This window comes from Glycine soja, chromosome 4 (genome assembly GCF_004193775.1).
Source record: "Glycine soja cultivar W05 chromosome 4, ASM419377v2, whole genome shotgun sequence".
NCBI lineage: Eukaryota > Viridiplantae > Streptophyta > Magnoliopsida > Fabales > Fabaceae > Glycine > Glycine soja.
The window spans coordinates 46,206,177-46,349,588 of NC_041005.1; the positions used below are offsets into that span (position 1 = coordinate 46,206,177).

Genomic DNA, 143,412 nt, shown 5'->3' on the forward strand with positions numbered 1-143,412 from the left:
AGATTGGTTCTTAAAATTTTACTTATGGGATATCTTACGGGGTATTTGGTTCAGTTATTTTATGTTTACATTTTAAGTGAAAGTAGAAAACGGTGATAAAATATATGTTTGGTTGGATTTCTGAAAATATTTTCAGTAAAAATAAAAACAAGAAACAATCAGAAAATGAAAATAATAAATTCTCGTTTTCAGTTGAGAACAGAAATCTCAGGTAAAATGAAATTACGGTGACAATGAATGTAATTTTAAACAAATCTAAAAATACAAAAAGACAAGAAATCAATATATAATAAATTTGTAGTATTTTTATTTCATGAAAACAGAAAACAAGAAGTCAAATTAAACATATTTTCAAAATTTTAATCTTTTAAAAACAAAAATAATTTTCAAAAAATAAAAACAGAAAATAAAAATGTAAACCAATCATACTCTATTCTGCCACCTAAAACTCAATGATCCGGTAATTAAAAAAATTTCTGCAGCTGGCACCCTCACTCAGTGAGTACCCACTGTCCCATCCCACCCAAGCTTGATATCTAACCAATTACCATCATCAGAGCCATCCACTGAATGGTGACCTGCGTAAAAGTGTGAGTTGATTGAGAGGCAATCATTTATTCAACTTCGCATTTCTCTCGCATCCACTGAACCAAGATTCCTATTCCAAAATGACCGGTAACTTTTCCATTTCCATTTCTCTCAAATCTCAGATTCATTCATAATAATCATAACAACCCTTTCTCTAATCTTTGGTGATTGATTGCTGCAGCTCCTACTTCTTCCAGCCTGTGGCTGGCTCCAAACCCCAGCAAAAGATGGGGCGAACTCTTCTTCCTTCTCTACACCCCCTTCTGGCTCACCCTTTGTCTCGGCATTGTTATTCCCTTCAATCTTTACGAGGTTTTACTCTATCCACCTTTTACATTTTTTTTTGTTAAGCATTCTAATTATGATCTCCAAAGTTTTGATCATATCTGGGCCCACTACGGGAATAAGTCCCGTCTAGATCTTAATCACACTTAAAATTTATTGTTCTTGTTTAAAGATGTGTGTTGTAAATTGAGCTGCATTAATTGGGTTTTCACACTTCTTTCTTCATGTAAATAATAAACTATATGAATAATAAAATTCACTTTTAATGTTTAATTATGAGTTTGAGTAAAACAACGTGATGGTACTTGGCAGAAATTCACAGAGCTGGAGTATTTGCTCATCGGATTGGTCTCGGCTGTTCCTGCTTTCGTCGTTCCATTGCTGCTCGTTGGAAAGGTGTGCTTAACTTGTTCACCTCGATTTGAAATGCTTGTTGGCTTATAGTAATTTGTTTTATGAATTGAAGCCTGGCAACTAGCAATTACTTGCTTCTCCGTTGGGCTTCATTTTGTACTTATTTTAACATGATCTGGTTTGGTGGTGTTGTTTATCATCTTTAGTACTGACTTATTCGGAAAATGGCTGATGAAGTCAGTGTCAACAGAGAGTGGTGTAATTTATTTCATTTATGATTTCAAAATTTGCAGGTTGACAGAAGCATTTCTTGGAAGGATCGTTATTGGGTCAAGGCAAGTGTTTTTATGGGATAAAATTTTCCATTGTTGTATTATCATTCAGTAAGAATTATGTAGTGTGGACCTAAAGTTATTATTTAGTTATATTGGAGTGTTATTTTGTGTATAGTGCTGTATGTTTATCTCTACTTATTTTGAGTAATTAATAGTCTTTATGTTTATAAAAAAAATAGTTTTCTTTGACATGATAGAACCAGTCATTACACAGCTCTTCCTCTCTAGAACTACAACTAGGCATTAAGTCATCAAAGTTGTGACCTGTAGGGTATAACTCAAATACATATTTTTGCATTTTCTTGTATCTGCTTCTTAATCTTAATACGTTGATAAGACTAGTTCGAATCCAAAAATAATATAGTGAAAAAGTAGGTTAGTGCGAAACCTGCTTTTATTCTCCATGCAAGAAAAGGATCATAAGAAAGGGCATGACCATAATAATTGTGTGAATTTATCCATTTGAGGTATTCTTGATAGGAAACCATATGATTCCCTCCAGATAGTAGGTCTGTAGTTTGGTACCATACTCCTTTAAAGGGGATGACTTTGATTGTTGCAATTTCTGGTGTCTTGATTTAGCCTTTTACAATTTCAGTTTCCTTTCATTTTGTATTCAGATCGAGTTATTCGACATCCTAAAGTGGATTTTCTTGAGAGAGAAAAAAAACAAGAGACATGTGATGAATTTTTTGTCTCAATTACATACCGGAGGCTATTATATATAATAGGTATCATAAATACAAAGATTATAGTCATCCTAATTATCATCATTACATAACTATATATGTCCACATAATCACCCTTTTTATACATTATTTCTAACACACTCCCTCAAATTGAAACATAAATCATATCTACTGAACTTGTTACATATATAATTGATTCAAGGACCTCTCAATGAATTATTAAAGACATCTTGCATTAGAAGTGACAATGTCTCCAAATAAGATCTTCTCCCTAATGAAATGAAAATCGATCTCAATGCATTTGGTCCTCTAATGGAACACTAGATTTGATGCGATATGCAAAGCAACGTGATTGTCACAAAATAATATATAATATATATATCCATACAATTATCCTATTTACATTATTTCTAACATATTATAATACCTATGTATTTTTTTTTTTATTCTTGTGTTATCTGAAAAAAACAACTGGTACATACTGCTCTGCAATCCTTATTATGTATCAATTTAATTATAAACCATATTTGTGTTTAATCAGTTAACCTACTCACTACCTGACATGTACATATTTAATACTGACAGGCCAGTCTCTGGATAATAATCTTCAGTTATGTTGGGAATTATTTCTGGACACATTACTTTTTTACAGTTCTTGGTGCATCTTATACCTTTCCATCATGGAAAATGAACAATGTAAGTCAAAGACCTATGAATTATCTCTTAGTGAGACCACATACTCTTTATTAAATTGCTCTATTTGATGGTGGCAGGTACCACACACAACATTCCTGCTCACTCATGTTTGCTTCCTGTTTTACCATGTTTCATCGAACATGACACTGCGTCGATTGCGGCATTTTATTGCTGATTTGCCAGAAAAACTTAAATGGGCTACTGAAGCTGCATGGATTCTTGCTCTTGCTTATTTTATCGCATACCTGGAGACACTGGCTATTTCCAATGTATGTTGTAATAAACATTCTGTTTTTTGTTTATTCATATGTTTTTAATATGACTTAATTATTAATTTGGTGCCCAAAGGTTTGGTCCCCAAATTCTTAAAAAATGCATCAAATTTAGTCCTTCCCATCCAATTTGAATTATGGATTTCAGCGGTTTTCTTTTACTGATAGTGGCGGTTTTTAGCCGCCCCTATATTTATTATTTTTTAAAAAGCTTCAGATCTGGTTCCCTAAGCACCTTCGCAGCCACCATCTCCATCCTTCTTCAGATCTGTTTCACCATCACTGCACCGTCACCTCCTTCCTCCCCAGACATCACCACAACCGCCAACACCACCATACCCACCCAGATGAGCCCGCCACTGACCATCAAGCCTCAAACGCGCACCGCTGCCACGTCCACCAGTCAGAGTCGCACGCCACCAAGTTTGAATCAACCTTATAGGAGAACACACCATAACCCGTGCCTATTAAATGTTGAGCATCGTTACTGCCTCGTGATCCCAACACCCAGATCTGTTCTTGTTGTTGGGTTTGGGTTTCTGGAAGTTATGGAGGGCGCCGGCGGAGGTAGCGGGGGAGACGTTTATATATATATATATATATATATATATATATATATATATATATATATATATATATTTAATTTAGATGTTTCTTATTCTTTCTTCAAGTTTTTCCAATGTTTTATTCATTATGACAATCATCCCAAAGCCTAAATTTCTTAGTTGCATTTAAACACGTGTATATGCAATTTTTTGGAATCTACACGAGTCAGTTTGCGAATTTGGCTTCTGTATTGAGGATCTCACTCCGTATTTAACTTATGCTTTGGTTTTTTTTTTTTTTTTTTCCAATTAGTTGTTTTATTTCTTTACTCGTCTCTTCTTTCTTGTTCTTGTTCTTTACTTCTTTTTACTTTTTTGGTAACATGTTTGTTGCCTAAATTTCTCTTGCTTTTTTTGTGCTATGGAACCTCCATCTCTTAGACTTATCTCCCTAGACATTTCTCTTTCTTTTAATTTAAAATTTCCATATCTTTTTCCTATCTTCAAGATGATACATGTTTTCTTATATCAAAATGATATCTTGTCTTTTGATAACTCAATATCCAGTATTAGTGAGGATGACACACGCAGAAGTACCAATATGCTTAAGGTTGAAGGTTATATTTTGAACCTGTAAGATTTATAATTCTAGATGCACTTGTAAATGGCTTTTTTTTTTTTTTTATCGACAAATGTTAATTGTTAATGTTTTATTAGTGGGAGGGATTCAAATCCATGACTTTTCCCTTCCTCCTTCTCTCTTCAACCACCAAGTCAATCTTATAACTCCTACTTATAAATGGCTTTAGCTATAAGTTCTTTCTTTTTTTAGACTTTCCCCCCTCAGATGCTATATAATACTGTGCCTACATCTTTGTGAAATTTTATACTGTTACCGCATCAGCCAAGCCAAATGACTAGTTTCCTAGTTTTCTATACTTTTCTTCTTAGTCCCATATATGACAATAGTCACAAACAATGCAAATACATATATATCTTTCAGGGTATATAACCCTGAGATGTCATTTGAAACCATCTCACCCTGCACTTGACCTTCAATATGAAATGCATATTTCTGAGGATAATGCTGTGCATATGGATCTATGCAGTTCCCTTATTATCAATTCGTGGATCGCGACTCTATGTATAAAGTTGGATCTTTGTTTTATGCCATCTACTTTATTGTGAGCTTCCCAATGTTTTTAAGGTAAGTTATTAACTAGCATGTGTTTGAGTTACCTCATTCTGTGTTTGAATTGCTTTGAATTTGTACAGCTTCTTGTTTCTTTGGAAAGGGGAATATGTCTATGTTGTACTAATTTTATTGATGGGGAATCTTGTAAATATGCAGGATAGATGAGAAACCTGGCGATAAATGGGACTTGCCTAGAGTGGCTGTTGATGCTTTGGGAGCTGCAATGCTGGTCACAATAATACTTGATTTGTGGCGCATCTTTCTGGGACCTATTGTTCCGATAGCAGACACAAAACAGTGTCCTCAAGTAGGATTACCCTGGTTTACAGGACATGCCAATCTCACATGAGAGGTATGTGACGAATTGTGGTTTTCATTACACACCAATGCAATCTAAACATGCAGATTGTTATGTGGAGAATCTGCAGAAGAACCCAAACTTGGACAATCTTTGTACTAGTGCTGACACTACCAAATTCCTGATAAGATCAATAGTGTTTGTAGTGCTTTCATGTTGCCTTAGGCTGTAGACAAGGCAGGTGACTTGATAGTGTTTATTGAGATTAATGACAACCGAGTTCCTTTGTCCCTATCCTTTTTTTTAGTAGTAGTAGTAGTGTCATGTACTCAAGTTTGTTATTTTTATTTTATTTTAAAGTTGGTTGGAATATATAAGATTGGGTGTTGCTATGTTCGGTATAAATGTGATCTTGCAGGATATACTGTATTCATTGCGGGTATGGAGATTCATGTCATTGAAAAAGATAGCTTTGTGGTGGTGGACTTCGTGATTTGTTAAACTCAACATATGCATGTTGGAATTGGTCTATAAGGCATGTATGCTCGGGGAAGATACTCAATTAAATGTTCGAGGGTTATGTGTATATTGTTAGATAGGAACTTGGTTTAGCATTTGTGCAGAGATAGAAATTGTGAGGTTTCTGAACATTGGTTACATTTGGTAAAAAAAAAAAAAACTTTAACACAATAAGAACATTTTAATAGTTGTAATATACATTTTCAGAAAAAAAAATTCAATCAGCCACATGTTTTAGTTATTCTTGTCAATATAAAAAATATTTTGAATCAATTTTAATAATTAACTAAACACATTTTTAGTAATATCCGAGAATAACATTTTCATATGCATGATATTCTTAGGAAAAAATATTTTTAATTAAGAAAATTATTAGTGAAATAAACGTTTTCAATATATTAAATGATTTTTAATAATATATAATTGATGATCGATTATATATTATCTTATCTTATTTTAGGATTTAAATAGATATATAATTATCTTAAGATTTACTTGAATTTAAACTGCGGATATTTTATCTTAAGATATGTACATATATCTCATGTACAATTACAATCTTAATTGATTTTTTATAGGTATCTTATTATCTTAAGATCTCTCTATATACCTCATATCCACCACCATCTACTCGCATTTCCCCGACTATTAGTATTCGCAATCCCAATCAAATAATATTAAAATTGTCTAATGAAATAGAAGATTTAGATATACGATACAAAAAAACATTAATTAGAGCATCATGTTCGTTACTCTCTTTAGAAAGTATACACACAATGGAAAATGTGCTCATTGGTATAGAAATATCTAATCTAAGATTAATAAAAGATAGATTGATTGCATTTATTATTTTAAATAAAAAATTAAAATCTGATTGATTGCATTTAACTCGACAAAATTGAAAAAAAATCTCAAAATTACTAAACAATTTTTTAACATAAAAGGAAAGAATTTCAAAAATATAAATATTAAGTTTTGAACTTTTGATAGAGTATGAACTGTTAATTCAAACTCGAAAAATCAAATATTATGATTATACGACATCATATATCATATCATGATTATTATCTTATATATTACTATTTATTTGAGCATTTCATCTATTATTTATTATTATAGTGAAAAATCAATATTTAAGATTTAATGAAAAATTAAATAAATTTAAAATAAAAGAATGGAATTATTAAATCAATGATTAAATTTGCATTTATTATTTATTAATTAGAATTTATTTAATTGTATCTAATTTAAAAATGAATTTATGCATATTGTTATAATACTAGATTGGATGACCCGTGACGTGCAGGTAAACATTGTTTATGCATATTGTTATAAAATATTTTATATAAATAAATATTTTATAAATTTTAGATTAAAAACTATTTATAATAAAAATATTTTCTATTTGTTATCATAAATTCTAAACTATGAAATTTTTAGTTACTAATGATCCATTATAGATATATAGTTGATTATCTAACAGACATTGATTTTTAAAATATAATACATGAAAAATAAAAAATTAATTACGTGTTAGATAAGAAAGTAATTTAAATAATTATTTTGAAATGTTTCAGTCAATCTAAAGTGAGAGTTCTTAATTACAAAATGAAATAGATTTTTTCTTTCTACAACAAAAAGAAATTAGAAAATGACATTTTTAACTATATATTTTCAAATAAAAACATAAATTTAAGTCATTGATGTGTGAATTTCACGACATATATGTTAATTTGTGAATAATGCTATAAAATGTTTTAAAATTTTAACCTATAAAAAAATAAATTATAAATTATAAACTTAAAATAACCAGAACTTTGTGTTAGATATTATAGTGTATTATAAAGTATAACAATTTTTAAATTTTTAATTACTGATTTAAAATATAAGCTAAATTATTAATTCTTATATCATAGCTTATTATACAGTAAATTTAAATCTTCAACCAATTGTTTATATTTAAAATCAATAATTAATAATTTAAAAATGGTTATAATTTATTATTGTTATTATGTTAAATTTTATGATAAACATTAGTTTATGATTTACACAGGGATGAATGTTAACATGAATGGGAATAGGTCAAGACCAGCTACAACCATACAACAGTATAAGATCAGAATATAACTACCGTACAAAGATCACAATATAATAACTAGTAACAGTACAAAATCACCACCACCGTACAAAATCATAATATAACAATCGTACAAAATCACCACCGTATAAAAAGACTGACTTTGCACCCACTAACTCCACGTATCAATTTGTGGACGGTTCCTCAAACACATGACACCATATCCCTAAATAATGGGTCAGCAGTTAGCCATATTATCAAAACAGAAAAATAAATTTAAATAAAAACAGAAACTAATTAAGTCTTATTGCTAACATTCCCTCCCTTAAACTAGATGCAGTAGCATTTAGTAGTTTATCTCTGAAGCTTCCAGCATGCCTAACATCATTTGTAGCTTTGAGAATTGCTCTAAGTTGAGTGACTTAGTCATTATATCAACAACCTGAGTCTATGATTGATCGTTCCTTCTTTCACTAAGTCTCTTAAAAAATGAAATTTAATGTCTATATGTTTACTCCTCCCATGAAACACTGGATTCTTTGATAATTTTATCGTGGAATTGTCGTCACATAGAATCAGTGTGTTCTTCTGTTCTTCAAGGCTCAACTTCTCTAACACCCTTTGAATCCAAATACATTGACACGCACAATAGGCAACGGCTATATACTCAGCTTCTGTGGTGGATAATGTGACTACTGGTTGTTTCTTTGAGGACCATGAGACTGCTCCAGAGCCAAATAAAAATACAAATCTAGAAGTACTTCTTCTATCATCTATATCCCCTGCAAAATCACTGTCATAATATGCTACTATCTTTGCGTTTTCCCCTTTCTTGTAGTAGATGCCTAGTTCAGTTGTTCCTTTCAAGTACCTTAGTATTCTTTTGGCTGCAAACCAGTGAGATTTAGTGGGACTGGACATAAACCTACTGATCAAGCTTACTCCATACATTAAATCTGGCCGAGTTGCAGTCAAATACATAAGACTACCAATTGCTTTTTTGAACAGAGTTGCATCAACTTTGGTTCCTGCATCATTTTTTTACAATCTTGTGCCTGGAACAATTGGATTCTTGACTGCATTACAGGTTTCCATGCCAAATCGTGACAACACTTCTTGAGCATATTTCCTCTGACATATAAAGATTCCACTTGAATTATGCATAACTTCAATACCAAGAAAGTACCTTATTTTGCCTAAATCTGACATATCAAATTTTGTCATCATGGATCTTCTAAACTCATCACACATACTTCCATCATTTCCAATATATATTAAGTCATCTACATAGAGACTTACAATTAAAATTTTACCTCCCTCCTTTGATTTTGTAAACAGTGTATGTTCACAAAGGCCATAAAGTGCCTTTTTTAACTTGTACACTTTCTCTTCTTCACCCTTTTTCACAAAACCATTTGGTTGCTACACATAGATCTCCTCTTTAAGTTCACCTTGAAGAAAGACACTCTTCACATCTAGCTGAAATACATTCCAACTATATTGTGCTGCTATAGCAAGTATTAAGCAAATTGTGTCAAGCCTGGCCATCGGGGCAAATACCTCTGTGTAATCCACTCCATATTGTTGCACATACCCTTTAGCTACTAACCTGGCTTTGAACTTGTGTATTTCTCCAGTCTCTTTAAATTTGGTTTTAAAGATCCATTTGACTCCTATTGGCTTTACTCCTCTTGGTAAATCAGTCAGCTTCTAAGTCATGTTTTTCTCTATTGATTCCATCTTTTTCATCATTGCATTTCTCCACTTCTCACTCTTAATAGCTTCCTCAAATGAGATTGGGTCATCCTTGGTGACCATCATTACATTTAGGCCATTATCAGCTGATAGTCCTTCTCCTCTTTCATAATCTTTCATCCAAATTGGTTCTCTCTTATTCCTTATAACCCTCCCTTCAACCGGAGTCTCATGATTAATAATATGAGAGTCATTAGGATAAGTATCAGTACCTGTAGAATCATTCTCAACATCTTCATTTTAATCCTCGATTTCTTGAGCACCAATAATTTCCACAACTTTTTCTTCAGACTACTCTTCGGAACCACTCACATACTCTTCATTATCTCCCCACTCTAGAGTATCCTATTAATGTTCTTTTGTATTCTGCTTCCAATTCCAACCCTTTTGTTCCTCAAAAACCACATCTTTGCTGATTAAAACCCTTCTGTTAACAGGATCAAATAATCGATATGCCTTTGATTCATCACTACTCTAAGGAGAACACATTTCTTGCTTTTATCATCCAGTTTTACTCGCTGTTGATCTGGTATATGGACATGAGCCAAACATTCAAATACTCGAAAGTAATCAACAGTGGGCTTCATTCCACTCCATGCTTCTTCGGGATTTTTGTTTTGTACAGCTGTTATAGGACTTCTATTGAGAATATGAACACACCACCTCACAACTTTGGCCCAAAATATTTTAGGAACTTGTTTTCCAACCAGCATAGATCGCACCATATTCATAACCATTCTGTTCTTCTTCTCAGCAACTCCATTCTCTTAGGTGTGTAGGCTGCAGTCAACTGCCTACGTATGCCATGGTTTTTACAAAATTCACCAAATTCCTTTGAAGTGAATTCTCCTCCTCTATCTGTCCTCAAACATCCAATGCTTACACTAGCTTCTTTTTCAACCAGCACCTTGAACCTTTTAAAGAGTGAAAAGGTTTATGCTTTTTCATTCAAGAAATAAAGCCAGATTTTACAGGAGAAATCATCTATGAAACTCATAATATACCTCTTGTTGCTGCTTGATATTGGATTGATAGGTCTACATATGTCTGCATGCACAAGTTGAAGTTTGTTTGATGCTCTCCATAGGCTTTCGGTGCTGCTTCCCAGCCAAATAGTGTGTGCAGATTTGTCTTGGAACTGTGACAGTGGGCAATCCATTCACCATTTGTTTGGAGGAAAGTGTCTTCAAACCACTGTAGCTTAAGTGACCAAATCGGTTGTGCCAAAGTTGTGACCCTTCCTCTAGTTCCATCTGAAAACATGTTGAATTCAAGGGTGGCTTGGTAGCTGTTAGTACAAACATCTTATTTCCCTTCATTTCTATTTCCAGAATCTGTCCTCTTTCAGGATGAGAGACTTTACACTTCCCATTCTGAATTAGTATAGACAAGCCTTTCTCTTGGAGTTGTCCTATGCTTAGTAAATTGTTCTTCAGTTCTAGAATGTAGTACACATGTGAGATTACACGTGTGACTCCATTAACATTCAACCGAACACTTCCTTTCCCTGTTACAACCATATGAGTGTCATTGCCAAGTTTTACTGCATGTCTAAAGTTTTCATCTAATTCCGAGAACCAGTCTTTGTTACCACTCATGCGGTTGCTGCATTCGGAGTCGAGAAACCATTCCTCTGTCATTCCTTGCTTAAAATCAAGATAAGCCATTAGCAAGAGTTCATCCTCCTGATCTACCTTGTCTTCCACCTCAGCATAATTTATTTTTTTTTCCCAGGTAGGACATTCATATTGAAAATGTCCAAGTTTGTGACACTTGAAGCATTCAATTTCAGCTTTGTTGATTGACCGTCTCCCTCTTCCTCTACGACGGAAAAACCTCTTCCTCTTGGTTTTCCTCATCCTCGTCCTCTTCCTCCCCTATCTTCATGCGTAATCTACGGTGCCTGTCACTCCTCTTCATAACACACCATCCTTTACTTATGAACTAAAAGACTACTCTGCAGTTCATCGATTGTCATAGTATCCAAATTATTGGATTCTTCAATCGAGCACACAACATAGTTAAATTTCAGAATCATGGATCGCAAGATTTTTGCAGCAATAATGTTCTCTCGCATGCTTTCTCCACACGCCTTCATACTTTTAGCAATTTCCAAGGTGCAGGCAAAGTATGAATTCACTGTTTCATCTTCCTTCATTTGCATCATTTCAAATTCTCAACGCAAAGCTTGCAATTGTGCCCTTTTCACCCTTGTAGACCCTTGAAATTTTTGTTTCATAGAGTCCCAAATGTCTTTGGACGTATCATCATTAAGGATAGTATCTAAAATTTCACGATCGATGGCTTGATAAAGATAATTCTTTATCTTCATGTCTTTTAGTTGTTGTTCTTCCATGGCCTTGAGTTCAGCTTCTGATGTTTTATTTGTAACAACTAAGATCCCATGCTCTACCAAATGCCAATACTCCTTAGAGCGAAGAAAATTCTCCATGAGTTTCGCCCAATGATCATAATGCCCATCAAATCTAGGGATTGCAGGTTGCACATATTTGCTGCTGTTTGATTCTGCCATGTTTCTTCTTCTTTTCTATAGAGGAGGCTGCTGGTTTCTTTTGTGCGCTCACACATTCACTCACAACTGTTTCTCTCACTCGATTGTTTCTCTCACACTCAGATAAAATTCTGGATCAGGCCTTTATGAAGGAGCTCTGATACCAATTGTGAACACAAAAGTATGGTTTTCTCTGTTTTTGTGAAATCTCGTGTTATTCATTCAAATGCAAACTTTAGGTTTTACTGCCTTACAATAAAAAACAAAAGAACTGACTCTGCACCCACTAACTCCACGTATGAATTTGTGGGCGGTTTCCTAAACACATGACACCATATCCCTAAACAACAGGCCAGCAGTTACCCATATTATCAAAACAGAAAAATACATTTAAATAAAAATAGAAACTAATTAAGTCTTATTGCTAACAAATTGATTGAATTTAATTTGTAATTATATATGTTTGAATTTAAAATAAAATAATCTTATTCAATAACTTTTGGAAGGAATAAATATCCAATTATCATGGAACATCATTCCATGAAACAATATTTTCATATATATATATATATATAATAGATTATTTTTTAAATAAAAAAATTAAATGTGTCACATAAAAATTAGTTAGTGTTAGAACCAGAGGAGAGAAGAATTTTCTCTGATGTGCAAAAAGTAAGTGCAAGACTATGCAACACTTGTAGTGTATTATTGAGAAGTTATTTATAGACAATAGTAATTATGCCTATTTACAAGGTTAATCAGTAAAATGCTAAAATGCAATTTAATTTAATAGTATTTTTGTTGGAAGATCATATACTGATGGGACTGTAATTGGAATTCGAAAGACAACATAAATATTAAATTAGTTCGTGAAATTATGCTTTATAATCATCATGTAAAAAAAATATTTCTAAATAATTATTATTTTAGTTTTTTCACGTAACATTAATTTTCTTTCACTTGTATCTCTTATATTATTAATAGTAGATAATAAGATCTATAAATGAATTAATGATGATATAAAGTTAATTTTATAAAATTACTATTCTCTCTAGACTCATATATAAGTTTTCTTAAGTAGTATATAAAACAATACAAATAAGAGGCAGTATTATCTTTCATATGTTTATTATTCATTTTCATTTGTATAAAACAACATAAAATGATAATTGTGTTGGAATCGAGAGAATATATGTTTTATAGTGAGGATATTGTTTTGACCAAGCAGACCTCTTACTATAAAAGAAAGAAGGGTGGACACACAAACAACATTACAAAAAAATCAGAATATAAATATAATAACTAATAATAGTACAAAATCACCACCCTACAAGATCATAATACAACAACCATACAAAATCACCACCATACAAAATCAAAATATAACAACAGTACAACAAAATCAAAATATGCACACTACTACAAATTATTCCTTATACGTCGTTAAATCTACATCGGTTATAAAAAACCGATGTAGTAAGCCACGCGGTGGTATTTTTGAAATTTTATTCAACTTTGTAAAGGAGATTACGAGGGTTTTTTAAAACCGCCTTTGATGTTAACGTTACAAAGGCGGTTTTATAAAAATCGTCTTCGTATGTTTACAGCTTACTACGGTTTTCTTTTAACCACCGTCGTTGAAATTTTGGTATTTAAATCGCAATTTTATCCTTTCTTTTTGCACGCGCGCTGCAGACTCGATCATCTTCCTGCTTGAGTCATACCTCCTTCACTCCTTCACTCCGCCACAAGCTTCACTCCACCGTAACCTTGCCTGTGTAAGTCTCCATAGCCAGGCACAACTTTGTTGTTCTTCACGCTGACAGTCGTGCGGTAAGTACATTGTTTTGATGCACAAGTTTGTTGTTGTTGTTTTTGTCCTCGATAAGCCTCCAGTTTGATTGATGCATGCTTGGTGTTTATGATAATATGAATTTGTTTCCATTGTGAGTTGTGTTTATTTAAACCCTAATTTTATTTAGGTGTAACTTGAAATCCCTTTTAGGGCTTTTTTCATGGTTTCCAACCTTAATGCAGAAAATTCTCCAATAGATAAATTATAAATAGTTAGTTCAAAATTGCGAGCTAAAATATTAGGCCTCAGAATTGTTAAATATTTTGTGGAGAACTTGAAAGAAGAGTATCTGGTGTTCATAGCTGAAACAATCCCCTTCCTCGGTGAACTGGTTGAGGATGTGGAGCTTTCAATTAAATCTCTTGCTCAGGTCTGCAGGATATGGAATCTGTGAGTGGGGAAAGCCTTCGCCAATACCTATGACACATAGATTAGGAGAGCGGTATTCATGGTTTTGTGACATGAGCAAAGAGCTAGAGATGCGTAATCAAACAAAAAATATAGTTGATAGGCCAATGTAAACTATGGTTAATCAAGCAAGGAGGTTGTTGGTATATTATAGATTTGTATGCATTGAAGTTTGTAGGTTATGTATGCATACTCTATGTTAGCTTAATTTGTTCTCAATGGCAGGGGCATAATATATCAGGAAAGGATCACCGTGTTCATTGTTCCATAAATATCAACACAGAGACTGGACGTTTGTCAGCAAGAAGGCCAAATCTGCAGGTTCTTCAAACTTGCAAGACTTCTTTAGCTGTTGGTTTACTTGAAATTTTTTAAAAGCCATATTTTTCATTCCTTTGTCTGTATATATTTATTTATTATTTATTGATGATGGTTTGATTTCATCTTTTTATGTTTGTAAGATATAAAGCCATTTATGTGCCTTCACTTAATACCTTATGCTTTTAGGAGAATTGGTTCTTGATATGATATCAAAGCCTCTATGACCAAGTAGTCAGGAGTTTCATCATTGTTGCTCCCATTCTTCTTAAAACAATGTTTAGTTTTTAGCACAAAGTATATGGTTGACCTGTGCATCGTCCATGCTTCAAGCTCAAAGGACTTACTATGACAAGCCAAGTTAAATATAAAATGATTCATGTGCCCGGCCACATATAGTTTAAGTTTTTAGAAGAGTTGGTTCTTGCCAATATTAAATTTTTAATTTACTAAAAAGATTTTATAACATTAGTTGTTGAAATGAAATATTAGAGAGAAGAGTCGAATTACTTCTTTTCTTTTCAATCTGTTAAGTAGAGTTAGTTACTTTAGTTAACTCAACTAACATTGACTTAGTTGACAGTTGTTCTGACAGCTGTACATAGCTGTCCTAACTCTAATATAAATACTAGAGGTATAACTTCTTTTCAGTTGTGTTGTTAATAGAACAACTCATTTATTGATAAAAGATTAAATCTGGACAACTAGTAGTGATATGCAAAAAAATGTTATTTAAGCTTCTTGTTTGTGATAATAACATGTGCCAATATTGTCTTTTGATGCAAGTTTAGTTCATGAGCTGTTTCTCACTGTAGTAAAAAATCTTTTATCCTCCCTAAGACTGTACATTATCTTATTTTCTGTCCTTTGTTATGAATTAATTATTTTAAAAGCTTCACCTGGTAGGTGAAAAACGGTCTTGTACACGTGCCTCCTCACACAATAGTCATTATACCCAAACTCAATATATGTTAGAAGGATGGGAATGGCTTTAGCTTTCTACACTAACAATATTATTGAAAAAGAAAAGGCAACTCATTTGTTATCTTTACATTGAACTTTGAATTAGAAGCATTCACCACTTTCTTGACTGAAGTCTAATTGGTCTTGATACAGTCTCTCTTAATTTTTTACAACTATTTGAGCTCTATGTTAGTCTATGAGTTTAACTTAACTACTACTTTTAATGATCTAATTTTATTGGCGGAAAACAGGACTCCATGTTGGTTACAAGGGTTGTCAATTAAAAGTGATTAAAGATTTTGATTCAAGTTGGTGATATGGTAAAGGTCTCGTTGTGGTGTGGTCTATGTTTGACATTATTTGTTTGTGTAAACATTCATGAAAATAAATTAATCTTATAATCTTGATGGTCCATATGCATGACATAATCTTATTGGACACATATAACATGCATGCTAGGAAATTTGCTTGTGATCATTGTAAGCTGTTTTATTTGGAATGGTTACGAGAAGACAAATAATTTAAGACATTGAAGTTCCTCTTCTATAGGTGATCATGTGTTCTTCCCGCTCTCTTAAAACAAGTGTCCTGATCTTGAAATCATACGCCATCTTGAAAGATCATACGCCATCTTGAAAGATCATACGTGATCTTGAAATCAAGAATAAATTTTCCTTCCTCCTTGAGCTCTTCAAAACCAAAGTCACATGAACTCCTCTAAATTGCCTTGTGTCACTACCAATGCTACACCCCTAAGATCCTTCCCTACAAGATTTTTTAATTCATTGTCAAGGTGTGAAGGGAGGGAGACTAGGTTTATGTTATCTAATTATATATTATTTTAATTATTTGTGTTAAATTTTATGAAGGTATTTCTCAGGGCATAAATACATCTGTTGCAACTTCAATTCAGCCTACAATTATAACAGTTTTTTTAATATATTATTTTATAGTAATAAAAATAATGTTAAGATAATTAATGTTAAAAAGATTATTTTAATAAAATTTATATTATTTTATTTTGTATCATCATGATCCATACAACCATGAAGAAGATGAAAAAGTATTATGTATTGTTTTCCTTGTTTTTATCTTGGTGCATATCAAACATACTTTAAAAGTTTTATTAATATATACCTTAAATATATAAAATTATGTTGGACTATCATTCATAAATTACTATTAATATAATTACTAAATTATTATTATAAAACTTAACAAACTTATTATCTATAACGAGACTATGATTTGATAATGATGTACTTTTTTTTACATATCACATATTTACTCATTTCATATAAAGTAAGAACTTATACCGAATGATGTTATAAAACATTTTATTCTCAATACATTTTTTTTTTCTAAAACGTTTTACTTTTATATATATATATATATATATATATATATATATTCTAATTAAATTCACAAAATGTCGCTATCACACAAAAAGTATTGAAGCACAAAAGAAGCATCCATTTATACCGACCAAATGGTCAATGAAAACTAGGGTTATAAGTCAATATGTTGTTATCAGCCTTTAATATGTCTTATCTAAAAAAAATTCAAACACAGGACAATAATATTAAAAAATATCATCTAATCTTGGTAGAAATCGAAGGAAAAATATATTATATTAATGTTAATTATTTAAATTGATACTTAAAAATTTGATTAATTTAATGTTAACTTAATTTCAAATATATTTGCATTATGGTATCTTTTCCTCTAATTGAAATTATTTCTAAAAGTCATGTCTTTATTTTGTTTTAGTTTTATCATGGTTAATTATATTTTAAATTAAAATAGTTCCAAAATAAATTGTTCATTAAATATTTTTCATGAATAAATATCATAAGAAATTAAACTTTATTAAAATAAATAAATATTTTTTGTGATTAAATTTCAATCTAATATTCATAAAGAGATATATTTTCATCAATGATAAAATCTTAGCATAACTTTTTTTTCATTTTCAAGGTCTAAATGCTTTTATGGTAAAAAAAATATTGTTTAAATAATTTTGTATAATTATTTGTTTGTACGTGAGCATTGAAGAATGCAATGCATAAATCTTTTTTCTCTTTCTAGGTGTATATTTAGATAAACAGTATATAACTAATCATTTATAAATTGATTCAAATCAATCTTTATTTAACTATCTAAATAATAATATGTTTATTAGAATACTCAACTTAAAGTTGTTTGTGTTGAGAAGTGAGTAGCCTGACATTGTGATTTTTGTGGGATTGAGATGTTGGAGTGTAAGGAGTTTCTTTCATATTTTATCTACCATGGAAGCATGGTTTATATCTTTGTTTCATGCGTTTTCAATCGTAGGGTGTTGTTGCCTGTGTGTGTGCATGAAGGGTTAGGTAACAATATGTGCATGATCATTTCGTGTTTTTTTTTATTTTTGTTTGACTGTATTTTGTACTTTTGAATACCATAGAGGTATATTTTGTGCTTTTTAAAGTTTTTTTTAATAAATTTGATTGGCTGTTAAAAAACATTGTTAAAAGTTTAAATAAACTAAAGACTAATGGAAGCCTAAACAAATTGAATCTATAAATAACAGCATAGCATATATTGCTCCAATTCAGAATGCATGAGGCTTCATGATCAATTGATGATCAACACATACTAGTTTTCCTTGTATAAATTAGTTTAGATGATGGAGACAATTTAAAATACCAACAATAAGATGCATGGTATAATACTTTACAATGTTAGAACCCATCTAATGAGGTTTGACAAGCTTCTTATATTTATATAAAAAAAAAATAGGCCAAAACATATGTGATAGATCACCTAAGAAAAAGAGCCTATATATTCCTTCTTTTATTTAGTTATATGCTCCAATGCATACCCTTGCATATGCAAAGAGGTTGTTTCCTGATTCAAACCTATGACCAACAAGTCACCAAGGCACAACTTTACCACTGCACCAGGGCTCGCCCTCATTTGCCTCTAGTATATATAAAGACAATTACTTCTTTTGAAATACACATTTTTTATTTTTAAATTACCTTTCAAAATGTAACAATTATCTGTACTTTCTTTAACTGTTTATTTAAAAAAAATATAAATAGAGACATAGAGTGTGTCTTTCAACTAGCGTGGAACTTCATTTTATTGTCCACTTTTTGCATCAAACTTTTTCCTTTTTTGTTTTCCATTCCTCTTAGCTAGCCCCTTCACCTCCTACAACATTCCACCACTTCCGAAAAGCCTCCACCACCGCCATGCCCATCTTTGACATTACCGCTTGCCTTGCCTTCGTCGCGAAGAGCAGCCTCCTCCGCCTCCTATACTCGACGCTTCTTCGTTCGCTCTCAAAACCAACACAACATCATAACTTGGCAAGTGATACATACTATTTATGTTGGGCTAGAATAATTGGACCCATTATTGTAAAACTCCTATAACATATAGAGTAGTACATGTATGTATACAAGATACTCTATAATAGGCAAAGGAATAAGATTAAAAACTCGTTCTCCTTCTCTCTTACTTCTATTTTCTTCTCACATCCAACCCACTATGAATATGTTGTCATGCCCTTTGACTTGACAAATGCTCCATCAATGTTTCAAGGAGCAATGAATTTGATATTTGAGAAACAATTGAGGAGGTATGTGCTTGTTTTCTTTGATGACATTCTTGTGTATAGTGCAAATGAGTCATTGCATTTAAAACACCTAAGGACATTTTTATCAATAATATTACGGGAAAATAGTTACTATGTGAAGAAGAGCAAGTGTTGTTTCTTTATGAGAAGGGTGGAGTATTTGGGACATTTTATACATGTGGAAGGAGTGGAGACAGATCCAGCTAAGGTGCAGATAGTGAAGGAGTGGCCTAAACCCCCAAATGTTAAGCAATAGAGAAGTTATTTGGGGCTAGTTAGGTACTACATAAGGTTTGTGAGGGCATTCAACATAATTGTTGCACCTCTAACTGATCTGTTGAAGAAGGATGCCTTCCAATGGGGAAAGGAAGCTCAAAAAGCCTTTAACCCACTTAAGAAGGCTTTAATCAATGCTCGTGTTTTAATTCTTCTAGACATGCACAAAAAAAATTATAGTAGAAACAGACGCATCTAATGGAGGCATAGTGGTTGTTCTTATGCAACATGAACACCTAATAGCCTTTATTAGTAAGGTATTGTCATCTAACAATCACCTATTATCAGTTTATGACAGAGAACTATTGGTGTTGGTGCATGTAGTCAATAGATGGCATCAATAACTATCGATACAACCCTTTATCATTTTAACAAACCAACAAAGCTTGAAGTACTTGTTGGAACAACGCTTGTCTTCACAAGAACAATACAAATGGGTGACTAAATTGATGGGTCTTCAATATGAGATTAGATATAAGAAGGGTAAGGAAAACTTGGCAGCATATGCACTGCCAAGAGCAACCCATGGGCACCTGCTACAGAGGACAGTTTCCGCAGAGCCGTGAGATGAAATATTGAAGGGGTATGTTGAAGATGTCACATTGATGTAATTAAAGGAGCAGGTGGAGTCACAAGCAATAGTGGATCCTAAGTACATTAGCAATGGAGGAATCCTGTTAAGGAAAAATAAGATCATGATTCCCAAGGTACCTAAGCTTAGAGAGTTAATTTTACAATGGCTCCATTCGTCTCACCAAGGGGGTCATTTGGGCATTAAGGCGACACACCAAAGAATTAAGCAATTGTTCTATTGGAAGGGTCTATTGAGGGATATAGAGCAATATATACAGAATTGTGAAACTTGTTTGTGGTGTAAATGCGAGACGATGGTAGCTCCGAATTTATTGTGGCCCTTACCTATACATGAAGGAGTTTGGTATAGTACAGTTATGGACTTCATTGATGGGCTTCCAAAGTCCAATGGCAAGGATACCATTTGAGTGATAATTGATAGGTTGACTAAATATGCGCATTTTATTTCACTTGCTCATCCATTCTTAACCTCTCAACTAGCTCAAGTTTTTTTTGGATAATTTTTACAAGCTTCATGGAGCACCAACAAGTTTTGGTCCGCTTTTTTACATCAACTGGTTGTGAGCCAAAACCTTTCATCGGCATATCATCCTCAATCTGATGGGCAGAGTGAGGTTCTTAATCGCTGCTTAGAACATTACTTGAGATCAATGGTTTGGATGTCTCCTATAAATTGGTTTAAGTGGCTTCCTTTAGCAGAATGGTGGTATAACACCACAATCCATTCCTTCATTGGTACAACACCCTATGAGGTGTTACATGGCCAACCACCACCCTTACGTATTCCATAATATTGTTCAAATGATGTGCTTGATAGAAGTTTTGCTACTTGAGAACAAATGATGATGCAATTGAAATACAATTTAGAGAAAAGGCCATTAAACGCATGAAAACAGTGGTTGATAAGAGGAGAACGAAAAGTAGGGGATTAGGTTATGCTCATTGCTGCAAGAAGGAAAGGAACAACACATGTTACAATGAAACATTTTGAGGCAACTGCTGATAGGATCACTGGTGGTTTGGAAACGAAGAACAATGTATGTCATTTTAAGTTCTTTATTAGGCTTAAATAACCTTTTAAGTCTGATATATTTTTTATTTTTGTGTTGAGTCCCTCATAAATTTTATATTATTATGAGTCCAAAAATATTAACAATTTTGTTGAGTCTTTGTCATCAGATAAGTGATAACATGACACTATTTCAATGACTTGGGATAGTACCTATTTAACTTAATTGACGGCAAAAAATTAAAACAAAATTTTTAACAATGAAAATATTTATCAAGAACTTAACAAAAATCGAGTATATATCAAAGGTCTCAAACATATTTAGACTATGTTCGACAAAATTAGTAAGAAGCTGAAAATTAAAAAGCTAGTTGATAATTGTTAAAGTACCTAAATAAAGTAAAATGACATAAAATAAAAAAAACATTAAAAGTTACTAAAAAAATTATTTACCAAACAATACTCAAACAACCTTTTAGCCAATAAAAAGATAGAAACGGGAGAAATGCCTTATCAAATATAACCTCAAGCCCTCTTTCTTAGGTAGGCTTGTGAGGTGCGAAGGGTGGAGCTGGATGCTATAAGAGTTCTACATATCATAGCCTTCATTTTGCTTACCTGTTAAGTCATTATCGTGGGAGAGTAATGATGTTTTAGCATACAATAGTAGCGAAAATACTTGATTTCCTTCCCACTATTATTTAGAGGTTGTGAAAAAGCTTTTCTAATTTTCTCCTGAAATACTGAAAACTTATCTAGCCAAAGTGACATTAATGAAGAATGTGAGCAATATGATGTAAGCTAAAGCTTACATCTACTTGCCTTTCATTTTGATGCACGTCTGAAAACATCTGTTAAACCCTTTAGTCTATCGGTATCTAATCTTCAGAAATAGTTGATCTCAGGCTAGTTGTGTTGTTATAAGTCAAGACTAGATTATTTTGCAGCTGATATACTACTATTGTGTTTGGCTCAATATTAGCAAAATTGATTTTAGATTAAATTATTATTTTAGTTTAAACTGATCACTACAAAAAAAAATGTATTTCCAATGATGAAAATTTGTCCGAAACCTCAAAAATTTATTGGTAATTCAAAATTTTAGATGGACTAAAATCCGTCAGAAAAATGATCATAAAAAATTTTAACCGACAAATTTAACAAAAATATCCGTTAGAAATTCATTTTTATAAAGAATTATTTATTTTATTTGTTTTTCATTTTTATTATTTATCATTGATAATTTAACAATTATTTTTTATATTTATATTATTTATCGAAAAAATTTTAATTAACATGTAATTAACAAAATACTCAAACTCATAAATAAAAAAAGTAAAATAGATGATTAAGTTAAATTGAAAATAAATATAAAAAAACACAATATATCAAAAAATTATATTGGTTATGATGATTATAAAAATATACTGCTATATTATTTTTAACATACAAGACAACATAAGATTTGTAACAATTACAAGAAATTATGGTAAAAGTGGGACAGTAGAGAGTACAACATAGAGTAGAGTATTTGGTACAATCACCAATGTGGATTCTGATCTTTCTGTATTTGTATACTCTTACTCTTGGAAAAATGTTATTCACATGTAGTATATAAAAGTGACATATTTTTAAAAAATATATAAATAAAGCAATAGATAACAAGTGAAATAAAGACAGAACGCTACCTCCAAAGAAGACACAACACGAGTTACACTAAAATAAAAACACGATCGTTTATGAAAATAAATATATTATGAAAAATTGAATACGAGTTTTTGTAATGATTTATATACAAAAACTAGTTTCAGTAATATAAAAATTTACACTATAAATTTTGAAATGTATCAAAATATAATTAAATTATAAAAACTAATTTTCATGAAAAGGTCTTTTTAAAAAATTTAAATAAAAAAATTAAACCAGCACCCAACCTAACTAAATTGCTTGGTATTCAATATGTCAAAATATTGTATAGTAGAGTTTGCCACTAAAATTAAATCAACCACTCTAATTGGTTTCAGACAAATTTTAAATGTTAAATGTCTGAAACTTATATGGTAACAAAAAGAAGTATTTGCTTAAATTAAAGTTAGAGATTTGGCAACAGAGCACAAATAGAGACTATACTTCTCATAGGTATAAAAATAAAATTTATACTCCTAAAAAAAATCCGCGACTCAATCAGTCATTTTTTCAGTTTGTTATAAATTATTCTAACAACAATATATATAGAACCAACCCATAATTAAACATTAAACAAGTGGAATGATATAGAGCTCAAGTTCAATTCATTTATTTAACCATATCAATTTTTTAGTTTAAATTTAATACCAAATTGAATGAATTGATTGTGAAACCGAATTTTAAATTATTTGAGTTGATTCAATTGATTCTCACTCCTAGTAAGGGATAAGGGATCTTGGCACACGAGTGCAACGCACGTTCCATAATAGAGAAGTCGATAAAAAGATATTTCCGAAGGCGTGAGTGAACAAAACTCCATTTCCCGCTACGCTACTGCTTCGATTTCGAGGTGGAGCTCCTTCCAACTTGTAAACCCTTCCCAACTGCAAAGGGTTTTCGCCCTTCCGATACGGAATGTCCGCTCTCACATCTCTCTCACTCTCTCTTCGCACACTCTCCCTCCGCCCCAAACCAACAACCTCACTTTCCGCTTCACTCTCTGCAATCCCAGGTGAACACCCAACCCGTGCCATTTTCATATTTACGTTTGTTATCGCATTTCATATATGTGTTATCTATCTGCATGCACAGGAACAGGAAGTAGCGATGGATCTAAAACCAAAGTACCTCCCCGCAAAAGAACGAGGAGAATAGAAGGCCCTAGAAAGAGCATGGAGGACTCCGTTCAACGAAAGATGGAGCAGTTTTACGAAGGCTCCGATGGGCCTCCGCTTCGCGTTCTGCCCATTGGCGGTTTGGGAGAAATTGGGATGAATTGCATGCTAGTCGGGAACCATGACCGCTACATTCTCATTGATGCTGGTGTCATGTTTCCAGAGTAAACCCCTAATCTTATATATCTCGGAAAAATGCTAGCAACATAGTCTCTAACGTACTCTTTTGAACACACTTGCTAGTTGCTACTACCGGGTTTGAAATCACAAATTTTGGTGAATTTCGCTCCTTTTTAATGGTCGGATTTCTTTTGAAAAAAATTGTTTTTTTATATATCTCTTGCAAAGTGCAAGCTCTTTTAACAATTTTACACTGTAATCACAGTTTGAATTACTCCTAGATAATTATTTTAAAAGTCAATAAATTTAATACATGGTAGGTTGTAATTGGATGAGTGTGTATAACTTTTTATACTATTAGTGCATACAAATTTTTTCTCTTTTTTTTTTCAACGGATCTTTGATTAATTTACACATGCATTTATTTTATTGTGGAGTAGAAATGAAAAAGGATAAAATAGGAAATCTCATAACTATTTTATTAGAATCGAGAAAATTTATTGCATTTCTTGTTTTCTATGTAGACAAATAAAAAGGAATGGAATGAGTAATAATTTTCTTTCTTCATTTTGTAGTTTTTAATAAATTTTAACAAACAGGAAAATGTGTGTTAGTAAGAATGTGTTAAAGAGTGTGTTGCTAACACTCTTCATAACTTATTGGTCGGATTAGCATATTTTGGTGATTTTTGATTTGTGGATTCTGGTGCAATTATTTCATTCAGTTATGATGAACTTGGAGTTCAAAAGATTATACCTGATACCACGTTTATAAGAAAGTGGAGCCACAAGATTGAAGCGCTTGTCATAACGCATGGTCATGAAGATCATATTGGTGCGTTGCCTTGGGTAATGCTTCCTTCTCCATGAAACTTCTGGTTTGACTTGTTATTCACAACTCAAAGCATGAGAATTTTGTCTAAGGGAGAGACTTTTGTTTGAACTGTGGTTCTTAATAGATAAATACAAAAGGTGTTTTACAGAATTGTAGACTTCGCTATCAAACTCGAGAGTTTATGTAAACTCGTGAGAGTTTCATAGACTCTAGGAGTATTTCTTACTATGAGCTTCCTATATCTCATTCTAGATGGTGAGAGAAATAGAAGAATGATTTACATTGGGAAGATTTATACTACACTTTAACCCAAAACCTGAGCCCGTGGGTCTTATCCTCACTTATATGGTGCTCAACCTTCCCATTCCTATCCGATATGAGACTTCGTCTCATGCTTATATTCCAACAGTATGGAATAAACATCGGAGCAAATATTTCTGTTAGGTATCATAAATACAAGAATAGTTTGCAAGAACATGCAGCCAGTTACCCTAATTAACATAATTTCAAGAATATGGTTTTCCTGTTTACAACATTACTATAATTACATATTTTAGCACTGGATTTCAAAGAGGATGTTTTGTCAAGATATTACTAGTTATTTTTGCACCAAAAAAATTGATGTTCTTAGGTATTAGTATTGTTACTGTCAAGAGATTCTAATTGATTATTATTCATAACTATGTGTATTGTTCTTTCTTTATGTCTATTCTTAACCTTAATTATATTGGTTTGTCAGGTCATTCCAGCATTGGATTCCAATACACCAATTTTTGCATCTTCCTTTACATTGGAGGTATCTGGCTAGAAAATTTATTTATATAAATGCAACTTATTAATTTGTTCATTGCTGTGTGGATTGATCCATAGGAAGTGATAGAAGTTATTGTAATTGATATCTATCATTACTAAAAATTTGCTACACAATTGGTCATCAAATATCTGTTCTTTGCTAGTTTATTGTTTAGTCCAGAGAAGGTAAAACTTTTTCATTTTAACAGCTTATGAAAAAACGTTTGAAGGAACATGGTATTTTCGTTCCATCTAGACTCAAAGTATTTAGAACAAGGAAGAAGTTTGTGGCTGGGCCATTTGAGATAGAACCCATCAGGGTGACCCATTCTATTCCTGATTGTTGTGGACTAGTTCTTCGCTGTTCTGATGGTACTATTCTTCACACTGGGGACTGGAAGGTCAGAATTTTACTTTTATTTCTCAGAGTATTGTCCCTCCCTTTCATTTACCTTCAATCTCCTTTTGCTGAAGAAGTTGATTCAATAGATTGATGAAACACCACTTGATGGGAAAGTTTTTGATCGTGAAGCTTTAGAGGAACTCTCTAAAGAAGGAGTGACATTGGTAAGTCATCTAGATATTTGCTACTTGTTCTTGGTTTATATAATTTATCTTGATCTTATTCCTTGGGTTTAACATTAGGGATTTGAAGATCAATAAGGTTTAATAGGCTAGTAATTAACAATTCCCTTGAAGTCAGGTGTATATTAACTATTATGTTTTGTGATGTTCTCTGAGTGGTTCCTAGATAGCTCCTATTAAGATTAATACGGCTTTCATGACCAGTACTGGTAGAACTGCTCGAAGGATAAAATGTTTCCACTTTTTCAAATTTTCAATTTGTATTTCTTTGGTTATAGACTTTTTAAATTTGGAATATCTAATATGGTTAGGGGGTATTCTTTTCAACAAGCTTCTTTCCCCTGTTTCTCAGTATTGTTAGAAAGAATTTTTCCGTAGTTTTTGTTCTGCTCTGCTGAATTTTCCTATTAGATATGAAAAAGAATAGTCTTAGATGTCATGTTAGATGCACATCTATTTATGTTTAATATGATCATACAAACAGTTTTCTTCTTCTTTAGATCAAATATGTACCATTGCATCGAACATTAATTTTCAGATGATGAGTGATTCAACAAATGTACTCTCACCTGGAAGGACAATTAGTGAATCTGTTGTGGCAGATGCTTTGTTGAGACATATTTCAGCATCTAAAGGAAGGGTTATTACTACCCAATTTGCATCAAATCTACATCGGCTTGGTAGTGTGAAAGCTGCTGCTGATTTAACTGGCAGAAAGTTGGTAATATTCTCCTTGTCTAGTTTACTTAACTCAATTAGGAATGGTCTTATTTAGAATGACAAAAATGTTAAGAGACTTTAACTGTTATATCAGGTATTTGTTGGCATGTCTTTAAGGACGTATTTAGATGCAGCTTGGAAGGATGGAAAGGCTCCAATTGATCCATCCACTCTGGTAATTACTGTTTGGACTTTGCTGCAGAATTCTGCCAAATTTGTAAGAGATTGATTTCTGGACCATAGAAAAGTCTTGTGCTGATCAGCATGTTTTATTAACTAGGTTGTTAGCAGAAAGTCAGTGCAAGTAGGCATATCTCCAGTTATGATTTTTGCCTATTTATTTTAAGAGGTTGTACAAATCTAATACTGATCAGCTTCATTTATTAATGTGGTTGTTTGCCTATTAGTTTTAACTTAAGGAGCCATTCTGTCACCTTGCCTCAAGTGGTTTTGATTACACTGACTTTGTGAGGTTCCACGTGGTCATTTAAATACAGTATTTATCTTTTGCCTCTGATGAACTACTTGCCCTCCTTCCTTTATCAGTGAATTCAAAACACATCTTCCAGTATATGCACTTTGGACTTTTAAATTTAAGCATTTGCTTTCAGGACTAGTAGAGTTTCATGCTAGATGGTGTTACAATTCTAAAGAGTATTATTCTCAGGCCTTGTTTTACTTTACCAGCTTGAACTTTATGGCCAAGTAATTTTTTGATATACATCAATCTTTGTGTCTCTGCTAGAATTTCCAAGAAATATTTATTCACTACTTTAACTTCTGAGCCAATAACTATTTGCTTGACTGTATGAATATAATTCATTTTCATGCTATTTGGATAATTACTGCTTGCTTAATTTGTTATTCATGCCCTTTGTGTTTCTAAATTTATATGAAAACTATTCATCTTTAACTTTATAACAGCTTTCATGAGTCTCATGTCTCTTGCCCTGCATTTCGTTATTTTTAATTATGCATAAGGTGAAAGCAGAGGATATTGATGCTTATGCTCCAAAGGATCTGCTAATTGTAACAACAGGTTCTCAAGTAAGTTATTTCAAGATCCTTAAAAGGGTGTCTAATTTCATTAATTATTAACATTGGACAGGCTTAAGACGTGACCATATATGTGCTATTGTGTCAGGCAGAACCACGTGCTGCCTTGAACCTTTCATCTTACGGAAGTAGTCATGCTTTCAAACTAACCAAGGAAGATGTTGTTTTGTATTCAGCTAAGGTATGGCAAAATACTGTCTTAGTTAATTGTTTTTTCACTTTATCTAAAGGCCGAAATATGTGTAGTATAGTCGAATGAAATTGTTTTGAAATTTACAATATCGTACGGCTATAAGTTCAGTTATACTATATGCTATTGAATGCTAGACTTTAAAGGGACAACATGAGAGAAAGTTGGGAGTAGCAGAAATGAGAATGTTAAGATGGATGTGTACCCATACAAAAGTTTTGGTTTTTAACTATGCTAAATGGCATTGTGTGATCTATGTCATCACCTAGTGGGATAAGACTTTATTGTTGTTGTTTAAAACTTACAATATACTATTTTTACTCTCAATCCATTTTAGTAACAATGTTGGACTTTTCTGCATGACCTTTCTCTTGTATCAATATCTGATTTTTTTTTATTTATTTATTTATTTCACTATAAGAATACCATTTCTAATTTTTTTTTTATCCACAAACCAGTTTATGTTGTGTAATTTGTGCTCTGATTCTAAATTAAAATGCTAGGTTATCCCTGGTAATGAGTCTCGTGTGATGAAAATGCTAAACCGCATATCAGAGATTGGATCAACAATTGTTATGGGGAAAAATGAAGGTCTGCACACATCTGGTCATGCATATCGTGGAGAATTGGTAAATTTTTATTGCATGTCAATGTTTCTTTTTTCTTTTTATTCATTTTATCAGTGTTTTTTTTTCATCTTTATCTAGTCAATATTTTTGCAAGGTATATAGAAATTAGAGTTAATTAAATTTTTAGTCTCAATTTTTAAATACTAATGTTTACTCCTTCAAATCTTTTTCCACAACTTTTAGTCCTCAATTAATTTTCCATCAACATTTTTAGTCCCTTTAAAAAAAATCATTTTTTGTCCCTTGTTTATTTTTATAGCTCAAAATTAATCCCTATTTTGCCCATTTTTAGTCCCTTGCTTATTTTATATTTGAAGCTAATTTTGAGCAATAAAAATAAACAAGGGACTAAAAATGGGCAAAAAAATTTAGGAAGACTAAAAATGTTGACAGAAAATTAATGGAGGACTAAAAGTTATAAAAAAATTGAGGGACTAAAATTGAAATCTGAAATGGTTGAGTGACTAAAAATTTGAGAACAAATTACAGCAACACCCCCTGAGCTTTAATCATATTACACATTTAAAAAAAAAAATCATATTACACATAATCCCACCCTTTTTTACAACTGAAAAGTAGTTACACCTCTAGTATTTATTCTAGAGCTAGGGCAGCTGTTTACAGTTGTCAGTACAGCTGTCATAACTGACAGTAGCAACTGTCAACTATCCTAAGGTTAGTTGAGTTGACTAACATAACTAACTCTACTTAATAGAGTAAAAAGAAGAGTAATTCTACTCTTCTACTCTAATATACACTAACCCCCTTTTAAGTTTGAAAACATTACACTAGCACCCCCTTATATGTTTGAAAACATTACATTGCTACCCCCTCAACACCTCAAATCTTACACTAACACCCCTACAAGGGAGGTGAATGTAATGGTTAAAAAAGCAGTGGGTACTTGTATAGTTAGATGAAACCTCAGTGGATGTTGCTGTAATTGCTCAAAACTTAATTAACCCTAGAAATTGCCAATTCATTATTACTATTCTACTAATCAAGGAGAGTTTAAAACTTATTTTGAAAGAAACTGGACCTGGTTAGATCTTAATTTCATTATTAATATTCTTGTTATATCTTTTATTCCTGGTAAGATATCCAGATTGTTAGATTTCACAAATCACACGAATTAGCTGTCCTTGTCAAACTAGTTTTGTTTTGATGCCTTTTCAGTTTACTCATTCATGTAATTAGTCTTTTAATATGATTTCCATGTGTTTTTTTGTTGATATGACAAGAGTAAAGGAAATATATATTTTTGCAGGAAGAAGTACTTAGAATAGTGAAGCCACAACATTTTCTTCCAATCCATGGAGAACTTTTGTTCCTGAAGGAACATGAATTACTTGGAAAATCAACTGGGATACGGCACACTGCTGTGAGTCATTTCTTATGTATCAGATGTTGTAATATAATAAAGAAGAGATTAGTGGCCTATAACAATGAAATTTATATTAATATATCATACGACTTATTACGTAAAATGTTGAAGGAATTGATGAGCTTTATGCACCAGGTTATTAAGAATGGAGAGATGCTTGGTGTTTCACATTTGAGAAATAGAAGAGTTCTTTCCAATGGTTTCATTTCCCTTGGAAAAGAGAACTTACAGGTTGGCAACCCCCTGTATTCTGTTGCCCTCTTTTAGAAATTATTTAATAATTTGTTTTTTTTTTCCTTTTTCATGCAGTTGAAATATAGTGATGGCGATAGAGCATTTGGTACATCTAGTGATCTCTTCATTGATGAAAGATTGAGAATCGCATTAGATGGCATCATTGTCATTAGGTAGATCTTTCAAGATGTAAAGTAAGTAAAAAAGAAGTATGTCATTGTCATGTTTAGTGACATCTTAATATTTTATCTTTTTCAGCATGGAAATATTTCGCCCTAAAGTTTTAGATGGTTCGGCTGAAAACACCTTGAAAGGGAAGATAAGGATTACCACGAGATGCTTATGGCTTGACAAGGGGAAACTGATGGATGCACTCTACAAAGCTGCCCGTGCAGCTCTTTCAAGCTGCCCTGTAAAGAGTCCACTTGCTCACATCGAAAGAATTGTGTCTGAGGTATTGAGGAAGACGGTGAGGAAGTACAGTGGTAAACGGCCTGAAGTTATTGCCATTGCCATAGAAAAACCTGCAGCCATTCTTGCTGATGAGATAAACACGAAATTGTCTGGCAAATCCCATGTGGGTCTTGGAATGTCAGCCTTAAGTAAAGCGGTGGATGGACATAGGAAGGGAAATCAGTCCACTGCACTGCAAGTTAAAGGTAATATCAATGAACATTTGTGGAATACATATAGAACTGTGGAGATATGGTTGGTTTGCTTTTGTGCTTGTATTTGCATTTTATCAAATATGCAACATCAAGTGTATGTTTGCATGACTTCTGAATCCACTTTCTTACTGAGTTGAAGGGTTTGTCTTGATCTCCCTCTAGATGACTGTTGCCTGCGTGGCTAGGGGAGCATGGCAACATCTCTGGTCAAGACTAAGTATTATTGTGGCTAACCTCTTTATAACTAGCATGTAACACTCAAGTTCTTTCATTCAGCTTATTTATTGTTTGTGAAACTTAAGGAAGCTTTATATATATGCCAAGCTAATCTTGATTTTCACTCTAGCAGGTTCCTTCTCTAACTAATCCAATATTGAAGGTCAATTTCATTCTTGAAATGAGTTTTGATTGCTCTTAAGTTGGCTCCTGTTTGTTGTGAATCTTGAGATAATTATGTTGTTTCAAATCCATAAGCAATTGACAATATGAATGTTTTGGGCTGTACTTGTTCTTAAATGGATAGGAGAGTGTAAATTTCTTTACTAACGAGATGTTTTTGTTGTTTATAACTCTTAGTAAAATGACATCAGAATGCAATGGACATGCATGGTTTATATGCAGCATATCTGGCTTAACACATGCACACTTGTGCATTGGCACATACCTGGCATGGAGATGTATCTGACTTTTAAACATTTCTTCTGCTGTCATATTTTTATGCCTGTGTCTCACATTTATTCTTACGCGTGTTCTGTTAATTTGTACAGATGATAGTATTGGTAATGCAAGTGGAGCAGGGGGTGATTTATCCGATGAAAACAACACTGCAAGTGGGCCTGAGGGTTATTTATCCGAGGAAGACAACACTGCAAGTGGGGCCGAGGGTGATTTATCTGAGTCAGAGGATTCAGATGAATTTTGGAAACCATTCATTACATCATTACCAGTTGAGAAGTCAATCAGTGCTGACAATAGTTATGTTTCACAAAAGGAGCAAAAGTCCAATTTGAAGAAAGATGATTCTGAAGACATTGATGAAGCCAAGTCAGAAGAAACGTCTAATTCTGAACCCAAGCTTTCAAAATTAGTTAAGAGAAATAAATGGAAAACTGAGGAAGTTAAGAAGCTGATTGGTATGCGTGGGGAACTAAGTGACAGATTTCAAGTTGTGAAGGGAAGGATGGCCCTCTGGGAAGAGATTTCTCAAAAATTGTTGGCTGATGGGATCAGCAGAAGTCCCGGACAGTGCAAATCTCTGTGGACATCTTTGGTAGTCAAATATGAGGTTTGTTTCTTATTTTTATCCACTTGATGTTAATATTATAAAGAAAACTGAGTCACTTTAAAAACTATCCCGAATTGGTGGACTGCTTTTATGATTAATGGTCACTGGTCAGTTTGGTATGAAGTATAAATGGGTTGAAAATTCATGCGTTTAATACTGATTCATGAAATTTTCACCCACATACCAAAATGACCTTAAAGGAAGCCTCAGTTCATGTGAAAAAGGATCTTAATTTCTTATTCTTATAGCCGGTTTTTTATTAATAATTTGCATGGCATTTTGTTTAACCTGTTTACAATACTTCCCTGAATGCCAAGATAACTTACTCAAAAAAATTCACATCATATGCACCAATCTACTTTGCATTTGTGTGTGGGCTTCAACAGTGATGAACCTTCTTTTCTTGTGTAAGATAGGAAAAATCTCTTATGTTATGAGGTTTTCTTGCACCCTTTTGGTTGTCAGACTAGTGTTTTCCAGCAAAGTGAGGCTAACCATCCCTACAAGAGCTCAATACATCTAGGATGAAGATTTCATTATAAATTCATTTCTCATGTGAATGGTGATAGTAAAGATCAACTGTTATGGGCTGACTGTACCCTTTTATCATTGCTGGCAAATTTTTTTACCCATTTTTTGTTTCAATGAATACCTCATACCATCTCAAAGAATAGGTTAAAAAAAGGAACATGGTTCTTTCTTTCTCCTGTCTCTCTCCATGTTAACTACATTCATTAACATGGAGATAGTAAACTCATACTGTGAATGAAACCATTTTACACTTGATATCTTGGTATTATTTATAATAGAAGGGGTCATATTCAGCTTTGTGCACTGAACAAAATGATAATAAATACAATTATGAGATAGCTATTATTTCTTCTAATAACTTATTTTGTATTTTAAGCAGGGGATTAAGAATAAAAATGATAGCAAGAAAAGTTGGCCATACATAGAAGACATGGAAAGGATAATGTCTGATAAAGAAGCCCCTGCAACAAAATGATTGGAAATATGGTGGACACTGGTCAGTATAATAAATATTTTGGAGAGCCATCTACATTAAAATTGTTGATAAGTTTGAGCATGGTGGCCAGGAAGATAATCCATGACTTGCATGACATTGAAGATCCATAGTTTTTTGAAGGCTGAGGGATACACAAACATAAAGGGGTTGGCTTTCATACTGACACGGGAATATCTGGGTTTAGGGGTCGTTTTATTCTCCACCTCAAATGCCTGTCCCCGTTTTTTATTACATTTGTCCAATATATGTCATAATTAATTTATTGTTTTTGTTGGTGGCACATATTGGGTGCCCTAGGAAACCATGGAAATGTCTACATTTTGGCCAGACATTGAACTATGGAAAGAGTTTTGATGCTTTTACTCGCCAGTGCCAACTTAAATTCCCTGGCTTACATATTTATTTGTTCTTTTTTGGTTCAGTATACTGTATAAAAAATGTACAAGTAGAGAAAGGAGGAAATTGTGTCGGATGATACGAAAAATATTTTTAAAAAAACAAAGGTATTGTTTTGTTTAGAAGTTTAGACTGAAATGATTATACCAAAATCCTTTTTATTGTGGCAAGCATTGGATCATTTATGTCATACCGTTTTGGTTTGTTTTGTACTATAAAAACTTTCACAAGACGAAAGTAGTGTCATCTTTGTTTTTGTCATATAATGATGGCGCAGAAGTTCGAACATATAACTTCATGTATTGTATCCCAACTTTCCAACATCAGGCCAAATATAGTGAGTTAGTCATATCGTCGTCTACCATATAATCCAAGGAAAAAAAAAATCTTTAACATCAAACCAAATGCTCAGCAGGGAAAAAAAGTAAAATCAAACCAAATGCTTCAATAAGGAAAATCAAATTACAAATCCAAGGAAAGGTAAATAAAAAATACCTTCAGCATATCAGATCAATTGCTTCAACAAGGAAATGTAAAAGGAAAAAAGACTTCAGAAAATAAATGGGCTGCTAGGAAATACTTTATATATGGGTCGAGCCGACTCAAATAGAGTCCAATCTTTTTCTACAAGCCAACACATTGTTTACATTTTCCCATTGTTTCTAACTCATGATCAGTGCATTGTTCTTCAAATTTGTAATTCTTTTTCTCTTTAATTTCTCTGCACTTTTGTTTATCTACTTATTTACTTTTGGGTTTAAGGATTAAGGTTTTGTTTTCATTTAGGTCACTAATCCGCAATATGAAGTTCTATACGGTTGGTCTCAAATCATTCTGCACACTGATTACACCTCAAAACGACGTCATTGGAGAACTCTCCATCGCTCCATTTTTGGATATTTTGAATTTCAATGACGTGAATACTCTTAGAGTGTGTTTGGATGAAGAAATTTAAAATTCTGATAAATTTTAAATTCTAAGAATTTCAAATACTCCAATTGAAATTCTTTTATTTTCAAAATTGTGTTTGGATAAAAAAAAAGTTAAAATTATGAGGGTGAAAAAAATGAATGAAAAAAAAGAAAAGATATGATTGGTGTGTTAGTTATACGTGTTCCTTTACACTCAGACCTGATCAATGTTCCACAATCTCATACGGTGTTTCTTGAAGAAGACGGTAAAAAGAGAATTTCAATTTTTCACCTTTTAGAAGGAAATTGAAATTCCAGATTTTTAGTTGTTTAAAATTCTGTTTTAAAATTCCAAAATTTTAAATTCTTCACAAAAAAAATCCAAACAATGAATTCTAGATTATAGAAATTCAAATTCTCTGATAAATTACTTTCCCCAGTTTAAATTCTCTATCCAAACATACTCTTAGGTTTTGAATTTCACAATTCTCATGTTCGAAAATCGGGAAAAACAATGGGTTAAAAATTATTTCTGAATTTGTGGAGGAATGGAGATAAAAAAGTTAGGGTTTAATTTATTCTAGAGAAAGGTTGAAAGTTAAAGGATATAAACTGAAGTGTTTCTTGTTTTGTGACTTCCTTTGTTTTTTTTTTTTAAGTGATATAGTTGTCAATTTTGGTCCAAGCGCTTTAGTTAATGGGCCAAAGTCAAACAAAACATGTTTAAAAAGTCCTAATTAGTCCATGGCAATTGTTTTGTGCACCCAACACTTTTCTTATGCACCCAATACAAGATGGACAATTCCAATATTATCCTTCTATAAAGAAGATACGGATTGTGAATCTGTAAGCCTATTTTCATATGATATTAATAAAAAAAACAAAAATATGTTACAAATTAATTAAAAATTAATGGCTCATGCAGAAATCAAACATTTGATTTTCACATTATTAACACGATGCCCTAACCAATTAAACTAATAAATTAATTATGTTATAAAATAATTAATGTTGTTATATATAACACTAAAATTTCTAATGTATATTTAATACACATGTAAATTTACATAATAAATTTTGTGATAATTAATTTTGATTTAATAATTAATTTGTTTAAATATATAAATTTTTATGAAACCTATGATTTTATTTAAAATTTATATATGTAAAAAAATATATTATTAGATCAAAATTAATTATAATAAGACTAAAAAATACATTAGTAGATTTATGTTAATAACGTATTTTTTTACATATATAAATTTTTATGTAATCTGTATGGCACACGGATTATCAATCCGTAAGGTTATTATGGATTCACAATTCGTATTAACTTTATGGAAGGATAATATTGGAATTGTGAATCTTGTGCTGGGTGCAAAAAAAAATGATAGGTACACAAAGCAATTTCCTTAGTTCATGAGCATTAAATTTTTTTAAAAATACATTTATAGGCTCTTTTGTTCATATATCTATTTTCTATTTTACCAATAAGACCCAACACAATTAATAAATGACGAGGTTACTAAACAAAATGAGAATACATTAAAACTTGATAATGAATAATATTAAAGTTGATCAATCTTTGGACTATTTTTTCAGTGTCACTTTTCTAATAGGCTTGTTGATGGAAACTTTTGTCCTTGATTCCCTAGCAACATTTTTTTTTGTCATTGTTGGTTGATTTGGCTTTCGGAAAAGGATTAGTTTATGGTGTAAAATATCAACTCACGTGAATGACGAAAAAATAAATTTGTAAGGTAAGATCTAATAAATTTATAAAACAAATTTTATACGGGAAAGATTTTCATATTGCATGTTTCAATAAACATAGTAGGTGTTGAATCAAAAGTTTCTTCATTTAGAAACTTGGACCACTATATTAAAAAGTACCAAGTATATTAAAAAGTATTGTATAAAATGTCAATTATTTACCACTAATTAACAAATTTTAAATAACCAGTAAAATATAAGAGATCACTTTGATCTTATCAAAATTTTCTAGTTTATAACTTATAATACTATAATTGACAAAAAATTAAATTAATTACTCACTCCAATTTTTAAGAATCACATCAATATGTTTTCTCATTTTTTATTTGTTTCTCTCTAATTATCATTTTCAATCATGTGGTCAATTGCATCTAATTTAACGGAAAAAAATAATCCAACAAAATATAACATACTGTAAAAAAAAAAAACCTTGTCGACGTACCATGTAACAAATTAAGAATAAGAAAATGAATATAGTTTATAAGTCACTCATCAAATATGTTTCATCAAAGCAATAAAAAATATATATGCTTCATCAAAGACAAAAACAAAATTCTTAAAATAATCTTAATTACCCTAATTAAAACATATACATATGTGTTTTTAGAAGACATTCATATACATATGTTTGATAATAATTAATTTAATTATTTTAAATTAGAAGATATATTTTTCTAATTATCTTAGTTACTATACTTATATGATTTTATGAATTAAAAAGAAAATAAAAAATCTAAAATTTTCTCACTCAATTACATAAGATTTCTTTCCTAAACTTATTTACTTTTATTATAATAAAGATAGAAATAAAGATAAAAATTAAGGGAAGATGTACTTTTTATTTTATTTCACTTGTTTGAATAGAATAAATATTTTTGTTCTCCGTCTAATTTAAAACAGATTAAGGACAACACAAATCAAACAAATAAGAACATGATAAAATCTCTAATTTTTGTTACTTAAAAAATAATGAGATAACTTTTTGTCCCAAATACAAAATATTAAAAAGATACATATATTTGTATTTATATCTCTTTAATAATTGAAAAATAACAACTAATCAACGTGATCATTTTAAAAAGAAAACATTAGATTTTTTTATTCTAATCTTTTTTTTTACAAACTCATTAAATTTGATATCAATTAAATTAAGATAATTAATATTAGATATTTTAGTAAATTTTATATTTTCTTACAAGATATAAAATTGTTGTGTGTGTTTCTCCTATTTTGTTTTTCTTGTCCTGTACAGTATTATAAAATGGGAAGATATTTATTATTTTTTGTTTATTTAATTATAAATTACATTTTTACTCTAAACATAAAATTCATTCTTTCCTTCGCAATTCACAGAGTGTCTCCTCTTGCGTTCTGCTTTGCTGGCTGGTTTTCTCTTGATCAGGTAAACCCTGTTTCCAAACTCTGGTCGACTACGCATAACAGCCCTGTTAGAATTTTTAATAACTGTTGTAAATTATCGTTGCTTTGTTTTGTTCTGCACTATAAACATCTGCCTACCATATAACTCAGAGGGAGGAAAATCGAAATAAAGCCAAACGTTTCACAAGGGAAAGAAAAAAGTGGAGGTGGAGGTGGAGGTAAAAAAGTAGAAAATAATTTCCTCCAGAAAATAAATGGGCCTTATAAAAAAAGCATGAATAGGGAATTAATATTTGCCCCTCTAAAATTGCTTCCCCTATTATCAATGTGCAAATACCAAAATATTTTCTCTCTCATTTCCTCCGATACTAGCACCCACTCTTCTCCACCTACAATGTTTATAACACAAAATCACAATTCCGTTGTACTATAGAAATTGTGACACAACGGAATCACAAAAATTACAATACAATGAAATCGTGATTTTGTTGGATTGCAAATTATGTAATTAATACCTAAATTATTTCTATTTTTCAAACAATGGAAAAAAAAAAGTATAACGGAAGTATGATTCCATTGTACATTGTGCAACAAAAATCATGCTTCCATTGCACATTCTTTGTTAACCCCTACTTGCACAACAAAATTATAATTTCATTGTGCATTTTTTCCACAAACTTAGTTATACAACAAAAATACACTTCCATTGCACTAATTAGGGTGCGGAAAAATGCACAACAGAATCATGGAATCCCAATTCCATTGCAGAATGTTTTTTCACCTCATCAGTGCAGCGAAAATGTATTTACATTGTGCATTGTGGGAAAGGGTGTTTTTTTTTTAATTTGGAAAGATGATAGGGGTCAATAACAACTGTGCTGGGGCCAATAGTAACCCCAGCGCGAATATGTGGGCCGGCCCAAATAAGTCCTGCCTTTTTCTCCAAGCCAGTACATACTGAAAAACAGTGTACCTCTTTGCTTTTTCCCATTGCTTCTAACGTGAGATCTCAGATTGCAATTGCCTCTTCTCTTCTCCCAGAATCGGTGCGCCATGTTCTTAAAATTTGCAATTCTTTCTATCTTTAATTTTTCTACATTTATATTTATCACTTTGTTTATTCTCCTCTTGGATGTAGGTGTAGGTTACAGGTTTAAGGGTTTTGTTTTCATTTAGGTCATTAATCCGATATCATGAAGCTCGATACGACTAGTCTCGAATCGTTTCCCACACTGATTGCACCTCAAAACGACGTCGCCGGAGAACTCTCCGCCGCTCCGTCCTTTGACCTTCCGAATTCCAATGACGTGAGGACTCTCAATTGAATCTCAGGATTCTGAAATTGTTCGAAAATCAAAGGAAAAAAAATAGGGTTGATATTTGTTTCTGAAACTGTGGGGGAATGAAATAAGAAAGTTAGGGTTTAGTTTATTATGGAGAAGAGTTGAAGTTTGATGGTTTTAACTGAACTGTTGTGTGTGTGTTTGTTTGTGGTGCTAGTTCGATGGGTTCTTGAAAGACGCTATTCAGATGGTGAAGCCCGCGAAGGGTACTACAACTCTTGCTTTTATATTTAAAGAGGGTGTTATGGTAGCTGCTGATTCTCGAGCTAGCATGGGAGGATATATATGTGAGTATTTGTTAGATTTTAATTTCATTTTTCACTGTTCTTTGTTCCTTTGGCTGAGGCAGAGTTTTTTGTTTTTGTGCTAATTGCTGCAAATTAAAATGATGGGTTTTATCTATTTGCATTGTGTTTGATCTTGAATTCTGACTGTTGGCTGTCTCCAGCGTCGCAGTCTGTGAAGAAAATTATCGAAATCAATCCGTATATGCTTGGGACAATGGCTGGTGGTGCTGCTGATTGCCAGTTTTGGCACAGGAATCTCGGGATTAAGGTAATCTTTGCAACCTTGAGCCTACAATATTGCATGGTTGCTTTTGCCTGTTCTGTTATCTTTAGGTCAGTCTCCTGCCGAATTGCTGCAATAGTCTCCCACACCTTTGTCATTCCTTGGTTATCTCCTTGCAATTATTGTTATTGAATATTGATGTTTTAGTTGAGTTGGTAAGATTTACCTCTTTGAAGTAAATTTATACTCACTGCATGAAAATTATTTGTCCATAGGCAGCATCTTAGCCTGTGTTTTGGAAGCAAGTAAGGAGTGAAAGAAAGTGAATGGAATGGAAATTGAACTATGGGAGGGTAGTCTGGTGTCTTGTTTGGAATGCCATGTAAATGGTGGGAATGAAAATGATAAGGAAAATAATTATGTTTTGCCTGTGAAAAATGAAATAATCTCTTTATTTAAGATGAATTTGTTTAGAAGGATGGCTATGCAATTCAGAATTTCAGATATAATCTCTTTCCCATGTATAAAGTGTGGAGAGATTTACTTATAGGGCACAATTGTGTAGGTTCCAAACATTTTTCAATTTTAATTTTTTTCATATTCTACTAAGTAGTCTGAGTGTGGTGTAATATTGCCTTTCACATCTAATTTTCATTTACTTAGTATTCCTTCTACCTATATCCAATTAAAATTTGTTTCTAATTTATAATGCATGTGCTTGACTCCTTGACCATCATGTTTAAATATGTTTTACAAACCTCAAGGGAGGCAACTGTATTTTATTCTTTTATTCTTATAGTGATATGTACGTCAGTGTGGATGCTTCCATTATTTTTCCTTTGATAACATCTAGACTGGTGCTAGGAATGCCACTTAATTGCCATTTGTTGTTGGATAGGTTGGTTTTGAATATACTAGGTTTCATTATGTCATTTTTATTCTATCTCGTATAAGCACTCCAGATTATGGACACTTAGTTTGGGCCATTACTCATTATTAACCACCGCTTGACTAACAGGACTAGGCGTAACATAGAAGATCTAAATGACTGGTTCAATAAACTTAAAAGAATTTGATATCTTTTGGCTTTTGTTTTCTGAGATATGTTTTCTGCCTTTTATGTTTTATGAAGTTACCCATGTGTTCTCTGATTTGGTCCATATTATTTTAGTGTCGTTTGCATGAGTTGGCAAATAAAAGGAGAATTTCAGTGACAGGAGCCTCAAAGCTACTTGCCAATATTTTATACTCTTATCGTGGAATGGGTTTATCTGTTGGTACCATGATTGCCGGATGGGATGAGACGGTAATTCACACAACAAAGTACTGAACAACTTTTTCTCAGCTAGTCCAATTCTTACTTACAACATTTAATCTCTTTTTTAGGGCCCTGGTCTATATTATGTTGATAGTGAAGGAGGAAGACTTAAAGGCACTAGATTCTCGGTTGGATCTGGTTCACCATATGCTTATGGTGTATTGGATAGCGGGTTAGTTAAACTTTCTATTTAACTATCACCTATAACTCTTCTGCCAAATTTCGTTGACAAATTTCCTTGTTATACATACTAGGTACCGGTATGACCTGTCAGTTGAGGAAGCTGCTGAACTTGCTCGACGAGCAATTTATCATGCAACATTTCGTGATGGGGCCAGTGGTGGAGTTGCTAGCGGTATCTTTCTTTCTCCCCACTACATCTACATGCTAACTTCTATCTGTTTATGACATTTAGTTGTTATCCTCTCCCTCACCAGCAATAAATTAGTATTTACACAAATTCATGATAACTTAATTGATATGTCTCATAAGCTAAAACTTGCACTGCTGCTGGAGAACACACATGTTCATGATCACCAAAACAATGATGTGCATTTTACTATGTCCAGTTAAATGGATAGTTGAAAATAATTCATGGTTTCTAACTAGTTAGGATGAACTATTAATGTAGTAATATTATTGTCGTTATCACTTATCCCTGACTTGGTGAGTACTTTCAGAAGCTATTTTAGATGCATAATTTATAGCGATAAACTTGCAGTGCACAAAATCGCCATGTTTCATTAACTTGGATATTTTTATGATTTTAGTTTACTATGTGGGACCAAATGGATGGAAGAAACTGTCTGGTGATGATGTTGGGGAACTTCATTACCATTACTACCCAGTTACCCCAAGCACCGTGGAACAAGAAATGGTTGAGGCTACTGGTGCTTGATGAAGTAACTCGTGGATGTCTTTTTAAGTTTCCTTTGCTTGCCAGCGTATTTTGAACCCATTGCATGAAACTGATTACTTTATAATTGGAAATTGACAATAGTTTGATAAATACAAGTGCTGTCCTATCCTGTTGTGTTTTAGATCAAGCCATATTTATCATCCAAAATGATAGATTAGAGCCATATATAATGTGGAGTGGTTTAAATTGGTAAAGCAGGTCAGACGTGTATTGCTAGCTATTGCTAATGTAATCCATCTTGCGATTAATGGTTTTCGTGGCAACTTCTGAAAGTTGTACAAGAAACTTCCTAGGGAGAATTGTGGTTCAATGTCTTCGACTGATTGTAGTAGTTAGTAAGCATACTTTTGGTACGTCATGGTTTTAATTTAAAGCTTCGTCAAATTGAGACTTAAATTAATTGTTGATTTTTTTTTCAAGATGCGAAATAGAATATTATTAATACTTAATGTAAGTGAAATAGCACATGATATAAAACCAAAATTTTGATACAGAACATGCTACATATGCAATGCCTTCCCAAATCTTACAAATCCCAAGTTAATTGCATATCTCCACCCAATAGCAACCATGCAACCCAAATGTATTGCTAGGATAAGGACTACCCTGTGCAACTAAGGAAGACTCAACAGTTACACTTTCACGTCATATTTTCGCCAAAATCGCATGCCCAGCTACTGTTGTTCATGCCAATATTTTGCAGTTTCTGCCCAAAATCTCTGCACTTTTCATAAAAATTGCGTTATCTTTGTTTACATGAGTTACAGCTTGATAACCTCTCGCCATTATCTCCTCATCAGTGTATGCCAGTTAAACACGTCCTATATGCCAGTATTTGTGCCACTGTCTGAAACACATCCACCTAAACAGCAAGTGGATTGTAAAACCAGCTTTGATCAGGGAATAAAGAAACTCCCTTGTTCTAAACAGTTCCAAGAATTCAATTTTACTGTCTCATCTTGTTCAATCTGCATGAATTTATCCTGAAAAGTCCGGTTCTTGCATTTGATTACTATTGCAAACCATACCTCTCCCCATCTCTTGTTCATGTCCCCTCCCCCAAAATAATATCCTCTTCTCACCCTCATTTTGCTATTCTCACCTCATGTTTCCATTGTTAAACTAATCAAAATTAACGGTAATATAAATTATATTTTTTAAAATTGAAATTAAATTAACTAAGATACAATTTACTTTTTTTATGGTAATCAGTATCATACATTATTTTTTTAATTGAAATTGAATTAATTTTGATAGAAGTTATCATCTATAAAAGTAATCAAATTAGTTATTATACAAAATGTCTTTATTAATAATAATCAAATTATAATTAGTATCGTAATCAACTTGATTACGGGGTAATTTGTGTTTTCATTAATTCAAATTTTAATAAAAAAAGATAACATATATTACTATTCAAAAAGGTAATGTGCATCATTAAGATAATTTGAATTATAATTAATTCAATTACTATTAAAAAGATAACTTATATCATAATTAATTGAGAAACTACTAGAAATTGAAAAGTTAAGTGATAATGGGAAGATGAAAAGTTAATCTTGTAAAAATTTGATGATATATTAAATTTTAATTTGAAATATGAAATATTTTAATCTAAATTATCTATTATTTTTAATCTTGATCCAATAATTATTATCCAATAATTATTATTAGTTGTTTTCAGAGTGAGATAATGTTCTCACAACAGTAGTCGTCTTCACGCCCAAATGAAAAAAAAACATCGCATAAAAAAGAATTGCAAGCATAAAAAGAAAATTTTTAAATCATAATTTATAACTAAATATTACAAAATTGAATATTAAATATTATAAAATTAAATTCTTAGGACTCAATCATGGACAGACGGTGAAACTAACAATTAAGACCACCTAATCTTTGCCTATAACTTAAGCAGAACCCATCAAAGGGCATAGAATCTTTGTTATGATATACAAATTAGTCATCAGACAAAGTAATTTTTATTGAATCAACCCATTTGATGTAGTTTTAAAATAAGTGAATTGTCAATAATACATTTTTTTAATATTCTCTTTTTTTATTGGTTGAAACAATTAAAAAATTAAATTAGGAGAGAAGATCATTTAATAAGGTGTGAGATTCACAAATCTTTTTGTTTCCAATAAACTTATATTTTTTCAAAAAAAAAAATATTTAATAATACGCCGCTAGCATTTTTTCTGAAAACAATGATCTAATTTATCAAACTTATATTTTTTTTTTCTCTTCTCTCTATTTATGTGTCAATTAACATTTAGGTTATATAGATAACACCTTTGTAATTACACATCAGTAGGATAGATCGGTGGAAGGGTCGGTTGCATAATTCATTTATATTAATATAAAACAAAAGAGTGAAAGGTATTTAACTCAGTTGATCAAATAATGTGTATAAATTATTGTAAATTTTTTAATATTGTGTTCAATTCAATTCTCACTGATAAAAAATTAAAGAATATGCTAAAATATCTTCTAAATAATAATTAATAAAAAAAATTTGAATAACCGACCTAGTTGTACCACAGGAAGAAACATTAAATTAACATATTGGTTTTTTAATTTAGTCAAGTAATTATTTTTCCAACAGATGGCTATCCTATTATGTTATAACTTAAGACGCGGTGTTTGATGTGGCTCGTTAGGAGTTCAAAGTTGCATTTATGCCCAGTAAATCCAGATTCATCATTATCCTCGAATCTTTATATATCACCCTTAAAAGGGAGAAGAAGAGAAGCAAATGTGTCTCCATTAATGAAACAACATCATGTTCGCACTTTGGATAACAAATATCTTACGGTGAACTATAGAACTGAAAAGTCTTAAACTGAAGTTTACAAGAAATAACAATTAGTAATTGTCTTTTTCAGTAGAAGAAATCACATTTAGTGTTCAAAACTAACTAAAAACGTACATTTCATTTGAATAACTACAATATCCAGATATTTGAAAGTGAAGCGAAGTTGGATAAGAGACTCCGTGATCAAACCAAGGTTAAATTTTCGACTTTGAACAACTAAACTCAGACATATCCAGTAATGGGTAGGTCATTTTCCAAGGTGGGTTGTGAGAAATTTCATGATGAACAAGTGTCAAGAGATGGTGATGGAGGACCAAAAAAAATATGGCTACTCCATCTGTAACGTGCTAGCAAGGTTGTTCCATCTTTTCAACTAAACGATTTAATGGAGAAAAACTAACTAGCGTAAAGATTAGAATTGAAGTAGAAACAATATGAGGAAGAATATCAATTTAATAAATTACTCTAAAGTCTAAAGACTACTATTTGACAAGGCATTTGTTTGATAATGATGGAGAATAGAATATAAGGACGTGCTATCCAACGGTGTACCATTGTAATGGTTCGTTTGTTTTTTTACTTTAATTTCTAACGCACAAATTGCTTTTTGTTTTATTCATTCAACGGTCAGAATGCTTGGAGAAGTTATTCTTTTTTAGTTAACATGTATTCTTTAATAGATCAGATTCGCATTCTAAACTATGGATTAAATTAAAATAATTTTATATCAATTGATTTACTTAGAAGAAGTTAGTTTTAATTATACATACTATCTCCAACATATAATATGATTATTTATGTATTATTATAATCTACGTTTATGAAATGATTGTATGATAATATAATATGGTAAAAATTTACATGTTAGTACGGAAAATAGACACGTGTTGAACTCTTATTGTCTGCAGTGTCAACACTGTCGCCACGTTGCTCTCACCAATGCGGAAGCAGTTTACCGTTAATGGTGGCTTCCGCGTGTATGTATCCATTTTCAATTGCAAATTTGCAATTTGTCAAGTGTTTATCGAATTAACTATTTATATAGTTTGGTCCACCTATGACATCGTGACACGTACCTATGCCGTGGCCTCCATGCTCTCTTGAATCAATAATTGTCTTTTGAAAATTAGAACACTCTGGGCAACTTCCTAGGTATCTTAGTAGTATTTATCTTCTGCACGACCTCCACACGCCCCTTAAACCGCCTTCACCCAATTTATATAAGACCACTCGCAAATTCCCATGTTTCATACAATAGCCCTAAACCAACACATATAGTACAACTCAAATTTCCATTTTCATACAAGTTACATTTTGTTACCTATACTACTACACTCTAGTTGTTCCACCACTAGCGTTTGTGGCAACAACTTTGATTTGAGGTTCTGGTTTTTTGTATAATCAACAAGTATTTTAGGCTTCTATTTGATACTCATCGAGTCTTCATTCCACCGAGTCAGTTCATTTTTGAACAAAGTGATATCTTCTCATTCTTAAGCCGACAATCTATACTCCACACTTTAGTTGTTCCACCATATTTTTTGTTACTTATACTACACCTTTTTAGTGTTTGTAGCAAGAACTTTTGTGTGAGGTTTGTTGCAATCAAGAGATATCTAAGCCTTCTATTTGATACTCAATTAATCTTTTGATCGACTTATTTTGAGATAAAGTGATATCTTTAGTTGTGATTTCATTCCTAGACCGAGAATCGAGTCTCAAACTTTGATTAGGAATTCAAGTGTCAAATCACTTGTACTAACCATTTTTTGGTTAATTTGAGGTTCAGTGCATTGCAACATGGGGAAGCAAGTTGGTTTTGAGGATGTTCTTAGATATTTCGACGAAGATGGTGATGGAAAGGTTTCACCTTCAGAGCTGAAGCACGGGCTGCGAATGATGGGTGGGGAGCTTTTGATGAAGGAAGCTGAGATGGCAATTGCGGCATTGGATTCTGATGGAGATGGGTTGCTGAGTTTGGAGGATTTGATTGCTCTTATGGAAGCTGGGGGAGAGGAGCAGAAGTTGAATGACTTGAAGGTGGCTTTTGAGATGTATGACACTGAAGGGTGTGGGTTTATAACCCCCAAGAGCTTGAAGAGGATGCTTAAGAAGATGGGCGAGTCCAAGTCCATTGATGAGTGCAAAGCCATGATCAAACAATTTGATTTGAATGGGGATGGTGTGCTAAGCATTGAAGAATTCAGAATTATGATGCAGTGAGGCATGTGTATCTAAATGTTGATTATGTATAGTGTGTATTTGAAATTTGATTGATTTGTTTGCACATCATATGTATAATAACACTATAACTCCTATGATAGTACTATTTTAGCTGCTTCTCGATAGTGATCAAAATAACTATCAGATTTTGCCCCAACTGTGCTATTTCAATCATTATTCAAGTTTTCTTAATGAGAGTTGTGTTATTATTCTTAGATGGTTTTTTATTTTCTTTTAAGAAAACACTCACTTAATAAGGTTCTCAGTTCTAAATAAGGAGAGTCAAATGTTATTGGCCGAGAAAAAATGTGTATGTTACAAATACTGGATTGGGAAATGGTTCGAGTTTTTGGAGACACTTGCTTCCAACAATTACCAATGCTATTCTTGTCAATATTAAGGTTAAGGTTAACTTCCAAATATGTCGATTAAATTCTGATTTATGAATGAGTACTGCATTTCAACCTTTTCCGAAATATAGCTTTTATGTGCATCAATTTTTCTGTACCTGTAGTAAATATTACTAAATTATTGACAACAAATATAGAGGATAAAATCTTATAGTGAAAAGTTTTAATAGATATTGTATGAATGAATTGGAGCGGTGTTTTTCTGTCAGGTGCAATCAGATTCGTATCCTCCTAATACATAATATGGTTTCGGTTTATGAATATCCTGTGCTTTCTTGATTCAAGCTTGCTAAGTACGGGAAAATTCATTTTTTTACCAAAAATGGGGGAAAAAAAACTCAATATGCAACTTGACTTAGGATTTTACAAGCAATATTAAAAATTATTTGGCCGCAACCCACTTAGGGTACATTTAAAACCCAATTAATTCAGTTGGCTTTCTATTTGTTGTCTGTTTAGAGTGTGTGTGACTATTAACACTAAAATAAAATAGCCAGTTAATGTCGGTTCCAAAAGGTTGTAACTTTTTGGAAGTCCCAAATTAGCTGTGTCGGTTGTTGCTTGCTTTGTTTGATAATTACTAACCTCTATCAAATTTATGAGATATATAATGGGTTGAATAATTAAAAAAAATGTCACAAATTATTAATAAATTGACAATTAACTTTTATTGATAAAAAAAACAAACTCTATCCAATTTGTAAGTTGTATTCACATCCCTTTGTAGTTTGCACCACTAACCTGTTATTTTGTTTTTCTTATAAAAATATTTTTTCGAGCTTTCGAAACATATTTTTCTATAAAGGTAACTAATTTCCATAATATATTAATTATATTAAGAGAAATAGTCTCATTAATGCAATACATTAACGAAACTAGTTCCCTAAAACTATATTACGGAAATTATTTTCCATATGATTTATAAAGAATAAAAAAATAGAAGTCCATGGTGGCCCAAGACAACTTTCAAGAGAGAGAAAAAAAAAAGGAGAAAAATGAGAGGAGGGGCGTAGATGGTGGAGATAGGTAGGAAATGGAATCGGCCACTTAAGGATGAAAAGTCACCATGACTTTCTCTTATTTTCCATTTAGTTGACGGCTTATTTATATAAACCATTATTAAGTTGTTATCCACTTATACAAAAACAAGGAAAAGCCATTGTATCTCTCCCTCTTCAAAGGCTCTAAGTTTGTAGGTAAGGGGAGGGGTGAAGCCGTGAAGGTAAGTTAAAGAAGGGAATCATGGATGGTGGGTGTGATGGTGGGATTGAAAGGATGGTAGGAGGGTGAAGGTGAAAGGGAATAGGGAAAAGGAAAGAGAGGTATTTTGGAAATATAAAAATTAAACAAATGGAGGTATAAAGAGCAAAACGCAAGGTATAAATAGCGACTTCCAATAATTTACAAAACAATGTCTTCGCTGCCCCAATAAATTGAGCAATAAAGCAATGCCATTCACTGCCCAATAAATTCAGCAACCATAGGTGAACAAAAATCGTAAGATACTTAAACTTTTAGTCCTGAAATTTTAAAAACCTTCCGTTAGTCCTTATTATTTTATAAAAAGCCAATCGTCCTAGTTTTCTTTTCCATGAAAAGCAAAAACAGTGTAAAAGGTTTACACTAACTCTAAAACAAAAACCAACAAAGATCTATTAAAAGTTATAATAGCATTTCTCCAATTTTACAAGGCACACCTTTTTACGGCACCTTGGTATTTAAATCTTTGATTTGTTCGGCTTCAAATTTTCTTCCACATTTCTTTATTCCATCTGGCATGTTCATTTGTTCAAAGCATGACAGACCTATGGACCTTCACGCTGAGGCAACAAATTTCTTACATTATTTTTTCATTAGAATAGAGCGATTAACAAATTTCTTACATTATTTTTTCATTAGAAAAGAGGAATGTTCACAACTTATTATAACAACCCACTGTTGTTGGATGATTTTATATTTGACCTTTGACACGATTATTACATAAACTATATGTAAAATCTGATACCCACACTTCATTTGATGTAATCAACATCCAATTTGCCTGATAGTAAAAATGTATTTTGAAAAATATTATTGAAAACATGTTCTTTAGCAACATTTTTTTTCTTTTCATTTTAGACGAACCAACAAATAAAAAAAATAGTAAAACATTAGCAACTAGTCTACCTCAAAATTACTGTTAAGCTGCTTATTTAGCATCATTACAACACCCATCTATCCTTTGCAGGCTTGATGCTGTAAAACCATAGTTAATCCAATTCACATTATGTTGATATAAAATGTTATATAAAAGGGCATTTAATAAATATTAGTTGTAAACACTGAAAGAATTGAACCATCGCATAAGTCCAACAAATTTTTCATTGATTTACATTCTTAAGGAAATTCGACTAAAGGGAGCTCTATCATGCATATGTACAGTAAACAGAAAGCAGGGATGATCTAAATGCTTATTGTTTTAGCGGAGGGCCAATAAATACTTTCACATGGTCATATGACTCTTCTTTTTTCTAGTGCGACACTTTCAACACACACATCTTTTAGAGGTGGCAGCCAGGGGATGAGGAACAAAATACATGCAGCAGAGCCTGGCCAAAATTCTGTAAGGCTCCACTCCTTTCAAAACCCAACATCCCACAGGTTAGGGTTTAAAAAAGAGAGAAAAAAAAAAGGTACTTCAAAAACCTATATTTCATTTTTATAGACGAAATAGCTCAGCATCAAGCCCCGCAAGCATTATGAGGCTGGCAAAAAGCTTCATATACGCAGGCTTCTAGACAGGCAGCAATGGGAGAAACGTTTGTACAAAGGGTTTATCACATGAAATAGCTTAATGCTTTTTTAACTCTTGAACCACCTTCACCATATAGTTCGTTCCATTGTTGAAGCTCGGTCATATTTATGGATTCAGAAGAAACACTTGCACAGACCTGCTTCAATATCACAGTTATTTTTTTATTTTTTAGGAAGGATCTTGCATGAAAGAAATTTCCTTTTTATATACCTGTTGATGAGCATATTTGAAATCTTCCATGTTTAAAGATCGGATATCTGCACTTCCACTTAATGCTGGAGCAGGTCTACCTTCTGATACAGCAGCAGCCTGTTCCTGTCATGCATCAACAAATTATACATTAAGTAAGAATGATTCATGCAAGCTCAGACCATTCTAACTATGTTTACAATCGAGAAAAATGAAAAACTTAAAAAAAAAAAAAAAAACTAGCATACTGCTAAGCCGTCATTGCAGAAAGCCATACCTTTTTCTCCTTTTCTAATATCTCTTTAATTGGACGGTGTGCAGCAGTTACACACAAATTCTGCAATAAAAGAGCAAGCATGAAGGCACCCATAACCTTAATTTAAAAAAATTATTGGGTTAAATAAAAAGGAACACCCATAACCTTTAGATCGCTTCCGGAATATCCATCAGTCATACTTGCAATTGCATCCATATTAATATCAGAAGACAAGTCCTCTTTTGCCAGTATAACTTTTAATATTTTTGCTCTATTTGGAGCATCGGGCAAATTTACCATTAATCTGCAGAAGACCAATAAGATTAAGAAAACTTCGAACATTTATTAGTTCCATTAACACCCTACCCACCCCCACCACCCCCCTCCCTTCCCAAAAAAGAGCAAAAAAGAAGGAATTGAAGAGCAGTTGAACATGGAGTTCACCTCCGAGGCAGCCTCCGAATGACAGCCTCATCTAGGTCAAAAGGCCTATTAGTGGCTGCAAGCACAAGAACTCGCTCAGTATCCTTTGTGCGTAAGCCATCCCAGTTCACCATGAATTCATTTTTCATCTTTCGCATGGCCTCATGCTCCCCAGGATTTTCCCTCCTGCCCAACATGCTATCAACCTATACAAGAAGCCATACAAGTTTTAACTGATTTATTTTGCAGCAGATGAATTGATACAAATTAAAAACATTTGTGCAAAAGGCTTACTTCGTCAACAAATATCACGCTAGGAGCAATTTTACTAGCCAGGGAAAAAACAGCTTTGACATACTTTTCACCCTCACCAAACCACTGAAGCAAAATGGGAAAAGAACACAGTTAAAATGAACAACTAACTGATAGCAGAGACATTAAAATAAACCCAGTGAAGCAAATTTAACCTTAGATGTGATACTTGACATGGAAATGTTGATGAAATTTGCACCAGCTTCGGTAGCAACTGCCTTTGCAAGCATTGTCTTACCTGTTCCAGGGGGACCAAATAATAGGATACCCTTGCACGGCTGCATGGAAGGCAATTCACAATCACAATATAAAAATGATAATAATTTGACAAGAGAAGGCCTACAACTTCACATTACTTTAATGTTTGTGATTTTTACTGGAATAAAAATTTATTTCAATGTTGAGGAAACAGCTCCAAAGCTCTCCTAAAACCAGTTTCTTAAACCAATTGCATTCATCGATGCTCTTAGCTTTAATGGTTTCATGGAAATTTTAAATTACATGATTTACATGCTTGCAGAAAGGCCTTTACCACATGTAAAGACTACCAAAAATGAGATATCATGAGTTGGGTCAGATTATTTATTTTTCTTTCATCAGTCAATCAACTTTTTTAACAAAAAAATAAAACTAGTGAAAAGCAGGGAAGGAAACAAACAACAATGGAATCTTTTTTTTTTATCAGCAACAACAATGGAATCTAACTCCTACTGTCAATAGACACAGAGAATGCATATTAAATGATAGAATGTGTTTCAATCTGTAATGTAAACCTTGGTTAATTGCCCTTTGCAAAATAGCTCGGGCCTCTGTAAAGGAAGCATAACCAATTCCTTCAAAGTATCCTTGACATTTTCAAGAGCTCCAATATCATCAAAAGTAACACCAATGTCATTAGGTGGAATAACATCAGCCAAAAGCCTCTTTTCAAACTCGTTTTCTGTTACAACATCCTGATTTCAAAAAACATAAGAGGGATAATTCAGAACACAACATTCATGAAATAAATTGATTAAACTCTATCAACAGAATAACTTCCAAGCAGTAAGTTGGGAACAAACTACTGGATGTCACTATCTCCCACAATCAAAGCAGCAAAAGTCCATAACAATCACCTTAAGAGACTTCTTCAGGCTTTTCGACTCATTCTGGATAGCATGTAAGATCCCAATCCCATACTGGATGCTGGTAGAATAAAAATTAATAACTAATGATTAATAACATAAGACAACCTAAAAGTGTTATATGTGTGTGTGTGTGTAAGTATGTATGTATATTAAATAACAAGCTGTGCAAGCTAATAATTACCTCTCACAAGACAACACAAGCTTTGCATCAGGATCAGTTTCAGCATTCTGCATGAGATGGCGGCTTAAAGCCCAACCAACTATCTTCTCTGCATCTGCAATATAGCAAAAATGTTATAGGAGATATTTAAGCAGCAAAACCTTAAGCACATACTGGTAGAACATACTTTCAATACTAAGTGTCTGATCCTTAATGCACAAGGTCTCTAGTCCTTCACATTCCACCCCACATCGGCTCAAAACCTATAAATAAAATTAAATGAAAAACAGTTAAGAACATCATAACAGCAATTATAGTCTACACAGCTCAACATGGTCAAATACTAAATGTATAATACATGATGAATTAAGGAGACAAAAAGAAGAAACAGAATGATAGCTGACAGACGGCAATTAGCAACTCTGACAAAATAGCCATATCAAACAGCCATTTTGTCTAGCTTCTAGTTATTTAAGGTGCATCCTGTTTCTCATATTAGCTTAGTCTATATCACAGTATGAAAGAGTTGTTAGGAACCCAATAACAGAATATGAGAATAGAATGATTTTATTATTAATATTGAATGAAAACAAAGAAAAGGAGAGGATTAATCTCAAGGGCTTCCCCTTTCTACGATTTGTTCAATTCCCAAATGCGGATAATTCAGAATGCTCCCTCTTTCCTTACATCCTCCTATTTATTTAACTAACCCCCTCTAACTAACTACTGTAAGAGTACTTTTCCCTTCCCCTTTGCCCTAACAAGTAACAATAACACCCAAAAATGTACAATTTTATTGAACAATAGAGAGTAGCAGAAACAATTCTCCTCCAAGGCTTTCTTTAGAAATTTTCTAATTCTCTGAATGCCCCTTCCATCCTTATCCTCGCCTATTTATTTAACTATCATCCTCCAACTAACAAACTAATCCCTTCCAACTATCTGTCCCTATCTAATTCTCCCTTCCCTTACATCAGAATTTAGAGAGGAAGATTTAAGATGGAGTTACTAAATGAAAGATGCTTTCTTATATTAAACAGGGCATCCATTGACATTACCAACAAAGATGGTACTATAATTTGGGTGCTATGTCTTAAATAAAAATTGTCTGTAAAAACTAGATGCATCAATGATACAATGAGATGTTGCCGATATGGAGAGAGAGAGAGTATAGAGAGAGAGAGTAGAGAGAGAAACAGTGGGTGGGAGAGAGTTAGGACTAGGAAAGAGAGGAGAGAGAGTGCCGGTTACAAACGATGGAGGGTTCCCGTCTGACCATCGAAGGGATAACAACAGGACAGCGTCAATCCTACATGCGAGCGAATTGGAGAGACCATAAGGACGTCATTTCTTTCTATTTTACGAGGATCCCTGAAGATGCAACAGTAGAAGAGTTGTGGTTCCATTTTAAACAGAAAGGAGATGTGCGAGAGGTTTTCATACCCCAGAAAAGAAACAACCAAGGAAGGAGATATGGTTTCGTGAGGTATAAGGGGGTGAGAGATATGCATCAGCTTCAACAGCAATTGGACAACATGGTGTTCGGAGGATTGAAGATGAATGTTAATGTTTCCAAATATGGGAGAGCAAAGAAGGGAGAGCCACAAACAGTAGAGAGGGGAAGAGCAGAGACCAAACAACCACAAAAGGGGAGAAGAGAAATGTACCTGAGCAGGATATCAGGAACGAAGATGGGAGTCCAACGACAGTCGTATGCGGAGGTGGTCAATCGGAATACCCCAACACCAGCACAAAGGAGAATACCAACCAAACTCGAATATACAAGTTCCAATTCCACATCTGAAGTGAACCTTGACATACCGCTGACAGGCAAATAGTGGCTCAAGGAGGCCTGGGTGGGTAGACTGAAAAACCTAGCAGGTTTTGATAGGATAGAAGATGGCATATGGTGGGATGGCGGACAAAACATATCACCAAAGTACATCGGTGATGATATGATCTTGTTACTGGCCCTCACAAAAGAGAAAACAGAGAGAATGTTCAACGAAGAAGATGAAGGATGGGGCGATTTGTTCTACTCAATAGAGAAGTGGAATCCAAATCTACACCCTGGCTTTAGACTGACTTGGCTCCAATGTTGGGGAATACCTTTGGTAGCATAGGATAGGTATCACATTAAGCAGATAGTCGCGGGTATAGGTGAGCTGGTGGATGCTGATGAGAGTATAAAGGAACAAAGGAGGTTTGACGCTAATCAAAACGTCATGGAAACCGCTGATCCAACACACGGTAAATGTCCAGATACAGGGAGAGACTTTTTCGGTGCACATAACGAAGGAGAGTGGGCCTCCAGGAGCTAGGTGGCAGCTAAGGCGGGAGCGTGACTTCAACTCATCTGAGGAGATCAACTCCAACAAAGGCGATGATGAAGTGTGGTATGAAGGCGAGATACAGGGGTGGAGGCACAAACTTCGAGCAGCGAACGTGGTGGAGAACATAGGAGCAACAGTGGGGGAGTGAGCTTGGAGGCAGAAGCTATGGAGGACATGGCGATGGAGGGAGTGTCGGGGTGTGATGACAAGACCCGCAATGGGAGAGGCAACAATGGGTCATCAAAGACCCAAGGGGGAGCTCGAGCCCAGACGGTCATCGTTGACGGTACAGAGGACAGGGGTGGCGACGAGGAGAGGTCGCTGCGCGGGGAAGACGGATGGCGAATCATGCAGGTTGCTCGGACAGAAAAACCGACGGCGGAATCAGGCGGTGCGGGCCAAAACAGAGAGGCGATTGGGCAAAGCAGCGGACACGACCCAAAGGACAAAGCTATTGTCCGACAGGTCGTCAAACAATCGAACAAAGCGCTGACAGGTGCTCGGCGCATGCAGAGCAGGGATAAAGAGGCACTAGTGACGCAGGGAGAAAGGAGGAGCGATTTAGGGATGAAGATGACCTAGGGAGGAGTGTCAGCTCTGTCGGCAAGGACAGTTTGCACGAAAACGAAAATAGGGGGGCGACAAGAAACGTTGGAGGAGATGCTTACGAGGAAGATAAAGGCAGTTTTGAATCACCCTCACCCAAGTCACGTGACAAGGAGGTGATGGGGTTGGTGGATTTGGGCCGTGCTATTGACACCCCCCCTAAAACATGTTCTACTCATAAAAAAGGCCCAGTTTTAAAAACAGCACCGCTTTCAACTCCTATGTTAGCGTATTCCCGTAAAGGGAACAACAAAAAAGCAAAAGCCCACAACGGTGCTGCCATTTCGAATCAAGCTGACTCAAGCCCAGAGCGTGTTCAAAACAGACCATTTCAGCAGAATAACGATGGACATGGATCAGCCAACCACCAAATACAAACAGAAATCTCATCATCACACAAAAGGCATGAAAATCAGCTCCAGGAGGAAAAATTTGATCCTCATGTAGAAAGTGTGTGGAAAATGATCAATGAATTGGGGCTAAAAACAGGTACATCTCAAAGAGATTATGTTCAACAACTGACAGACATGGAGGAAAGAGATGGAGAAGAGGCAGCTAGCTTGGGAGGCAGGGGAAGGGTCTCATGAATATCATCTCTTATAATGTAAGAGGGTTAGGGAGGGGGGTTAAATGGTCAGCAATCAAAAGGATGGTTAAAGAGCATCATATTGACCTTTTATGTTAACAAGAAACAAAAAAGGAAAAGAATATGTGTCAGGCATTATGGGGGAATTCTGATTTCAGTTGGGAGGCTGCTCCATCAGTAAATTCAGCTGGTGGCATTCTCTGTATATGGAATCAAAATTCTTTTAAGGTGGAGAGTAGATCAGTTGGAGCAGGATTCATATTGTTGTCAGGGAAGTGGGGTCAAGAATCGCAATCAGTGCATGTCATAAATATCTATTCCCCATGTAATCTGCAAGACAAAAGGGTGTTGTGGGATAAAGTCTGTCAGCTGAAAAACCAGAATCCGAGTGGACATTGGTGTATTCTAGGGGACTTTAATAACATCAGGACACGTGGAGAAAGAATGGGGTCTTCGCAGAGGGGGCTGGTGGATGGAAGCATCGGGGAATTTAATAATTGGATGGAGGAGTTGGAGGTAGAAGAAGTGCCATGGGTGGGAAAGAGATTTACTTGGTTTAGACCGAACGGTACAGCTAAAAGCAAGTTGGATAGAGCCTTCGTTTCCCCAGAGTGGCTCTCCAAATGGCCTTGGTCAGTCCAAACTCCGCTGGTCAGGAACTTCTCGGATCATTGTCCCGTATTGCTTAGATCCAAAAGCATCGATTGGGCCCCAAAACCCTTCAGACTATTGGATTGCTGGTTATCTGATAAATCTTTCAAGAAACTGGTGTCCGAAAGTTGGTCGTCCAACCCTCAGAGTGGAATGGGGGGTGGGGGGGTCATGTTTTAAAAAACAAAATCAAAGCTCTCAAACAGAAGATAAAGACGTGGAATAATGATCAATTTGGAGACACTTTCAGCCATTTCAAGAAGATAGAGGAAGAATTAAATAAACTAGAAGAGGAAACAGCAGACAAGCAGTTAGATGACAACGAGCGAGTGCTCAGAAAGAAGCTTCAGCAGGAGGTATGGGAGGCAGCCCAAACACGAGTCGTTGTTGCGACAGAAGGCAAGATCCAAGTGGATTAAGGAAGGAGATTGCAATTCGAGATATTTTCATTTGCTGATAAATTCCAGGAGGCGGTCCAATTGTTAAAATGGAGTGATGGTTGATGGAGTGTGGAAGGATGAGCCCGCTCAAAGAGGAAGAAGTTAGGAGGTTTTTCTCACAAAGGTTCCAGGAAACAGATTTTGATAGACCAACATTGGATGGGATCAGTTTCAATACCATTGATTTTCAGCAGAATGCCATGTTAGTGGAGCACTTTCAGGAGGAGGAGATAAGAAGGGCTGTTTGGAGCTATGGAAATGATAAAAGCCCGGGCCCGAACAGGCTTAATTTCAAATTCATTAAGCAATTTTGGGAAGTCATCAAACCAAACTTCCTTAGATTCTTTGACGAGTTCTATGTCAATGGAGTCTTCCCGAGGGGCTTGAATGTATCTTTCATAGCTTTAATCCTGAAGGTGGCGGACCCTCAAGGGCTAAATGAATACAGGCCTATCTCCCTCATAGGATGTACCTGTAAGATACTTGCTAAAGTGTTGGCTAATAGACTGAAGAGAGTTATGCCCTACATCATTAGCGAACGTCAGTCAGCATTCATACAAGACAGACATATGCTCCATAATGTGCTGATTGCAAATGAAGTAGTTGAAGAGACTAAAAGATGCCAAAAACCGTGCATGGTTTTCAAGGTGGACTATGAGAAGGCGTATGATTCCGTGTCTTGGAAATTCTTGATTTACATGATGAGGAGATTGGGATTTGGTCTAAAGTGGATTCAGTGGATACAGGGATGTCTAAAATCAGCTTCCATCTCGGTCTTGGTAAATGGAAGCCCTTTGAAGGAGTTCTATCCACAGAAAGGACTCAGACAGGGAGATCCGTTATCACCCCTTTTATTCAATATTGCTGCAGAAGGTTTGAGTGGTCTAATGTCAAAAGCAATTGACGGAGGATTATACAGGGGATTCTTAGTGGGCACAAAGAAGGTTGAGGTTAGCCTGCTCCAGTATGCAGATGACACCATATTTTTGGGAGAGGCAACTATGGAGAATGTAAGAGCAATCAAAGCAATACTACGTGCTTTTGAGCTAGCATCGGGGTTAAAGATAAATTTCGCCAAAAGTAGTTGCGGGGCCTTTGGGGTGCCAGATCAATGGACTTATGGTGCATCCAATTATTTCAACTGTAGATTGATGTCTTTTCATTTCACATACCTTGGCATCCCTATTGGTGCTAATCCTAGAAGATGTCAGACTTGGGAACCTACAATCACTAAATGCGAGAGAAAACTAGCGAGATGGAAACAAAGACATTTGTCTTTTGGGGGGAGAGTGATTCTCATAAATTCAGTGCTAACATCTATTCCAATTTATTTTCTATCTTTTTTCAGGATCCCTAGACAGGTGGTCGACAAGATAATCAGATTACAGAGGAATATTTTATGGGGTGGTGCGTCTGATCAACACAAGATTCCTTGGATCAAGTGGGAAACGGTGTGTTTGCCAAAGGAACAAGGAGGACTGGGAGTCAAGGATATCACCTCGTTCAACACATCATTACTAGGAAAGTGGAAATGAGAACTGTTTCAGAATCAGGGGGAGACTTGGTCAAGAGTTCTTGAATCAAAGTATGAAGGTTAGAGGAGTCTTGATGGAGCTTCGAGGGCTAGTACCGAATCATTATGGTGGAGGGATCTAAAGATAGTAAATCAAAACCTGCATCAGGGCCAGCAGCTGAATAGGTCGATATTGTGGAAGGTCGGGTGTGGGGACAAGTTTAAGTTTTGGGAGGATAGGTGGATAGGCGGAGACAACAACTTGGCAGAGAAATATCCTAGATTGTACACCATATCGGCTCAACAACAACATTTCATTCAACAATTAGGAGCTTTCAAAGAAGGTGGGTGGGAGTGGCATTTTCAGTGGAGAAGACCTTTGTTTGATAGTGAGATAGACATGGCGGTAGCTTTCCTCCAACAGGTTGAAGGGTTCAGAATTAGACCGGACTTATGTGACCAGTGGAAGTGGGCGGCAGAGCATAGTGGCTGTTATTCGGCTAGGAATGCTTATAAGGTAATTCGTCATGACATAACGGGAGAAGGGCAGGATGGACAGTTCAAGGAATTATGGAAGCTTAGGGTTCCATCGAAAGTGGCTATGTTCGCGTGGAGGTTAATCAAAGACAAATTGCCGACTAAAGCCAATTTGAAAAGGAAGCGAGTTGAGTTACAAGAGTACTTGTGTCCTCTTTGCAGATCGATGGACGAGACCACGAGTCATTTATTCTTTCATTGCAGTAAAGTTAGCCCTCTATGGTGGGAGTCAGTCTTGGGTGAGTCTGGTGGGGGCTTTCCCATATAATCCGGGTCAGCACTTTATACAGCATATCCATGTCCTCACGTGGTCTTGGCTGAAGGGGTGGGAAAGGGATTTCAATGTTCCTTTTCACCAATGGTCCTCAGCAATGTCTATAGCTTTTTTATAGAGTTTGCTTTGTAGGGTTGGGTTTGTGGTGATTTTGTTGGGCTGCTGTTCTTTTGTTATTTTACAGGAGAGTTACTATCCTGTGTTGTTATGTAGTACCCCTGGTACTCTTTATCTATTAATATAATATATCTTTGCAGTTCAAAAAAAAAAAATGGAGTGTTTGAAGGATTGCAGGAAAACAGATGGCAGTGGTGGTGGTTAGCTCTGACTTATTCTATTTGGAAGCACAGGAACAACATCATCTTCTCCAATGCTATTTTCAACGCTCATAAACTAATGGAAGATGCAGTGTTTCTTTTATGGACGTGGCTCAGATGCTTGGAAAAAAATTTCTCTCTTCATTTCAATCAGTGGTCCTCAAATCTCAAAACTGGATTTCTTAGGACAGCAGCACAGGAATATAATTTATTTCCATGTTCAATTAAAGTAGTGTGGGATCTTTCAGCTTGTGTTATCAATGTCTGTACCCAAACTACATATGATATGTCTCTAAAACTGTATTATTTAGTACCTCTAGTACTCATTTATAATATATTAAGTTTGCTGAGCAAAAAAAAAATCAATGATACAATGAAACTTGAATACTTTCTAAAAGTAACAAGGAATTAACTACAAAGGACTATACTGTCATCATTAGTACTACACCCCGACTCCTCGAGATACAGGCCTAAGTTCCATTAAGAAACTTACATAATTCTTAACCCTTCATAATCATACCACTTTATTATTATTATTATTATTATCTTTTGGGTGGGTGGGTGGGTGGGAGGGTGTGGGGGGTGTGCCCTCACCCCTCTATTTTAAGTCCATAACTTACGCAGCCAGCGATCAAGGGTAATATGCACAGAACAAAAGATTTCACTAGAACAATAGCAGTAATCCTAAAGCAGGAAAACGTGTAAGCACAAGACCTGCAGAACAACAAAGTAATAAATTGCAGCCCCAGTCCCCACTTTGTCACATAAGATATAAAATAGTACCATAAAGACACAACATTTAGAATCATACAGAAGACTAAACCTAGCATGGCCATAATTGCATTTCCAATATCCAAAGACATACAAACCTAAATTCTTTTTTAAACAACAACAATCCTAGTAATGGATGTCAATATTCTGCAATATGCAGATGATACTTTGTTTTTCGGAACTGCAAATTCGGCCAATGTTAGAGTCTTAAAGTCTATTCTGAGATGTTTTGAGATGGTTTCAGGCCTCAAGATCAATTATGCTAAAAGTCAGTTTGGCTGTTTGGGCAAATCAGAGGGTTGGTGTAGAGATGCAGCTCATTTTCTTAACTGCAGCCAGCTGGTTATTCCTTTTTCTTATCTTGGAATTCCAGTGGGGTCAAGCCCTAAAAGCTGGAGTGTTTGGCAGCCTATCATCAACAAGTTTGAGGCCAAGCTTGCAACTTGGAAGCATAGATGTCTCTCTATGGGTGGCAGAATAACCCTCATCAATTCTGTTTTAACAGCTTTGCCCATTTACTTGCTGTCTTTTTACAGAATCCCCAAAAAAGTAGTTCATAAGATAGTATCTATTCAGAGAAACTTTCTTTGGGGAGGTGGCAATGAGACAACCAAGATCCCTTGGGTCAAATGGGATACAGTTTGTCTTCCTAAGATCAAAGGGGGGTTAGGAATTAAAGACTTGAACAAGTTTAATGAGGCCTTGCTTGGCAAATGGGGTTGGGAGCTGGCGAATAATCAGAACCAGCTTTGGGCAAGAACCTTACTGTCCAAATATGGAGGATGGAACGCTTTACTCTATGGCAGAAACAGTGCAGACTTTTCTCCTTGGTGGAAGGATTTAAAATCTGTCTTCCAGTAGCAGCACCACAATAGTTTGATCAGTAACTTGAGGTGAAAGGTGGGTAATGGGGCCAAAATCAAGTTTTGGAAGGATAAGTGGAGGGGGGATGACTTAACCCTCCAAGACAAATATCCTGCTCTGTATCAAGTGAGTTATCAGCAGGACTCTACTATCAGCCTAATGGGTCAATTTGTTGACAATAGATGGGATTGGAAGATGCATTGGAGGAGAAATTTCTTTGATCATGAAATCGATATGGTAGCAGCTTTCATGGATGAGATTGATGGTGTTTCAGATCCACCTTTCTAGTATGGACTCTCTTACTTGGAGGGCTGATCCTAGTGGGTCTTATTCCACAAAGTCAGCCTACAACCTCTTGAAGGATGATGGCAGTTCTGATAATGAAGACAGTGCTTCCAGGATTATTTGGAATCTGAAAATTCCTCCAAGAGCAAGTGCCTTCTCTTGGAGAATTTTCAAAAATAGATTGCCTACTAAGACAAATCTGAGAAGGAGGCAGGTGGATCTACCTTCTTATAGATGCCCTTTATGTGATGTTGAGGAGGAAAGTGTTGGCCACGTCATGTTCTCTTGCACAAGAACTAGGAGTCTTTGGTGGGAGGTTTTGAGCTGGGTTAATAGAGTGGGCCCTTTCCCCATTGGCCCTAAAAATCATTTCATACAATTCTCTCATTGGAACAGCAAGAGCTATATAGACAAGAGATGGGAAGTGCTTTGGATAGCTCTATCCATGAATATTTGGAAGCATAGAAATTCAGTGGTTTTTAATAACCAGATTTTCAACCCCGAAAAAATCATGGATGAAGCTTTATTCCACAATTGGTCATGGTTAAAATGTATGGACAAAGATTTCCATATTCATTTCAACCAATGGTCTACTAACTTGAAGGAGGAGCTATCTTAGGGGGTTGTTTCCTTTTTGGTTTCAGCTAATGTGCTTATGTATCTTATAGATGGGCTAGGCAATTTTCTGCCTTGTATCTTTTTATCCTCTCTTCAGTACACCTAGTACTGAATTATATATAATACTATCTGATTTTTGCTGTGCAAAAAAAAAAATCCTAGTAATGGATGTGTAGCCACAAAAGAAAGGACAAGACATGAAATGATTGAATATGAGAAAATATTAGTGTGGCACCAATTGAGAAAAAGATGACAGAAAATCAGCTAATGTGGTTTGGGCACGTGCAAAGAAGGCCATTGAAAGCACCAGGAAGAGTAGATTGCATGATTTTTAACCCCATGAAACGGAGGAAAAGAAACCAAGAAGAATATTGGAAGGAATTGTTTAGAGGGAACTCATGGTGAATAATATCCCAGAGAATTTGGTCTTTAATCGAGCCTAATGATGTTGTAGAATCCATATAGCCAACCTCACCTAGTGGCATGAAAATTTGTTGTTGTAATCCTAGTGATAAGTCTTAAAATGTTGCCAGAACAACAGATTTAGCAAATAGCAATAACAACAAGGCAAAATGACTAAACGGAGCATAGGAAGATTTCTATGGGGAGGGGGAACAGAGCATAGGAAGATCGCTTGGGTAAACTGGAAAACAGTTTGCATGCCTAAACTCAAAGGTGGACTTGGCGTTAAAGACCTTAGAACCTTTAATTCAGCACTGATGGGTAAGTGGAGATGGGACATGTTCCACAGACAAATGGAACCTTGGGCCAGAATATTGAATTCTAAGTATGGTGGCCGGAGGGCGCTGGAGGAAGGGATCAAAGGCTGCAACGATTTGACTTGGTGGAAAGACCTCGTGACAGTTCAGCATTTACAGCAGCATGCTCCTCTCAAAAGACAAACTGAATGGAGCGTGGGTAGGGGCGACAAATTCAGATTTTGGGAGGATTGCTGGATCAACAACGGATTATCTCTAAGAGACAAATTTCCGAGGCTGTACCAGATTTCCTGCCATCAAAAGCAAACTATACAGCAGTTGCGGACATACACAAACAATGGGTGGGAATGGCAGCTCAACTGGAGGAGAAACCTTTTTGATTCTGAAATGGCAATGGCGGACACCTTTCTCGGGGACATATCACAGCAGCAACTCCATCCAGAACGGGAGGATACTTGGGTCTGGAAATTGGAACCTGCAGGCCACTACTCAACAAAAAGTGGATATGAATTGCTATGGGGGGAATTGATGGAAGAAAGACAGGAACATGATTTTGGGGAAATATGGAAACTCAAAATACCCTTAAAGACAGCAGTTTTCACTTGGAGGCTAATTCGGGATAGATTACCAACCAAGACAAACCTTCGAAGGAGACAAATAGTAGATGACATGCTGTGCCCTTTTTGCAGAATTAAGGAAGAGGGGGCTGATCACTTGTTTTTCAATTGTATCAAAACCCTCCCCTTATGGTGGGAATCGATGTCATGGGTCAATCTCACCAGTGCATTACCACAAAATCCTAGGGACCATTTCTTACAACATGGAACTGAGCTAGCAGAGGGAGTTAAGTCTAAAAGATGGAAATGCTGGTGGACTGCCTTAACCTGGACAATATGGCAGCATAGAAATAAGGTGGTGTTCCAAAATGCAACATTTCACGGTTCTAAGCTACTGGACGATGCTCTACTCCTACTATGGTCATGGATCAGAGCAATGGACAAGGATTTCACTCTTCACTTTAACCAATGGTCCTCTAATTTGAAGGAAGGGTTCTGTAATTAGGGGGACAGGTGTGGGTGAATTCTTGTAACACTTCATTGTGTCTCCAGCTCTTTCCCAATATTCTGGAAAAGCAGGATTCACATTTATTCCTATGTACTTTCAGTACCACTGGTACTAGCCTATAAATATATTAAATATTTTTTGCTGAGCAAAAAAAAAAAAAACAAGGCAAAATGACACACACACACACACATATATCAGTCAAGACAACCACATTTAACACTAATTTGAAGGAAATAATATCAAAATTATGATGAGAAATTACATTGAAGCTCCCATTTCAGCAACCAAAATATGATGTAACCATGAATACTATTTGATGGACAGCATGAAATAAAACTTGCCTCAGACACTTTAGAACAAGAAGTTAAACATTATATCCAGTAAATTTAGTCCCCCTCTAAAACGAGCAAGTACACAAACTGCAATGTGAGAAAGTAAAGTTGCATCCACCATTGATTTAAAGTTAAATGCATTTATGAGGTACTATAATTAAAACCAACAGATGTATCCTTGTTTTCTCACTTTAAAGGAGCTAGATCCATATTCATTAAAGAAAGTCCTGGCTCAAAAATTATATCCTAACTGTCTTGTACAAAATTTACTTAGGTCCAGAACAACCAATTTGTTGTCTGGTAGCACTGTTCCATGTCACCCATTTAAATATAAAACCCAACATACTGGCACAAAAATAGTTTTTTGGAAAGGGATGGCTCAACAGGCAAAATAGAATGAATCCAAAATGAGAAAGACGCAAAATCCACAAGAATAATGTTTTCTTGAAAACCAAATATAAGGTTAGGTTTAAAACAAAATATTAATAATAATATAATAAGTTGCTATAAAACAATTTGGATTAAAATTACAAGCTCACACAAGATACTTACTGTGCGTAAGTTGTGCAAATTTCCTTTAATTTTAAGAGTCTCAACATCTCGATCGAGTTGTTGCTTCCAAGATGCTAGAAGTGTCTCATCCTGTAATGTATCAAGAAACATACAATAAACACTGTTAGATATAAAACAATTTATGTACCTTTCCCAACATTTTGAATTTTTTAATCATGACACAGTATAAAAGGTTCTATATGACCAAATGGTCATGAGTTCAATCTTTCGCACTCCCATTCTTTTAATTGAAACTGAAATTTATAATTATATGTCTGCATTATCCATGCTTCGAGCCTAAAGGATCTTGAATGAGGGGGCATGTAAACAATAGAACAATTCATATACCTTCAACCAACAACTTAAAACATTTTGGTAATTAATTTGACAATTATATTATATAAGGAGAGGGATAAAAATTGAAGACATACAAACCTGTGGCATGTGAATTGTCACTTTATTTGGGAAAAGCTTAGTTAAGGTTTTGTTTGGCTTTGGGGCCTCCTTTCCCCTGTCATGCAATCTTCCAAAACTATCCTGATAGATAGAGAAAACAAGGGAGAGATGTTACTGTAGCAGAGAAAGCCTGAAGTAATACATGCGAAAGACTATACCGGTAAATCGTGCTCTGCTCTTTCAAATATAAGACTATACACAAAGGGAGATAATGGTTCTTACCGGGAAAGCCAAATCAAGAAGAGCAGTCTGATTACTTCCGAACTTTGTAAAAAGCAAACCCCCAGGATGTGACTGCAAGGAAAAGCAGTTAAATACAATAACATAATCACTTGTACACGCTAATACAGACCAAGAATGAAAGAAAAATTTCAAAGGATCATATACTTAAGATATCCAATTTGTATCTTATTTTGACAATGCACATCTTTCGCAGTTTCACAATTAATAAAATAAAACCAGATATATTAAACCCACACCTACTAAAAATTACAGATCATAGGAAACTGATCAATTCAGGTACCTAAACCAAATGGTATGCATATAACACTTTGCTCAAATTATCATGCAAATGGCTGCTAAAATCTTTTTCTGTAATTGTATCCACATGATGGCTTAAAATGCCTCTACACTTAATGCCATTCTAGCATTACAAAACAGATATCATTAAAAACACAGTTATTACCTTCTCCTTTCGACTGTCAGTGTGAGTGTGTGAACCTATTACGACCACATTGTCCGGAAGATTTTCAAGCCTACTTTTAAATGAAAATGGATCTCCATTTCCAACTATAGACTTCTCTGCATCTTTCATGAACAAAATGAAAGGTGCATCTCTGCTCTCACTAACCACAACCTGGAAAAAAGATGTATAAATTCTTATAAGATTAACGAACGATATATTATTATTCGAGGAAATTTTTATTAGATCAGAGGGTGGAGTACAAGTTGACCTCAAACAATGTATTAATAAGTAATTTGTCAAGTTCTTCAATGCCACTGTTTTCCAATCGAAGATCAGTCACTGGAAAGAGAAAAGGACAAGTTCAAGATCAAAGACCAAGATAAAGTTTGTAGATAAGAATATAAAACATCTAAAAGGGTAATTTATTAGATAGATAGGGCATTACCATTGCAGAAAAATCCTTGACCAGGCTCACACAAACCTCCAAGATCAACTCCATCAGGTATGGGTTTATCAAATCTTACGCCAATTTTTGACAAGGGATTATCATCAAAAAGTAAGACAACCTTCCCCCGACTTCCATTAGCTGGACCCCTGAATATGCGATTGCTGAGCAAAGTTATAACCAAAAATAAAAACAATTGCTTTGTTTGCTAAATAATATATATAAGAAAACAGTAAAACTACTATAGTGTTCTTAACAACACAATCCAGAAATAACATTTTAGTGAAACTGAAAGTAAGCAGTAGGTGCATATGAAAGTTTGTTGCTCCATTTTTTTACCTTCATTTATATGACTACCAAAAAAGAAAGAAAAATAGTTTCTAACTCTTATTTTCATTTCTCTCATTTTTTTCCTACCACATTTCTCCCTAAGCAAAGTTTAAGTTGCAACCTAGAGTAGATAGAAAGAATAACATTTATGCAGTTACACAAATAGCAGCTTTGGCATAAGCAATGACTAAGGTTGAAGTGTCATTTGTTACCCACCAAAAAATTAACATTAGATTTAATCTATTCTCACAGTGTAATCACCTTAAAAAAACCCTTCCCCTTACATTACAGTTCCATATCTCCCATGAGTGGTATAGTCTGTTCATTGCCAAACATACATTGTATTCACCAAAAAAAAATGTGCTGTATAACTAGTTATTTACAGTGATTTGGATTGCCAGGGTGCAATCATGAGTTAGGGCAGTCTGCTAGGACAGTTAAATTTGGTTAAAAAAATTCAACCTGCTACACTGGTATACTACTATATCGTGTATAAAATATTAGATCTGCATAGGTAATCTTGATAGACAACTTAATCTCTGTAGTTCATTTTCTAAAAGCAAAAGAATGCGCACAACAAGTTGTATCATTAAGATTATGAGAAATATAAGCCAGTTCAGAACAATTTAATACAAACTTGTACCTTGAAGAAATAGTCTGAAGCTGATACAAGCCCCCAGAAGATGAACTATATTTTACCCTGTCACCTGCAGAATTATATATGGAAAACGTCAACCTTTGTGATAAATTAAGGCTCCTTAAATAGAGATAAGAAGCACACATACCTAGTTTAAACACACAATTTTTAGCTGTCCCGGAGGTAGATGGTACATTATCAGCTTCCAACTTAGGTTGAGACTCAAAGCCATATGGAGTAGGTGCATTTGAGGAGTTAGGCGTTTCTGGTTCACTAGCTGATGGATCCATGCACCTGGCCATGTCTGTGGCTGTAGGACTTTGTTTAGCATAGCCACAGGATTTGTCAGCACTAAATCCATCTTTGAGCAGCTCAGCTTCCTTGGAGGATAAACCCTATAAAGTATAGACACAATAAATGTAGATTCATCACCAGTGTTGCCAGTGAAAAAATGCTTCAATTGCACATCAATGAAAAAGGTGTGCATGGATTAATCTAAATATCAGAGCAACAAGGAAACTTTATCTTACACCCAAAAGCGAATGGCTATCAAATATGAGCAATTTAGCACCAAAGTATTTTGCAAGTGCTTTTGCCAACATCTCCTGATATATTTCTGACCCTGTAAAAAAAATGGTAATTGGGAGAAACAATGAGTTGAAAAGAAGGAAGTCAGAACCAAAACAAAATCCTTAAAAAAGAAAAGAGATAGGAGAGCTGTAATGCATTATGCACACACCTGCAGGTCCTGAGAGTAGAATACGGGGGTTTATGGTTGTAAGATCTGTGGTGTACTTCACAAGTTCTTTATGCTTCAGGTGTATAACGCAAGCAGCAATTAGGACATTTTTTGTATTCTCACTGCAAAATTATATGATCAGAAATACAATTAATGACCAAACCAAGAAGCCATAAGCATGAGAATCGAGCAAAATGCATGAGGGACAATCAAGTCACAAATAAAAATTGTCTATGATAAAAAAAAAAAAAAAAACTAAGAAACTTTAATAAATGTTTCACAATCAAGACTTTCAATTGTGGACAATATCGAGTGATGTGGCTGCAACATCTCATGGTAGTAACCACATCAAACTGAAATATTGTAAGACCACATTAACTGCAATGAAAAAAAGACCAAAATTTAAAATCTTGTTCAAAATTTACAACCACGTGCCATGCCACTGCCAAGTCCTATCAATACACATCGGAAAAAAAGAAATCAACATGAAAAGATAAAGCTAAAATATTGATTTTGGACCATAATTGATAAAAGCAGCACCCAAGATATAAAACCCAAATGCTTACTACAAAATTCAAATACAAAATAATATAAATGAAGCAACTGCTGCTAAAAGCCACGTGGCATTTTCTCATTTCAATTCACCTAAATATTATTCCAGCTAAATCTTTTTTTTTCACATATATGGTACAGTTTCTTCAACAATCAATTTGTCCCTGCTTCAGATTTCAGCTCATAACGTAGAGTAACTGACAACTTACCATCTATATTTAGTAAATGTATTGGGTGAATCAGAAAAACTGCAAGGTTTTTTGGTTGATGAGGGGTAAAGTAGGTTTTGCTTTCAAAACAAAAACCTGAGTTTTCTGGAAGGACCTGTTTGAGAGCATTTTATTATGAGAAATACAAGTTTAGAAGGGGGGGGGGGGGGGGATGTAGGGGTGAGTTAGAATTGAATTTAAAAATTTTCTATCATCCAATTTTTAACAGAATACAATGGTCTCATTTGATTCATGTAGCTGACTTCACATAGAGGGAATGGATTCTAATTGTTGTTGTAGTTGTTGTCATTGACATTGTTGTTGGAGGGGGAAATGTAGGGGTGGGTTAGAATTGAATTTAAAAAAATTCTATCATCTAATTTTTAACAGAATACAATGGTCTCATTTGATTCATGTAGCTGACTTCACATAGAGGGAACAGATTCTAATTGTTGTTGTAGTTGTTCATTGACATTGTTGTTGTATCTAAATTTTTAAATCAATCTATACACCAAGTATAGATAAAATGATAAATTAAAATCAGCACACTATCATGGAAGAAAACCACTTAATATAAAATTGTAAATGATATAAGCATAATTACTATTTAATGTCTGATATCATTCGCAATTGTTTTAAGAAATTTTCAGACTCGTTGATTCAGATTAATCAAATGGAACCTTTGTTAGCAATGCAGCTCTAACATAGAAACGTCCATATATCTATCTTGTATAGGATATCAAAATTTACAGTTAATTCAAAATTGTAATTGTTACATAAAAATGATTAGTTTAATTTTCTACACTTTAATGATATTTTAAATAATGCAATTGTGTGTTAAAACTAATTTTGTAGTAAACAAACGTACATGAAATATGCAATGGAAATTATTTTTGAAAATAAGAGAATAATAAGAAAATGCATGAAAGGAATAACAAAGAATGACAGTTTGAAATTCACCAAATACGTAAAATTTCAAAAAAAAAGCCAAAAGTTTCGTGGGATTGACTGAGACATCTACTAGTTATACCTCAAGTAGTACGGGAAGTTGTCTAAGGACACTTCTATTTCTTTCCCATCCAGTATTGCAGCATGGACATCTTCTTTAAAAACCGCACAGCGTACAGAAGTACCCGAAGTTGATGCAGCTTGCGCATCCCTCGTCCCATTTCTTTCTTCAAATACCTGTTTACAGATACTTTTGCTCAATTTCAGTTTACAAGTAGATCCAGCTAGAACCCTGAAGAAAGGCCCTAGGAAAGCATTCACCCCAGAGATTTTTACATTGCCTGCCTCTGTGCCTGCATCATCTGGATCGCAATCCATAGGTGAATTCTTGTCACTTGTTCCAACATCAGAAGCTTTATCAGTCGCTACATTTGGAGCTGAGTTGCCTTCCAGGCCATCGAGCTCAGTTTCTGTACCATCAGGGAGAACAGAATGACTAGACACATCTGTACCCTGCTGAGGTTTACTGGCAGTCTGAGATGGAGATTTCCATCTTGTAAGCTCTGGTCTGAGGCTAGAAAGAGAGGCCAAAATAGAAGCTCCAGCCAGGTCTCCAGCCCTCCTCTCAAACTGAAAAAACTTGCCAACGCCACCCTGAATTTCTGCAGCCTTAACTGTAACTTCAGGATTTATTTGCTGAAAAATCTAGGTCAAAATAAATCAAGGAACCCCATGCACACACAGATAGAAAAGGTCAAAATGACTTAATACATGTAAGCAAATAGAAAATTTTGATTATTCTCCTTTAGAAAAGAACAGTAATGAAGAAAGACCAACACCATATTCAAATGCAAAAAAAATAAAAAGGATACATAAGAATGATTCCCCAGCAAACCAAAAACCACCTCATCCCCAGAGTTAAGCATGCAGCTGGTACTCTTCTTGACGAGAGTCCCATTCACTACCACCGATCCTTTGCTACCCATACTTTCTAGCACAGCCACGACACTTCCCTCGCGCTGATCATTTCCAGAAACAACAGTAATCATACTGCACATACATATCCTACGATATTTACCTCAAACAACTATAAAGAAAAGAAAAAAGAAAAAGAAAAGAAGCCAACCAAGCACACACCTTCACTCAAGCATTCATTCACATCTCAAACAGCAACCCAGTAAAAAAATCATAGTGCCAAGGTGTGTGCTCGGAACAAAGAAAAAAAAACCTAACCCTTCCATTCCAAGCACAATCACAAACTCCCTGAGATGTATGTACCTGCGTGTGCTTGATCTTGCACAAATTTGCACTTATAGTCTGATCCTTCAACACAAAATTGCAACTCCTACTTGAGCCAATAGTAAAGTTGGGTGTGCAAATTAAAACATTCGGATTCTGCAGCAACAACAAAATCAAATTCCAAGTAAACAAAAATCTGGATTTTGGAGTGAACTCCAATTTCACTCAGAAACAAAAACAAATAACAATAAATAAATAAATTACCTGCGCAGACTGAGACAAGAGTCTGCACCATGGAACTGAAGCTTCGAAATTTGGGTTTTGCTTCGGATGTACACTCCAAGAAGAGAACGAACCCCTAGGTTTATCAGCCACCACAGTCGGTGTAGAACCTTCATATCACATAATAATAAAATAATTAAAATAAAAGATAAACAAATAATAAACGTGAGAAAAGTGTGACCGGCAAAGACTAACCATCGGCGATCGGCGGAGTGGCCTCGGCCTTGCCGTCGGGACTGGCGGCGCCGGAGATCTGGGCGTCCTGAGCGGCGCATTCTACGGAATCAGCGGGAGGCTCCGGCGTGCCCAATTCCTTGGAATTTTCCGCCGCCGGCATCGGTTTCTCCGACGCGGCGGCACCATTGTCGACCTGAGAAAAAAAAATCGGAGCGAATCAGCAACGCGAATCGAGCGAGAAATAGGGTTTCTGCGAAGAAATGGAAAAAGAAAACAAAACCTTTTGGCGCTTAGGGGGAGGGGAAGGAGTCTTGTCTTCGGAAGAAGAAGAGGACCTCTTGTTACTGTTGGAGAAAGACCCACTGTTGCGTCTCGTTGAAACCATGCTTCTTCTTCTTCTTCGTTGTTTCGTTTTGGCTTCAACGACAGACACACAGAAGAAGAAGAGAGAAGAGAGAAACAAAGGGAGATATGAAATGAATGATTTTTTTTGTTTGTTTTTTTATTAGTTATGGTTATATATAGGAGCGTCATGTTATTAATTAATTATTAATTGATTGATTAGTTGGTGTGTGTGTTTTTTGTTTGTTTCGTCTTTTTCTTCCTACTGTTGTGCCGTGCCTGCTTCTGAGTTGAGTTTGGTGCACACTGCATAGCACCGCACGATGGGCGCAGGTTAGTGATGTGGCCATTGATTCGGACAAGATGGTCGCGCATTTTAGTGTGACGTCTTACACTGCGCCGGGGAAGGGGGATATGCTTTGTTGTTCGAGACTTCTTTTACGAGGAAAAAAAGAAACATAACAGCACAACTTTACATAATAATAATAATAAAGTTAAATTATAAATTTAGTCTCTTTCTAGTATCTTGAAATTTGATTTTATTTTTCTATAATTTAATTCATGAATTTAGTCTCTCAAATTTTTGTAATCTTTCCCCAACCTTTAAATTGAATCTTGATGATTAATTGTTTAAATTGACCATCACGTGTGGTGTTTTTAGTGAACCTTGATTGTCACTTGCGACAATTTTATTGGAGGTTGCACACGAAATTAACATCTAATAAAAACATTACATGTGACAATCAATGTTGATGAGTAATAGTGAACATTTAGTCTCGAAATTGAGTACTAAAATAATGGAATTACAAAAAATTAGATGACTAAATTCATGAATTAAATTATAAGGAATCAAAATTGAGTACTAATAATAATAATAGCTTAAAATAATTTTTTAATCCCTTAATTTTTTAATATTTTAATTTTTAGTTCTTTAAAAGTGTTTTTTTGACAATTTTTAGTCCTTTATTAATATTTTTGTCAGGATTTATAGTCCTTTAACTTTTTTGTTGATCTATAATCTCTCATTTATTTTTACAAATCTTGATCAATAGAAACAAATAAGAGACTAAAAATGTTAACGGAAAATTAATAGAGAACTAAAAATTAATAAAATTTTAAAGGATTAAAAAATAAAATCTAAAAAAGTTAAAGACTAAAATCTTAATTAATCCATAATAATAAATTAACAATAACCATTTTTCACACTTGCAATTGGTTTAAAAAATATTTTAAATAAATACATATACATATATATATATATATATATATGTATATATGAATCAATGAAATTCAGTTTCTTCGGTAAATATAAATAAACAAATGTTAACTAATGTTTGTTTTTTTTTTACCGCCAAACATCAACTCAAATTCATTGCAATGATAGAATCAATAATTGAGAAATACTTTGGAAAGTTGATTATAAAGGAAAACTAATTGATGATCTAAATAATGTATGCACAGCATTGTTGACTTTCCTACTAACATAATTAATAGTAAAATGTGGATGAAACAAAAGAAATTGTTGAATACTAGAAACTAAAATGCCAAATTTTGATAAATTAGCTTCCTACTTGCAAATTTGGTATTGTGAAGCAGGACTTATGTTGTGAGAATGGTGTCACATTATGGTGGAGAAACAATGGTCTGAAGTCTTTTGGTGGATACAGAGCCATCAAGTGGGTTATAGATGTAGTTGAGCTTGAGGAACATGTTGTTAGACACAAATGTATTGTTGGATATTTATGTTAAAAAGGTTGTTTGTGATGTTAGTTGGTTTGAAGACGGGCTTCCTCGAATTGTTGAGAGGGAATTGGTTTTTAAAATACCCAAGGCCGTAAAAGTGACATGAGTAATGTTGAAGTTAGGGTGAGTGAAATTGAGGGTCCAATTGAGATGGATGATAAGAGTGACAGTGAGAGTAAGTCGGATGTATACCTCGATGATAGTGAGGAAGATATGATTTTAGGTTTAGATGATGGTTTTGGTGATTATGCAACTATGAACTTGACTCCAAAAGAAGTAATTGAGAAGTTGAATAATGATTTGCAACATGGAGTCAATCCTACATTCACTAAAGACATGGAGGGAGACTATAAAAGTGAATAATTGAGTAGTTTTGATGGTTCAAATGTTAAAGAGGAAAGAGGTAAGAAGGATTAATTTCCTAAGTTTAAGAAAGAAGAATTAGGAAAGAACTTCAAATTTCAGTTGGAAATGAAGTTTAACTCTTTAGTTGACTTTAAGGATGCAATGAGAGAGTATTTGATTCTTATTAGAATGGAGGTTAGGTTCCCAAAAAATGACAAAATTAGAGTTAGAGTTATGTGTAAGTCAAAAGGTTGTTCATTTAAAGTTTTGGTAAGCCAAGTGGAAAACAACACAATATTCAAAATGAAGACATTTGAACGGAAGCACACGTGTGGGAGGGTCTTCAATAACAAGACTACAAATTCAAAATGATTGACTAAAAAAGTTGATGGCAAGTTATTGACAACTAAAAAAGTATGGTTGAATGGCATTATTAATGATATGAAGAAGACCTACTCTATCAGAGTAATTGTAGCTCAAGCTTGGAGAGCAAAGAAAATGGCTTAAGAGGACGTTGATGGAGATGCAGCAAAGCCATGTTGCTTGTTGTATAGGTATAAGGAGTAGTTGGCATTAAATTTCAAGCAAAACACATGCAAGTTAAAGGTTAAGCACATATCCCCTACATTGCTTCCAAGATTTAGAAGTTATATATATATATATATATATATATATATATATATATATATATACATATTTAGATGATTGCAAGATGGGCTTTGTAGCGGGATGTCAGCCATTTATTGGTGTTTATGGTTGTCATTTGAAGACTAAGTATGGAGGTATATTTTTTATTGTTGTCGGGAGAGACCATAATGACCAATATTATCCAATAGCCTTTGTTGTGATTGAGTCAGAGACCAAAGAGTCTTAAAGATGGTTTCTCACATTGTTGCTATAAGACATTGGTATGGATAAAAAAATGGATCTTTATCAGTGACCAATAAAAGGTGAGGTTCTGATTTAGTATATTTAAGGTTAACTTTTTATTGTTTTTTTTTTTAATATTTTGATTGAATTTTTTTTAGGGGTTGGTTAATGTGTTTTAGGAGATGTTTCAAAGTGTCAAACACAAGGTATGTGTTAGACACTTATATGCAAATTTCAAAAAACAATTTGGAAAAGGAGCCTTGATTAGGGATCTTATGATGAATGTAGCAAAAGCAACATATTATCAAGCATTTGAAGAAAATTACTTGGAATTAAAGAAGATGAAAGTCAAGGCATAGGCGTGGCTAGAAGGAAAATACAAAAAAAAACTTGTGTAAACATGTTTTTTCTTATTATCCTATGTGTGATGTGTTAATGAATAATCTTTCATAAGCCTTTAACAACATTGTCTTAGTTGCTCGGGACAAATTTATAGTGTCAATGTCTAGGATTGTTACACAGAGGGGAAAAATGACATATTATGACTATAAAATAATGCCTAAAAAAAATACAGGATGATGAACTTCATGCGAGTGGATATTGGCATGCTAGTTGTAACATCCCAAAAATAATTCAATAATTATTTAGATAAAGATATTTAAATATATCTTTTAGTAAAGGAAAAGATAGATTAAATTATTTTAATATATTAGATTGTTAATTTTATTTTAAAAAGATGTTAGTATAATAATATATTAAATTGGTTAAGATAATTATAATTAAAGATAATAGAAATAATAGATAAAGAAATATCAGTTAAACAAATTTAAAATTACATACAATTCTTATATAAGGGTAGACAATTCATTCTATTAGAATTACACACATAGATGACCTCTCTTGGTATTAATGGATTGCTTAAGGGCTAAGAAAAAAATAAAGCAGGGAAATTATTTCGACACAATTGGTAGAGGAAAAGAAAAATACACAAATTTATTGCTTCAAGAGGTGAGTAAATTTTTTTTTTTCTAAACCTCCATGGTATGAATTCTTGAGGATGTGTATTCTTTATATATATATATATATATATATATATATATATATATATATATATATATATATATATATATATATAGAGAGAGAGAGAGAGAGAGAGAGAGAGAGATAGGCATTATCTAAAGGATTTTATCATTGAATTAATGAATATATAATTTAACCTTTAGAATCAGGACCGATTTATATGTATGTATGTTATGTTCTAGTCATTATAAATAGTATATGCCTTAGTTATTATATTACGTATATAGTTGTTGTTATACATGTGGTTTCATATTATTAATTGATTCTATTATTGTTGTGGTGTGATTTTGAGAAATATTATTGGATGCACATAATTAGGGAATTTGTTGGTAATTTTTTTATAATGATATTCTTGTAATTTTATGAGTTAATCATCACCTCCTTGGAAGGGATGATGACGTGTATTTTATTATGAGATTATAATGTTAGATACCTCCATTTGAGAAAAGAATGATATTTATTTATTTATAGATATCATCTGGGATGGAGAAGAGATTATGGATACCTTCATCTATGATGGGGAAGGCAATGGGATACAATTGCATAAAATATGAGCTCATAGACTCTTTGAAGAATATGAGATATACACTGGTTTCGGGAACCAAAAAATTGAGTCTTGTGATTCAAGGAATCACTAAGTTGTGTCTTGTTATATTTATTTGGATGCGATGAGGTATTGCCATTTATTTAAATATTTTATTTATTCAGAATATCATGAATTGTGATTGTTTTAATATATTTTTATTGGTGTGTGTGTATATATATATATACAAACACATATATAATCTTATTTTAGATTCATTGGGCATACCATGATTGACTTTCGAGATTAATGCACTAGCTGAAAACAATATTATTTACAAACTCCTTTTAATTGTTTTATTTACTGAGATTATCATTTCATTATAAGTGTTATTTTTAGAATATGAGGAAGAAGTTGTTGAGTTTGAGGAGACTTGAAGACATAGTTTTCTTAGTTAAATTTATTTTAACTAGATTAGTACTTCAGAATAAGACGCTGGATACGACTACTTTCATTATATTTTTAATGTCAATTTAGTTTAGATGCTCATGTTTTGGGAATAATATTTTCTTTTTTGTAAGGACTCGTTTATTTGACTTATTTTATTATACATGAGGTATTTTCTGACTATTATAATTTTGGGATTTCATATTCTTTTTGGTATATTTTATTAGAGGTTGTTATTGTAACGAACCAATCATGCATCATAGTACATTTTTGAAGTAACATACATATAATTAAAGTACAAATTTGTGGTAGATTTAAGGAAGAAAAAAATGTATATGTAACTTATGGGAATTAGTTGGAATACCACATAGGCATGTGGTGGCTGCCATTTCTTTGATAAACCAAACACCAATGGATTATGTGGGCTATCGTTATTCAAAGGATATGTTTGATATATGCTACATACATAATGTGTCTATTCTTAATGGACAAGATATGTAGCCTCATTTTGATAAGGAAATGCTACCACTAGATTACAAAAGAGGTCCATGGAGAACCAAACTGAGAAGGAAAAATACACACTATAAATGTGATGCATATAGTCACAATAGTAGGAGTTGCATTAGTCTTACTATCAATCCAAAAGCACAATTAAGAAATGTATCACCTTATAACTATTGTTGTGTATCTTTTGTTATGGTTTTTTCTAGATTATATATTATTGAATTGTGTCAATTATGTTGGTTTTCAAAGAAAGCCTAAAAGGGGAATAGTGAACACACAAACTCAAGATGTTCCTATTGAAATAGAAAATGAAAATGACAACCAAGTTCCTCAAAATGGCAATGAAGATGTTGGCCATGCAAATGATGAAGTTGCTAGAGGTGGGAATAGAGGTTCAAAAGTGAACATCACTACAGAAATTGATGCAGCAACTGAAATTGTTGCTTATAACAATCAATTTGACTTCACCCTTGGAGATTTAACTCAATAATCAATGTCACCACCAAGATTGGCAATAATCAAGTCGGCTATTAACAAAAAGGATAATGCAAAGAAGTTGACATCAAAGGATGACAACAAAATTGGAGCATTGAGGAACAAGCACAATCACAACAAGAATGGAAACAACGACAAAAATGACATTAACAAAGGTGACAAGGGGAAAGCATGTAGAAGTGACATGCTACTTAATTAGTATTTATTGTTATTCATAATGTTTTAGGCAATGACTTTGGTTTATGTTTAATAAAGTTTGCAATTTCAGAATGGTTTAGTAGGTGTAGTGGCCAATGACACTTCAAATAATTTCTTGCTTTTGTTTATGTCTAGAGTTTGGTCTAGTATGTGTCATGACCAATGACAATTTGGTTTAAGCCCTTATTTTGTTTATGTGTAATGGTCATGATAGTTTGTTTAAGGCCTTATTTTGGTCTAATATACAAAACATGGTTTAATCCATGGGCAATGCTACTTTTGATTGAATTAAAATGGATATTCACCAGTTTTTACTCTATGGCATCAATGACTACATGAATTAAAATGGAAACTCACCAATTTTTAAGCCAATAATAATGGAATATGCACTACACTCTCAAACCAATTTGTTGTGTAATTAGACAAAAATATTCATGGCTGACCTCCACCCAAGAACATAAGGACTAAAGTGAAGAAAAAAATTACAAGGATAAAAGGCAAACACAGGGACAAAAGTGAAAAAAAATTACAAGGATGAAAAGCAAACAAATGCTTAATTGCAAGAACGAAAAAGATATTTAAGTAATGATATAGTCCATGTAGGTCTCCGTTAGTCACATCAAATTTTTTAGCGAAGACCGATGGGAAGGGTGTAAAACAAAAAAATGCATAATTGCAAGGACTGAAGTGAAAAAAAATATTTATAGGGACGAAAAGCAAAAAAATACATAATTACAAGAACGAAAAAAGACATTTAAGCTTAATTTTTATTTCAATAATTCTAAATCTTTTTTACGAAATATTCATATTGATTACCTTACTTATTAGATAAATAAAGTTTTAATTTCTAAAAAATTATTCAAAATCTTCCCATTACTATTTTTTTTATATTTTTTAGATAAAAAAGTGTTACATGTTTTTCTTAGTTTCAAAAACATTAAATGTATTAATTTTTCATTTAATAATTTTCATTAAATATTAAGAAAAGTTATAAAAGGATTATAGAAAAATATGATATTGTTCTATTTATTTAATAAATTTCACATAAAATCTCATCAGAGTCACATATTGTTTGTTTAGTTTATTTTTAAATTGTTAACACCCAAATTTTGCTCCAAAATTTAGATGTTGAGGATTCAATAGAATGTCTACTAGTTAAGGTGGAATCCAGCTAACTTTTATGTTAGTTGAATGAGATGAAAGCTAATCTAGTTGAATATGGAATTGATAACTAGTCAATATTAATCAAACAAGAAGGTTAGCAAAGCATGGACATGGTTAATACGATTACCTACAATGTTAGCCGAAATGACAAAATTTGACTAATTTTAAGGTTAGCTGAATGAGTAGAAGATCAATTCGGTCATGTTCAATATTAGCTCAGTGTAAGATTTAACTAACTTTAGTGTTAGTTGAACATTTATAAGGTTATTTTGGCTACTTACAATGTTAGTCGAATGACACATTTCGGCTAACTTTAAGCATAAAAAAATTAGTTGAATTAAGTCAAATTTAATTCAATAAAGAAAACATGATATGTTCTAGGATTTTCTGATATTTAAATGTATTGTAATGGTTAAAACTAATCAATGATAGTGTTCCCTAAAGGAAGTGGTTGTCATCTTCTTTAACATTTGGAATAACTTATTAGTTGACTTGTGGAAAGAGGAGAATATGTCTAGATTATAGGAGCAATTAGTAGTCACCAGAAAATAAGTTTGTCTCAGAATTAGTTAGCCAAAATCAATTGTTGCTTGTTGAATTCAACTACCAAACTTAGTTAAATCAATGTAAAACTAGTCGAATGATCCCCAAACCTGGTTGTATAACTCCCAAATCATGTAGGAAGTTACCAAGTAGAAAAACATGGTCCAAGAGGGGATTTGAATTTGTAGCCTATAGATAAACCTTATACTTCAAATTTTAGGAAGACACAATCAATTCAATAGAAGCCTATTTTACTCAACATTTTATCTTTCTGCCTTTTATCTCTTTACATTATAGTTTTCCTTTATTGTTTTCATTTATAAGCTTTCATTTACAACTCTTCACTTATAGCTTTTAACCTTTATTTTCACGCAAATATTCTTTTTCTTCATCTTATTTATTCTTTTTTGTTCACCTACATTAAACCCTCTTTGAAAAAGTTTAGGAACCCATAACCAAGGAGTAAATTTCCCTTGTTAGCATAAATCGATTGATCATTATTTGGGATTGTGTTGAAGTAAGGTTGACCAAAACATATTACGGCTAACTTTACATTTTTTACACGAGAACATAAATATACAAATTATATTAGAAATATGGTATTTTTGGAATTTGGTTAAGTTATCTGAATGAAGAGTTTATTAAAGTGGATGCCAATACTTTGAATACAACAAAAGAAAGTTTTGTTGGAGTGTGCATTAAAATATATCTTAATATATTTGTTATGGATAAAATTAAGGAAAATGTTCATCATCATAAGATTTTGTATAAAGAGCTTCACATTATTTGCTTCGATTGTGAATTTTATGAATATGTCACTTGAAATGCCCCCAGTTTCCTCCCCTTAATCCAAACAAACCATTGGTGGCACCCTCCCCATATGAACAAGGCAACAATAACCATAATTGAAGAAAGTGAACAAAATCCTTATGCAACCAATCCATATTTGACACAAGATAATACACCTAATTTTTCAAAACTATTAGACGTTGATTGGATGGTTGTGTCACATAAAATGAGGCCTAATAATGGAATGGATCCAAAAGAATGAGGCAACAACTTTAGTAACTATGCATAAAAAATATAATATTTAAGTTTCTGGTGGTTCGAAAATTATGGTTACTCAATAAAATGGCTATCATTGTAACAAAAAGGAAAACACAACTCATGCTCCTAAAAGTTGGGTAAAAAAATTACAAATGGTTTTCATTAGTAGGTTCAAATCACCTTAATATCCATATTGTTTGACCACCCAAATAAGCCAAGTGAGAAACTAACAAGTATAAAGGATTCAAAATTAGATACAAATTCAAAGGTTGTTGTGTGCATTAGGAAAACCAAGGATTATACTTCGGTTAGCATGAATACAATGTTGATGATATGAAATAAACTTCAACCTCCACACATTAGAAATGAAAAGCTAGCCTACTTCATCTGATATAGGAATTAAGAATATGTGAATCATGTGGAAGGCCATGATATGCTCCAAACAAATAATGTACCGATACTAACTAGAGATGTAGTGGGTTACCAAACAACTTATTAATTTGGTATTTTAAAAAATTGCTTCAAATTCTCTTTTTATATTATAACCTTTTTTTCAATGATAGATTTAGAAAATACTTCAGTTTATCTTGGAATGTTAAAGGTGTAGGCAATAAAGTGTGTAAGAGACACATTAGATAGGCATGCAATCGATTTTGGCTAGCTCTCCTCTTCATTTTGGAGACTTATACTACTTTTTTGAAAATAGTAAGACTCTAACTAATAGAGATCATTCAAGCTTAGGAGTATTCAATTGGTATTTTGGCACTAAAATTCAAAGATGTAGGTTTCATAGTGCTTATTGTTTATTTTTATCATCAAGCAATTACATTGAAGCTTCACCATATTAGATCAAGGTTCTTATAAGCCTCCTCAACCTAGTAACAGAGGATGAAGTTTATGAGAATCCTAGATAAAGGTGGTTATATGGACTCGAGCCCACGGTCCGATTCATTAAGCTTGCGATCCGCATGTATTAAGGGCCTATAAAATTGAATCTGTCTAATTATAAAGGATTTTAGGCTCGAACCGCGTAACCCATGGACTTTACAGCTTAAATCACGAAGTTTGTGGATTACCCGCATAACAAAAAACATTTTTGACATTAGTCACTTTACACTTGACATTGTTGTGTTAACACTTTGATGTTTTGTTATTAGGTATATACTAGTCTTCATAATGTTTGATGTTTTATTTAGAGTTAAATGTTTAATATTTAATTGAATGTTTATATTTAAATTTCTTTATTAGGTATTAGTCTTGCAAGTGTTTGATATTTTAGAGTTGAATGTTTAATGTTTAGTTGAATGCTTGTAATTATATTTATATATTTTTATATATTCTTATTCGTTGCCTTAGCTTAAAAACATGGAAGGAAATGAAAAGAAAAAAATCTCAATAATTTGATAAATTTATATTTTTTAAATGAAATTTTAAAGTTTTTTTAGTTCATGGGGCAACCCATTTAATAGCAGACTTTGCAAAAAGAATATAGACAAAAAAATTAGTCCATTTAATTTTGCGGGTGGGGCTTGCCCAATCACGGGTTCAAGCTAAGTTGGGTTAGTAAAAATAAACCCACTTCAGTTATAATTTTAAAATGACCTGCTTCACTTGGTGTAGACTTTTGATGAGTTAGATTAGCTCATGGGCTAAGGGTTTACTTAAAAATAAAATAAAATTCACTTTATTACTACTAATCCTCCTTAACTATTTGGTAATTATCCTTCTTAATGATTTTCTTATATGAAAATGATTTCCATATACTATTAATGTATTTTTTCTTTACATTGTAAACCAATTAGAAAGTATCACAAATTTGACTTTTAATGTAATTATTACAAAATTAATAATTTATCATCTATCTTTTTAGTCCCTTTTTTTTAATTTATGTTTTTAGTCTCTAAACTTGGTATATCTATTTTTAGTCCATTAACTATTTTTTTCGTCCTTACTTTTAGTTTTTAACTTTTTTTTTTCTGTTCTTACTTTTAATCTTTTTAGGGGACTAAAAATTTAAAGGATGAAAAAAAGTTATAGGAATATGAATTTGTCTCTACACATAGCTAGTAAAATTATAAGGCAACCAAAATAGTCACTTCATGTATCCAACTTTACCAAAAATCATAAAGATGGTGTCCCCAACCGAAATATTGGCATAATACAAAAATCCACTTACAAAAATATAGAGAGTTTCATTCAACAACAAAAGTCGTAGGAGTGTGGTGATCGACAACTAGTCGTTGGTCCGAAAATATGTGATCTATGTGGACCGTAGCAACATAGTTCTAAGGAGTTCTCTTTTGAGAAACATCATCAATGCCCATAATCCTCTTAGTTGGATTCAAGAACCTATGGTATATGTCAAACCCAAATGTAGCCAAACCATAACAACTAAGTGAAGCTAAACTTAATACAACCACCCCAACACCAAAGTCACACTCGCACAACCATGGCCATGGTCACAAGCACAAGGCCAAGTGACGACTTAAAGCTAACACTTTGTTGGGTGTGGGTGAAAAATTAGGTGGTTGTTTTTTTTCCTAAATTGTTGTGCTAATTTTCATGTTTGATAGAAAATGTGCAGTGTCGATACAACAAAAGTGAGAAAACATGGGTTATGGTTCATGGGATTTGAACAAAGCTCACTAACGACCGTTTAGCCTATATTCACTCTAGGGTAGGAACTAAGAAGAAAAGGATTCAATTTCAAGCGATTAAGACATGAAATTGGGAGCAAACGAACGAGATGAAATTAGGGATTGTGACATGAAATTGAGAATGAACGAACGATCCATCGAGCACAATATCAACTTAGTTAGCCCAGGACCTAGTCATATGGTTGGTCTAAGCAGATCATCAGATGCATAGGGTTTGAGTAGTCATTCAACTTTACAATCACATAATAAATGTGTTCATATATACTATCTCAAATTACCAAAATTATATTCCATTAAATTAGTTAATTTTATATATTTTTATTTTACTAATTGTACCTTTTTATACTTTTATTTTTGTTATCTTTTTCTCAAAAATACTTGGAAAGTAAATTTTGGAAGATACTTTCAGAAAACCTTTCAGCCTTCGTAGTAGCCAAATCACCACCATTTTCTTTGCACCTTCATTCCATTGAGACCTAAATCAATAAACCTTTGAACCAAAAAGCACCCAAGGCAACACTTCACCTATCACCTAACCCTCTCACATTTTCCTTCTTATCCTCAGTTTAGTTGAGATCAAATAGGTAAGAAAATAGAGGAAAATTTCAAAAATTAAGTGGGTCCTACATATGTTACTTTAATTCAAATATTTATTCTCAATTATCTTTTCTTCCATTCCACTCTATACAACCAAACTCACCCTTAGATTCCTTCCTACACATACACATGGTGGTACCACAAAACACATAAACCTTCCCTCATGCTCTTCACACACCATTGTCTGGCTAAAAAAATACACAAAAAATGTCTTTCTTCTATATGTCCCAATCAGGTTTATTTTGAGCAATATTTAGAAGCGGATCCTTTTATTATTTAAAAAGGAAAATGAAAGAAAGTATGAAGATAGAGAAAGGAGTCAGTGAACAAAGTGAAAATATGTTTAGGAATCCATTGCAAAATTACGTTTGAGGTAAAAGTAACTTTGCTAACGGATCATAACCCTTACTTTTGCATTCATTTTGCTTTTAGCGGTTGAATTTATATTAGAATGTGTGTTGCAACATTTCCAACTACAAATCAAACATGCACTAAGCAGTGGATGGTGGACTCCTTTGGGATTTATTCTCTCCATTCAACATACACACATCTTCACAACATCATCATTGATAGCCAACAAAGTGACATTTTTGTGGAGATTTGGAAACTCAAGGTACCACCAAAGGTGCAACATTTCATTTGGAGGCAATGCTTAGATGGAATTCCCATTAAGAGTAACTTACGTAAAAGGAATATACACATGCATGATCAAAATGCTTTGTGTTGTTTTTGTCATTTGATGGAGAAAATGTGGAGGATTTTTTATTTTTCTCATGCTCGGCAATTAGAGAGATTTGGAACACTTGTTACAGCTGGTTAAATATCACAACAATTCTTTCTCATGAGCCACAAGCTTCTCTTCAACATGTGATGCCAAGTGGTTCTAAAAGGTTCAATGAAGCATGGAAAACAGTTTGGAGCTCTATTGTTTGAAATATCTAGAGCTGTAGGAACAATTTCATTTTTAAAGGGGAGATAGTTGATTTTGCAAAGTTGTTGAATGATATTATGTTTTAGACATGGTCATGGTTGCTCAAGCAATGGTTTCTCCTACTCATTTGTGCAGTGGTCACTTAATCCAAAGTTGTGCCTAACATCTTGCTTTTAATCGTGGAAAGGACATACAAAATTTCATAAAACTACAGTGGCATATCTTAAAGACAAAATTGGTATTATAATGTTGGTTTCTAGTATTTTCATTGTAAGCTTAGTTTGTTGGGATGCATATAGGAAAGGTATACTCAGGGTAGTATTGCAAAAGGATATATCATCTTTTTTTTTTTTGTTATAGATAGCAGATTTATGTGTTACTTACCTGGGATAGGTACTTCTGGTACCTTATATCCTCTTTTTGTACTACTCTCTTTAATTAACGATAATTAGCTATTTGAAAAAAAAAACTAAGCAGTAGTAGTACCTAATTTGCATCATGCTCGGGCTGATGTGCAACATCGAAGGGTTTGTCATTTTATGTACGATATGAACAATTTGATTTTTCTGAGATTTCTTTATTCCATTGCTAGTTTGCGTTCTTTTTCTTTGTGTTAATATATGCTTGAAGGGGAACGCCTCTACAGGAGTCTTTTATGTATGGAACCAAACTTTGTATTGAATATTTCCCTCTATAAAGAGGAATTTTATTTCTTCTTATATAATAAATTTGTGTGATTGATAGCTTTTTTTTGCTCGTTGAGCCAAAGGGGTTTGGTATCTTTAACATGTCGGTTCTCAAATGTAGCCTCATTGCTGTGTTTCTTCTTCTCTGGCATGGAGGGGTGCATTTTGTTTTGGGGAAAGGGTATCTTTGGAAAAAAATAAGTAAAAAGGGTGTTTATCCAACAATTGCCAAAAAAAGACATGGGCAACTGATCTATGCTATGTGCTTGTTTAATGGGCTTTGGTTGGCAGGTTTAGTTGAGGGAGTTGTTAGGTGCACCCAGCAACATTGCTGGTGCATCCAGCAATTATGTGAATGGGCAAAATTGTCCTTGTCTAAAAAACACGAATACCTTTATATGGAAGAAGGTTCTTCCGTTGTTGTTATTTTCAACTGCGGAAGAACCTTCTTCCGTGGCTTCCTGCGAAAGAAGTTCTCCGCGAGATGGCACGGAAGAAGGTTTTTCCGCTGTTGTTATTTTCAACTGCGGAAGAACCCTCTTCCGTGAGTTAATTTATTTTTTTGGTTTTAAAATTTTCGGATTATTTTGTATTTTGTATTTTACTATTACAAAATTTAATATATATTTAATTCAGATTATTATTACAAAATAAAAAATATTTATTTAATATATATTAAATTTTGTAATAGTAAAAAAAATTGTGATAGTAAATATTTTTTATTTTTAAAAAAATATACGAATTAAATATTTTTTTATTTAATTTGGATTACTATTACAAAATTTAATGCATTAAATTTTTTTGTAATAGTGACCCGAATTAAATATGCATTAAATATTTTTTATTTAATTCGGGTTACTATTATAAAATAAAAAATATTTATTTAATATATATTAAATTTTGTAATAGTAAAAAAATTGTGATAGTAAATATTTATTATTTTTAAAAAAATATACGGATTAAATAATTCGTATGATTTATATCAAAATTAATTATCATAAAATTTATTATTTAAATTTACATGCGCATTAAATATTGTAGTGATAGGTATAGTAACATTATTTATTTTATAACCTAATTGACTCATTATCCTAGTTGGTTAGAGCGTTGTGCTAATAACCTATATATTTTTTAATCTGTATATTTTTTTAAAATAAAAAATATTTACTATCACAAATTTTTTTACTATTACAAAATTTAATAAATATTTTTTATTTTATAATAATAACCTGAATTAAATATGCACTAAATTTTGTAATAGTAACCCGAATTAAATAAAAAATATTTAATGCATTAATTTGGATTACTATTACAAAAATATTTAATGCATTAAATTTTGTAATAGTAACCTAGATTAAATAAAAAATATTTAATCCGTATATTTTTTTAAAAATAAAAAATATTTACTATCACAAACTTTTTTACTATTACAAAATTTAATATATATTAAATAAATATTTTTTATTTTGTAATAATAACCTGAATTAAATATGAATTAAATTTTGTAATAGTAAAATACAAAATACAAAATAGTATAGGCAAATACAAAATAATCCAAAAATTTAAAAACCAAAAAAATAAATTAACTCACGGGAAAAGGTTCTTCCGCAGTTGAAAATAACAACAGCGAATGAACCTTCTTTCATGTGATATCTCGCGGAAGAACTTCTTCCATAGGAATCCACGTAAGAAGGTTCTTTCGTGGCTTCCTGTGGAAGAAATTATTCTACGAGATGGCACAGAAGAAGGTTCTTCCGTAGTTAATGTTACAAATGTGGAAGAACCTTCTTCCGTGCAATCTCGCGGAAGAAGTTCTTCCGCAAGAATTCTTACAACAGTGGAAGAACTTTTTTCTGTAACATTAACTGCAGAAGAAGGTTCTGCTGTAGAAACATTGAGGGGTATTTTGGGAATTATAAAAAATTGTTGGGTGCACCAGCAATCTTGCTGGGTGCCCCTAGCAATTCCCTTTAGTTGATGATCCAATTTGATGGCCCGTATCCCAAATTCAAATTCGGATTAGGGTTTCAGTTCCAAGCCAATAAAAAGTGATAATCACTCTCTCACTCTCACTCTTTCCGTCTCTCGTTAGTCGTTTGTAACGCCTTTGTTTGCGTTTTTTGCACAGGTAAGCAAGCTCCTTCGATCCACGATCTCTTCCTCTGAATTTTGAATTCCCAAAACCTATGCCAATTGTAGCACTTCTCTCTCTGAATTGGTGAATTCTATTCACAAATTTGTAAATTTTGGGGTTTTCATGATATTTTTAGTTTACTTCGCAGTTTGAAGCATTCTATTAATGGGTCTTGATTGAAGATCCGTTTTTTATTATTGCTGCTATTGTAATCCATGGTATTGTTATGCATATTTTGCAGAAGAATTAACACATATATAGCAAGCATGGCAGTCACACTCTACGACCTTAGCTCTGCCTCTGGGTTGAAGAAGCTTGATGAGTACCTTCTCCCACGCAGCTACATCACCGGGTATGTCACTGCTTTTATTGCTTATGTGAATATTTTAAAATATTAGACAGGCGTGTAAAATCATTGCTTGCTTTTTACATATTGTTTGAAAAGAGAAATCGTGCAGCAGTTGATATTTATGGTGGTTTATGCTAGTAGGTTCTGTCAACTACTATTTTTTTTTCTTTCTTTTCAAATCCTTTATTTCTTACGTATCGTCCCTTTTGAATGTGCTTTTAGGTACCAAGCTACAAAGGATGATCTTACTGTTTATGCAGCTTTGCCAACTGCTCCATCAGATGAATATGGAAATGTTTCCAGGTGGTACAAGCACATTGATGCTTTGTTGAGAATCTCGTAAGTTCACTTCCCATGACTTACATGCCAATTATACTGCAATGATTTTATTTGCTTGGTTATGGTGTTATTTTCTGTTGTGCTGAGAGATAGGATGATGATTTGGTAATTTGAGTGACTTGGTTATATTGTTATCCTTCATACTTTTTTTCTAAATCCTATTTTTAATACTAATTTTTTGTCTACACTCTACAGTGGTGTTTCTGGCGAGGGATCTGGTGTTATTGTTGAGGGATCCCTGGTTGCGGAGCCTGTTGCAACTCCCCCAGCTGCTGACACTAAGGCAAGTGTTTTTCTAATGATAACTGTGATTGGTTTCATGTTTTCTTTTCACATTGTGTCTTAACTCTAATTATTGCTTGACCTTTGACTGAATGCAATCTGTTTTTCAGGCTGCTGTTGCTGAGGATGACGATGATGATGATGTTGATTTGTTTGGTGAAGAGACTGAGGAAGAGAAGAAGGCAGCTGAGGAACGGGCAGCTGCAGTGAAGGCATCTGCAAAAAAGAAAGAGTGTGAGTTTCTTTCTTGTCACTAGTTATCTTTGAACTTTATCCTACCCCCTCCTCCATTATACCACTTTGTGATGGCATTGATTTTCTGCTGATTCCCTTTTCAGCTGGGAAATCATCTGTTCTGTTGGATGTAAAACCATGGGATGATGAAACTGACATGAAGAAGCTTGAAGAATCAGTGAGATCTGTTCAGATGGAAGGGTTGCTTTGGGGTGCATGTATGTTATTTTTATGTAGAAGTTCTTTTTTTTTTTTTGCTATGGTTATTGATATTTGTACATTTCTTGACTTTGTTAACTGTTTTAATAACCAAAGCCTTTGATTATAATATATTGAATGAAAACAGTTAAGTATATTAAATTAAATTATAATATATAGTTAAGGATAGTAGCCTTTGATTATAATTCAACTATCAATTTATTGTATTTGTAAATGTTAAGAATGTTATTCATTGGTCTTTGATTTAGATAGAAGTTGTACTACTATCCTTTACCATTATGCTTGTATTGCATACTTTTATTTTCTGCTTATCATGGCTGTTCCATATTTCCGATTCTGATATTACTTTATCTGTGCCCCAGCCAAACTTGTTCCTGTTGGATACGGTATTAAGAAACTGCAAATTATGCTTACTATTGTGGATGACCTAGTTTCTGTTGATACTCTTATTGAGGAACATCTCACAGTTGAGCCCATCAATGAATATGTCCAGAGTTGTGACATTGTGGCCTTCAATAAAATATGTAAGTTTTTTAGATGACCTTTTCTTATCCCTAGTAATTCCTAAGGTTGGTGTTGTATTTGTTGACAAGATTCATATCCTTGTTATATGGTTTTGCATCTTGTTATAACACGCTATTTCATATCTTATTACAGAAACTACAATCGGTGGGATTTGGAGATCATGGCAACTGGGAGAATTGCAAGTTTTAGAAACTATGTTCTAGGGGGAACTACCCTGAATTGAGAATTTTTGTCTTTAGAAACCCGCTTATATTATTTGTTTCTATATATCTTTGTGTTGTCATCGGATTATTTGGATAGTAATAATTTCACCTTTAATGTGTCAACGGATTATTTGGATGGAATCACTCATCTGCTAAAAAGACTTTCAACCATTTGAATGGAATCCCCATTTGAGGTTGAAGTTTATTATCTGTGTATATGGAGAGTTAACAATTTCTCCATAGGTGGTTTCGGACGTGGGTGTCCTAACAGTGATTTGGTCAAGTAGGGAGGGAGGTGGAGAGAAAAAAACTAGGTTTTCTGATGGATACTTTATATATATATATATATAAATATATAATTTAAATGTAATGTTAAAATTATTTTTCTATTTGATAAAAAAACACTAAATTACTCTTTAAAAAGTATTCTTATAGAATAATTTTTGCTATTTTATTAAGATAACGTGTGTGTTTTTACTGTCTATTGTCTTTTCTTTATTTACACTATGAATTTGCATTATTGTTAATTCCAATTGGTAAAATGGTAGTAATAGATTCTACGCAATATTAAATAATTTTAAAGATAACACATGCATGTATTTGAACTTAATTTGTTTGGACAAATAGCAACTTTTGTATCACCTTTTTTTAAAAGGAAATTTTGTTAAAAAAATATTATTTTATGAATTGAAGTTGAAACTTAGTCCAACTTACTCAATTATTAAAGTCTGACTTGAAGTCCTTGAAAGATCATTCGAAAACATTATTAGCTTTAGAAGTTTTCAAGATTAATAAGTAAATATTAACATATTAAGAATTGTTGACACTACACTAAATAAAGTAAATTATTTGACTAATAAATTTTAAAAATGACTCATACAAGTTGGAGATTAAAAAGTATAACATTAAGGAAAACATATTTTAATATAGAAAAATATCAAACTAATATTCATTAAAGTCAATGAGTGATCTACTCAACATACATATTCAAATTTTAAACGACACATAGAAAATGAAAAATATAAGAGAAAAAACATTTAAGAATCACTCCTTTATAAATGACGATATTTATTGACAACAATAACTTAATAATAGTATTATTTTTGTTGTTACGCATAATTAGCTATATGTTAACCTGTAAAGACTTGTTACTGAAAAAAGTTGTCATTTTTATTGTTATGCAAAATGAGAAATATGTAAAATATATTAAAATTATAGTCTATAATAAAGTATTTAATAAATTACTGGAAGGAACTATAATATTTGATATATTTTATTTTTTAATCATAATCTCATTAAAAAAATATATTAACAATTGATATTGTTAATCTTAACAAAATATATCATACTATCCCAAAAAATATATTTAAAATGAAATATTAAAATAAATTATAAATAAACAAAAACATATTTTTTCAATATATATTTTAATATTTAAATTATATATATATATATATATATATATATATATTAATATTCAATTAAACTCGTGCGACAAATCAATATTATATCTAATTTTGAAAAGGGTATTTAGTTAATATTTCCCCCTCTATTTATGTTAATATATGTTGAAGTTGAAGCATACATTTTAAAAAAAAAATTATGAAAAATTAACACAAATATTGGTATATGAACTTTTAAGAAACTAATGTATTTAATATTTAAAGATTAAAATAATGAAGACATGTAATTCTTAAAAATTAAGAATAAGGTTTTATATATTTTTTAAATAATGAAATATTTCAATTTTTCTTAAGAAATGAAATTGATACAAATATTTCTTTAAAACAAATTAATTATAAAGCGTTAACTAAATCTGTGGAATGGGATTAGAGGCTTAGAATGTGTTTAGTAAACCTTTTGGGAGCTTATAAATTTTTGACTGACTTATAGGATACTTTGACCAAATAGTATTTAGGATAGGACTATTTTCATATGGTCTAATAGAAATAAATTTAAATTATATAATTATATATTTATAGTTAATATTTAATATTATTAAATATTAATCAACAAGTTGTGAGTACGAGTGAAACTCAATTCAAATATTATTATGATTATAAAAAATATTATGTATATAATTTTTTTTACTTTCTTATCTAAAAATAAATATCATCTTAAGTTATTTTATATATCAAGAAAAAATAATAAAATAAATAAAAGAAAATAGTAATTTTATCAAACTAACATTAATATTAATGTTACATTAAAAAAACTAAAGTGACACATATAAGGAATATTAGTAAAAAATTTTAATTACTATTACACTAAAAAACTAACATGATACTTAAGACATTTTTTTAAATATAAAACTTATTTTGAGACAGAAAGAATAACTACTATAAAGATTTATGCCATTTTTTTAATTAAAAAATTACATAATTTATGTATTTTAATAATGATGATGAAATTTAGGTTGTGTTCGTTTGGTAGGAAAGAGACGTAGAAAAAATTACAATAATGATGAAAAGGAAAGAATACACACTTTCATTTAGTTTAATTTAAGTAAAAGTCACTGTAAAATGTGTAAAAAAAAAGGTGGGATCCATGTGTGCAATTTTCTTTACAAAATTGAGATGAAAGACAAAGAAAAAATATAATAAAAATGCGAACTTGGACAATTTTTATACATGCATGTAACAAAGAATGATTTTTTTTTTATATTCAATTATGTTGCATTTTATATTCGCATGCATTATGGAAAACAAATATTCGAATATGCTAGACATATTCAGTTATGATTAAACAAAATTGAATATACCTTTGATGTAATTCATTTTACAACTTACATTCTATAATGCATGTACAAGGACAAGTTAAAAAGTATTAAAAAAAATACAAACACATAATAAAATTGGAATCATATAAAAGCTTAATTTTAATTTTTTATTTTATTAATTTAATTATTATGTCACTTTAATTCAAATCTTTTATCTCATCTACAACCTCAACTTCATCTCTCTTTTATTCTTTTTCGTTAGTGGCATTTTCTTTTCTTTTCTCCCAACGGAATAATACGATATCTCAATATCAATTTTCCTTACAAGAAACCTTGTCGCGCGTAACATGTGCGTTATAACAGTAAAATACAATAAATTTAATTCAAACCACACAGCGTTGTATTTTAAAACCAGAGAGAGTTTTTTGGGTATAAAAAGATGAAAAACGAGAACGAAAACTGAGCATGCAATCGATCCGACCAGTGATTCCTTCATTCGTTCAATTTCCCATACTCCGAACCGACACCATCAGTAAGAATCTCTTCTTCCTCTTCTCTGTTTTTATTTTTCTTTTTCTTCTGCAAAAAAAAAAAAACTATAAAACATTAAGTTTGATGAGCCCAAATTCAATTTTGCTCGGTTACGGTTCCAATTCTTGCATCTTCTTTACATGCATTGTGTTTTCGTTGTTAGGGTTTTCGTTCTTTAAATTTTCTTGATGTTTTTCACATAAACAATCGTTCCTTTTTCAGAACCCAGGGTCCCCAGAGAGTCTCATTTATATCTTGCGACAAATGTTGTTCTGATTATTTTTATAATATTTATTTCAGTTTCACTGATTTTGCGGGTGATTATGTTTCTGGTCTAGATCTTAGAAGCAGCAATAGGAATGAATAATCAAGCCAAGAATATTGCTGCATCATCTTTGTTTGGTCATTCTGGAATGGCCCCACAAAAACACCACCCTAACCCCATTCAGCAGTGGAACCATCCAAACCCTTTACTCTCTCAGTCACAGTCACACCCTCAAACCCAATTCCCTGGTCCGTTTCAGTTTTCAGATCCCCAAAACCAGGTCTTTGCAAAAGCTCAGTATTCACAAGCACATTTGCATTCTCCGGCTGCCCGTGCTCATCCGCAACCTCAGACTCATCCTTTTGCCCACTTGCATAGTGTAAATACTAATACTGCTAATGGTACATCATCTCCGGCCACCGGAAGTGCCAAGCGAGCAACCCCAAAGCCCCCGTTGAGGTCCCACAATTCGTTGAATACGAACCAATCCATGCCGTTTAAGGCCACGGAATTGACCCCAGCTGCTCGGCAAAAGAAGCAAACACCAGAAAAGGTGGCTGCACTTTTGCCCGAGTCTGCTCTTTACACTCAGTTGCTTGATTTTGAGGCTCAGGTGGATGCTGCTTTGGCCAGGAGAAAGATTGATGTACAGGAGGCTAAGCTGCCTCCCCATGTTCAGAAAACTCTTCGTGTTTATGTGTTTAATACCTTCTCAAATCATGCAAAAATGGATGCTGAGAATAGAAAGGCTGATGAATCTTGGTGGTCTCTCAAGATAACTGGAAGGATATTGGAAGATGGTATGGATTCTGTGTCTGGAACTTCACAGGGATCGAGTCCTTCATACCCGAAGTTCTCTGCATTTTTCAAGAAAATTACCATACTCTTAGATCAAAGCCTTTATCCCAATAATCATGTCATTGTATGGGATAGTGCTCGTTCCCCTACCGAACAGGATGGTTTTGAGGTGAAGAGGAAAGGAAACAAAGAATTTACTGCACTGATTGCAATAGAAATGAATTATACACCTGACAAGTTTATGGTTTCATCACCACTGTCTAAACTTTTAGGGATTGAGGTAGAGACTCGCTCAAGAATAATAGCTACTCTTTTTAACTACGTCAAGTCCAGGAAGCTACAGAGCCCAAATGACCCTTCATTCTTCATATGTGATCCTTCTCTACAAATGGTGTTCGGGGAAGAGAAGATGGATTTCACCATGGTTTCTCAGAAGTTATCACAGCATTTGTCACAACCACGACCTATACATCTAGAGCATAACATCAAGCTTTCTGGACATTCTCCAGCTGTATCTGCATGTTATGATATACAGGTTGATGTGCCTTTTCCACTGGAAAAGGATATGTCTACATTCTTGGCAGGTTTTGAGAGTCAGAAAGAGATTGAAGCTTATGATGAGGCAATTTGCGGCTCCTTAAAGAAAATCCAGGAGCATCGTAGAAGACGAGCTTTCTTTCTTAGCTTTAGTCAGTATCCAGCAGAGTTTATTGATACTTTGATTTCTTCTGAGAGCAAGGATTTAAAACTTGTTGCTGGAGATGCCAGCCATAATGTTGAAAAGGAGCTTCGTTCTGAATTCTTCAATCAACCATGGTAAGCATTATGATGACACTTGACCTTTTCTCTTTTTGTTGTGAGGTATATATATCCATAATACACTTGTTTGTTTAGTACGGTTGTGACCTGAATGTGAGTATTTACTTGCTAAAGTTGGGAGTTTAATATGTTGACAATCATACACATAAAAAAGAAGCTGCATCTATACCAGACACTTGTGTTAGACACAACGTGACTCAGAAAAAAACCAAGACATTTCATTTCAGATTTTGATGTGTCAGGCGTGCCCATTCTTAAGTGGCAACTGGTAGGAAATTGTAATACAATACCATAGGGCTTCACTATGAAATTGGTGGATAGATTATTTATCATACAGAGAAATTATAAGTTATGACAGGGATACCCTGTAGGCTGTATGCCCCCCCTTCATCCCAATCCTTAATTGATATATGTGTCATGTAGGGCAAACAATATTATATAATATTTTTTGTCAAAATATTTTCTAATTTGTTTGTGTTCTTTTTTGTAATATCTTCAGGGTTGAGGATGCTGTCATTCGTTACCTGAACCGCAAAACTGCAGGAAGTGATGCTCATGGACGCAATTAAGAAAACGTTGTAGAGGTGGAGTTTCTATTTCTTGCTTTTTCTAACAACTCGATATACTTTTGTTTTTGTAATCCTTGTTAGGGAAGAGAGTTTGAGTACCCAAGATGAGGAGTAGAAGAAAGGAAAGAATGTAGGACAAAGAAAATGTGTTTTAGATAGTGAAAATCAAGGCTAGTGTGATCAGAAATTCTGTACAGAATTTCAGAAAAATATATACTGATCCATTTATTTTGGTTGCCCCTGGCTCATTTCGAGTCCCTCAAGTCATGTTCTAACTTCTATGCCGACTATATTTGAGAAGGTTGGAATTAACATTTATAAAAGAAGATACAAAAAACTAACCTAAGATGTTTTGGTCGTGGAAGGAAAGACTAATAAGAAATGTTTATCAAATGAAAGATAATTTAATTAAAATGATGATAGAGGAAGACTGAAGGAAATATTTAAATATTATTAAATTAATTTAATTTATTGGATTTATTAATTGTTTTTAATTTTGATCGAGTTCAGTAGTGAATTTGATCAATATAATTAATCCAATTAGGTGAAATAAAGCTTGGTTGCTATTGTCATTGTAATTTTTATTTATTTATTTTTATTTTAAAAAGCGTATTCCACTATAGTCAAACTCTTCTGATGCTGAGGAAGCTATCTCTGTATAGTGGAGCTTGTGGCTGATATGTGAAGGAATGAGTAGATTTAAAATAAGTATTAATTTTAGCAAATTAACAGATGCTAATTATGCATAATAGGAGCCATGCTAAGTGTCCTCTTATATAGAGGTGGAGATGAGTCACTATCATGTGACAAAAGTTAATCTCTGTGCTACTGTCAAAGAAGGATAAATGATCAATTTTATGGAGATGATCAATTTAGTCTAAAATTATGTAAATGTACCGTTAAGTGATATTCATTTCCGTTAAGATTTTTGGCAACGTGATACGTGAAAACATGACAAATCCAAGTGATTGAAGTGATATCCTGGTGTTGACTAGGTAGTGTGGATCAAATTGTCAATTTTATCTTTAGTAGGTACACAATAGTACCATGCCTCCTCTACACCAAATTCCTTCCTTGATTCCCTCTACAACCTTTTTTTTTTTTTTTTCTGTTTCTTCTCTCTCCTCTTCCTCTTTTGTGTGACTCTATCTTGTGTCGTTCTTCATCCTAGAAAGCCTATGAACTTTGGAGCTTTCCATTGTATTGTGTCGTTCTACCAATATTAAGTTTTTAGGATCATGTTTCCCCTCGTAAAGAACAACAATAATAATGAATGGTAGTTTATTCAAATATGATTACATCATATTGACATGTTTATTTTTATTTTATTTTATTTAGTAGCTGTTATGTTAGTAACTATTATTTAAGAAGTCAGTTATTATTTTTATGATTTCTTTCAGTTACAAAATCTTTATTTAAACAGATTATTATTCAATAAAAAGTGTGCATTCATCTCCCTTCATTCTGTGAGTTACGTTTATTATCCTACAAATCGGTATCAAGAGCATTCTTCTTAAGAGGGACCTGTCAGTGAACCGAGTGAAACCCACCACAAAAAATCAAAACACCTTGCTTCAATTCATCAAATTGATGGATTTTGAAACACCGTACACAGCAACACCACCTGTGTTTGATGGTGATAATTATCAAATCTGGGCAGCAAGAATGGAGGCACATCTGGAGGCAAATGATCTCTGGGAAGTTGTTGAGGAAGACTACGAAGTTCTTCCTTTATCAACCAATCCAACAATGGCTCAGATAAAAAATCAAAAGGAGAGGAAAACAAGAAAGTTAAAGGAAAGAGCTTCTTTGTTTGCTGCTGTCTCAAGAAATTTTCACTAGAATAATGACCATCAAATCAGCATGTGAAATCTGGAGTTTCCTCAAGAATGAATACAAAGGAGATGAAAGGATTAAGGGCATGCAAGTCCTAAATCTGGTTAGAGAATTTGAGATGCAGAAAATGAAGGAGTCGAAACAATTAAAGAGTATGCTAACAAGTTTCTTAGCATTGCCAACAAAGTAAGATTGCTTGGTTCTGAATTTTTCGATTCAAGAATAGTTAAAAAAATACTGGTGACTGTCCCTGAAAGATTTGAGGCTACTATTACATCCTTGGAGAATACTAAGGATCTGCCAAAACTTACCTTGGTAGAACTTGTAAATGCTTTGCAAGCCCAAGAGCAAAGAAGAAGAATGAGGGCTGATGGTTCTGTGGAAGGAGCATTGCAAGCTAAATTGCAAATTAACCAAGGAGAGAAAAGCAAGTGGAAGAAATACAAGAAGAAGAATTTCAACACACAAGAAGTAGCGGCTAACACAAGCAACAATAATGGAAACAACAACAAAGGATTTCCTTCTTGCAAGCACTGTGGCAGAATGGGTCATCCCCTTTTCAAATGTTGGAGAAGACCCGATGTTAAGTGTGAAAAGTGCAACAAGTTGGGACATCATGTGAGAATTTGCAAAAGCAATCTTCAACAAAAGAATGAGGCTCAAGTTGCAGATCAACAAGAGGAAGAGCAATTATTTGTAGCAACTTGTTTTACAAGCAGTAGCTCAACTGAATGTTGGCTAGTGGATAGTGGTTGTACCAACCACATGACCCACGATCAAGAGCTTTTCAGAGAGTTGGACAGATCACAAGTATCAAAAGTTAGAATCGAAAATGGTGATCTTATCACTGCTAAAGGAAAGGGAACTGTAGCCATTGAAAGTTGCACAGGTACAAAATTAATGTATGATGTTTTGTATGTAGCTGAGATTGATCAAAACTTGCTGAGTGTGGGACAATTGGTTGAGAAGGGATTTAAAGTCATCTTTGAAAATAAACACTGTTTGATTAAAGATGTCAATGATAAGGAAATTTTCAATATCAAAATGAGAGACAAAAATTTCTCATTTGACCCACTGAAGGAGGAGCAAGCAGCCTATCCAACTACTGTAAACAGTACAGAAGCTTGGCACAAAAGGTTAGGCCATTTTCATCATGCAGCTGTGTTGAATATGCAACGAAAGGAGTTGGTTCATGGCTTACCTCACTTAGATTCTAAATTACCAAGCTGTGAAGCATGTCAATATGGCAAGCAAGCAAGATTACCCTTCAAACAATCAACCTGAAGAGCAACAGAGAAGCTGTAGTTGATTCACACAGATTTGGCCGAACCTCAAAGGACTACTTCGCTTAAAGAGAGTAAATATTACATCATCTTTATAGATGATTTCACTAGAATGTGCTGGATTTACTTTTTCAAGTCTAAGTCAGAAGTTGCAGGTGTATTTTGGAGATTTAAGCAGTGGATTGAAAAGCAAAGTGACTGCATGATTCAAGCTTTGAGGTCTGATAACGACAAGGAGTACACTTCAGTACAATTCACCATGTTTTGTGAGGAAGCAGGAATTGAGAATCAATTAACAGCTCCTTACACCCCTCAACAAAATGGGGTTAGTGAAAGAAGAATCGGATGATAATGGAAATGGTGAGATGTATGCTTCATGAGAAAAGGTTACTTAAGGAATATTGGGCAGAAGCTGCAAACATTGCAGTATTCTTGCTAAATCGACTTCCCACCAAAGCAGTAAATGGGAAGACTCCTTTTGAGATTTGTTATGATTATAAACCTTCCTTGAAAAATTTTAAAGTATTTGGATGCTTGTGTTTTACTTATGTGCCACAGATTAAGAGAGACAAGCTAGACAAGAAAGTTGAACCTGGTATCTTTGTGGGATATAGTTCAGTATCTACAGCTTATAGAGTTTTCCAACCTCACACAAGGAAAATTCTGATAAGCAGGGATGTATACTTTATGGAGAATGAGAAATTGAGCTAGAATGATATTGAAAAGATGTCGATAGCTGATCCTTTGCAAAATCAAGATGAGTTAATTGATGATGCACCCGTGAGAGACACTAGATTGCTCTAAGATATTTATGAAAGATGCAATGTAGCAATTCTAGAACTTGCAGGATATTGGGATGCAAAGGAGGATCCAAAATGGAGTGCTGCAATGTAGGAAGAGCTTGTCATGATTGATAAAAGTCAGACTTGGGAACTCGTTGAAAGGCATGAACACAGAAAAGTCATAGGTGTGAAATGGGTGTTTAGAACAAAGTTGAATGTAGATGGCTCAATCAACAAACATAAAGCAAGGTTAGTAGTAAAGGGGTATGCTCAGATTTTTGGAGTAGATTTCTTTGATATTTTTGTTTCGGTTGCAAGGCAGGATACCATTAAGATGTTGCTAGCTATTGTAGCATAGAAGGGGTGGAAAATCTGCCAACTTGATGTCAAGTCAGCTTTCTTAAATGGATTTCTGGAGAAAGAAGTCTATGTTGAGCAATCTGAAGGTTTACTTGTGAGAGGACATGAGGACAAAGTCTATCTATTAAAGAAGGCTTTATATGGTTTGACACAGACCCAAGAGCTTGGTACAACAGGATTGATGAGTACTTATCAAAACTAGGCTTTGTTAAAAGTCTTAGTGAATCCACTTTATACATCAAAGGTGATCAAGCTAACTTCATTGTGATCTCTTTGTATGTTGATGATCTCTTAGTCACTGGCAGCAATGTAGAACTTATTCAGGATATGATGCAAGTCTTTGAGACGACAGACCTAGGAGAAATGTCCTATTTCCTTGGTATGGAGGTTAAGCAGAATGAAGGTGATATCTTCATCTGTTAGAGAAAGTATGCAAAGGAGATTCTGAAGAAATTCAACATGGAGAACTGTAAAGGCATGAACACTCCTATGTGTCAAAAGGAGAAGTTATGCAAGGATGATGGTTCAGAACAAGTGGAAGAATCACTCTACAGAAGCTTAATGGGTTGCTTAATGTATCTCACAGCAACAAGACCAGATATCTTGTATGTTGTAAGTGTACTTTCAAGATTTATGAATTGTGCTAAAGAATCTCACTTTAAAGCAGCAAAAAGAGTGTTGAGGTATGTCAAGGAAACTTTAAATTATGGAATGAAGTTCAGTCAATCACAAGATTTCAAGTTGCAAGGCTTTTCTGATAGTGATTGGGCAAGGTCTTTAGATGACATGAAAAGCACCTCAGACTACTGTTTTAGTTTTGGATTAGGGATGTTCTCTTGGTGTTCCAAAAAACAAGAAATTGTTGCACAGTCAACCGCTGAAGCAAAATTTATAGCAGCCACAACAGCTGTTAATCAAGCCTTATGGCTCAGGAAAATGATAATTGATTTGCACTTGGAGCAAGATACAACTACTGAAGTAATGGTGGACAACCAGGCAGCCATAGCCATCTCTAAAAATCCAGTTTTTCATGGAAAAACAAAGCATTTTAGCATCAAATTATTTTTTCTTAGAGATGTACAGAGGGATGGTGCAGTGTGCTTGAAGTACTGCAAGACTGAAGACCAGCTGTCAGATATCTTCACCAAAGCACTTCCAAGAAGCAGATTTGAGTTATTGAGATAGAAACTTGGACTTGCCAACCATTGATACAAGGAGGAGTGTTGAACGTGTGTATCAGCAGTTGTCTATTAATTTGTTTTCTGCTAGTTGTTTGACCGAGTCTTAAGGACTGTTTATTTTATTTTTTTGTTACTTAGTAGTTGTTATGTTAGTGGCTATTGTTTAGGAAGTCAGTTATTGTCTTTATGATTTCTTTCAGTTACAAAAATATCTATTTAAATAGATTATTATTCAATAAAAAGTGTGCATTCATCTCACTTCATTCTATGAGTTACGTTTATTATCCTACAACCACCAAGAATATGAACAATTGCAATCCTTTGGAATTTTAGAATCGGGAACCAAAAAGTCCTATTAAGGATTCAAATCTTTGTTTGGCATTTCATCAAATACTTTATAGACAATAATTTTCTCAATTAGATAATGGTATTGAATACCTCAAACTTTAAGGGGACAAATTGATTTTCTTAAATGATGATATAAAGGATTTGATTCATCAAGGCATTTCATAATATTTATTATCCATTTTTCACAAATAATGTTGCTGCATATGCTTACAATCTTGCCATGTATAATCTCTTTGGGGAGGGAGCATGTGTGTTTAAATTTCCCCAATCTCAAGGATCCCAGGGCTACAGTTTGGGAGCCACAAGGTGGTGGCTTATGATTGTGGGAGAAGGAGAAGGAAGGGTAAAACAAGAAACACATTGTTTGGTTCTCTATGCCAACGTTTATCGTTGCGGTGCTAATAATGATGTTGGTGGCAGCGATTCACAACAAGATGATTTGTTGGAGCGTTGCCTTGACATTTTGCACATAGCCTCGGATGGCGGAGAGAAGACGAAGAGGGGAAACAAATGGGAGAAAAGTTTTTACTGACATTTTAGTCCAAAACATTGTGTGTTGACATAACATGTCTCATAAACATATGAATTTGACATGTTAGTTAGGACGTGTCATGTATGCACTCAACATTAATGGAAACGGAAACGAAGATCACTTGACAACAAGACTATGTTATCGGTACATTTACACAATTATGTATTAAATTGATCATTTCCATAACACATGAACAAAATTGTCAACCAGTGTAAAATGCAGGAACGAAATTGATCATTTACTTGCCCAAGAGTTAAGGGAGAGCCATTGGTGGGGTTGCTGGAAGTATTAAAGAAGTGGACCCTTTAAGTAGGTTAGGCTAATCCTGGATATCCAGGTACTTACGGGGTTGCTATTTATACAACACTTTCTTTTCTAGGTATGGTGCATTTTTTTTCTTTTCTTTTCAAAGTTGGATTTTAGCTTCTCTAAAACTTTCTTTGTTTTCGGCTTCTATAATTTTGAAACTTACCACTTTTGGTTGCTTTAAATAGCGCTTTATAGAAAGACAAAAAATAGTTTAGTTTGTGTTTGAAAGACTAAAAATGATGTATTTCAAAATTAAAGGAACTGAAAACTGGAAAATTTTTAAAGGAATTAAAATTGAATTTTGTAAATTTTAAAGGGATAAAAAACATATTTTATCCAAATTTAAAATAGTCTAGACGGATAAAATGTTTTATAACCATGATGCAGCCTGAATCAAGCAAAACTTACAAAGAAGAATCCTAACTAGAATAAAAGGAAGTGGATCTCCTTTGAGAATATTGCCCTGCACTTTTTGATTAAAAAGAGGATTATCCATGAAAATTTACACACATTTTTTTTTGGGGTCAAATTTTTTTAAAATCTGTAAATCACTTTTTGATTTATTTAATTCATTGCAAAAATAAAATAAATTATTGTACGAAATTTTTTCTTTTGGATTTACATCAACAACACAAATATTAACGGAAAAATAATTTTAACTAAGCATATCATAAAATAATTTAAAAAGTAAAAGTTTCGAAAGAAATGAGAAAAACAACCCTTCCCTTTCTATAAACTAAAGTTACTAAACTAATAATTCGTCTTATTTTATCCTTCTACTTTACGCTAAATTAAGATATTTTGGGTTTTGGATAACAATAACAATATCATTCAAATTGTAGAAGTCAAGAGGAAAAAAAAGACAAGAATAATATATTCTCGAATCAACTTAATGAATAGTAAGTACCCGGTTCAGTTTGTCCTCTTCTCGAATCAGCTTATAAATAGTGAATATCTGACTCATCGATGTCTTCATGCTTTGTTTAGATTTAGAAAATAAAGAATGCAAATGAAAAAGAAAGGAAAAGTAGTTCGTAAATAAAACCAAATAAACTCTTTGTTTATAATTTATAATAACTTACACATTTAACCAACTTAGTCAGACAGCTTGACAAGTTAATCATTACTCTATGAGTACATTAAAATTATAACCGTTATTTTGAGAGAGATTAATTTTTTTTAAAAATAAAATAAATGATAAAAAAGTGAAGATGTTATAAAAAAGAGAAGTGATAAAAATAACTTCTTTAACACACTTTCACTAATTAGTTAAAATTTATTAAAATTATAAAATTAAGACATAATTATTCTTTAATTAGTTAAAATTTATTAAAAATTATAAAATTAAGACATAATCATTAAACATGATATGAAACACATCAAATTTTATTATTTTCAATAATTTTTAGCTGAAGAGAGAATGTATGTTTAAAACTTAAAATAATGTGTTAAATATTGTGTTCCTCATATTTCTAGTTAAAAAATACTATAGAAATATATTATCAATAATATAAAACCAGTTAAAACAAAACAAAACAAAACAAAACAAAACATAATTGTTGTTTTAATGTGCAAAAGTATCTATCGGCGCATGTTAGCACGGCACGCCATTTTATTGTTGATAGTAATGAAAGATTGTGTCGGATGAGGATGTGTCGTGTGACAAAAAATAATGCAGATTTTGGATAAGCATGCCGCAATACAGCGTAGGACAAGACATTAGTATTACGTGGACATGAAGCAGTTCATCACACACAACATGTACTCTCATCATAATCGTCCACGTTTCTTCATGCTCCAAAGTCAACGAATTATGTTCCAAGTTTTTCATATCAAACGGTGTTGATCTTAGTCGTAGGAAGTAGCTAGTGGAGTGTTTGCAGATTGAGGGTCCTTCTCTTCAGTTATTTATGGGGATGTGTAAAGAGAAAAGGAATTCTAAATAACTTGCCAGCATTGGCGTTAGAGAGAGAGAGAGTTATTATGGTGACTATGGAAGAGAGTCCAAGGAGCCCAGAGGCGAAGCTGGGGTTGCGAGTGGAGGATTTATGGGACATTCAAGAACCACAGCTAAGTCCTGATGAGAAGCTCAATGCTTGCTTTGAAAGCATCCCTGTCTCTGCCTTCCCTCCACCTCCTTCAAATCAAGGTAGTTATGTTTTATGATTCATCATTTCATTGTGTATCATACTCGCATCACATGTCAATTCTGCGCAAGGTTTTAAAAAATGGTCCGCAATTGCAATTTCGGGTTTTTGAGCGCAATTGTGACCGCATCGATTGTATTTATTTGCAATTTCTTACAACATCAAGGATCGTGACTGCAACTGTGACCACAGTTTAAAACCTTGATTGTTAGGGATGACCAAAACAACAAAAAAAGATTTTGTTCATACCCACATGAAAATTAATCTCTGGTATTTGTTGACACACCACACAAATATTTTGGATTAAGAGTTACAAGGTTGACTTGGTGATTGAAGAGAGAAGGGAAAGGGGGAAGTTGTGGGTTCGAATCCTCTCACTAACAAAAACTAACAAATTAACAACTAACATTCACCTATAAAAAAACCCATATAATTTGGGCTTCTGAGATGATGTTGACACTTATTTCTTCTCATAATATACCTTAGTATCTGTTATGATATGCCCCTTCTATGTCTCTTTTCAGTTTCAGCTTCAGAATGTAACTTTTCTTTTTTTTGTTATAATTTTGGGTATTCAGAAGTTGAGATAAAATCAGATGCCACCCTAGCCGAGGCAGTAAAACTACTTGCAGAACACAGCATTCTCAGTGCACCTGTGGTGGATGTAGATGCACCCGAAGATGCTAGTTGGATTGACAGATATATAGGAATAGTTGAGTTTGCTGGAATTGTTGTTTGGATTCTGCATCAGGTTGGGATCTGAATTTGATTAATTAGTTACCTGCTTTAGTGTCAAGCTTCCTCCTATCCCCTCTCCCACAAAGGCAAAAATTCGTTATATGAAAAATGATGTATGTATAGCATATTTGTGGGGTTATTTTAGAAAAGTTCAGAAGTGAGAAGTTTGGTAGAGAATGTAAAAACATGCTAAAAAGACCGTCTAATTGAATCTAGTACAAGTGTCATGTTTACCGTTAATTCAATATCCTGGTGGGGTGATGTGAATTTTGTTTCTGGATTCCGGGTAGAAGGTTGATTTGATTGTTAATTTCATGGTAAATGTTCACTAATTGAAAAATGATGTTACATGGTTGATGTTGAAGTTATTTTTATGGGTGCTATTTTCACACTTTTTCAATATGACAATCAATGCTGTTGACAGTCTGAACCCACATCTCCTAGGAGTCCATCCAGTGGAGCTGCTAATACGGCTGCAGTTACTGGAGTAGCTTATGAAGCATTAGGCCTTGAATCTGCTGCGACAACTTCAGGCAATTTTTTCGAGGATCTGACTTCTTCTCAACTATATAAGAATACCAAGGTTGTATGTTGGCCATATCAGTGTAAACTAAGAAGTTATTTTGTTTTAATTGGTTCTTGTTGCAGCTGTTCACTTAGTTTGATCTGATCTTATTTATTTGTCAGCAGCTAATGCTTTAGCAAACAGGTTCGTGACATTTCAGGGTCATTCCGTTGGGCCCCATTTCTCGCTTTGGAGAGATCAAACTCATTTTTGACCATGCTTTTGCTGCTTTCCAAGTACAAGATGAAGAGTATTCCTGTGGTGGACTTGGGTGCTGGTCGAATTGACAACATTATTACACAGTCTTCTGTAATTCACATGTTGGCAGAATGTGCTGGTCTTCAGTGGTTTGAGAGTTGGGGAACCAAGAAACTTTCTGAAGTTGGTCTTCCCATGGTGACACCAAATCATATTATCAAGGTGAGTAACTATCTTAAGTTGAATTTCTGCATCATGGTGGGAAATAATGTACATCAGCTTATACCTCACCTTAAATAATGATGAAGCCCTTCCATATTGCAATGCATCTTCTACAACACAAAAGGTTATTGACATAAATCTGTGATATAATGTACAAAACCTCAATACTTTACAAGTATTCTAACATTAAGGTTTCTTACAATATGCCAATTACCGCAGCATACCAACTATAATCCATTATGCCTTAAACCCTCACAAGACACCTCCTTTCTTGCATGTGCCATTTGTTGTATAGGCATAAGTGCAGACATCCATCTACTTCGTTATAATATGGTATACATCAAGCTTCTCAATGCATTGAAATATGTCAAGTATGACAATGGATTCTCATAATTCTAAAGCAAAAGTTTCCCAGATGTTTTATTAAGCTTATAACTACTGCACTTAAAAATATATGGCTAATGCTAGTTATTTCCTTTTCCCCATTCAAGTAGCTAATTAATCTTTAGTAATAGATGGGTTTCCTTGTTTTCAGGTTTATGAGGATGAACCAGTGCTTCAAGCATTTAAACTGATGAGGAAAAAGAGGATTGGAGGGTTGCCAGTGATGGAAAGGGGTGGCAGCAGGGCAATTGGTAACATAAGCCTGCAAGATGTTCAATTCCTCCTAACTGCTCCTGAAATCTACCATGATTATAGGTTTGTCATCACATTTCAACTGATAAATAAGAACTTCTTTATACAGCACTACCATCTTTCTTTTTCTGTTTTATCCGTTACATACTAACTATATATTCACACACTATGACAGATCTATTACAGCAAAAGACTTCCTGACAGCCGTTAGAAGCTACTTAGAGAAGCATGAAGGGGCCTTTCCAATGTCAGGTGACCTGATTACATGCAATAAGAATTGCACAATCAAAGAATTGATTCAACTGCTTGACCATGAGAAGAATCATAGGGTCTACGTTGCTGACAATGAAGGGAATCTAGAAGGACTAATCACACTAAGAGATATCATATCAAGGCTAGTACATGAACCCCGTGGCTATTTTGGCGATTTCTTTGATGGGGTTCTCCCGATGCCTCCAAACAGCAGGGTTTGACATGCATCCAGGAAGAATAACTTCTATTCCATCAGTAACAAATTGATGTGTGTTTCTCATAAGAGCTGACAACAAGATCTTAGGGCCTTTGTAACAAGCACTTAGTACTTTGCAAATTACTAGCTCTCGTATTAATGTAGGTGAAACTGTGAAATGTGAAATTTTGTGTAAATTTTTACATAATAATCGGGAGTTTTGGTTGCATTTTTCTTTTGAACAAGTTGGTCCTTAATCTCACTAGTGTTGAGATGCTACTCTGCAATTAAGAACCAGGGAACTTAACGAACCACAATTTGGTGCCCCAGAATACCAACATTGGGTATCACAATTCAGTCAATTCTTCTTGAGTGTTCGTTTGGAACAACATAAATTAAAGGTAACAATGATGCCAACGTGTTACAAGAAGGAAATTTATACTCAACAATTTGTTTTGAACATTTGCAACTTATGCTCCAAGTTCTAAACCAGTAATCCAATGCACATTATGTTTTGCACTTGCAAAGTAATCCACAATGGATGTGCAGGCATCGTGCTTGTGTTTGCACCAGTTCAGTTGAGAAAACAAAGGAAGAACAAGTGAAAACCCAACTCGCCTGAAGTTACATATCAGGTTGTCACATCCATGACCAAAGGAGTTTCTTATTTGGAAAAAGAAACTGCTCAATCCATTAATCTACAAGTTTAACTAGTTTCGCTGGAATTTTCTGATCCTAAAAGCGAGACTATTAAAGTTTTTCTTTTACAAATAAAGAATACCAAATGATCTGGTCAGTTGAGGCTTTAGCCCGAATGATAACACATCTCCCCACCAAAGATTGATCAACTTTTGATTCCCCCTGCCTGGGTCTTTCATCTATGTTCTCCTGCTATACCAGAGAAAATCAAAACAAATTTCCAAATTCAGATCAAACTGAAATCACCATCAGCTTTATGCATCAGACATGAAATAAACTTCAACTGCAATATTTCACTGGCATTACATTGTGCTATGAGCTATAAAACATACAAGAGTGACAAATTAAGGAATTGTGGACCCAAAATGGAAAAATGGCTGCACAGTGGTTGAGATTTCCATATGGTAGAGAGAGTGGTAACAGTCCTATTCCCAACACAGCAAGCATCCATTTCATTTCCTCCTCTATTTTTTTAGTTAACATTACACAACATGGTCCCTCCCCCAAAAAATAAAAACCACCAGTCTCCCAAGTCCCTCCTTCCCATGCTCCATAGAAAGAAAAGTTCAAATATGAAATTGTAACTCCAGATTAATGATAGAAACTCAGACTTTGTTGGCTTAGAGGAGGACCAATTACTGGATACAAGTCATAGACTCCTAGTAAACTAGCCATCTGAAAGTCTTACTCCAGAAAGACCCATAAGGTCTGAGGAACTGCTATGTAGAATGGTAATTTTGTAGGAATAAAATGCTACAAGTTATTGTAGAAAGGAATTGCTGTGAAAGGCAGTTATTGTGAGAGGGGAGAGTTGTGTCCCTATCTAGTTATATTCTGCAAATAGTAGTAATTTTATAAGATGTAAGTTAGTTCTTAGAGTATTGAAGAACTCTCTGGTGGAGCCTCAGCTCCAGATTTGTATCTAAAACAGTGTGCCGTTGGATTCAATAAAAATTCCCCTTTTAAATTCAAAATTGCTGTTCTATTATATAATTTCATGCCTTCTCCATCCAGTAAGATAAGGCTTTGTTGATACTAGACCAGTTAATCAAACCATAATTAGCTCAACTGTCCTATTCAAACCAACAAGCCAAATCAATATCCTCTCATGATACAAATCATATACCAAGATTAAGTTAGAATCTCAAATACAGGTTACTTCTGTCTGTTAAATTTAGCCAACTTTGTTCAGTAAGAAGCATACTGGGTAAATCTAAAAGCAAAAGGCAGCAATTTAGTCAAGCATATCATTCTTTGTAAAACATCTTGTAAGAAACTCCATTGGTTTACTGGTCCTAATGCCCATTCAGTGCCTCATCCTGACAGCATACAACGAGCTCATTAGAAAACCACAAAGCCAATATAAGTATAAAAATTCAATCTGGATAAAAGAACAAACTTCAATATAGTGTTTACCACAGTAGAAAACTGGTCTCTAATACAGTGCATGGCTTTCAGCATCATATCTATAGAATCTGTAGCCAACTGGAACTTCATATCTTGCTCTCCTGAGTGAAATAGAGCATCATTCTGTAGCTGAAAAGTATGCAGTTAAAACTATAGAATTACATAAAAGAGCATTTGATCATTTTACATTGAACACATAAAAATAAAGTCAGAACTCGGAACACTTAAATATGCACATTGATGGACAGTCCCTCCTCTACTAAAGTGCAAGAGTTGGTGTTTACCTTCAGATTGATAACAGCTGCAGGGTCTGCAGATTCTTTATCCAGATTTGCCATATTCCATGTCATAGTCTTTAATTGAGGCACAATAGTCTGCATATAATACAGTTCAAATGTTCAATCTCAGATTAAAGAACTCAATTGAGTTCACAATCACATTCACAAAATATGCAGTAAAATAGTTGACCTGATCTTTCATCACATCTTCTTGCCACTCTTGCTGAAACTTGTGCAACAAAAGCATCAACAGTTTTTGCAATTCAGGCAGAACCTCACTGGGGAACAGCTTTGGAATATCCTCCTTGCTAGTGTTCTCATAAACACACCTCCTGATTAACATTCGGAGGCAAACCAGAAGCTGCAGATAGTGTTAAAACTTAAAAATGATAATCTTTTCCACAATAAATCTTCTTAGGAAAACTCTACTACTGGGTCGTGAATAAAGCAAAAAAGTTTCCCTATTAAAAAGAGAGAAACATTACTGGGTCAAGATCAGATTCATTTTGGAGCTGGAGCATTTCTTGGATGATGCATCGTTCGGTAGTGCCAAGACCAGTTTTTCTTGTTCTCCAAAGTGCTTGAAGAATGTATTCAATAGATTCTTTCGAATTTGCCCTTACCAGCACCGGCAAATGACCCCATATCGTTTGCTCCATCAAACACCACCACCACCACCACCACCGTGTCGGAGTATGATACACAAAAATTAGTGAATATTGCGATTTGGTCCCTGGTTAAAACTCAAGGCCCATAAGCAAACAAGGTGTCCGGCCCATTATTGAGTCGGTCTTCGATTTCTTTATCCTCTTTATATCTCTCTTCTTTAACATTCAAAATCAAACCACGCGCTGAATTCATGGATGAGTTACTGTAAATTTTTGTATTGAATTTCTGCTAACCAAAAAACGACGCGCTGAACTGTGCCATGGCACCGCACGATCTCCACCGTCCGTTCAAGCGACCGGCGATCTCCGATCAAGAGCGGCGCAGGGAACAGTCTCTGCTCCGCCAGGCACAGAATCGCCAAGACGCCCAGCGCCACGCGCGCTTCTTGGCCTCAGCCGCACTCTCTCTCCCACCCCAATCCTCCGAACCAGAATCCGAACCAAAACCCGAACCCGAATTCGAACTCGCGGAATTCGAAGCCGGTTCGGATTCCGGCTACGAGAGCCTCGACGTCATCGGAGCGTCGAAGCTGAAAGCCGTGGAAGCTCGCAAGTGGTTCGCGAAGCAGCTCATGCTCCCCGAGTGGATGATCGATATTCCCAACAACCTCGCTCAAGACTGGTCCTTTTTTCCTTCCTAACCTCAATTTCCTCGAACCTCTCTCTCTGCTTCGCTACAGCTTCCACATTAACTTAAACAAACTCCGTTTTCTATCGTTTTCAGGTTCGTCTTCGCTCGCCCTTCCGGGAAACGGTGTTTCGTCGTTTCGTACAACGGAACGACGATAAGCCGTCTGCGGAACGGTGCCGTTCTGCATCGGTTTCCCTCCGGCTTGCCGAGCGGGGCAAGGAAGAGGGACCCCTCCTACTCTATATTGGACTGCATCTTTCACGAGGTCTGAATTTGCTACTTTTCTAGGTTATTCGAATGAATGTCGTGTTTTTGTTTTCTGTTTTTTTTTTTTTCTTTGTATGTGATTTTTGGGGTGGCACAGGCGGATCAAACTTATTACGTTATTGACATGGTTTGTTGGCGGGGTTACCCTCTGTCTGATTGCACCGCGGAGTTTAGGTTCTTCTGGTTGACCTCGAAGCTTGCAGAAACTGATGCCTTTGAACCTCCCTCGCATTATCACAAGTACAGGTTTAGTTTGGTTCCGGTGTTTAATTGTGATTCGAATGGTCTCTATGCTGCTTATTCAGCACCAGTGCCTTATGTCAAAGACGGTCTTCTTTTTTATAACAAGTAATTAGTTACTCTTTCTTTCATATAAAGCAAAAAGTGCTAGCCTAATGGATGTTTTCATGCTGCTGTTGAGTTCATACCGAACTTTTGGGGTCTCTGGCGGGTGTGTTCTTCTAGTGCGAACATGATTATTTTGCATAATTGTTTAGAACTGTAGTGTTTTCAACTTATGCCATGGTTCTTGTTGCCCGTATTACTTGTTGTGTCTGGTGAGGTTTCAGTTGATAAATCTGCTTGCTGTTTTCATTTGTCTGGGTTTTTATTTTGAGTTGATGTCTTCTTTAGGCATGCTCACTATCAGGCAGGAATTACGCCGTTAGCATTAGTTTGGAAGGATGAGAACTGTAGTCAATATGTTTTGGACACAGACAGTAAAGGACAGGTTCCAAACCAACAGCAGGTTTTTCCCTTGCTTCCTTTATGTCTTATTGTTCATTGCTTTGCTTTCCATGCCTTTTCTTTACTGCCTATATTTCCGTTGTTTGCTTTTGAGGATTTCTAGCCCTTGGGATTGAGAAGTGTATGTATGGATTACTGGTTCCCCTTGTTAGGAACTTCATGTATAATTTTTTCTTGCTTCATGTTCATTGCATCCATCTACTGTCTAAGAAAATTGCTTTGCTTTCCATGCCTTTTCTTTACTGCCTATATTTCCGTTGTTTGCTTTTGAGGATTTCTAGCCCTTAGGATTGAGAAGTGTATGTATGGATTACTGGTTCCCCTTGTTAGGAACTTCATGTATAATTTTTTCTTGCTTCATGTTCATTGCATCCATCTACTGTCTAAGAAAATTGCCCAATCATGGTTTTGAAGCAAGTCTGTATCTGTTTGCTTTAAGGAAAAAAGAAAAAAAATGAAAGAAAGAGAAAAGCCCAAGTGGATAACTCCTAATGGTTGCTCTGACAAGGTCATATAGAGAAAATACTGTGTTTGAACATGTGCATCTGTACACATTATTTTTTTTTTTCTTGTAGCACCTTGTTTGTTGAGATAGATCTTGTTACTAAAGAAATAGGAGAAACTCACTCACATTTCATAGCAGCCTCTGACCATCTTCTAAGTTCAATTTGTTTAAAGTTTGCATCTTTTCCCTGTTTCCTTCTTTTTAGAACGGAAGTTACCATTATGTTATGAACATATGAATGCTAAACATTGGCTGGCTATTATGCCTTTTTAACCAAGTTGCATTGGTTCTCCATAATAAGAAAATTATGATGGATGTACCAACAGGGGTTAGAATCTCAACAAAAACTTTTTTTAAAGACTTTAAAACATTTTTAAAAATAAAGCATAATTACAATCAATGTTCTTGTAACTTAGTTTTCAAAAGTATAGATTGATAAGTGATTTTGTGGTGCACATTGATGTCTTTTGCGTGGTCAAATATGAGATGAAAAAGAATATTATATGATTGCTTGGCTTCACAAAATTTGGATTTAATTGTGTTAGCCTTGACACAGCAGTAAAGTTACTGCCTTTGGAGGTCATGGATTCAAATCCTGGAAACAACCTCTCTTTGGGGGGTAAGATTTTGTACATCTGTCCTCCTTAGGCTCCACCAGGGGGGAGCAGTGGGCATTAGTTTGCTGCCCTTTTTATTAATGAAATATGTATTTTCTTAATTTGCATCTCTAGAGGTTTTGGCAAGGCATAATTTAGGGCATTATGACATAGGTAGGAAATATTAGTTAAGGAAGCATTACCCTTTTAATTCAGAACTGATTGTAGAAGCTAGTTATTTTGAAACTGACTATGTAGAACATGAGGCTGTGCACTTGATCCTCCTCAAACCCGCCACCCTACAATGAAGAAACTCATGTGGACTAGGGTGCGTGTATAGGGATAAGATCAATTGATGGTAGATATCAAATTTTATAAAATAATACTTTCACTAACTTTGTTATAAAAATAAATTACATAAATCCAACTTTAAAGAGTAACTTTATTATATAAAGATCAATTTTGATGATTATGTATATGAAATTTTAGATATTTTCAATGTTGTTAAATATGTAGTTTAATCAGTGTTGTCAAATGGCGGTTATGGCGGTATGGCATGGCGGATTTTTGAAAAAACGCAACCAAATAGCGGTAGCGTTGCGGGTTTCAAATGGCAGCACCATGGTGGCCGCCATAGGTTTAACAGTGGTGGCAAAATGACGGAAGAAACGTTTTTTTTTTTTAAATTTTCCCAAAATGATAGATTGGGCCATCTTGGGCTGACTTGACCCAACCCTAACTCGGTTTTGGAATCAAAATGGGATGAGCAGCACACATCAGTGCGAGCACCACGCGAACTCCCGAAGTTGACGACGGCACCACACACTAGGGTGAGTTCTCTCACGGTCTCACCCGAAGTCGACGACAGCACCACACACCAGCGCAAGTTCTCTCACGGTCTCACCTGAAGTCAACAACGGCACCACGCGAGCACCATGCACCAGTGCGAGTTCTCTCACGGTCTCATCCGAAGTCGACGACAGCACCACGCGAGCACCATGCACCACGCACACGAGCAACGGACGGCGACAGCGATGGCTACTACAGACGGCGTCGGCTACAAACGACGACGGCAACACCCTAGTTCTGTTTTTTTTGGTTCTGTTTTTTTTTACTGTTTGACACTCTTTTTTAATTTTTGGTTCTGTTTTTTTTTTGTTTCTGTTCAGACCTTTTTTTATATTTTTTTTATCTATTGTTATATATATATATATATATATATATATATCCGCCATTAACAATATTGTTAACAATAGAAATTTACTTATATTTTGAATAACATTATTCGTTAAACTAAAGTGGTGAGATAAAATATTATTTACTTTTTAAATTGTACGATAGTTTATAGATTTTTTTTGCTAACCATCGTAATTAAGGCCTTTGACTCTCCGATGAGATCTTGAGATATTTCCACAAACTTTAGTCCTTTGGGTTAGCTATGGGACTGAGTCTCAGTCTGGGGCTTAATCATACTTGTAGACTTGATCTACTTTGAGAATTTTAAATTTACCGGTTGGATTAATGAATTTCCCTGGCTTAATATGTGATATTGCTTAATGATTTTCCCTGGCTTTCCAAACAGGTGGTTTTGGAGCTTCAAGACGATGGAAAACTGACTACCTCGGATGATCCTCCTATGTTATTTGGCTGTTTAGATGGAAGCTTTATACAACAGGTTTGTTTGAAAGAGGTCTATATATAATTGTAAATTGGCATCCTATGCTTAATCTAGTATTGACTTGTGAGGCTCATTTAATTGGAAGTTTCTGCTACTATATAATCTCACATTGTTTCTAGGAAATTGATGTTTTTTACAGCACTGAACTGATAAAAATGGTTGGTTGAGAAATATTAATTCTGGATGTGTTAGTATGATAGAGTTCCTGTCATGAAATTTAGCAATTATGTAACTTTCTTTAATTTTTGCAGTCAGGTTTGCATTCAGGATGTCTTCTACGGTTTTCAATTGGAGAGGGAGGATTAGTTTTGATGGATGGGAAGCTTGAGAAAGCTGATCTACATTATCTTGGCAAGGCCAATCGAGCTCGTGCCTCTGCTGATAGTTTTTCTAAGGTGCTAAGGGAATATTTCAGCAAAGCTCTAAGTTTTTGCGACTTCTCCTTTCATTTAAAGATTAAAATTTTACTCTGGATGGATTGTATGCATGTGGAAAATGTAACAATGTTAATGGAAACAATTTGAAGGGAATATAATTTACTGAACTACCAATTGTGTTGTCCAAAGAAGGCAAAGATTTACTTAAATATCAATTGAAAGATTTTGACATTGAATATCTCTTCAAAAGATTAAAATCACATCAAATGTATCTTTATTGTGATGCATGGTAGTTTGCTTGACAGAAGAACTATTCTGATTCACTTTTAATCTTTGGACTTTGGTTGACCAAATTGGTAGTTTGGTCTGATATAATTGTATTAGGATTAGACGTACCATTTGATTTTAGGGTAGATTCTACTTACTACCTTCACTCTAATAATTATAGTATTTTTGGGGATTTCCCTTATAAAAAATAACTAGCATGTGTTTTAATTTAAATGCTTTATGGAATGGAGAATTAGTCAGTGGGTTTAGTTTATATTTGGTATATTATATTTCACAAGTGCCTTTTGATTTTTCTGTTATTGCTATGATCTTTCAAAAGGAAGTAATTTCTTCAACCTTTTGACATGACTTGTGATGATTCCTTTTATTTTCTTTTTAATACACAAAATTTATTAAGAAATGAGATACAAATGCCAGAGGATAGGGTATCTTCAAAAACTAAACCAAGACAAAAAGGAGAAAAATAAACTACGAGCATGAAACATGTAATACTGCATGCCAATCTCTCTGCAGATCAACCAAAGGTAGGCCTCCTTTAAATACCTTCAGCAGAATATCGCAAGAAAGCTAAGTGAAAAAATGCTATCCCAAATGAACTCCAAAAGCATTGCTCGACCAGTGAAAGTTCTAGCATTTCTTTCTGACCGTATACCCTAAACATGATGCCTTTAATTTATCTTATGGATTATGGAAACTGTTGTGTACTACACAATGGTAATTTAGCTAGAAGTTTTGGTAGGCTTTCTCAATTCTCTGCAAAAGAAAATGACAGTTTCCTGAGAAGAATTGATTTTTGTTGTTGCTTGTTCTTTTTTCTAATATTCATGTGGTGGGGCTGACCCTGTAAGTGCCCAGATTGGAAAGGCAAGAGAGAGTATGAGAATTTTATCAAATTAGTTTGCTTATTTTGCTTGTTAATCTGACTTACTAGTTGTCTGAAGAAGACTTTCACGATCCATATAGATTCCCAATCAGTGTGTTCATCATTCATTGTGTTTGGAGGTTTTATTTACAACAATGCTGCGATTTTACAATTTCAGGTTATGTTCCAACACAGTGTTCGACACTCTCCCCTCAGAATTGATGGTCTGCTGGAATCTGTCAGTTTACCAGTTGATCAAGAAAGCAAAGCTTGTGATATTGAGATGGATGGTTGACAAGGAATTCATTATGGGTTGCATCAGTTTTTTATCCTGAGCGCAATGTTAAGGTTTTTCACCTTAAATTTTTGGTTCACTAGGATGCTTATTTCTGTGAAGGCTTCCATAATTTATATTGGGGATTCAGAAGATTAATAGCTACCACACATGCTGAGGCAGAGGCTTGAAATAGTCATACCTATTGTGACTGTAAACGAAATTTCTTCAACCCAGATGGGAGCAGGTGCACATATGCATGTTATCTTTCTAGTTCATTTAATGCTGGTAGTCTAATCATTGTATTCGATTGAGTTTTATTATTTCGAGCCATGTAGTGTATGGTGTAGCATATTAATTGTACAGTCTATTATAATTTTAAAGTTGAAATCACTACATATATGAAGTTATCTGCCAGACTTCCTCTATCTTACCCTTCAAAGCACTGATACTTGAAATGGATTGTCATATGGTATTTGGTATGTATCTCATTTGATTTGATCGAGGACGCCTTCTAGCATGGGAGAATGGCATAGTTTCTGCACCGTAGGAAACTTTTCTCAGCCTTTGGATATATCTTTTATTCAATGGATTGCCTTCTTTCCCTGGTCTCAACCGTAGAGAATCACTTTTTATAAAATAATATTAGCTGTACTCCATTGGCATGAATCCTCTCCGTGTAAAAAGTTGTACTCCATGCTTCAATTCATTGTGGTAGTCGAAGATTGCCACTTTGGTATCTTATTGAACAAAAATGATGATATTATTCCTCCATTGATCAAGAATTTCGATCCACTGTGATGTGGAATGATTGGGATGCTAGTTACAGCAAACCCTGCCGTCCCGACGTAGGTTTCAAAGATAATGCCAAGACCAAATCACCAAATAACATGTTTTTATTAATAAATCTAAAAAATGAAATCTATGTATCAGTCTAAGAACGCATGTTTGTGACGATGGTCAAGCACCCCAAGCTGTCAGCCTCCACGGTGCTGTACTGTAAAACAAAACAAAAGCAACAAAAAAGAGAGGAAAAAAAAAAACATAGTTCAAGAGGATCTAACAACGTTGCCACAAAAAAAAAAAAAAAATCAACTCAGAGATGGGGATCTGTAGCCATGGTTGTCGCACCCAACAGATCTGTGGCCACACCCAACTCCTTTGCACGGTGCAGGATCTATTTGATTGACACATGCTAGAATCCGTCTTGATTGAGACATATCGGATACTTGTCTAATTCTATGGAATACTTCTAACTCGTGTTTTTCAGTTGTTTTTTTTTTTTTTTGTACTAATATACTACAATGGTTAGATAAATAATAATATTTCATTATTTTTCACTATAATTAGAGTTGAATTATGAAACATTGATGTGTTTATTCCAATTAATGTGATTTCATGTTAATATTATATTTTATATTTTTAGCCAGTGCTACCAACGGTGCTAAAGTAAGCCTTCCTTTACAAATTTCCTATTGCAGTTGGCAAAAGATCCGCTAGGCCATTCCACCGTGGCACCGCCATTTAACAACAATGCTTAGCCATGCAGTGACATAGTTTTTAGAATTCACATTGTTCACATAATCAGAATCATGTCATCTTTGATATGTATCTATATCCGTGGTTCCTAAATCTTGCCTGGAAAGTAAACAAACTAACGTTTATTTATTTGGACATTTTATTTCACTTCAAGTTCATATCGGGTCTACACAGAGACATAACTCAGGTTGCTAGAGTGGTTTTCTCACAACCATCGTGCACACAGGCCAAAACATCTCTGTAGTCTCTTGAAATGGTAAAGGAATCATAGACCTTTCCATCACTACTTCTCTTGTACTCAAACAAGAGATATGAATGATTGAATGCCAGTCAATTTGCCAAACCCATAGTCGAGAGATCCCTGTAAAGACTCCAAATAGGGGGTGTTGGTGTGAAGTCTGACAAGTGACTTCCCCCACCACCAACAACCACATGAATTGTTCCGTTCACAGTGCCAGAGTAATTGATGCTTTTCTTGATTCACACATTGATTCTGCATCATGTACATTTGGATAATTAGAAAAATAATGTTGCTGAATTGAAATGAGAAACATTATATCTAGCTAGCCATCATATATGCATACCTGATAAATGGGGCACATTCTTTCATAGTTATGGACGTGACCATAAAATGGAATTTCTACTTTGTACTTTTGCCAAAGCTTCTGCAAACTTTCCCTTCCCATTGGCTCTTCAAATGAGCCTTCCTTGCCATACCAATCATTAGATGAGTAGTCAAGGGGACGATGAGCCGAAAAGATTAGCCATGGTTGATGCTTTCTATCTATAGTTGCAAGACAATGCTCAATGAATTTGTATTGTTCTGATCCTTCTCTCCAGTCGTGCTCACTATCTGCTACACAGAAACGAAACAGGCCATAATCTGCCTTATACCTGCATATTTGCAATGTTCATTGTTTATTGTAGTTTATGTACTAATTGATACCATCCAAAAGTAGAAAAGAATGTTTTATTTTTGTAGTTGCCAAAGCTAAAAATTGCATTATGAAGTATATGGATGAAGAGGTGTCTTTTGTAGATAAGATGAAGTTATAATTGGTAACAATTAGTGAAGGTAAAATTCACAATCTTGGACAAAGCGGAATGACAAGTTTAAATTAGAGAAGAAAATCTGATTTACTAATGTCAGACATATCATAGTTTGCATTTAGATTGATGTAACATACCAGAATTTGGCTCTATTCTCAGCAGGAAAATAATACATGGTTTCTGCAAAAACTCCACATTCTCCACCTGAATCTGGAGTATCAAAAAGTGATCCTGTGTTTGGCCAGTCACGGTCATGATTTCCACTGCAGTGTGAATGGACCGAATATTTTCAGTGTTGTTCGAAGGTGTTCATTTTGATTTAGATGTCAATGATATAAAATGATAGCAATCAAAAGAACCTTGCGATTATGTATGGTACTGTTGACGAAATTTCTTGCACTTGAGCTGTGAATTGGTCTCACTGTGAGGTGTATCCATTTGCATAAGGCATATCTCCTATGTGGAAAACAATGTCGTAATAGTCCAAATCCTTTATGAGTTGGTCTGTGGTGTTGAGAGAACCAGGTTGATAATCAACATATTAATTTGAACCATCACGCTCAGCCTTGAAGAACATTCAAATGTGTATACTACCTTTCCCATGTCACCAAATATGATAGCACGTTGCAAAGAGTTCTGTCCAGGATATGGGGATGTCTTAAACGAGAACTTCTTACTCCACACGCTAACCGTTAGACAACATATGCTCTAACTTGTAAGTGTACCTGAGAAGAGCAAAACATAACCCTTTAGAAACAAATATAGTAACTAATCATAGTGTTATAAAACATAAAGGGTTGGTTATATGAATACCTCAAATTTGGCCAAAGTTCTTTTAGGAAACTTGTGTGTATAAAACCAGGGTCACGCTAGCCAACAGTTCTTGTAGGTTCACCTGTAGAAGTATAATAACAAGATATCTTCATTACACTACACTAAATTAATAGCCTACTATCAATCTCTGATGCATTGGTTTTAGCAATTCTATTGAAGTGAGTGAGGAGGGTGTGTTTGATTTCTGTTTTCTAAAACTGTTTGTAGTTTTTGAAATTATGAACAAACGTGTGCTTCCTTATCAAACATTTTTCCATGACACAGTTGAGTTTACAATAAAAAAACGTTTTAATAAACAAGACAATATGCTTCAATCCTAAGCACAAGGAAGTATTTCATACCACACATGTTGTTACGATTAAATGTCAATGTTCTAGCAGGAGATTGTCACTACTTGAAAAAGATGATTCTACATCGATTTTATGACACTTTTAAAGACGATTTTGAACCGTCTTTGTAACCAACATCGTAGAAAGTTTTTCTACGACGGTTCTAAAAAAATCGTCTTAGAAAAGCTACATATTCTAAGACGATTCTCAGGAAAATAACCGTCTTAGAATGTGATCACATTCTAAGACGGTTCTCTAACAACTGTCTTAGAATATAATTTTTTGAAAAAAAATTAAAATTAATTTAAGATTCTAAGATGGTTTTTCAGAAAATCATCTTAGAATGTTTATAATTAAGACGATTTTTCACATAATCGTCTTAGAATGTTTTTTTCAAACAAAAAATTAAAATAATTTTAAGATTCTAAGACAATTTTTTGAAAAATCGTCTCAGAATGCCTTTTTAAAAAAAATAAAAGAACCATACAACATATTCAATTCCTCTGGCTTTTTTTTTTGCTTCATAAATGACTTTGTGTATCAAGAATTAAAGAACGACTAAAATTGTAATTTACCCCAAAAAAGAATATAGGTAAAAATAAAGTGCATTGTTATTTAATTACAAACTATAATGCATTATAAGTTTGTTGACTTGATAATAACTTCCTTAAAAATTATAAAAATAATGATTTCTAATTTGTTGATAGCATACAAACTTATGTACTGACTCTGTTAAGCTCAAAAAATAGTGTAGTATCTGATAGGTAGACCAAACACAAGCTAACTACTGGGGTGTAAGTGTAAGTAAGTAACATTAAAGGAGTAACTAAGTAAAAGGAAAACATAATCATACTGGTACAGTCACAACAGGAAGTCCTAGGAAGTTTCCTGATATGGAATACCAAACAACTATAGCTGAAATTGTGGCAAATGGTACACTTTATTATAAGCATTTTGGGTATTTATGCCACCAATAGCTTTAAATGTCACTACAAATATGAATTTCATTTATACCTCCATTTACGTAGTCAAGTTCACCAGTCTTCAATGCATCATCTTGTATCGAGTATGCAGTCACACTGTTACAAATATTAGGCAATGTGTTATTACCTAAGAAAAAATTGCTACCAATCCAAAGAAAGAAAGACAATATGACTTATGAGAAAATAGGACAAACCCTGTTGTTGGTGACATAATGACATCTGCCTCAATAAATATTTTCATGTGAAACTGCAACTGGCGATTCTTGACCATAATTAAACAACCATGTATCACCTTAAAAGCCTACAAAAATCCTCATATGTGGCAAATGGGGTTATATATATATTTTCAACTAAATATGATTGTATTGAGTTTGAGAAAAATTTCTTGGATTTTGGAAAATAGTGCACAAGAATTAAGATTTACTAACCAGAACTCAATAATCAGTAGGGTTTCTACTTTCTAGTATTGTTTCAATAATTCATACTATAATATTAAATATTGAAACTTAGCCTTTATGACTCTATTCTGATGTCAGTGACCAAATTAGTTATACTGACTAATTAATATTGTTTTGCTGACCAGAGAAGAAGATTAGACTACAAAAGCAAAATATTTAGCAAAGAGAGGAATGCATAGTTGTCAAGATGATGACAAAATGTTGCCTTTGTTTTCTATTATTGTGGTTTCAGTTTATTGAGTTTAAACTCTCGATACCTGAATTTCTAATCCTAATTTTTCATATCACTCATTAACAAAACCAGGTCATAACTTACCTCAGTTTTTGAGCTTTAATGTACTCTTTGCCATTGAAAGCACCGTAGATATTCAGTGCTACCCTTGCGTCCCATCCAAATTCTGCAAAATGTCTTTGGTAGTAGTTTTAGTAATGTCAACAATCAACCCCTCTGTCAATTTAGAGGACAGTAATAAGGAAGAAAGCCAAGGGTTTAGGATTGCATACTTTATGAGGACAGTAATAAGGAAGATATTAAGAAAATGTTGTGAAATTGTCCAATTACAAATATCATTGTTATATACGTACGTATAGTTTTTTTTATTGTATAAGACTCAAATCCAAATATATTTAATGGATAAAAAATCTATATATTCATTACAGATAATGTTATTAAGTTCAAGGCTACTTCTCATCCTAAACAAATAATGCACTTTGACAATGTATTTCATATTTAAAATAATTTATAATTCTAATTATAATATTAATATAGACGTACAGTGTCAATATAAAAGCTTTTAGAATGTTAATCAATAAAAATAAATTTATGTAACTTTTAAAATAATTATAAAATTTTAAAAAATTATCATATATAACAATTCATGATTCGATGACAATAAGTACTCCATGTTATTTATTTATACTTTTTAAAACAAAAATGACTCTTAGAAGTGGTACTAGCATACCCCGAAACTGCAAATGCAGCCACATGCAACATCCTCTTTAGACTGTCACCCTGTGCATAAACAAAAATATCATGAATGTGAAAAATCTCTTACAAAACAAAACAACTCCTAAAACTCGGAGCTACAACAATTAATATTGAATTATATATGCTAGCAACACCAAAACTGACCAACAGAAATTGAAGCCTAAAGCAAAAAAACGAGACAAACTTTTCCATAAATGCTAGCAAAAAGTAAAGTGAGAATAATCAGCAAATTGTTTCAATTTTTATTCAAATATCGCCATTGTTTTAACAACACAAATTTGTACTTTTGAATTTGCCTTTATGCAATTAGAAAACTGTATACCAAATGTGATCTTCAAGAAAAATGACCCCTTTGCCCAATATATAAGCACAAATAATTATTTTTGAATATATCGCTAAAAACTTTCGCTAGTATAACTACAAGCTATTTTGCTATAGAATAGAAAGAATAGCTTGACTATAAATTAAATTTGCATCTCAGCTCCCCAACAAATTAATGCTGCATAACTAATCATCAACAATAAGATGGGCTAGCTCACTTGCTATTCTGGAATGACGGTAAGACAACAATAAGAGGGTCTCTGTAGCCAACAGCTTTGCAAATAGTGAACAACAAATACAGTAAGGAATTAATCACAGTTATGCCTATGCATGTTCCCAAACATTAGAGTAGTGACACAATAAATGTAAACTTGCCAATCATTAACAGTGCCTGCCATAGTAAGTTAAATATTTATAATATTGCTTTGAGTCAAGGTAGTGAGCAGTAATAGTTCCAACTAGGCAAAAAATAAAAAATCATGAAAAACCATGCTTTCCCAGAGTAACAAAAATTAATCAAGACATTTATAAGCTTCCAAATTCAAGTTAATCAAGACATTCCTTCATCCGTGGTCTAGCTCCATGAATTTGAGATTCCTATTGTAAGCCTAGTATCGAAAATTCCTTCCAAAATCACTTTGAAACCCTTCCGCTTTTCCGACTGCGACTCTGACGATTGGATGGACTCCCTCATCATCACCCCCTCCTCCTACACAAAAGATTTCCCCTTCCCCTTATTCGATCTCAACCGCCTCATCTTCCTTCCCTTCTCCTCCTTTGTCGCCGCCTCTTCCGCGCTCCCTCTCTAACCAACCCTAGCTCCACCTCAGCCCAAATCCCCCGATTCGGACTCCACACAGCAGCCTCTCTTAAAAGCCCTGTCGGAGTGTGCCTCCCTCTTCGAAACTGAACCGGATCAAGCTGCGGAATCCCTAAGCCATTTGTGGAAATCTGTCTCCCAACATGGAAACCCCACCAAGTAAGTGGGCTTTTACTACTGGCAGGCCCTGAGCCGCAAGATGTGGGGAGACAAAGAAAAGATGGAGCCCAGTAGTTGGGAGGAGTTTACACTTTCTTACAAGGCCCTGAATGACACTCGCCCTTACTCCAAGTTCTCCCACCTAACCACCAACCAAGTCATCCTCAAAGCCACCGAAAACGCCTCCAACATCCACATCCTCAACTTCGGCATCGTCCATGGGATCCAGTGGGCTGCGCTCTTGTCACAGTTATTGGGCCGGGGCCGGTGAGGGAGAGTATAGAGGACAAGGAGCAGTGGAGGGTTCTGATGTAGCGTGCTGGTTTTGAATCACTTGCAACTGCACATACGACCCATGGCTAGTGACTTGAAGCTGCGCGATGCCCTCTTCTCACTCCAACACTTTGAAACCCTAATTCTATTCTATTTATTTATTTATAAAAGAAAAAGACACTTGTTTTAAGACGTTTTTTTCAAAACCGTTTTAGAATGATAGTTTCTAAGACGGTTTTGCAAAAACCGTCTTAGAATAATTGTATTTATTTACAAAAATGTCATCGCATTTCTTTCTAAGACGGTTTTCTATCAACCAATTAAAAATCAGCATTGTAAAAACAACTTTTTCTAGTAGTGTGTGCTTGCTTTTTTCCTTTGGGACCCCATTCAACAAAAGGCCTTCATCTATGTCATATCCACTTGTCCATGTAACTGTCATCTGTATTAGATAAAAATTCTCTTAAAATTGTTCTTCTTAAAAGTGGTCTGAGTATCAAGATAATATAGACTTGTGGTGAATACCATTAATTGGAGAAAGCATAAAACCAAAGGTCTCTAGCAAATATTGATAAACTTACTTCATCCCAAGACTTTCCTAGAGCAAGGCGCGGATACACAGGTGCTTTAGGATTTGCAAATGATATGGAATTGGAAACTGCCACAAGTCTTGGCTGCAATGCTCAATCAGATAAATACTACCAGCTTATCATTGAATAATTTGTTCTAAATGAAAACAACCATTTTCATACTAAGAGCATTAGTTTATGACACTATTTTTCATGAAATATTAAAGCAGAAGAATGCAACATTGGCATACATTAGTAGTTTAGATAAAATAAAAATAAAAAAGTTGGAGATATCCAACATGGGGTTAGAAAATACAACTTACATTAGATAATCCTCCTGAAAATAGTCCAAAGGAAAAATCTGCACGTTGATTGATCAACTGGAACTTCAAAATAGCTTTCCTAGTCTTCATATATTTTGAATTAGAATGGTTGGCATACTTGTACTAATACAAAGATTCAAATAATTAACAGAGAAATTCCCCATTGCTAAATTGTTGATTTATATCTATAAGTCAATTTTTTTGATAATATACATACAATCTATATCATAAAAATAAAAATAATCTACAATTTTGTGCTAGACAATAATTGTTTGAGGAAAGAAAAAAATAAGCATAGTTTATGCAATTTTAGAGAAACGGAGTAACTTTTACATCTAAGGCTTTGATAATGACTATACTTGATTACCTTGCATAGATAGATTCTCCTTTCTTCTTTTTTGAGTAATGATGTCCTTGGCATGATCATCTTTCAAAATAGAAGCAATTACTGAAACATATTTTGGAGCTTCTGACAAAGATCTCACAACGGAGTACCCTGTGGATAAAAACTGATATTGAATGGCAATAAATTAAATTAAGCATATCCATGAAATGAAAATGTGATAAAGTCATGCCTGTGGCTGGATGCACCATGCTGGCAGTTGCACCAAATGCAAGGTTCTTTTGCTCTGTGTTCGGTAGGGATCCACCAACTGGGATATAAGACCATTCCTACATAAAATTTATTGATGAAAGGTAATTTCTGTTAGGCACTCAAAATTCAAATTCGGGCACAAAAGACGCTTTAGATGCACTAGAAGATCTTGTACATATCATATTATTGTTTAAATATTATAATGTCAGGCTAAAAGGATAGCTGAAAACTGAGCCTAAGAGGATAACACAATTAAGAAGGGAAAGAACAGGATTTCAACTCCAAAAGTGTTCTCCTTTTATATATATTTGTAAAATCCACACAATCAAGCCTAACATTTCCAATATCTTACCTCTTCGTAAGTTTTCTTAATTCTGATCCCCATTGTATTTAATCTCGAAAACATCTTCTTCTTTAGTAAATCAAAAGGCATAGCATCTTTTGATGCTAAACAGGTTTCCTGCAATTGGCATTTTTACATAAAGTGTTAACAGAACTGTAACACGTAATGTAAAAAACACTAAACTTAAGAACATGGAGCAAACCTCAAAGAACACTTTTGTACGCGACATGGGCATTGCATAAAAAAAATGTTGGATAATTTGCTTCTGGACATTGAACATTTTGCTAAAGCCAGCCATCCAAACCTCGCTAAAGCTAGCCATCCAAACCCCGTTGCCATTGTTCTCGTTCTCGTCCTCTCTCAGTCGCGGAATCTGTCCCCTTGGAATCTGCCATGGAAGATAAATAGAATATTATCGACATCGGCGTCGAAGTTCCGCCAGTTCCGACGACTTCGGTCTTGATCGAAGGCAGTGACAACGAGAGAGGAGGAGCACGCGTTCCAGATCCTATGGCATTACCAGATCCTGAACCCCGACAGCGACATCGTGGCCTATTGGAACCGGGTGTTCCTTGTTACGAGCCTCCTCACCCTCTTCATCGACCCTCTCTACTTCTTCCTCCCCAACGTTGGCGGCCCCGCCTGCCTCCAGGCTGATCCCAAACTCAACCAGGAGAGGTAGATGAACTCGAATTGGTCGTCGACGATGGAGGGAGCGGCGACAGCGGTGGAGGAAGGGAGCTTAGGGAGGAGAGGGAGGAAGAAGGAGTGGAGGAAGGGTTTGGAGGCGAGGACTGGGGTATTGCGGCGTCATACAAAGCTATAGCTAGGGTTAGTAACTTAAGGAACGAATATGAAGGCGGTCTTTGTTAAAACCCGTTGTAATTTAAGTTTTAAATAATTACAGCAATGTCATTGTGTTATATTTTAAGATGATTTTTCATAATTGTCTTAAAATGTGCGTCATAAAAATAAAATACAGTATTCTTAATTATAAAAATATTACCGCGTCACATTCTAAAACGATTTTCTTATAACTGTCTTAAAATGTGCGTCGTAAAAAATAAGTTTTTTAGTAGTGAAAATTCCATTTAATTAACTTTATTGGGGTTGTGCATATGTATGGTTCCTCTACTCAGCCAACGCCGCCGGTGTATAGACATGTTGATGAACTGTTATGTTAAAAAAAGATTTCCTTTAGTTTATTGACTTGACAAAAATTGTACTTAACACCATGAAAATTTTGATTGTTGGGACGAGTGTCCACTTTTTACAAGGTATTTTAGTTAAATTTATATAACTAAAAATGCTAGCTGATGTGCTTTTCTTTTATGCTTTGTTTGATTGTGAGGAGAGAAAAATAGTAGATGAAAATAAAAGATAAATAATTTAAAAAAAAAATAGAATGCTTGGTTGTTTGATTTGAGAGAAATAAGCAAGCAATTGACAAAATAAAAAAGTAAGATTATTTAGTCAAAGTGTCCACTAAAGATAAAAAAATGGAAGTATTGTATTAAGGGTACAAAAACAAAAACTTGCTGCTCACTAATGATAAAAAAACTAAAAGATAAAAAATGGAAGTATTGTATTAATAAGGGTACAAAAATAAAAACTTGCTGCTCACTAATGATAAAATCGGGGATCCACTAAAATTTTCAAATCAATTTCACTTCTACCAAACCGGCTTACAGACTCTAGTTTGTTGTACAAACTTTTTGTGAGTCTAAAATTAAGGGTGTCCTTAGATGAATAATTTAGCAACGTGCTTATGTTATAAACTTGGTTAAGAAATTTATTAGAATATATTAAAAAGCAACTTATAATGATAAGCTTCACCGATAAATAAAAAGTTTATTTGGGTCACAACTTACTTTTATGAAGTCAACTAAGGACAAAATATCTTCCAAAACACTTAAAAGATAAGAAAATAATGAAATGATTTTTTCCATAAAATAAATTATTGTTTCTTTTATAGGTTAGAATTTGAAGACAAATATCAAGAGACTTATAATAATTTATACACCTACTCACTTATCTAATTTAAACTCCCTTTGATAGCTGAGTTTTTAGTAAAGTTAATATAAGAAATTTTTTATAAATTAATTTATGCATAATTTTTTTTACATAAGTTAGTTTTGACTTATAAATAACTTATTTTTCTTTTTTATAATTTTCTTTTTTGGATAAATTTATCAAAGCACGCCTTAAAATTTATGTAAGACTCTTCCAAGTGTCTCTTAATCATTGAGCGTGGTCTACATGAAATTTACCTTTTTTATTACTATGAATTTATTTTATAATAAGATATATTTAGTGTTGCTAATATTTTCACATATATATATATATATATATATATATATATATATATATATATATATATATATAAAGAGAAGGAACCAATTTCAAAAATAATTTTAAAAGAGTTAATCTTTATCCTAATCATTTATTTTTTTTAACTTTAATGATTAATATTGATTATTCATTATAATTATTAAATTTTAAGAAAATAAATAATAAAAATAAAAATAATTCTAAAAGAGTTAATTTTAAAATAAGTTAATCCCTCTTTATATATAATATTATTAAATATGTATTCCATGAGACAAAGATAATTGTACCGTACTTGAAGTTTGCTGGAGAAAAGACTCCGACCCAGTCATGGACAGCTGAATTCGGTATCCTCTCCCTGCAACATACATATCCAACCACTGCGTAAATTCTATAAACAAAACTCTGAGGCTAAAGCATGCAGTATGACACGTGGTTGTTTAAACCAAATATAATCCACGACGATATACAGTAACTAACATAGTTTTAAAATTCAGATTGCCTATCAGGTCTAACAAGGTCATATTACCTATTAGATCGGCCATGTCTTTAATCCAATATGATGCAGCCAAATTCTATGCTGACCCAGAATGTTGAATTAAAATTAATTATTTTTTAAAAAATGTAAAATTTTGTCAAAATATAAAAATATGATACACTAAAAAATTAAACTAAAGACTTAAATTTATTACCACACTATTATCATAATTAATTATTAAAGTTATGATAATATATATATATATATATATATATATATATATATATATTCATCCATTAATTCAGTTTCATGACCGGGTCAACAATCCGTCTAATATTTTTAAAACTATAGTAACTAAAACTTTAAATCAATTCTTAAAATATATCATTTTAAACACACAAGCTCAAGTGTCAGGTTCACTGAAACAAATCGAGAGCTTGTTTGGATTGACGTTCTTTTTGTTTTTAAGATGACGTTCTTAATGTATGTGTGTTCTCAACTTTAAATAAGAAAAAAATATAAGAAAGCTATTTCCTGTAGATTTTGGCTTGACTTGCATTCTATGTTCTATGGTGTGCAACTAAGGCCATTGGTACCGACTACCTTTATAGATAATCTACTATGAACCATGAATTTTAACAGTAAAATCAATCTTCACTATTACAAATAATGCTTTTTACATCATCATTAAATCTACCTAGTGATCAAAAACTGATGTACTAAGTCACGTGGTGGTATTTTTAAAATTTTATTAAAGTTTCTGAAGGAGTTTACTATGGTTTTTGTAAACCGCATTCGTATGTTAACAGATTATTACGGTTTTAGTCTTTGAAATTTTCATATTAATTCACGATTTTAGTTTTTTTTTTCAGCAGACTCAGCTGGTTCATCTTCCTGTTTGGGTCATTAGCTAGGTCCTTCACTCCGCAGCAACGTACCTTCACTCTGCAGCAACCTTCACTCCAAATTGGCTTATGCTATCTGTACCTCTGCTATTGTGCTTCCTTTTTCTGCTATCGTGGATTCTGACATGCAGATGCTATCAAAGGCACTGTCTGTCCCGGTCTTAGTCCTATCTTGGACAAGAATTACTTAGTTGATCTATATTTTCTTACAAAACTAGAGTCTAAAAATTAATTTGACATAACTTGATAACTATAACTCTTATTCAATTTAGGTGTTGGGGTAAATGACCTTCATCCCACTTTATATCCCAAACCAAATGATGTCCTTAATGATGTATCCTATTAATTGTTTTCTAACAAAGTTCCATCTAGTAACAAAGTTTCATCTAGTTATGGGATATCCTTCCCCACCCCACCAATCTAGAAGGACTAAGATGGTGGGGGTTTAGTTCTCTATTACAGAAGAAGAGATAAGTTTCTCCAGTAATGACAATGGGAGGGCGCAACAAATGGTGATGGTAAGCAACGTGGTTTGCAATGCCATGGACAATTCGGTTGACATGGAATTTGCTTACGTTTATAAGAAGGAAAGAAGGGGAAAAGGATGGTAAAGATGGGGGATGAATAGAAAGGTGAAGAGGGTGGGTGAAGAAGGAAAAGAAGAGCGAGAAGAGAAAGGCTCGGTGAAGGGTAAGTATGTAGGAAAGAGTTTGGAAACAAGGATGTATGGAGATAAAAACACAAAAGTTAATAAAAGAGATCTAGTTTTTTTTTTTTTTTCAGTAAGAAGATTGTTTGTTTTATCCTTAGGTTGGTTGGTCCAAAGTTGCATTGAGATTGGGGAGCAACAACTTTGAAAACAAAAATTTGGCAATTTTGGGACTCAAGTGCATGTTGTTAGCATATTTAGAATAGCAATTGTATTGTGTTAAAGGAGATATTTAGATTTAAATTAATCAAAACATAAACTGAATCAATCTAATTATAATTGAGTTTACTCAAGTAAAGTCATTGAATGTATTATTAAAATAATAAAAATGGAAACTAGAAAAAAAAATCATGATAAAATGAAAGAAAACATAATAATAGTTTTAAAAGTCAAAGTTATAAAATCACACTTATAAAATATAAAAGTTATAAAATTACAGAGTTACGAAACATTCAAAAAATTCCTTTTAAAGTAGTTTTTCTTCCGTCCCTAATCATAAGACTCTTCTTAAAATTTTATTTATTTCTTTTTATAAGACATTTTCTAATTTCTATGATTAATTATTTTCTTCTACACACTCTTACTTAATTATTCTTTTTTCAAACGTTAATGGAAATCAATTAAGTGAATAGAAATATAAGAAAATGGTTATTTTAAAATGATAGTATGACTAATGAATAAATTTAATGTGATTAATCAACTTAACTATTTTTTTTAATAAACATAAATGAAGTGAAAATAATTGAATATAATAGATTTTTTCAATTTTAAAATTCAAATAAAACTGATAGGCCCAAGCAACTTGATATGCTCGTTTGTGTAAGTGAAACTTAATGCAAGAATATACGTAAATTATTATAAATTTTCTAATACTGTGTTCGTCTCCGACAAATACAAGAAACTTGATATGTTTGTTTGGTTTAATTTGCATTAATTAGGTCATTGAGTCAATCTGAACCCTGGCTTATACATTCCCATTCGATTAGTAGATTGAACTATGCTAAATTTGACTTTATATAAGTAGTTTCGATATTGGAACCAGTATTATTGAATTTTTTAATTTTAAAATTTAAATCAGACCGATAGACCCAACGAACTTGATTTGTTTTTCTTTGCTTTAATATGCATTGATTAGGTTATCGAGTCAATCCAAGTTCATATACATCCCTATTTAATTAGTAGGTAGATTTAAGCTAAATTGCTATAATAGATTAACAAGTTGTTACTAATGGATTAACGGGGATTAAAACAACGAGTGGATAAATTAAAGTGGTTTAAAAGTCCAAAATTTCCATATGTTTATCCTAGATCTCAAATTCCATCCCTTAAAACTTTTAAAATTTATAGCCTCCTACATATTAAAAACTAAAAAAGAAAATAATATTAGCAGTAGTGTCACCTAAAAGAATGATATAATAAAACTGGCTCCAATAATTAAATTATTTGGATCCCTTATGGTAGCTGGCTTCAATAATTCTCAAAACCGGAACCTAGCTAGCTAGGTAGCGATGTGGACCTTAGCCTTGGGCATTAGTAACCGTCAAAATCGTCATGAATTACGGCTTTGAATACGAAAACAACAATAACGTAAATAACATGGAAACTGGCCTTTCTTTCTTCTTATTTCTTCCGCCGAAAAAGAACGAAAAAAAAATGAATAGACAATAAAATAAGATAAAATTTATATTTTTATATACTTTACTTTAATTCAAAAAAATTTATTTTGATTCACTTTTATTTCATTTCTTTCCCTAAAACTTTCAGAAAATGTATGTCCAAGCCCGTTTTTGAAAAGTACCATGCCATGCCCATACCTCTGCATCGCTACACGTACATCATCGTACTACTTACTGTAATAGTACGTAGTAGTAGAGTAGAGGAGTAGTTAGTTTCACATACGGACGTTCTATCTGCTCATCCACGTGCATGACATGACATGCATACATCACATTCACACCCAATTTAAAGCCAAGCCAAGTAAAGATCAAAGATATATCTCCACTTTTTTATTCATTTCTCCACCCAGTAAAGAAGAAAAAAACAATATCAGTTTAGGGTATGTTGAAACGTTGGTCGAATGATATTGAATTTAAACTTGTTAAGTGAAATCTCATATTTCAATCTCATATCTCAGATGAAATAATTCACGTAATAAGAAGGAAAGATCACAAAAGAAGGAAGGAGAGATGTCATGTGATCAGCCAAGTTTTTTAACAATAAATAAAGATTGGTTATCAATAAAACTAATAGATTTTCTATAAAAAAAAATGATTAATAAATCTTATATCTATGGTAACAAAAAAATAAAGAGAGATGGAAGGTGAAGTATCTGCTTGCGTTTAGCACAATCTTTACGTGGTCTTCACGTATTTCACTGTTTTAATATTTTTAATTTTAATAAATATTAAATTGCATTATTTCAATAGTGTAATTTTTATATTAATTAAAATTATTGAATTTTAAATTAATTATAAAAAATGATAATTTTATTCTCTTCCTCTCTAATTATAAGACTCTATTCTGACATTTGTTTCTTATTTCTTATAAGATTTTTCTTCTTCTAATTTTTAGATGTATTGATTTTTTTTTCCTACATATCATTATTTAATCATTTTTTCTCCAAATATTAATGAAAAATAATTAAATAAATAGAGAAATGAGAAAAAAAAATTTAAGACGACAATATAATTAATTAACAAATTAAATATGATTAACTAAATTAATTATTTTATTAAAAGACATAAATTAGTTAAGAGGTTCGTATGATTAAAAATAAATAAAAATTATTATGTATGATTAACTTTTATTGGATTACAGAAAAAAATATTTACACTTCCGATAATTAAATTATTATTTTGATTGTTATATTAAAAAATTATGGATACTACAAATTTTATATAGTTTTTAAAATTATTTAACACTCCATCACACTATTTTTAATACATAATTAAAATATAAAAAAACGATGATTATTGTGTCATACATAAATACATATTCAATTAATTTAAGATTTGATACATGTGACACTTATGTGTAACTGAATTCTTTTCATAAAGCAAAACCATTTAAGAAGATTTTAAGAGGACAAATGGAGTGAGGGGATGAATAACTTATAGCTTAATTCGTGGGGAACTGGCAGCCCAACTAGGTGTAGATTTTCTTTTGATAGCGCAATTTCAACAAAAAAAAATAGTTAATGGATGTACTCACTCTCCACTCAATAGAATAGATACTCAACAATACGGAGTCACAAGCGCCAATGTGCCTTTTGGATTTTCTACTTTATGCTGTTCCTTTTTCAATCCTTTTCCTTTCCCCACAATATCCTTTGTTTTCTTTTTTCTTTTTAATTTCTTTTCTCCCCCATCCATTTCTCGAATACTCTTTCCATTCGCAATTAATGATACTAAATTTGCACCCAAATATTGCTTGCATCCTCATAAGTAGTAACCTAATGAATATTCCCATGTCTCCACAATAGCTTATTTGACAATTTTAAAACCAACTGCAATTTCCCAATTTTAAACAAAACCGTTTCATTAAGAAAGCCTAATCTCAAGCTATCTAGCTATTCTCAAAGAATGAAATAAAGTAAGATTCCTGCCTTGAAAGACATGAAAGAAAACTAAATTTTATCTTGTCATATCTTTAAGATATTGTACACCCCATCTAGTATTTTAATTTCAAAGATATTAAAAAAACAAATAAACAGAAAGTAGTATTTCCTTGTATTGCATTTGCACAACATTTACCACCACAGTGGGTAAAATTAACACGAAAACCATTTTTGAATAAAGAACTTTTTAATCTTAGTTGTATATCTACTTTATATATATATATTTAAAAAAAAAGTTACTACCTCATCTGTACATGGTACATACAACTCATTGACATATTTTTAATTTATAGAATCCCTTATTTTCTCTATTTATTTCTGTTCTTTTTTTCTTATGTTCTACCTTAGAAATCGATTCTGTAGGCTGAGTTGTAACTGTTGCTAACTGTTGTTGTTGTTGTGATGCCGTAGATCCAATGAATAAAAACAAAATGAAGGCAAGAGTAGAGAATTTTAATTCTTTGACAGGAAGACTTTTGCCTCAAATCATTCTGCACCGGAATTTCATGAAACATTTCTTCAAACGGCATCGTTTGGGACCACAAACTCATCCTCTCCATCCACACCACCATCGTACATTTCCACCGGCGAACACTCCATCTTATGCCGCAACTTCCAATCCAGCGCCTGACATCCACGAGAACAGTAATTCACTTTGCCGCAAACCGAACACCGGCGAAACTCGTGCGGCCGCGTCTCCGGTCGGCCACACCCAATGTGCGCGCAAAGCCTTAGTCCTTCCTCCAATTTTCCCTTACCGGACTCAAACCACTCTCTCAGAAACCAATTCGCCGGCTGCACCTCCGGCGCCGCCACGTTGTAACCATAATCACTCAGCAAAGGACATGCCACCACCGCGTTGTTGTTGTTGTTGTTTCTCTGACATCTCAGCGCGCGCCACGTCAGCAGCGAGGTCTCGTAGCAGCGCGAAGGCGCCACGGCGCGTAGGACGTACGCGAGCTCGCGCACGTTGGCCTGCACGAGTAGCCGCCTCCCCTCCGTGACGTTCTGCCGCACGCCGTAACCGTCTTGAAGGCAATGGCCTAACTCCCGAAGCGCGTCGATGTGGCCGAGTAACGACGCACGCGCCGACAAGGCCACGCCCGCGCGTAGATCCTTGTCGCGCTTCGAACCGCCGCTGCCGTTGAACTGAATCACCGCCAGCGAGTACAGAGCCGGCGCGTGCAGCTTCATGGCCGCCTTCGCCATTAACGAGAGTCCGCTCCCTCGATTTTTCAAACAGTAAAATCGGATCTGAAGAAGAAGAAAAAACATAATTAGATAATAAAAAACAAAACATTTATTTTTTAATTTATTCCATAGTTAAATGACTAACCATTCCGAGAGTGTAACAGGCATCCACGTTACCGGCGTTAGCGCAGTGTTTGAGAAAAGAGTGAGCATATTCCGACCAATTTTTCGGTTTTATGGCGAATAGTTTAGAGGCAGCTTTGGATAACACAAGACGGTGCAGGCCTAACCGGTTTAACCTCTTGCATCTGGGTAAAATGGTTAGAACTCAGAACTTAGGATGTGAAATAAAAACATGTATGATTTAGTTTTCTTTAGGTGAAGACGAACTTACGTTAAGATGATGTTGATGAAATCAGAAGGAGAAGAAGCGGTGGAGCTGAGCTTAGAAAGAATAAGGACAAGGAGATCGTCAGGGAGGCATTCAAAGAGATCATGTTTCTTCTTAGAATGTTTGCAAGGCCTTCTCATATTCCCAAGGTTTTCATTCAACAGTGGCTTAACATGAGAGTTGTTATAAGAAATGAACAGTAGTGACTGCGAAACAAATGGTAAGAGAGAGGGGAGGAGGGGCTTTATAGTTGAGTTTGGAGAACAGGAAAAGCTGGTGGACCCACCACGTATCACAAGCGTCGGTTTTCTATTTATTAATGATAATAGTGGACTATTTTACTAGTAATTGGCATGAGATTCTTGACATAAATAGGATATTAATCATAAAGGATCCACGTAAGGGAGGCCAATAATAATAATGGCTCTGAAGGTTCGAGTTCTGAACTTGCACTCTACTTATTAAGTAAAGGGTTTCGTTTCAAATTGTATTTTGTGGGACTGGTCAAAGTCACAGACTCACAGCGCCCTCCACTCCCCCTCCCTCCCTGCCTTGTACTTCGCGCTTTCTATTCACCTTCTAACAGTAACATAAAATATGCATGTTTAGTTTGCGTTAAAGTTAGTGTAATCTCATGGATAATTTGTTTTTTCTTTCTAAAATATGCTTTTTGTTATCTTTGTACTTTAATAAATTTAGATCTCGTTATTGATTAATTACTCTCTCCATTTCTTTTTTAACTGCTTTTTATATAAAAATATTTTTTATTTATGTCCTTTTAAAGTTTAAATTTATATTAATATTTTTTATCAATTATACTCTTTTCTACATTAATTATTTTATACATTTAAATAAATAATTTAATGTTTTAAAGCCAGTAATTTAATGGATAAAAACATAACTACCGTAAAAGTTATTGGTGGAGAGAGAAATCAGTACATTAGAACAATGAATTCACAAGGCTATAATAAGAAAAGCCATACCAATTTCATCAAAATTCAAAAATAGTATCAGTTTTCTCAGTTTGCACAAACAAATTAAACTTGATCTGGCTCGGAGATGGGTTACTTTTAGAAACAGAAAGAGTATTTAATTAAAAATGGGTTACTTTTAAAGTTAACAAATTTAGTTATATCTTCTGAGTGAATATGGTTCAACCTAAATCAAAGGCTAAATAAATTATAATAATGCTAGTTCAATCTTTTGCAACTTGATCTCCTCCTGTTCACTTGATTCATGGGTTGATATCAACTAATTCGAATAAATTAGACCAATATGTGTCAATTTTTATTTTTAATTTTATTTATTTTTCAATAAATTTTCATGATGCTTTTATTTTTATTCTTTGAATTTGTTATTATGAATTAATATGCTATAGAACTTTTTGTATTTATATGCAGAGAAAGATAAAGTTATTCCAAAAATAATTTTAAGAGGATTACTTCTTTCTTTATTTTTATTTTTATTTTTCTTTCAATCTAACGAGATGAGTTACTATTAGAACCATTAAATTACGAGAATTATTTTTTGAATAATTTAATCGTTCCTATTATATCTACTAGGAGGAAAGAAGAATCTCATGCCTTACTGCTTCTTCATGTTTTTTTAAAAAATGAAAATAATTGAGGCTACATAATGGTGAATGATTTGTGAAGGTTACAGGGATAAAATATTATGAAAGAAATAGTAGTTTATTGGTGTATTTATAAGAGTAAAATAGACATAAAAATGTGTACACCAATATTTCAACTAAATATAATAAAGAATTTTAGTGTAAGTTATTAAAATAATCTTATTGAAAGATGTGTGAGCAATCCATCCCATACACATTGGGTAAGTTATCTCTCTCATAAACAAACACATGATAATTATTTGTTTAGGACCCATATAATACATATGACATCTTATATGTCACTTTAAAATACGTGTCAACCCTTCACTTTAACCCTACAATAAAGCGTAGACACTTGATTCTTAGCAGTTGAACTCTCCAACTGACACATTATTTTTAACATATTAATATTTGAATATATTTATCTATTGTTGATAATTGTTATGCTTACGTAATTTGAATATTTAAATCACATAACAATTATCTAATTTTTCTCTCTTTTATAGCTTCTTTTGTATTAAAACATTTGGAATTTAGCTTCTTCTGCAATAGATGTTAAAGTTAGTTAATTGACAATGTTTTTAGGTGTATTTTTTTTATAGAATTACACAACAGGAGCCTTGGAAGAAGGTTGAAGAACTGGAGCAGCGCACTCAACTAATCAACAATCACTCAGCGCCAACTTGGAGGCTAGGCTTAGCCCGCATCTGGCAACTTAGTGCGGTCACTTATATCAATTGGACTTTGCATGTGCTTTTAGTGAACACATGTAGGCTTAGCACACAGTCGAAAAACATGACAGTGTTGCGTTTTAAAGGGGGAGAAAAGGGAGAAATCAAGAGAGTTCTTTTTTGGACCAAAATAAGGAGATAGGGCACAAGAAATGAAGGAGAATCCACTCACTTTGGGATCCTTTCTTTCATTTTTTTCCACACCTCTTTGTTTCCTTTTTGTATTAGTAAGTCTCACATGATAATGAGAGGATAAACCATCCATTGTTGGAAGTTCAACAACCAAATACTCTTTATGTAATGATTCTAACTATCTATTTAATGTTATTTTGATATTATTGTCTCTTTTATGTACTCAAGCTTATGTAGTGTTATAGGGTTTATGCATTGAAAAATGTTTATCTCCTAAGAACTTGAAAAGAGCATCTAGATAATCCATGTCTAGGGATAAAATGGTATTATTTAGTCTTATTTATGTATTTTTATTCTTAAAGCAAATTATTTGATGTAGCTCTTAAGGGATTAGGAATGAAATTAAGTAATTTAGACTATTTCACATGAGGGATCATGGTTAGGATATGTTAGTGGATGAAGGTAATAATCAGAATAACGTCAAATAGTGAAAAATCTTTAATGTTACATCAAGAGTAATTTCGGTAGGCTGAGTCCCAACGTATTTCATAATTCTGCTTCAACAGACAACTCACCCCCCGAGTGTTTGCGTTCTATCTTTTTAATGTGCTCTGCTTAAATATCATTGTTTATGTTGAATTTTACATTTCGTATCACTATTCGACCAATATCAAATTTAATTCATTAATCGCTTAAAATTGGACATATACAAACTCTGAGTACAATCAAAGTCCTTGTGGATTCGAGACTCGGTCTTACCGTTTTAAAATACTACTTGAACGAATTGGTACACTTGCCAATGAGTTAACACTTGTCAGGTAATAGTTAATTATTTATAAGGTATAATTATCTTCTAGTTTTTATCTATAGACCACAGTTTATCACAAACATTATTTACAAGCTCCAACTATATTATCTATAAGCCGGAAGACTATAATAACCCTTACAAATACGGACTTGCAGTTATGCTCCACTCCTATATATATCAAATTTCATTGAACCCTTTACACACATCCTTCACACACTTCAGCACACGAGCAATAAGTTTGTGCTTCTCTCTCGCTCACTCAAGTCTTATTTAAACATATATTTGTTTTATCTCCTAATTCATATCTTACTTACGCGTTAGAGTCATTAGTTTTACAAATCTCTCCTCTTGTCCTCTTGATAGATGTCATTCTAAAAAATAATGTGTCAAATGCTAAAATTCACTTTAACCACATTCAACTTGACATGCCCTAGTTTTAAATTTTGGTCAGAACATATATTAAATGATCTAATGAGAATAATGATATTTTCAACATGATAAAACTTTTGCTTAGCTCCAAATAAATTAAATTCTCATCTTTCCTACCAGAATATTTTTGTGAAAAATATAGCTAAAAGTTATTCTCAAAAAATTATTTCATGTGAATATCATTTTCTAAAAAATAAACAAAACGTGACCTATATTTTTAACTTCGTATTCTCGAAAAACTAAAAATATTCTTATGTAATACGCGCTTCATTAGAGTTGATGCAGTTTGTTGTTTTATTTTACTCATGTTTTTGGAAGCATTACAAAATACTAAACATTAAAATATATATTGTTAACCCTTCGCCTAAGAAAATGCCAAAAAAAAAAAACTAAAGAAATAAATGTAGAGCTCGTACAATTTTTTTCGTCTAGTGCAATGAAGAGGGACCCACGTGGCTTTGGTTTTAATCACTAACAATAACATCTATGATCACATTTCACTGTGCATATAATAACTCGATATTGTATTATTGGTATTTGGTCAAGAAACATTATTTTCTTCACTCGTCTGGTGCGGGTATATCAGTTAATTGACATACATGTGTTTCCACTTTCCATGATTATTCCCTCTCTTTCACGATATTTACATGGCAGGTACGGCTAATTTGAGCTTGTATTTTAAAGGATTATATGAGTTATAATTTATAAGTTAAAATATATTAATTTTTCCTCACTATAAAATTATTAAAATTTATATTTAATCCCTATAATATTTTTATGATCCTTTTTCTTTTAAAAATATATAATTATACGAGAAGGGATCAAATTATATCACTATACTTTTAATAATCATTACATCATTTTATAAAGTTCACTTAAATAATATTTTCTTAAAACTCATTGTTGAATTGAAAGATCTTTCACATATGTTATATATGTAAAATTTCATATTAATTCAATATCATTTATTTTGTCACATATAAACTAAAATTGGCATAATATAAATACTTCAAAATATACAAAAATATGTATTATTTGATTATTTTCTTATAGTTGTTTAATTTTAGTAATATATAGATATAATTCAACAGTTGGATCAATAAAAGTCACATTCTATTTCAAGTTATAAAAATGATCTAATAGTTGTCAAAGTCACATTAGTGTAATTTGATTTCTCATATATATATATATATATATGAGAATGACTATCTTATGTGAGAATGATAATGATTAATCTCAACCATTAGATTAAAATGAAAGATCAAGATTAAAATTTTTTAAATTCAAATCAAAACTTTATTTAATCATAAAATCTCTATAAGATTTATCAAACAAAAAATTAAATATCTCAAATCTATTATTACCATGACCACCATCACCATCATGACTGTTTTTGTCATGACTACCACTGCAACCACAATAATTGTGAACTACCATCACCACCATCAACATTATTATTGTTATTTTTACTATTGTCACCGTCATTATCATGATTGTCAACCGTTGTTATTGTCACCAATATCATGATTACTATCATAATCACTTTTGTCACCACCAACATGACTAATAAATCTTATAGAGATTTTATGGTTAAATAAATTTTTAATTTTAATTTAAAATATTTTAATCTTAACATTTCATCTTAATCTAACGATTAAAGTTAATTATTTTCATTCTCACCAAAGATGATCATTCTTATATAATACATCACCTATATATAACTTTTTTATTTTTTAATATATATACTACAAGTCTACCAACGTTATCAACTTCTAATATATTAGCTTGCTAGTGTACAACTTTTTTTGTGTTTATAACAAAAATAAGATTCTTTGTAGACATTTGTTAATTTGTTTGGTCAAGTTTAATTCTTAACCTTTTAATTTAATTTAGGATGTTTTTCAAATAACAATCTTTTTCAGGCTGAATTATTGTCGAATTTGAGTTGACTTTTTTATCCTGGCTGCCGAATAATAAAATAGGTTGATTAACTTTGAAGAATATGTTATAATCAGATTATGATCTTATCATATTCTATCATTCTAATACCATGTGGATTGGTCTAGCTCTTTGAAGCCTTCGTCCAATCTATTTGGAACTGTTGTCTTTCGTATAACCAAAGCACTACCTCGATTCACACTTAATCCTCTATATTCTAATTAATTAAATTATTATTGTTTTGTTTTAAAACTTATTCATTGTTGTTTTCCGCTAGGAAGTGCCTAATACTGGAGTTGGTCCAGAAAAATATCCGCGGAGAGTAGGACCGCAGCACACGATATAGATTGATTTTCACCCTTCAAAAAAATAAACAGAGAAAAAGGAAAGGTATTCGAACGAATCAACTGAGTTTGGATTGAAATGTTATTTTTATATAAACAAAATTAAAAAAAGAGAAAAATATTCTTTAAAAATAATATTCATATAAATTGAAATAAAACTGGCAGACTTATTAAAAAAAAGGGAAGGGTATAAGAGAAATAAGATCGAGTTCAATAAGAAGTTTGGACATGAATGATTTATTATCGGATCTGACTATGGTTAGGTTATATACTTTTTCTTCCTCCAAACTAACTCAAATACTTAAATTAACTTCTTTTTTTCTCTTTCGGCTCAGATTGAGTTGGTCAAATTCACAAATATATTTGAATCATCTATGATTACCCCTAGCAGAAAGCCTAACTGAAGTAAGATGATGTGGTGTAAATAAAAGGAGGAAAAAAAAGTGAATGTTGGAAATTTAACATATACACGATTAACCTGACTTCCTTAAAATGTCCCACAAGAAGCTGTGTGATGAAGGAAACTGAAGCTCCTTATCTAATTAATTATTGTATACGTCATGTATTGGAAGAAGATTAAACAACCCTTCAATTGGTCACTCAAACTAGGCGGCAATTTTTAAAAGAACGTTTTTGGCTAAACGCAAATCACATCATTTTAAAGATATTTATGATTAATCAGCCACCATTTTTATTATCATTTTCCTTAATATAATTGTTTAGATTATTCAACGAACCAAGTAAAATGGTGGGGCTGGTTGGAGAAAGCATAGCACACATGATCTAACTTTCACGGGTAAGTAGACAACAAGCAAATGGGTTTAATTAACACGGTAGGTGAACCACATGACATGAAGATATACATGAAACGAATTAACAAGCGCAGTCCCCAAGCATAATCTTTTTTATCTTTGTTACACTTTCATATCTCTACGCATAACGCAAGTTGATGGTGGAATAAAAAAACAAGGTGGGATCGGGGAAACAATTTTGAAGATCAAGTTAAAGCAATTATATATAGATATTTTGTTTATTTATATGCATGGGTGGGGACATCGCCAACGCCAAGAAAAGAAGAGTAAAGTAAATTAATGATTCCTCTTTTATCTATGATTTGGAATTGGTTACATCTCATAGAAAATTAATGTAGATTTGGATAAGGTCTAGCTGAAGGTGTGGAGGAGTTGGTGAAACACAAATCTTTTTCCTTTCCTTCACA

The 143,412-nt window shown here is 33.6% G+C and overlaps 11 protein-coding genes, 1 long non-coding RNA gene and 1 pseudogene across 30 annotated transcripts; 9 read left to right on the forward strand and 4 right to left on the reverse strand.

Annotated features, from left to right (window-relative positions):
- The first annotated feature begins 474 nt into the window (after positions 1-474).
- LOC114409933 (cycloeucalenol cycloisomerase-like) lies at positions 475-5,726 on the forward strand. Its single transcript, XM_028373611.1, has 8 exons — positions 475-675; positions 770-900; positions 1,186-1,269; positions 1,521-1,562; positions 2,837-2,947; positions 3,025-3,216; positions 4,874-4,971; positions 5,116-5,726. The coding sequence occupies exons 1-8, from the start codon at positions 669-671 to the stop codon at positions 5,306-5,308; spliced, it is 858 nt and encodes a 285-aa protein (XP_028229412.1). The 5' UTR covers positions 475-668; the 3' UTR covers positions 5,309-5,726.
- Positions 5,727-13,682: 7,956 nt separating this feature from the next.
- On the forward strand, positions 13,683-16,604 carry LOC114409934. Of its 2 annotated transcripts, XR_003666249.1 has the most exons (3): positions 13,683-13,953; positions 14,609-14,704; positions 16,214-16,604. It is a non-coding gene; the product is annotated as an uncharacterized LOC114409934 (long non-coding RNA). The 2 variants fall into 2 exon arrangements; XR_003666248.1 differs by lacking the exon at positions 16,214-16,604 and having other exon boundaries at positions 13,684-13,953; positions 14,609-16,068.
- A 6,995-nt stretch (positions 16,605-23,599) lies between these two features.
- LOC114409935 (ribonuclease J-like) lies at positions 23,600-33,977 on the forward strand. 3 transcript variants are annotated; one of them, XM_028373613.1, is made up of 17 exons: positions 23,600-23,869; positions 23,956-24,196; positions 24,877-25,000; positions 25,726-25,782; positions 25,988-26,179; positions 26,268-26,345; positions 26,902-27,084; positions 27,178-27,258; positions 28,065-28,130; positions 28,228-28,320; positions 28,833-28,958; positions 30,226-30,339; positions 30,478-30,573; positions 30,652-30,749; positions 30,835-31,235; positions 32,012-32,529; positions 33,440-33,977. In XM_028373613.1, the coding sequence occupies exons 1-17, from the start codon at positions 23,773-23,775 to the stop codon at positions 33,533-33,535; spliced, it is 2,661 nt and encodes an 886-aa protein (XP_028229414.1). In that variant the 5' UTR covers positions 23,600-23,772; the 3' UTR covers positions 33,536-33,977. The 3 variants fall into 3 exon arrangements, with proteins under 3 accessions (XP_028229414.1, XP_028229413.1, XP_028229415.1); XM_028373612.1 differs by having other exon boundaries at positions 23,601-23,869; positions 23,950-24,196; XM_028373614.1 differs by having other exon boundaries at positions 23,604-23,869; positions 23,950-24,196; positions 24,877-24,986.
- A 4,970-nt stretch (positions 33,978-38,947) lies between these two features.
- On the forward strand, positions 38,948-42,429 carry LOC114409936 (proteasome subunit beta type-5-like). Of its 3 annotated transcripts, none has more exons than XM_028373616.1 (8): positions 38,948-39,062; positions 39,161-39,323; positions 39,517-39,646; positions 39,808-39,914; positions 41,041-41,175; positions 41,256-41,359; positions 41,442-41,542; positions 41,958-42,429. In XM_028373616.1, exons 2-8 carry the CDS (start codon positions 39,210-39,212, stop codon positions 42,083-42,085), a joined length of 819 nt encoding a protein of 272 aa, XP_028229417.1. In that variant the 5' UTR covers positions 38,948-39,062; positions 39,161-39,209; the 3' UTR covers positions 42,086-42,429. The 3 variants fall into 3 exon arrangements, with proteins under 3 accessions (XP_028229417.1, XP_028229416.1, XP_028229418.1); XM_028373615.1 differs by having other exon boundaries at positions 38,961-39,062; positions 39,155-39,323; XM_028373617.1 differs by having other exon boundaries at positions 38,981-39,062; positions 39,193-39,323.
- Positions 42,430-46,106: 3,677 nt separating this feature from the next.
- Positions 46,107-47,359, forward strand: LOC114409938 (calcium-binding protein CML38-like). The gene has a single exon (XM_028373618.1). It carries the CDS (start codon positions 46,722-46,724, stop codon positions 47,142-47,144), a length of 423 nt encoding a protein of 140 aa, XP_028229419.1. The 5' UTR covers positions 46,107-46,721; the 3' UTR covers positions 47,145-47,359.
- Positions 47,360-49,876: 2,517 nt separating this feature from the next.
- Positions 49,877-72,476, reverse strand: LOC114409939. 5 transcript variants are annotated; one of them, XM_028373623.1, is made up of 28 exons: positions 72,258-72,476; positions 71,996-72,170; positions 71,783-71,910; positions 71,558-71,674; positions 71,152-71,298; positions 70,616-70,984; positions 70,362-70,516; positions 68,571-68,692; positions 68,362-68,453; positions 67,980-68,226; positions 67,838-67,901; positions 66,865-67,028; positions 66,688-66,758; positions 66,420-66,590; positions 65,957-66,028; positions 65,714-65,815; positions 65,279-65,368; positions 53,003-53,078; positions 52,837-52,930; positions 52,644-52,713; positions 52,302-52,481; positions 51,684-51,806; positions 51,511-51,594; positions 51,238-51,422; positions 50,959-51,097; positions 50,815-50,874; positions 50,559-50,663; positions 49,877-50,484 (listed from the first exon to the last, which is right to left on the reverse strand). In XM_028373623.1, the coding sequence occupies exons 1-28, from the start codon at positions 72,360-72,362 to the stop codon at positions 50,371-50,373; spliced, it is 3,621 nt and encodes a 1,206-aa protein (XP_028229424.1). In that variant the 5' UTR covers positions 72,363-72,476; the 3' UTR covers positions 49,877-50,370. The 5 variants fall into 5 exon arrangements, with proteins under 5 accessions (XP_028229424.1, XP_028229423.1, XP_028229421.1 ...); XM_028373622.1 differs by having other exon boundaries at positions 66,865-67,013; positions 70,362-70,984; XM_028373620.1 differs by having other exon boundaries at positions 50,559-50,657; positions 70,362-70,984.
- A 15,697-nt stretch (positions 72,477-88,173) lies between these two features.
- On the forward strand, positions 88,174-90,639 carry LOC114409940 (elongation factor 1-delta-like). The gene is made up of 8 exons (XM_028373625.1): positions 88,174-88,277; positions 88,525-88,635; positions 88,855-88,971; positions 89,167-89,254; positions 89,364-89,487; positions 89,592-89,705; positions 90,069-90,230; positions 90,364-90,639. Coding segments are annotated over exons 2-8 (693 nt in total). The 5' UTR covers positions 88,174-88,277; positions 88,525-88,549; the 3' UTR covers positions 90,366-90,639.
- A 2,874-nt stretch (positions 90,640-93,513) lies between these two features.
- On the forward strand, positions 93,514-96,383 carry LOC114409941 (SWI/SNF complex component SNF12 homolog). 2 transcript variants are annotated; one of them, XM_028373626.1, is made up of 3 exons: positions 93,514-93,685; positions 93,985-95,563; positions 96,066-96,383. In XM_028373626.1, exons 2-3 carry the CDS (start codon positions 94,044-94,046, stop codon positions 96,133-96,135), a joined length of 1,590 nt encoding a protein of 529 aa, XP_028229427.1. In that variant the 5' UTR covers positions 93,514-93,685; positions 93,985-94,043; the 3' UTR covers positions 96,136-96,383. The 2 variants fall into 2 exon arrangements, with proteins under 2 accessions (XP_028229427.1, XP_028229428.1); XM_028373627.1 differs by having other exon boundaries at positions 94,023-95,563.
- Positions 96,384-104,529: 8,146 nt separating this feature from the next.
- LOC114409944 (SNF1-related protein kinase regulatory subunit gamma-1-like) lies at positions 104,530-107,982 on the forward strand. Its single transcript, XM_028373632.1, has 6 exons — positions 104,530-104,915; positions 105,492-105,664; positions 106,076-106,234; positions 106,361-106,636; positions 107,172-107,335; positions 107,448-107,982. Exons 1-6 carry the CDS (start codon positions 104,750-104,752, stop codon positions 107,743-107,745), a joined length of 1,236 nt encoding a protein of 411 aa, XP_028229433.1. The 5' UTR covers positions 104,530-104,749; the 3' UTR covers positions 107,746-107,982.
- Positions 107,983-108,141: 159 nt separating this feature from the next.
- LOC114409945 lies at positions 108,142-110,796 on the reverse strand. 5 transcript variants are annotated; one of them, XR_003666251.1, is made up of 6 exons: positions 110,590-110,796; positions 110,295-110,465; positions 110,111-110,200; positions 109,836-109,955; positions 109,624-109,738; positions 108,142-108,608 (listed from the first exon to the last, which is right to left on the reverse strand). XR_003666251.1 is itself a non-coding variant. In XM_028373635.1 (6 exons), the coding sequence occupies exons 1-5, from the start codon at positions 110,761-110,763 to the stop codon at positions 109,715-109,717; spliced, it is 579 nt and encodes a 192-aa protein (XP_028229436.1). In that variant the 5' UTR covers positions 110,764-110,796; the 3' UTR covers positions 108,142-108,611; positions 109,668-109,714. The 5 variants fall into 5 exon arrangements, 3 of the variants coding, with proteins under 3 accessions (XP_028229436.1, XP_028229437.1, XP_028229434.1); XR_003666250.1 differs by having other exon boundaries at positions 108,142-108,611; XM_028373635.1 differs by having other exon boundaries at positions 108,142-108,611; positions 109,668-109,738.
- A 208-nt stretch (positions 110,797-111,004) lies between these two features.
- On the forward strand, positions 111,005-117,425 carry LOC114409942 (snurportin-1-like). Of its 4 annotated transcripts, none has more exons than XM_028373628.1 (7): positions 111,005-111,394; positions 111,497-111,668; positions 111,768-112,018; positions 112,304-112,418; positions 115,101-115,193; positions 115,448-115,591; positions 116,902-117,425. In XM_028373628.1, the coding sequence occupies exons 1-7, from the start codon at positions 111,033-111,035 to the stop codon at positions 117,016-117,018; spliced, it is 1,254 nt and encodes a 417-aa protein (XP_028229429.1). In that variant the 5' UTR covers positions 111,005-111,032; the 3' UTR covers positions 117,019-117,425. The 4 variants fall into 4 exon arrangements, with proteins under 4 accessions (XP_028229429.1, XP_028229430.1, XP_028229431.1 ...); XM_028373629.1 differs by having other exon boundaries at positions 111,768-111,916; XM_028373630.1 differs by having other exon boundaries at positions 111,768-111,910.
- A 1,095-nt stretch (positions 117,426-118,520) lies between these two features.
- LOC114409946 lies at positions 118,521-127,440 on the reverse strand (annotated as a pseudogene). Its single transcript, XR_003666252.1, has 14 exons — positions 126,784-127,440; positions 126,591-126,698; positions 126,219-126,315; positions 126,011-126,139; positions 125,644-125,766; positions 125,333-125,425; positions 125,117-125,193; positions 120,762-120,810; positions 120,400-120,481; positions 120,178-120,311; positions 119,946-120,145; positions 119,724-119,849; positions 119,121-119,430; positions 118,521-119,029 (listed from the first exon to the last, which is right to left on the reverse strand). The product of XR_003666252.1 is annotated as a probable inactive purple acid phosphatase 27 (transcript).
- A 7,253-nt stretch (positions 127,441-134,693) lies between these two features.
- LOC114409947 (F-box protein At1g67340-like) lies at positions 134,694-136,431 on the reverse strand. Its single transcript, XM_028373637.1, has 3 exons — positions 136,203-136,431; positions 135,954-136,116; positions 134,694-135,871 (listed from the first exon to the last, which is right to left on the reverse strand). The coding sequence occupies exons 1-3, from the start codon at positions 136,337-136,339 to the stop codon at positions 135,137-135,139; spliced, it is 1,035 nt and encodes a 344-aa protein (XP_028229438.1). The 5' UTR covers positions 136,340-136,431; the 3' UTR covers positions 134,694-135,136.
- Between the last annotated feature and the right edge of the window lie 6,981 nt (positions 136,432-143,412).

Excerpts from the sequence above, each read along its gene's own strand:
- LOC114409941 (XM_028373626.1), top strand. The coding sequence starts at position 94,044 with ATGAATAATCAAGCCAAGAATATTGCTGCATCATCTTTGTTTGGTCAT. Across the intron at positions 95,564-96,065 it reads GAATTCTTCAATCAACCATG|GGTTGAGGATGCTGTCATTC; the intron begins GTAAGCATTATG and ends TAATATCTTCAG.
- LOC114409936 (XM_028373616.1), top strand. The coding sequence starts at position 39,210 with ATGAAGCTCGATACGACTAGTCTCGAATCGTTTCCCACACTGATTGCA. Across the intron at positions 39,647-39,807 it reads TAGCATGGGAGGATATATAT|CGTCGCAGTCTGTGAAGAAA; the intron begins GTGAGTATTTGT and ends GGCTGTCTCCAG. Across the intron at positions 39,915-41,040 it reads ACAGGAATCTCGGGATTAAG|TGTCGTTTGCATGAGTTGGC; the intron begins GTAATCTTTGCA and ends ATATTATTTTAG.
- LOC114409945 (XM_028373635.1), bottom strand. The coding sequence starts at position 110,763 with ATGGAGCAAACGATATGGGGTCATTTGCCGGTGCTGGTAAGGGCAAAT. Across the intron at positions 109,956-110,110 it reads CAGCTGTTATCAATCTGAAG|CTACAGAATGATGCTCTATT; the intron begins GTAAACACCAAC and ends CATACTTTTCAG. Across the intron at positions 109,739-109,835 it reads GAGACCAGTTTTCTACTGTG|GATGAGGCACTGAATGGGCA; the intron begins GTAAACACTATA and ends GTATGCTGTCAG.
- LOC114409939 (XM_028373619.1), bottom strand. The coding sequence starts at position 72,362 with ATGGTTTCAACGAGACGCAACAGTGGGTCTTTCTCCAACAGTAACAAG. Across the intron at positions 65,369-65,713 it reads TGACAATTCACATGCCACAG|GATGAGACACTTCTAGCATC; the intron begins GTTTGTATGTCT and ends GATACATTACAG. Across the intron at positions 51,423-51,510 it reads GCGTGATATTTGTTGACGAA|GTTGATAGCATGTTGGGCAG; the intron begins GTAAGCCTTTTG and ends CTTCTTGTATAG.
- LOC114409933 (XM_028373611.1), top strand. Across the intron at positions 1,563-2,836 it reads AGGATCGTTATTGGGTCAAG|GCCAGTCTCTGGATAATAAT; the intron begins GCAAGTGTTTTT and ends TAATACTGACAG. Across the intron at positions 3,217-4,873 it reads AGACACTGGCTATTTCCAAT|TTCCCTTATTATCAATTCGT; the intron begins GTATGTTGTAAT and ends GGATCTATGCAG.
- LOC114409942 (XM_028373628.1), top strand. The coding sequence starts at position 111,033 with ATGGCACCGCACGATCTCCACCGTCCGTTCAAGCGACCGGCGATCTCC. Across the intron at positions 111,395-111,496 it reads AACAACCTCGCTCAAGACTG|GTTCGTCTTCGCTCGCCCTT; the intron begins GTCCTTTTTTCC and ends TATCGTTTTCAG. Across the intron at positions 115,592-116,901 it reads CTGCTGATAGTTTTTCTAAG|GTTATGTTCCAACACAGTGT; the intron begins GTGCTAAGGGAA and ends TTACAATTTCAG.
- LOC114409944 (XM_028373632.1), top strand. The coding sequence starts at position 104,750 with ATGGTGACTATGGAAGAGAGTCCAAGGAGCCCAGAGGCGAAGCTGGGG. Across the intron at positions 104,916-105,491 it reads TCCACCTCCTTCAAATCAAG|AAGTTGAGATAAAATCAGAT; the intron begins GTAGTTATGTTT and ends TTGGGTATTCAG. Across the intron at positions 105,665-106,075 it reads TTGTTTGGATTCTGCATCAG|TCTGAACCCACATCTCCTAG; the intron begins GTTGGGATCTGA and ends TGCTGTTGACAG.
- LOC114409938 (XM_028373618.1), top strand. The coding sequence starts at position 46,722 with ATGGGGAAGCAAGTTGGTTTTGAGGATGTTCTTAGATATTTCGACGAA.
- LOC114409940 (XM_028373625.1), top strand. The coding sequence starts at position 88,550 with ATGGCAGTCACACTCTACGACCTTAGCTCTGCCTCTGGGTTGAAGAAG. Across the intron at positions 88,972-89,166 it reads GATGCTTTGTTGAGAATCTC|TGGTGTTTCTGGCGAGGGAT; the intron begins GTAAGTTCACTT and ends TACACTCTACAG. Across the intron at positions 89,706-90,068 it reads AGGGTTGCTTTGGGGTGCAT|CCAAACTTGTTCCTGTTGGA; the intron begins GTATGTTATTTT and ends TCTGTGCCCCAG.
- LOC114409935 (XM_028373612.1), top strand. The coding sequence starts at position 23,773 with ATGTCCGCTCTCACATCTCTCTCACTCTCTCTTCGCACACTCTCCCTC. Across the intron at positions 26,346-26,901 it reads CTAAAGAAGGAGTGACATTG|ATGATGAGTGATTCAACAAA; the intron begins GTAAGTCATCTA and ends ATTAATTTTCAG. Across the intron at positions 27,085-27,177 it reads ATTTAACTGGCAGAAAGTTG|GTATTTGTTGGCATGTCTTT; the intron begins GTAATATTCTCC and ends CTGTTATATCAG.
- LOC114409947 (XM_028373637.1), bottom strand. The coding sequence starts at position 136,339 with ATGAGAAGGCCTTGCAAACATTCTAAGAAGAAACATGATCTCTTTGAA. Across the intron at positions 136,117-136,202 it reads TTCATCAACATCATCTTAAC|ATGCAAGAGGTTAAACCGGT; the intron begins GTAAGTTCGTCT and ends CATTTTACCCAG. Across the intron at positions 135,872-135,953 it reads CCTGTTACACTCTCGGAATG|ATCCGATTTTACTGTTTGAA; the intron begins GTTAGTCATTTA and ends CTTCTTCTTCAG.